The sequence below is a fragment of the Mirounga angustirostris genome, unplaced genomic scaffold (genome assembly GCF_029215605.1).
Source record: "Mirounga angustirostris isolate CCGP_5_RB_7025 unplaced genomic scaffold, mMirAng1.0.hap1 SCAF_2, whole genome shotgun sequence".
In the NCBI taxonomy this organism is placed as follows: Eukaryota; Metazoa; Chordata; class Mammalia; order Carnivora; family Phocidae; genus Mirounga; species Mirounga angustirostris.
The window spans coordinates 30,076,891-30,221,069 of record NW_026991710.1 but is presented as its reverse complement, the minus strand read 5'-3'; the positions used below and the strand labels follow the sequence as shown (position 1 = coordinate 30,221,069).

The following is a 144,179-nucleotide window of genomic DNA, read 5'->3' as shown; positions in this document are numbered from 1 at the left end:
ATAGAATTTGAAATTAGGGAGTATAATGCCCCAGCTTTATTCTTCTTTCTCAATATTGCTCTGGCTTTCAGGGTCTTTTGTGGTTTCATACAAATTTTAAGATTGTTTTGTTTTGGTGAAAAATACTATTAGAAATTTTATAGGGATTGTGTTGAATCTGTAGATTGCTTTGGGTAGTATGGATATTTTAACAATGTTAATTCTTCCAATGCATGAGCATGGAATATCTTTTTGTTTATTTGTGTCTTTAATTTTGTTCCTTAATTACTTGTGGTGTTTAGTATACAGGCATTTATTCCTTAGTTAAATTCATTCCAGGTATTATATTCTTTTTGATACAGTTGTAAGTGGGATTTTTAAAAATTACTCTTTCTAGTAGTTCGATATTGGTATGTAGAAATGCATCAGATTTCTCCGTATTGATTTGGTATCCTGCAACATTACCAAATTCATTTATTAGTTCTAGCAGTTTTTTGATGGAGTCTTTAGGGTCTTCTATATGTAATATGTCATCTGCAAATAGTGGCAGTTTCATTTCTTCCTTTCTAATTTGCCTGCCTTTTATTTATTTTTCTTGCTTAATTGCTCAGGCTAGGACTTCTAATATTATGTTGAATAAAAGCAGCAAGACTGGGCATCCTTCTTACTCTCAATCTTAGAGAAAATGCTTTCAACTTTTCACTATTGAATATGAGGTTAACTTGCCATATGTGGTTTTTATTATGTTGAGGTACCTTTTCTTTATACCACTTTGTTCAGAAAAATATGATTATTTTATCATAAATCAATGTCAAATTTTGTCAAATGCTTTTTATGCATCTATTGAGATGATCATATAATTTTTATCCTTTATTTTGTTAATGTGGTGTATCACATTGAATGAATTGTGGATGTTGAGCCATTTTTGCATCCCTGGAATAAATACCACTTGATCATTGTGTATGATTCTTTTATTATATTATTGAATTTGGTTTGCTAATATTTTGTTGACTTAATTTTATAATTCAAGGAACTTAAAAAAAAAGAACAAATGTAGCCCAAGTTTAGTAAGAGAAAAGAAATAATAAAAGATTAGCACAGACATAAACTAAATACAGACTACAAACAAAAAAAAGAGGACTCAAATAAATAAAATCAGAAATGAAAAAGAAGATATTACAACTGATACCACAGCAATACAAAGGATCATAAGAAACTACTATCGACAAATATATACCAAATTGGGCAACCTACAAGAAATAGATAAATTCCTAGAAACATGCAACCTTCCAAGACTGAATCATAAAGAAATAGAAAATCTGAACAGATTGCTTACAAGTAAGGAGCAAACAAAAGTTCAAGACCTGAGGCTTCATTGGTGAATTTTCCCAAACATTTAAAGAATACCAATTTTTCTCAAATACATCCAAAATATAGAAGAGAAGGGAACTCTTACAAATCTATTTTATGAGGCCAGCATTACTCTGGTCCCAAAATCAAACAAGCAACATCACAATAAACAAGAATTACAGGCCAGTATTCTTGATGAATATTGAAGCAAAAATCCTTATTGTATTTTTTAATGATAATGAATTGAAATTTGTTTGATTGACTTTTTTTTTGTTTTCCTTTTTAAATCTTGGTTTTTAAGATGAAACTTCTCATTTTAGGAGCATTAAATGCATAACATCAACCAAGTAAGAAAATAATAAAAAGAAAATTTAAATTTGGTAAAATCCCATCACCCAACCTATCCACAGTTAAGATTTAGTGACTGCTCTTGCAGACAAACATACACATGTAAAAATATAGAAATTTATGCATTTTGGGGGTGCCTGGGTTGTGCAGTTGGTTAAGCCTCTGACTCTTGGTTTCAGCTTAGGTTGTGATCTCATGGTCATGAGATTGAGCCCCACATCAGGCCCCATGCTCAACGTGGAGTCTGCTTAAGATTCTCTCTCCCTCTCCTTCTGCTCTTCCACCCCTGCTCATGCTCTCTATCTCTTTTTCTAAAAAGAAAAAAAAATATATATGCAATTTTTTCCAAAAAAAATGTTGTGCTATTTATGTTTTTATAATTTTTTTTCATTTTCATTCAAGATTCCTTTATTAAAATAAACATCCCTATACAGAAAAAAATTAGATTATCAAAGTCTGTTAAAAACAAACCAAAGCAGAGAAACAAAGAAACCTACTGGTGTTAGGGTAATAGTCATCTATCTACCTACCCCCTTCGAACAATAATCCTTTTATAAAAGTATGTTAATACTCTTCTACTCTTTTCCTTTCTTGCTTTATTGTTTTTTAAAATTTTTTATTGTTATGTTAATCGCCATACGTTACATCATTAGTTTTTAATGTAGTGTTCCATGATTCATTGTTTGTGCATAACACCCAGTGCTCCATGCAGAACATGCCCTCTTTAATACCCATCACCAGGCTAACCCATCCTCCCACCCTCCTCCCCTCTAGAACCCTCAGTTTGTTTTTCAGAGTCCATCATCTCTCATGGTTCATCTCCCCCTCCCATTCCCCCCCCTTCATTCTTCCCCTCCTGCTGTCTTCTTCTTCTTCTTTTTTTTTTTTCTTAACATATATTGCATTATTTGTTTCAGAGGTGCAGATCTGTGATTCAACAGTCTTGCACAGTTCACAACACTCACCATAGCAAGGAAATCCAAATCAAAACCTCAATGAGATACCACCTCACACCAGTCAGGATGGCTAAAATTAACAAGTCAGGAAATGACAGATGTTGGCGGGGATGTGGAGAAAGAGGATCCCTCCTACACTGTTGGTGGGATGCAAGCTGGTGCAGCCACTCTGGAAAACAGTATGGAGATTCCTCAAAAAGTTGAAAATAGAGCTACCCTACGACCCAGCAATTGCACTACTGGATATTTGCCCCAAAGATACAAATGTGGGGATCCAAAGGACCCCTCCAAAGCACCCCCAGTGTTTATAGCAGCAATGTCCACAATAGCCAAACTGTGGAAAGAGCCAAGATGTCCTTCAACAGATGAATGGATAAAGAAGATGTGGTGTATATATACAATGGAATATTATGCAGCCATCAAAAGGAATGAGATCTTGCCATTTGCAACGACATGGATGGAACTGGAGGGTGTTTTGCTGAGTGAAATAATCAGAGAAAGACATGTATCATATGTTTTTATAATTTTTTATTCAAAAATTTGGGCATCCTTTTGTAAACATATGTACATTATTCTTTTTGTCATATGGTATTTCATTTTATAGAGGTAGCTTTTCTTGATTTTTTTCCAAGTGCTTTAGAAAATAAGTTTTTGTGGTCACAAGTAGCACTTGCATCAATTCTAGTTAACTACATAAAGAGGAACAAAACAACTGAAAATTTGGTTTTCAAAGTGTTACAATTGGTAACATGCTGAATATTATTATTCTTTAACATTTTATTGCTTATATATATTTTAATATGAAAACAAAATTCCAGTTTATTTATAATGTATAATGTGATTTTTACATTTATTCTTTAGGGCTACTTTATTAAATGTTAAAACTTATTTTTAAGTGTAAAATTCTGGGCATTAATCTTAGGATGAAGGAAATTCCTCTTATCACATTAAATTGTAAAATGAAGACACCACTTAGACTGAAGCAAATTAAGTAATTTTCTGGTGCACTAACATTGATGCTTTATGTTTATAATGAAACAGAAAAGTTCTCATAATCAAAGATTTTGCAAGCTATTGCCCTGTCATTGGCTTAGTCAAGAAAGTACTTCATTACCTATATCACTTTTTGAGGAAAAGTAAGCTAGAATATGCTTAGATTCAGTAGAAATCCACAAATTGTAGCAACTTAGTTGAGTTTAAGCTACATGTGACTCAGGTTTTTTGTTTTTTTTTTTTGCAACCCATTTATTCTTCATTATAAAAATAACTTCTCTGAAAAAAAAGTTGGATACTTAGCATGAGGTTGCATTTATCAGAAGTTTTAAGGTATTCCTGCATGGTTATACAGATTTAAATGCCACTTGTAAGTCATTTTAGCCAATCATTTATTTCAAATCGAGGGCTGTACAAATGACACCTCACTCCCCATATAAGCCCCAATTTTCTACTACTGTTCGGCATGCCTGCATTGTCATTTGTGAGAGAAACAATTCATGAGCTCTTTAGCCAACCAGAAAGATAAAAAAATCTGTATTCATAACACTTTCACTTTATAATTCAATCCAGAGTATCCATGGACTATACTCTGAGAAACTCTCTCTAGCTTTTAGAAATAGTCTTGTAGCGGGGCGCCTGGGTGGCTCAGTTGGTTAAGCGACTGCCTTCGGCTCAGGTCATGATCCTGGAGTCCCGGGATCAAGTCCCACATCAGGCTCCCTGCTCAGCAGGGAGTCTGCTTCTCCCTCTGACCCTCCTCCCTCTCGTGCTCTCTATCTCTCATTCTCTCTCTCTCAAATAAATAAAAATAAAATCTTTATTAAAAAAAAAAAAAGAAGTAGTCTTGTAGCTAATTCCCCAATAGTGCCAGGAATGCTCTCTGGATAGCATAGAATCTCTATGTCGCCATATTTCCTAGCCTTTCTATCCGTGCCTGATAGAATTGTAGCCTTGTTCTGCTCTGCATCTGTGTTGATGAAGCCCTGACACTCAGCCTAAGAGTTAATGACTTCTTTGATCCCATTACTGCTACACTGTATTCCCTGGCTGTAAAATGGAAAAAGCACCTGGATCCACAGTGGTGACATCTGTCTGACCTAGTATATCGCCACCTGCCATCTGTGATTGCCCTCAAGCCATGCCTTTTGGATGAGTTTGATGCCCACACTCTGATGCACACTGTCACTCACCATCAATTTCACCACATCAAATGCTAACCTGAATTCTGCTTAACTTTGTTTCATCCCCTGCTCATTTATTGAAATACTCATTCAGTTGAAGCAAGATATGCAACCATCTTTCCTATAATTTTTGCTTCTGCTAAGTCTCTACTGGCAAACATTACTAAACTTATCCCTGAATCCTTTCATGTTATGAAAAATATCTATGCAGTAATAAGAATAATGGATAGATTAAGTATTTTATTAAATTTAGTAATTATCTAGCTAAGAATAGGGTCCTGAAACAAAATCATGTTTGTTTGCTTATTTGTTTTGTTTATTTTGAGGAGGAACGATTTCATGAGAATCTGCCCAGAATTGGAAAATATGGGTGACTTAGTATAATTGGGTGCCTGGGCAATATGGTGGAGGCCTGGAGTCAGGGGTGTGGGAAAGAACAAATATATATGTGATGATGGGAAAAAAGAGTTGATATAATATGCAATACTAGGTATCTCTTCTTGAGCTCTTTCCCAGTATTTCTGGGAGTCTAATCAAAGCTCTGAATAAATCTGCATAAAAATCAATTGTAACCCTCTTAGTAATCTATTCTCTGCACCTGGGTGACCATTCATCCACTTCTAGAAGACTGGAATTTTATTTCATAGAGAAGGTAAAACAAAGGTACTGTGAACTGAGGGACACAAGTCACAGGTGCAAGCAAGATTCCTGTACTGAAAGGAAAGAGATGGAAATAAACAATTGCATATTGAATACTACACTCTCAGTTGTCTTGCCCAACTAGGTTATTAGAATTCTGCCAGCACATTTCTCCCATGACCTGAAAGATCCTGCTCTGAAGATTCTAATCAACCAAAGGGAAAATGTTAGTTATTCATGTGTGAATATTAATGATGCATAGTTATCTTTGGATTGTATAGGGCTTCTGTCCTTTATACTTCTGTATTCTTCTGATTTTATATTATAAGCTTATATTTCTTCATCTATAATAAAAACATTTATTGAGTAAATACTTGTGCTGGGCACTATGCTAAGCAGCTTAAATTTTACTCTTATTATTGAAAGTTTATACCTCTTAATGCTTTCACCTGTTTTACCTATTACCTCACCCCCCCCCCCATTCTTTCTGGCAGCCACCAGTTTGTCTTTGTATTTATGAGCTTGTTTCTGTTTTTTTGTTTGTTCATTTATTTTTTTAGATTCCACATATAAGTTAAATCATATGATATTTGTATGTCTTTAACTTATTTATTTCACTTAGCATAATACCCTCTAGGTCCATCCCTGTTGTCACAAATGGCAAGATTTCATTCTTTTGTGTGGCTGAGTAATATTCCATTGTGTATATATACCACTGCTTTATCCATTCATCTATCTATGGACATTTAGCTTGTTTCCATAGTTTGACTATTGTAAATAATGCTGCAATAAAATAGGGGTGCATATATCTTTTTGAATTAGTGTTTTCATTTTCTTTGGGTAAATACCCAGTAGTGGAATTACTAGATCATATGGTATTTATATTTTTAATTACTTGGGGACCTCCATACTGTTTTCCACGGTGGTTGCACCAATTTACATTCCCACCAACAGTGCACAAGGACTCCCTTTTCTCCACATCCTTGCCAGTACTTGTTAGTTCTTGTCTTTTTGATTCTAGCCATTCGGACAGGTGTGAGGTGATATCCCATTGTGGTTTTGATTTACATTTCCCTGATGATGAGTGATGTTGAGCATCTTTTCATGTGTCTGCTGGCCATCTGTATGTGTTCTTCAGAAAAATGTCTATTCAGGTCCTCTTCCCATTTTCTTTAAAAGATTTATTTATTTATTTTAGAGAGAGAGTGTGTGCATGAGTGGGGGTAGGGGCAGATGGAGAGGGAGAGAGAAAATTCTCAAACAAACTCCCTGTTGAGTGTGGAGCCTGACACTGGGTTCAATCCCATGACCCCAAGGTCAGACCTGAGCCAAAATCAAGAGCCAACAACCCAACCGAATAAGCCACCCAGGCACCCCCTCTTCCCATTTTTAATTGGATTATTTGTGGGGTTTTGTGTTGAGTTCTAGGAGTTCTTTATATATTTTAAATATTAACCCCTTATCTGATAAATTATTTGCAAATATCTTCTCCCATTAAGTTGCCTTTTTATTTTGTTGATGGTTCCCTTACTGTGCAAAACCTTTTTATTTTGATGTAGTCCCAATAGTTTATTTTTGCTTTTGTTTCCATTGCCTGAGGAGACATTTCCATAAATATGTTGCTAAGGCCAATTTTGAAGAGACTACTGCCTATGTTAAATTCATTATCTTTAAAAATTTTTATAGTGATTTTATAAATTAATCACTACTTAATTTTCACTTAATAATTGAGGAAACAGTGTCTTAGAGGTTAAATACATTGTTTAACATCAGGTAAGTAAGTGATAGAGTTAGATTTGAACCAAACCTATGTCGTTCTAAGCTTGTGTTCTTAATGTCCCCAAAATGCCTCAAATAATTTTAAAACTTATTGGGGAAAAAAAAAACAGGGAAGGAGAGGCACCTGGGTGACTCAGTCATTTAAGCATCTACTCTGGATTTTGGTTCATGTCATGATCTCTGGGTTGTGAGATTGAGCCCCATATAAGGCTCTGTGCTCAGCAGGAAGTCTGTCTAGATTCTCTCTCCCTCTCCTTCTGAGCCTTCCCCCCCGCTCTCTCTCTAAAATAAATAAATAAAACTTAAAAAAAAAAAAAAACAGAGAGAGAGAGACAAACCAAGAAATAGACTCCTCACTAGAGAGACCAAATTGATGGTTACCAGAGTGGAGATGGGAGGGGGGGTGGGTAAAATAGGTGATGGAGATTAAGGAGTGCACTTGCTGTGATGAGCACTAGGTGTTGTATGGAAGTGTTGAATCACTATATTATACACCTGAAACTAATATTACACTCTATGTTAACTAACGAATTTAAATTAAAACTTTAAATAAATAAATAAATCCTAAAATAAGTAAATAAAAGAGGTGTTTTTAAGCCCCTCAAATTGTTCACTCTTTTTATTTTCATATCTTGCCTTAATAAACTTCAAATTATATTTCATAACCATTTTTTTATTTCTCCAATTTCCAATCTCATAATTTGTTTTTGTTGGTTATGTCCCTTTGGACCTGATGCTTGATACCTGACTCAGATTTGATTGACATAAATGGATAGAAATGTCAGGTGTTGGTGACATCACTTAGGTGATGTCTTGAGAAAATCTTGTTGGGATATGGCAAATACAGTCAGAAACATGAATGCTCAGAATGATGCTACAGGTGGTTGTGTCTCTCTCTGTACCTGATTCACCTATAAAAGCATGTATTCAGTTCATACCATAAAAACTATAGAGTCATTATCATATTTCCAAATAATATATAGATAATGCTATAAAGTTCTCATAAGATACCGTTACTATATGATCCAGAGCCATTTGATTCCAATTCTTAAATAACACCATATATGGTATATCTGTGGTGAATGAATATGTATGTGTGCGTGCTACAACTTTGTTAAAATAACATTTGTTAAGTGGAGCACAGGGTGTCAGATAGTGAATTATGGTTTAACAACAGACCTCAAGAGAAATTGAAATACAGGAGTTCATTACTCACAGGTCCTAGAGGAAGTACCTGATATGCCTGGAGGGGCCACAGGGGAAGTTAAAGGTACAGTATAGACAGAGAGAGAGGCAGGACCTGGGCCACATGCCTTTATTAGAATCTGTGAGTGGAGTGTTTTGGTATTCCCAGGCTAAGGCTGGATCTGTCAACTAAAACCAAAAGAGTGGGTGTTCGGTAAATCCCGTAGAGGCAGAAGAGACTATTGATCACAAGGGGTGTTGGGGAAGTCACATCAGGAACTTATATCCTTTGTAACTCTATAGACTGCTATCCACGATATGTGTTTGCATGACAGGGCTCAGTTTAAGATCATTGTAGGCTTGAGCGCCTGGGTGGCTCAGTTGGTTAAGCAACTGCGTTCAGCTCAGGTCATGATCCTGGAGTCCCGGGATCGAGTCCCACATCGGGCTCCCTGCTCAGCGAGGAGCCTGCTTCTCCCTCTGACCCTCCCCCCTCTCATGTACTCTCTCTCATTCTCGCTCTCTCAAATAAATAAATAAATCTTTAAAAAAAAAAAAAAGATCATTGTAGGCTTTTTGGTCAAAGAAAATGGATGCCAGGGCAGCAATACCTTGGAGTAACTTTGTTAAACTCTTGACAGTGTAGAACTGTTGACATTAATCTTGGCTACACTAAAATGGTCCAGGAAGATCACTTTCAAGTAAAGCAAAAAACAGCAAGCTCCCTACATGCTCAGAATTTCCAACAAGATTTTAATGCCCTTTCTTTAAAGGTAAACAAACCAGTAAGAGTCACTGAATATCCAAGGAAAAAAATAAATATGACAGATAGGAACAGAACAAACAACCAGAAAAAGCTATTAGAAGGAAACAGATGATACTAACCTGAGAGAAGATAGTAAAAAAAAAGTGTGTGGGGGGGAGAAACAACAAAACTACTATTAATATCCTGAGAGAAATAAGAAAAAGTATTGCATTCATTAAAAAGAACAGAATACAATAATATTCAGAGAAGAAAAGCCTTAAACATTAAAAATGTAATGGTAGATAAAGAAGACTCAATAGGAACTTGAAGGATAAAGTCAGGGAAAACTGCCAGAAAGTAGAACAAAAGATGAAAAGAGTTTTAAAAAAGAATATAGAGAAGGTAATTAGAGAACAAACCCAGAAAATCCTTCATTAGGCTATCAGAAATAAAGAACAGGGGGGAAAATGGCATGAAATCATCAAAAAAGTTTCAGGGATATTTCTAAGAAATGAAGAATATTAATCTTCAGTTTGAAAGAGCCCATAAAATGTCCATAAGCATGGAGGAAAAGTAGACCTAACTCAAGACACTAGTAACATGTAAAAAAAAAAACGAATGTCAAGAGATGTTCTATAAACTTTAATAGAGAGAAGTAAGAGTCTAGATGCAAAGCAAGACAAATGGGAGCTAAAGACAAACATTAAACATCCTTTGGACAAGGTAAAGACATTATCAAGACATGTAAGTTCTAGAAAAGTTTACCTCCCATATACCCATTTTGGTAAGTTCCTTGAGGAAAGCCCTAAGAAAACAAAGGAGGAAATTGAGTAACTGGGAGACATGAAATATAGAAAGAAAGGGATACATCAGAGAAGCAAAGGGAATTTGGAGGATGATGGTGATTGATGAGAGATCCCATGTTGCCACTTGTACTTTATGCATGGAGAGCTATCAATCCAGATCACCCTAAGTCAATAAGTAGTCTCCAAGAGTGTTTTTTTTTTTTTTTTTTAAGATTTCATTTATTTATTTGACAGAGAGAGAGACAGCGAGAGAGGGAACACAAGCAGGGGGGAGTGGGAGAGGGAGAAGCAGGTTTCCAGCCGAGCAGAGAGCCCGATGTGGGGCTCGATCCCAGGACCCTAGGATCATGACCTGAGCCGAAGGCAGACGCTAATGACTGAGCCACCCAGGCGCCCCCTCCAAGAGTGTTTTTGAAATTATATAAAATCTGAAGAGTATCTGATGCATTTGAATGTATTAAAATGTTTAGGCAAACTACAGGGAATTTGTAATAAATCAGCATAATGGTGCTTGACTTCAAAGTGTTTACTATCTTGTAGGGAAGGAGAGAAGCTGTATTAAAAATTAAAAGTTATATATAGTATCAGGTGAAAACATGACAAAAGAAATAAAAACAATAAAATAAAAATAGTATGGGGATAGAAAAAAACAGGACAATAAATATGATGTGGAAGAACTCCTATATCCTGTTTGCCATATTTGACTCTGAAAAATTATGAAGGCTTTCAAAAATTCCATTAATTCTCCAAGGTTTTGTGTGACTGAAGAGTTCCAAAAGAACTTTCTTTAGGGGCGCCTGGGTGGTTCAATCAGTTAAGCATCTGCCTTCGGCTCAGGTCATGATCCCAGCGTCTGGGATTGAGTCCCACATCGGGCTCCCTGCTTGGCAGCAGGTCTAGTTCTCCCTCTAACCCTCCCTCCTGCTTGTGCTTTCTCTTTCTCTCAGTTCTCTCTCTCAAATAAATAAATAAAATCTTTAAGAAGAAAATAATTTTCTTTAGTCTGAAGATATTTCAAAAGAATGCCAAGCATGCTTTGAGTAATATTAGCATTGTATAGGAGACTGTTCATATGAGAAAAAAGCATATAGATGAATTAGGACAGGTATGTTCATTTAAGAAATTTTCTCACTAACTTATAATAAATCATATAATAATAGAATCACAAAATTCTAGAGTCAAGATACAGTAAAATTAATTTCCTAATTGATAAGGTCAATTTCCATAACTTTCACAATTCACTCAAAACTCTGAAAAAGGTACATGTAGGAGCCTCAGCGGAAACAAAAATTCTCCAATTGTTTTCTGTTCTCCTACCTCCGAATTCAGGAGGGATAGGGGGAATGGGAGCATAACAAAAACTCAGAAAATTCAAAAAACATATACCTATTACACTTAAATGATTACAGGACACGACAGTTTACTAAGTTGTAGAAATCAAGTGTATTGTTTCTGCAAGTAAATATAATCAATCACCCAATAAAAAAGAATTTCATAGCATTGAAGTTTACCAAATCAGAGATATTACAAAATAATAAAGATGCACTCTCCCTCCAGAGTGGATAAGATGATGATGAAGATTTTTTTGTATCTATGAATAGGTGATAATTTTTTTTACTCCACATTATGGCTAGAAATGAATACATGAATGCATTTAATGAAAAGCTACTATTTTATAAGGTATTTCTTTTAAGAGCTCACAATTTTGCCAAAGTCTAAGAATAGTGTTCCTTTCATCGAAGTTAGAATTCAAGGTTAGAGAATTTTTAAGATTTATTTATTTATTTATTTATTTGAGAGAGAGAGTGAGAGAGAGAGAGCACAAGAGGGGGGAGCGGGAGAGGGAGAAGCAGACTCCCTGCCGAGCAGGGAGCCTGATGCGGGACTCGATCCAGGGACTCCAGGATCATGACCTGAGCCGAAGGCAGTCGCTTAACCAACTGAGCCACCCAGGCGCCCAAGGTTAGAGAATTTTTGCATTTGCCAAGAAAGCACTCAAATTTTGCACATTTTCCTCAAAAGTTGTCAACTAACTATAAACATTTTAGGTCATGGGGGAAATAGAAACTCTTAAATGAATGCTAGCTCTCAGTTACCCTTCTAGGTTTCTAAACAATTGAAGAGCAAATGGAAAAGGGAAAAACTAAACTCATACCAAATTTTTTCTTTGTACAATACTTCTAGAATAATAAGAAAAATAAGGGAGGGAGAGACCATGTATTTTCAAACGACAGTATATCTGCCAATGAATTTGAGGAAAAGATGCTTATTATTTGTTTTTTTCAAAAAAAAAAAAGACATTTACAAATACTGGGGATTAATGCAAACATCCACAATCATTCTGTTCTTAGTAACAACCTTGAGGTTTGGACAAATGGAGAACTAAGAGTTTCTGAGTTTAAAAGTGCCCCCATGTGGAAGTAAGAAATCATTGCTATCTCTTATAATTTTGTTTCATTTGCTTACTTGATAGCTAGTACCTTGAGATTTATGAAGGTTTCTGATGAAAGCTGAGCAATGAATCACATCAACAAAATAATTATGATTTATCAGCTACCCAGTTTTATTTGATGGCACCACTGATACATGCAAGCTGATGATACAGATAACATCATTTTGTTAATGTTTAGCATAGTGCCTGGCACAAAGTAGAAGACAGATACTTTTTTTTTTCAACCAACAAAATGGTTACACAGTCACAGAAGCTGGAAATCTAAAGACAACATTCATTCTTCTCTTCTTCATACTCAATATCCAATAACCCAGTTCCATTGATTGTACTTCTGAAACTTCCTTGAATTCAGACCTACTCCATTTTGCTGCCCAGGTTTAAGCCAATATAATCTCTTCTCTGGTCATAGGCAATAGCCTCCGATGGTCCAGCTGATCCGGCATTCACTGCTAGCAGAGGAATACTGAAACAGAAACTGATTAACTATCCTCTTGGCCTTAAAAATATATATATATGAAGAGATGGACATCCAGTAGGGCAAAGTGAGGATGTTGTCACATCCTCTCCCCAGAAAAAAACTATAAAACTAGATAAAATGTTTAAAAACAAACATTTAAGGGCTCTAGAAACCAGTGAATGGTAATGAGCTTAAATAATATCTTTTCAGTAGCTGTCAGTATTTAACGTTCTAGGAATTCATTTTGGTGAGCATTATTTAAAATAATAGTACATGGTTATCAGTATATTGTATACCTGAAACTAATAGGACACTGTATTTTAACTATACTGGAATTTAAAATAATAATAAAAGAATAGCACATGATTGAATTAAATTTGAGGGTTCCTACTCATATTTTTTAAAAACTCCCCAGTCTTAATGGATTTGACTATGTCTTCATTATATACTATTTTAATTTTTTAAAAGTTATGCTTAAAAAAAAATTTACTAAAATCAAAAAGATAAGAAATAACAAGTGTTAGCAAGAATGTAGACAAAGGAACACCCAAGTACTGTTGGTGAGAATGTAAATTGGTACAACCACTGTGCAAAAACAGTGTGGAGGTTCCTCAAAAAATTAAAAATAGAAACACCATACAATCTAGCAATTCCACTACTGGGTATTTACCCAAAGAAAACAAAAACACCACTTAAAAAGATATAGGCACCCTTATGTTTACTATAGCATTATTTCCCATAGCCAAGATATGGAAATAAGTGTGCATCAATAGATGTATGGACAAAGAAGATGTACTACATATATACAGTGGAATATTATGCAGCCACAAAAAGGATGACATCTAGCCATTTGTGACAACATGGATGGATCTAGAGGGTATTAGACTAAGTGAAATAAGCGAGACTGAGAAAGACAAATACCATATTATTTCACTTGTATGTGGAATCCAAAAACAAAACAAATGAATTAACAGAATCAGATATATAAATTCAGAGAACTGATGGTTGCCAGAGAGAACATGGTGGGGGGATGGGCAAAATGGGTGAAGGGGAGTGGGAGATATAGGGTTCCAGTAATAGAATGAAAGTCATGGGAATAAAAGGTACAGCATAGGAAATATAGTCAGTTGTATTGTGCTAACATTATATGGTGACAGATGGTAGCTACACTTGTGGTGAGCCTAGCATAACTTATAGAGATGTTGAATCACTATATTGTACACCTGAAACTAATGTAACATTGTGTGCCAACTATACTCAAAAAAAAAATCCATGAACCTAAAATTAAAGAAAGCCAGGTTATTGAGTGCATTAAAATTTTTAATTAAATTTTTTGTTGGTAAATTAATATTATTTCTAATACCAAAAACTAAGGTTTTTTTTTTAGTAAATTAGTACTTTTATATACAATTTGTAGTCCATTGTCACGGATATAAGAAGGAAAATTTTGAGCTAGAATTCTATCAATACTAAGTTAATTTATTCAGATTTTATTCATGAAGTAAAGAAGACTACATAGGTATTTAACAGGGAGAATTCAGAGTAAATATGTAATGAAATATTCTGTTTTTAAACTTCTTATTTTAACAAAATTATAAGTAATTTTAAATATATATGGTGAGAATTGAGAAGTGCATAAAGAAGAAAGGTTTTTCCGTGACAATAATATAAAAAATAAATTCTTAATATTTTACTTATCTCTTTTCTGCTCCTTGTTCCCAGTTAATGTATGGTATCATACAAAGGTTGAAACAAAATGATATCTGGCAAATTGGGGTCAGCATCTATGCTGTTATTAAATATGATGTAGCAAAAATGAGTTTTAAGAGTTTATATTTTAATTGGACAACACCACTTTGCAGGCATGCGTGTTGTACAGTGACACCAAGCTCCTAACTGATGGTTCCCCCCACCCCAATTTCAATAGATGTTAAAAAACTAGCTTCACTCTGAATGTGCTTTCTACCTTTTGAATATAGGAATGATTGCCATCCAGTAAATTGAGTTGTTTTGTGTTCTATGATTTAAAAAGTTAAGAACTTTTGGTTCTGAGCAAAAGTTTAACATATGTTTAAAATGTACATTCCATAAGACTTGAGGTATTTTTTTTTTTCATTTCTCTTTTGATATTTTCATTGACTCATTGGTTGTTCAGAAGCATGTTGTTTAATCTCCACATATCTGTGATGGCTCCTAATTAGAGCCATCAGTACAGAAATCTAACTTCTTGTCCTGTAATGTATACCTCAAAATATTGATATGAACAAGAACGGTATATGTTGAGGTCTTAAAGAATTGTTTATTGTTGCAACTGCAATCAAAGATAGGACTTCAGTGAAAAATGAGACATAATTTCATGACATACTGTGTGATGATCCCATCGTGTAGATTCTAATTCTCACCCTGATACCTAAGTCATATTTTCTAGTTCACCAACATGATCTTGGATAAGTACAGATGAGTGATGACACTGCTCTGCCTAACCCCATCTGGGGTTCCCTGTTGATTACAGAGAATAGTCTCTGTATTCCTTCGTGACCTCTCTCCTGCTTTTCTCCCTAACCAAATAATCTTGCTATACCCTTCTCTCAAGTGTTTTATCAGTGATAATTGACTCCTTCCAGTTACCCAACCAAATTACGTTGCTTCTTACCTTTTTGCCTTTACTCAAGCTCTTTTCTCTCTAATAATCCCCCCTTCCCTGACTCCCGGTTTAGACTCTCTTCACTTTCCTTCACCAGATCCGGCAGATTCATCTCCAGATTCATCCCCAGATTCCACAAGAAACTTTTTATAACTTCCCACCCTAAGAAAAAGCTTATCATACCAACCCTGTGCTACTTCTGTGCTTATGAAACTGATGCAATTTGCTCATTTTTCTATCTCATCAGATAAGTCATGAGCACCTTGAGATTAGGCACCAAACCACCAACATTTTTAAGTGTCTTTACACAGTGGATTTTAAATAAATGTTCGCTTAGCATAGGAAAAAAGAGAGACAAACTAAGAAACAGACTCTTAACGATAGAGAACAAACTGATGGTTACCAGAGGGGAGGTAGGTAGGGAAATGAGTGAAATAGGTGATGGGGATTAAAGAGTACATTTATCATGATAAGCATGGAGTAATGTATAGAATTGTTGAATCTCCATATTGTACTCCTTAAACTAATATGACAGTGTATGTTAACTGTACTGAAATTAAAATTAAAAACATAAAAAATAAGTGAATAAAAATACTTTGAAGTAAAATAATAAACAAACAAACAAACAAATAAATAAATATCTTCTGAACAAGTAAAAGCAAAACTGGAACTGCACAGGGGCTTGGGGATAGGAACTAAGCAGGAACTTGGTTTTTGAAATTTTGAAATTGAGTCTGTGATCAGGGATCCTACCAGTAAGGATAACTTCATGATAAGGGAGGTAGACATCTCTAAATACCAAAAACTTGGAAGACACTGAACTATTCATTTAATATAGATCATTTCATTTTGTTTCCAAGACTTCACTCACTGGTATTCTTTAATGCCTTTACCACGTTTGCCTAACTCCTATACATACTGTTTACTTGGTATTTTTATTCAAATTGACTTCCATTTTATTCACTAAATTTATTTTAATGGAAACTTTGCACCATTACTATAAATAGAAAATTTAGCATTGTGTCCAAATACACAAATTACACTTAAAAATAAATATAATGGGAGTTTAGCTTTAGCTAATGGCATAGTAAGTAATTAGGACAAATCTTCCCACTGAGATCATCAGGAAAAACTAAACAAGATGTTTTTAAAAGTTTGTTCCAATGCATTGGAGATCTACCAAGGCATGGAAGATTTTAAAAGGCAAGACCTGAAAGAAAATAGGAAACTAGAGAATTTATTCTCACACTTATAGGCACTTATTTTTCTACAAATACTTGTTCTAAAATGATTAGGAGTCCAGCAGAGCTTTCAAAATAGTTGCACATCAAGAGAGGAAAAAAATAAGAAATTTCAGGACTTGATAAAGAGCAAGACTAGTAAAAATGCTTGCCTTTCATTTGAGCCCCAAAGGACTACACTTACAAAATAGCAGTGTCCTAACGAGGACAAAATTCCAGTTCTCAGTCTCAAACTCTGGATCAGGCTAGTGTGTCTAACCTGGTCACCTGCCAGAAACAAACCTAAATCCCTTCTGGAATAAGATAATATCATCCAGGTCCCCAAAATTATCTCTAACTTTTTTCATACAAGAGATTGGTCATGGATAGATAATTAAAAAAAAAAAAAGTGGCAAAAGAACCATAGTTATAGGGCATAAACTGTAATTATATTTATTTTTTTAGGTTTTTAAAAATATGCTTAAATAGGAGTCATAAGTGAGATTTGGCTGACAGTTGGAAAATAGATATAATAACCATACCAAAGCAAGATGGAAAATAGATATTTTGAATATAAACCTTGTCAGATTAATAAATATCCCTTTGGTTCTCAATTTACCAAAATTTTTTTGTTATGAACAGATGCTGCCTTTAATCAAATACCTATTCTTCGTCTATTAAGGTTATTCTATGATTTTTCCCTTTAATATTATTGGGATTTTCATATTTTGTATTTCTTCTATCAGGTTGGTGTGCTTTTTTTTTAAGAAATTTTCCCATTTTTATCTAAATTTTCAAGTTTAATGGCATTTCAAGTTCTGTGGGATCTTTTGTAAACTGATTTTGGTTATTTGCACCTTCTCTCATTTTTTCTTCTCTTATATCTATTTTTTTCTTTATAATTTTCTTGGGTTAATCTGCATTATCTTTTCTAATTTCTTATACAGTTCTTTTTCTTTTATCACTTAACATTGTGCAATAGGGCTATATTTTTATGTGTAAATATATTATACCGTGTTAAAAAGCAAAAGAAAAAAGTCTTAAATGTAATAGAAAAAAGAGAACTGATAGGTTAATGAAGACTGTGACCTTAGAATACATAGTTAGCTTTTCAAATGGGGGAGAGAATTATTGTGTGGCATCTATACATTTGTCTCAGAAAATCAAAGCTTATTTTTTTCCTTATTTATGTAGACTTTCAATTCTCATGAGTCTAATTTTGTGCTTTCCCGCTGTCTCTTATCATGCTCCTAGTTTGTTTTTTTCTTTTTAATTAATTAATTAATTAATTTATTTTTCAGAGAGAGAGAGAGAGCAAGAGTGGGGGGAGGGGCAGAGGGAAAGAGAATCTCAAGTTATGAGGTCTTATAAATTGGTGTTTCTTGGGATGCCTGGGTGTCTCAGTCGTTAAGCGTCTGCTTTCAGCTCAGGTCATGATCCCAGGGTGCTGGGATGGAGCCCTGCTCAGGGGCCTGGGATCGAGCCCCCATAGGGCTCCTTGCTCAGTGGGAAGCCTGCTTCTGCCTCTCCCACTCCCCCTGCTTGTGTTCCCTCTCTCATTGTCTCTGTCAAAATAAATAAAATCTTTAAAAAATAATAAAAATAAAAAAATAAACTGGTGTTTCTCAGGTGACTAGATTAGCTCATAAAAGGAGGGAAAGAGGAGTTCTTAAGTGAGACATTCTTCAGATTTTATTGATTACTTTTTGTTAACTTAAAACAATTTGAAATCTTTTGGTTACCAAATACAGGATTTAAAAAAAAATACTTAAATCAAAAGAGAAATCAACCTTCCTGAGTTAATATATTGTTGGTTCAAAAACTGGCCCCTGGGGCACCTGGGTGGCTCAGTCATTAAGCGTCTGCCTTTGGCTCAGGTCATGATCCCAGGGTCCTGGGATCGAGCCCCGCATCGGGCTCCCTGCTCGGCCAGGAGCCTGCTTCTCCCTCTCCCACTCCCCCAGCTTGTGTTCCCTCTCTAGCTGTCTCTCTCTCTCTGTGTCAAATAAATAAATAAAATCTTTAAAAAACAAAAAACCAAAAAAACACTGGCCCCCATACACAGAGGGCAAAGAGAGACCAAAGAAAGAGGCAGACCACGCCAGATTGGTAGGTGGCAGGTTTAATAGACAAGGGAATTTACATATGAAGATTCTCTTGGGTGGCCACAAGATGAGTAGATCTCCGCCCCACCTGCCAGAATTTTAAAAGTTTATATGGAGGTCTTAACTGGGTTTAGTCACATATTCAGTCCAGGTGGTCTCAACAACACATTGCTCTCTTAAGTCTGTGTTCTTGAAATGGCTCCCACTGTGGGAATAGTGGGCAGAATGTACATTCCAAGGACAGGGTGGGGGTGAGGAGCCTCTGATTGCCTGTTTCAGCTTGCAGGTCAACTGCTGGTCACATCTTCTCCATGACCTCCTCCAACAGTTTTATGTGTTATTAATGTATATACACTTAATAATTATATAATTTTCAAACTGAAAAGGAGCATATTCATGCTCACATACAAAGACTGATATTCTGTCTATAATTTGATTATAAAAATGATTTTGTTTCTATACTTAATTGACCTATAATAACAACAAAATTTATAGTAGGAAAGAAAAGAGAGCAGTGGTACTTAGAACACTGGAAAATGGTGCCAAATTAGACGCTTACCTGATAAAACCACTCTAGCATTCCAATCTCTCTAAGCCTTTGGATACCTTCTTCTAAAGTATACCAAGACAGTTCTGGCATCTCAATTTCCTTTAGTACAGGCCATTCTTGAGTCCATGTTTCAGTCAACCAGACAAATTGTTAAAGCCTTTTCCAACCCCTGAAGCTAAAACTTGGAATCCAGAATCTCTCATAACAGGCCCCATATCAGTAAATTTAGCCTGATTCAACTTTATATTCTTCCATATGATCTCAGACCTTTATGATCCATTCTTATACACATTCTCAAGATTTCTGTCTGCATAAATTGGGGAAAAAATCCTATAATTCTTTTGGTGTATGGTGAACCTCCTCTTGGGTCCAAATCTCTATTTCAACCTTTGGGGGCTTCTGTGAATTGAATTTATTTATTTATTTTTAAGATTTTATTTATTTTTCAACAGAGAGAAAGAGACAGCGAGAGAGGGAACACAAGCAGGGGGAGTGGGAGAGGGAACTGGGAGCCCGATGTGGGACTCGATCCCAGGACCCTGGGATCATGACCTGAGCTGAAGGCAGACACTTAATGACTGAGCCACCCAGGCGCCCTGTGAATTGAATTTAATGATCGTTTATAATCAAAGCCAGGTGGTAAGTGGTACATACTGAGAAGAGTCAGCAATGCCTTGTTAGGCAACTGCCTCAGGGAGGCCATTTTGGTGTTTTTTGTTGTTGTTTTGTTTGTTTGTTTTAGGCAAAGATAAAAGGACTGCTTTTCCTGGAAGAGAAGACTTGGCAGATTTAGAGGCTTGACATCTCTGGCTCTATCAGGAACTACCTATATGACCCCATTTCAATTTTTAGGATCTCATCCTCCCTAACCAATGCCCTCATTTTAGCGGAAGATGTTTTAGATGGTTGGGAGTTCAATTTGCGTTGTAATTCAGTCAGTTATAGGATGAGACTTTGGGTTTGATTTTCAGAAATCTTAGCCCTGCAACTGCAGTAGACAAGAATTTCTTTCAGGGAAGACAGGAAAGCTTCCAAATAGTTTATGTAGAGCTTGTGCTAAGAATTTGAAGCCCTGAGCTCATCCTTTTCTTCCTCTACTTTTTCCAGCACAATTAGGGGCAACCAATCAATCCCATTTACTTAGTTTGACTACAGTGTCTTCAGATAGCAAATGCATCATCATCCAGAACCTTGTTTTCCATAGACATTTGATTAGAAGTATCCAGTGGCAATATTTTATATCTCTGTTACATATCAAGTCCTGGACTGTCAACTGCTCTCTTTGCTACTGGAAATAGAGTCATTAGTGCCTTTAGATCTGTCAACTAGAGAACCCAGAACAAATTCAGAAAAATCATCCTTCATATTCTTTTCCTCTAACCTCACCAAAATTTATATCAGTCAAGTTTCAACCAAAGAAGCAGAACCATTAAGAGGTATATGATACTAGATTTATTGTGGGGAAATGGTTGAGGCAACTATCAAGGCTGATAAGGCAAGTCAAAAATCTGTTGGTCATGATGTCAGGACAGTTAAGCTGCAAGTCTTGGGCACATGCTGAAGTTGCAGTCCACAGGTGCAATTTCTTCTTCTTCAGGGAAACCTCCACTTTCCTATTACAGTCTTTCAACAGATTGGATCAAACCTAGTCATGTTATCTAGAATAATCTCCCTTTCTTAGAGTCAACTGATATCAACTTGAATCACATCTGCAAAATACCTTCAGAGCAATAGCTGCATTAACATTTGATGGATGACTGGGGACTGTGGCCCATCAACTTGTGGCCAAGTTGACACATCAAAAGACATCATTTGCTTCTTTATTTTTTTTTAATATAGAGCAGGTACTACTTCTGTAATTAAAAATAACAAGTATATGACTGAAATCTTTTCTATTTAAATGACACTGGATATGTTTAGACTGAAGGTTGTTTTCTTCTTTGTACTTTACTTAGGCAATAGCATAATTGGATCTCTTTTCTTTCTCTCATTTACCTCCTTTCACATTTGGCCCATTCTCCCTACATTTGAACTATCAAAGACTGGTGATGAAACACACATAGCAGTTCTGAGTTAATACAGATTTCAAAGAGTTTTCTTGCCCTAAAATGATAGGTTACCCCTGAGGGAATTTTACTTTTAAGTCCTAGGAGCCCCATGATCTTCTATTATATCAAAGCTACTAGTCATTCTTAAACATATTCTGATTTCTGAACTTTAAGTCAATAAAAAGTTCATCATGTATATTGGTTAATGGAACAGATGACACATTAACTTTAAAAATAAATGCAGTGGGGCGGGGGGATGCCTGGGTGGCTCAGTCAGTTAAGCATCTGCCTTCAGCTCAGGTCATGATCCCAGGGTTCTGGTATCAAGTCCCGCATCAGACTCCTTGCTCAGCGGGGAGCCTTCTTCCTCTTCCTCTGCCTTCTCCCCCTGCTTGTGTACTTTCTCTCTCTTTCTCACCCTGACAAATAAATAAAATCTTTAAAAAATAAAAATAAAAAAATTTATATCAGTTTTGCTCTATAATCTTGTTTGGTCTCTGTCATGTTCTAAATAGTTCAGCAGAAAGACTTTAAACCACTATTCCCATTCACATTGATTCGTTTTCCAGGAAATCTCCAGACTGTCTCTTTTCATTAGAAAAGGAATGACAAGCCAGTCAACCAGCAATTTTAGTGTCCTTGGCAACAAAACAGCGTGACTTTTCAATAAAAGACCCTAGAGAAAATCATCTGTGTTCTAAAAACATTTATCTCAATTAAGTTTTTTTTTTGGAAAAAAAATGCCAGTCTCATAATTAAATCACACTGGACAGAAATCTGTTAAAAGTATAGTGAGAACCAAATCACATTTAAAAGAATACATAATTGTAAAATACAAGGAAGACATCCCATAGGAATTAACACAGGACCAACTTATGTACTGGTGATTTATTAAATAGGTAACTGATTTTTTTCCTTAAACATGCTAACTAGCTTTTTAGGTGATTCCTGTGCTTTTCCCTTTAACATCTTCATCAAAAACTGAGAATAAGTTCTGAGGATCGATAGTTAATAACATTAGTTATTATTAATGAATAAGTTATTAATTACTTAATCATCATTAACTAGTACTTAATATGGTATTATATACTTGAAAGCTGCTGACAGTAGATCTTAAGAATTCTTACCACAGGGATACCTGGGTGGCTCAGTTGGTTAAGCATCTGCCTTCAGCTCGGGTCATGGTCCCAGGGTCCTGGGATCGAGCCCCACATTGGGCTCCTTGCTCAGCGGGAAGCCTGCTTCTCCCTCTCCCACTCCCCATGCTTGTGTTCCTTCTCTCGCTGTGTCTCTCTCTGTCAAGTAAATAAATAAAATCTTTTAAAAAAAATAATTCTCACCACAAAAGAAACAAGTTAACTATGTGAAGTATTGGGTGTGTTAATTATCTTAATCCTGGGAATCATTCCATAATATATATAGAGAGAGAGAGAGAGAGAGAGAGAGAGAGTCCTCACTGTATAGACTTTAAATATGTACAATTATATTTGTCAATTACTGCTCAATAAAGTTTTAAAAAACTTTAGAGAAAGTTGTCCTGTATAGAATTACTTTCTTAGAATCATTGGTTTAAAAGGGAAGTCTTCTATACACTTGACTTCAAAGCAGTTGTGGAAGAGAATTGTTTAGATGCACTTGGAGTTATTTGTTCTCTTCGTCTGAAGGACTTGGGTGGAGCTTCCTGCCCAAGAATGGCCTGAAGAGATCTGAGCTAGTGTCTGTAAGGAGGTATTGTTTTTGTCTTTCTGAAATAGAAGATTCCCAGGCTAGGTGGAGTAAACCAGTATATTTATATAATTCTTTACAGTTTACAAAGTATTTCCTTAAATTATTTTATTCATTTAAGCCTCACGATAGGGGCACCTGGGTGGCTCAGTCGGTTAAGCATCTGCCTTCGCTCAGGTCATGACCCCAGGGACCTGGGATGGAGTCCTGCACCAGCTTTCTGCTCAGCTGAGAGTCTGCTTCTCCTTCTCTACCCTACTCATGCTCTCTCTTGCTATCTCTCTCTTGCTCTCTCTAATAAATAAATAAAACCTTTAAAAAAATAAACTTCACAATAATCCAATAAATTGGGTTTTATTACCTTTATTTTTTTAAAAAAGAATTTGAACCTTTGCAAAATTGAGTCCCTTGCTCAACTTCATGCAACATTTAGCTACATTTCTGACTCTGAATGTCATAGTTTTTTCTATTAGAATGGCATTGCCCCCCAGATGATGTGTCTTGTGCAATGCTTCTGTGTTAGTGAGCTGGGGCTGCCATAACAATATACCACACCCTGCATGGCTTAAACCACAGAAATTTACTTTTACACAGTTCTGGAGGCTAAAAGTCCAAGATCAAGGTGCCATTATGGTTAGTTTTTGGTGCTACGTCCCCTCCTGACTTGTAAAGTGCCCACTTCTCACTGTGGGTTCACATGGCCGTGTTCTCTGAGCACTTGCAGGGAGAAAGGAGCTCTTTTTGTTTCTTCTTTTCATAAAGACACCAGTCCTTTAGGATTAGGGCCATACTCACTTGACCTGTATTACCTTCTCTATAGGCCCTATCTCCAAATACAGTAACATTGGGTGTTAGGATTTCAATTTATGAGTCGTGGGAAGGAACCCGATTCAGTCCCTAACAGAATCCTTCCAGAGAGATAAGAATCTATGTGTTTCATATAGACTCAAAGATTTTCACAGTCTGAAGGAAATTCATTTTAAAGAAAAACAGAGGTCCAAAGCAATAAACTAACCTATCAATATAAACAATTAAGTAATGGTAGATTTGAGACTGAAGCTCTGTCTTCTGATTTTCATAGCAGTGCTCTTTCCATTAAATAATCCATGTCTTATAATATTGTCATTCATATACAGTTCTATGGTATACACAAGAGAGAAGGTAGATTCAAAATCATCAGTTTGGAAGGGTCTCCCAAGGAAACCAGTAAAATTGGTCTAAGTTGTAAATTGATCTAAGCCAACATGGGCCCTCATAATTGCTGGCTTCATTTTGGTATCCTAGCGTCTAAGTTTTGTAGGTTAAGAGCTAAGTACTTTCTTCCAGACATGTGCCACATATCAAAGCAATCATTAGAATAAATTTTGTACACATACAAATGTTTATTAGCAAACAGGAACTAAGACAGTTTTGCAACCTGTTCCCTTAAGCTCAATAAAATCCCATCTCTCAGTCTTTTTAAATGCTTAGCATGAATGCTCCTCTGGAAGAAAATGTAACAATATGCTAGAAACAGGAGTCTGTTTATCTACTTTTAAGTAACAACCAGATTCTTTCAAAGTAGTGACTGAATACCAGGCACTTTGGGAATAAAAATTCAAGAGTCATCAGAACCATACAGACTGCTGGCTTGCTATCCATGTGATGGCCAGTTCCTCTGTAGTGTTTCTAACTAATTCACAAGTCTTGACCCCTACTCACTTTTTTTTTTTAAGATTTTATTTATTTGAGAGAGAGAGAGAAAAGGAAAAAGAGAGAGAGAGAATGAGCAGTGGGGAGAGGCAGAGGGAGAGAGAGGAAAGCAAACTCGCCACTGAGCAGGAAGCCCTACACGGGGCTTGATCCCAGGACCCAGAGACCATGACCTGAGTCAAATGCAGATGCTTAACCGACTGAGCCACCCAGCCACCCCAACCCCTACTTACTTTATTTATGAAGTCATATTTGAAACAACTGTCATGCTAGTAAATATCCTCTGGTGTTGATTAAAGATAAATAAAGCTCGAGTACCCTGACAATATCTCCAATCTTGATAACCTCTTTCTTTATCACTCTGTTCTTAGCCCTACTAGCTTACTTACTCTTCCTTGAATATGCCAATGGCATTCAAATACATATAGTTGGTTCTGTTTCTCTGAAGAACCCTGACATCTATGTGTCCCAAGACTTAAGAAAACTGTAAAGTGATACACATATATATTATCTTACAGAGCTATGATTGCACTAGGGTTTCTTAAGGGAATCTCTTTGGGACAACCCCCAGTTATACTATGAAGTGCTAAACACAAAAGGGAAGTCCAAAGGCTAGTCACTTGGTTTAAGAAAAAGATTATAATGATGATTTTTGGTCATCAGAGGGCACCACTGGCTCAGCAACTGGTTCTTCAATGCTAAGACATTTTATTATATGATGTACATTAAAGGTTCCTTCACTTATTCAAAAAAACATTCACTGAACACATACTATGGGCCAAGCAAAGTTCTAGGTTCTGGGGGATAAAATAATTAATAAGAGAAACAAGTTTTCTACCACTGAGATTGTTTATATTTGACTCAAAAATGATGAGTTGAAACAGCCTAAATCTGGTTAGAATTAAGACTCAAACACAGTCTCTTCAACAAATGGTGTTGGGAAAATTGGATAGCCACATGCAGAAGAATGAAACTGGACCATTTCCTTACACCACACACAAAAATAGACTCCAAATGGTTGAAAGACCTCAATGTGAGACAGGAGTCCATCCAAATCCTAAAGGAGAACACAGGCAGCAACCTCTTCGACCTCAGCCGAAGCAACTTCTTCCTAGAAACATCGCCAAAGGCAAGGGAAGCAAGGGCAAAAATGAACTATTGGGACTTCATCAAGATAAAATCTTTTGCAAAGCAAAGGGAACAGTCAACAAAACCAAAAGACAACTGACAGAATGGGAGAAGATATTTGCAAATGACATATCAGATAAAGGGCTAGTATCCAAAATCTATAAAGAACTCATCAAACTCAACACCCAAAGAACAAATAATCCAATCAAGAAATGGGCAGAAGACATGAACAGACATTTTTCCAAAGAAGACATTCAAATAGCCAACAGACCCATGAAAAAGTGCTCAATATCGCTCAGCATCAGGGAAATCCAAATCAAAACCTCAATGAGATACCACCTCACACCAGTCAGAATTGCTAAAATTAACAAGTCAGGAAATGACAGATGTTGGCGGGGATGCGGAGAAAGGGGAACCCTCCTACACTGTTGGTGGGAATGCAAGCTGGTGCAACCACTCTGGAAAACTGTATGGAGGTTCCTCAAAAAGTTGAAAATAGAGCTACTCTATGATCCAGCAATTGCACTACTGGGTATTTACCCCAAAGATACAAAAGTAGGGATCCGAAGGGCTACGTGCACCCCGATGTTTATAGCAGCAATGTCCACAATAGCCAAACTGTGGAAAGAGCCAAGATGTCCATCAATAGATGAATGGATAAAGAAGATGTGGTATATATATACAATGGAATATTATGCAGCCATCAAAAGGAATGAGATCTTGCCATTTGCAACGACGTGGATGGAACTGGAGGGTATTATGTTGAGTGAAATAAGTCAAACAGAGAAAGACATGTATCATATGATCTCACTGATATGAGGAATTCTTAATCGCAGGAAATAAACTGAGTGTTGTTGGAGTGGGGGGTGGGGTGGGAGGGATGGGGTGACTGGGTGATGGACACTGGGGAGGGTGTGTGCTCTGGTAAGCGCTGTGAATTGTGCAAGACTGTTGAATCTCAGATCTGTACCTCTGAAACAAATAATGCAATATATGTTAAGAAAAAAAAAAAGAAGAAGAAGAAGAAGAAGGTAGCGGGAGGGGAAGAATGAAGCGGGGGAAATCGGAGGGGTAGATGAACCATGAGAGACGATAGACTCTGAAAAACAAACTGAGGGTTCTAGAGGGGAGGGGGGTGGGAGGATGGGTTAGCCTGGTGGTGGGTATTGAGGAGGGCACATTCTGCATGGAGCACTGGGTGTTGTGTACAAACAATGAATCATGGAACACTTCACCTAAAACTAATGATGTAATGTATGGGGATTAACATAAGAATAAAATAAAAAAAAAACTGGAAAAAAAAAAAAGAATTAAGACTCAAACAAATGGAAAGAAATCCCATGCTCACGGATTAGAAAATTTAATATTGTTAAAATACCCATACTGCCCAAAGCAATGTACTGATTTAATGCAATCCTTATCAAGATTCTGATGACATTTTTTACAGAAATATAAAAAATAATTCTAAAGTTCTTATGGAAACAGAAAGGACCAGGACGGGTAAATCAGTCTTGAGAAAGAACCAATCCACAACTGTTCCTCAACTATGATATCAAGAATACGTGATGGGAAAAGAACAGTCTCCTCAACAAATTCTGCAGGGAAAACTGAATATGCAAAAGCCAAAGAATAAAATTGGACCCCTATTGTACACCATACCCAAAAATCAACTCAAAATGGATTAAAGACTTAAACATAAGACCTGAAAATTTTAAAGGCCCCAGAAGAAAACATAGGGAAATCTTCATGGAGTTGGTCTTGGCAGTGATTTCATTGATGTTGACACTAAAATCACAGGCAGCAAAAACAAAAATAAAGAAGTTGGGCTACATCAAAGTAAAAAGCTTCTGCACAGCAGAGGAAACAATCAACAGGTGAAAAGACAGCCTGTGGCATGGGAGAAAAAATTCACACACAATACATCTGATAAGGGGTTAATCTCCAAAATTTATAAGGAACTCTTATAACTCAATAATAAAAAACCCTAATAATCCAATTTAAAAACAGCCTAAGAACTTGAATAGATATTTCTCCAAAGAAGACATGCAAATGGTCAACAGGAATATGCAAAGGTGCTCAATGTCACTCATCACTAGGGAACTGCAAATCAAAAATCACAATGAGAAACCACTAAGGTAGGCTGTTACCAAAAAAAGAAAGAGAGAAAAAAAGACAAGTGTTAGCAAAGATGTGGAGAAGTTTAAAATCCTTTCACACTGTGGGGAGGCAAAATGGTACAACCGCTATGGAAAATGGTATGGAGGTTCTTCAAAACTTAAAAACAGAACTACTATATGATTGATTCAGCAATCTCACTTCTGGGTATATATCCAACGCAACTGAAATCAGGATCTCCAACAGATATTAGCACTCCTGTGTTCATTGCAGTACTGTTCACGATAGGCAAGATGTAGAAACAACCGAAATGTCCATCAGTAGAATAATGGAGGAAGAAAATGTGGTAAATACGCACAATGGAATGCTATGTATGCAGCCCAAAAAGAAGACAAGTCTGCAGTACGTGACAGCATGGGCATACCTTGAGGACATTCTGTAACAATATGGATGAACTTGAGGACATTATGCTAAGTGAAATAAGACAGTCATAGAAACACAAATACTGCATGATTCCACATACATGAAGTATTTAAAGTAGTCAAATTCATAGAATCAAAAAGTGAAATATTTGTTGCCAGAGGTTTGAAGGAGGGAGAAATAGGGAATTACTAATCAATAGGCATAAAGTTTCAGACAAGCAAGAACGGGCTCAGAGATCTACTATATAACATTAGTAGTACCAGTAGTCAACAATCACGTATTGTCCACTTAAAATTCACTAAAAGAGTAAATCTTTTGTTGAATGTTCTTACCACAATAAAATAAAACAAAGTTAATAAAATCCTGGCGGGTAGGAAGTCTACTGTGTGCCATACATGGGTTGGGTATTCAGTAGTGAACAAGACAAGGTGGTCTTATGTTCCATTAAATTTACACTACAATAGGGAACAAAAAATTAATTTTTAAATGTCCAATTATGACTAGTGATAAAATGGTAAATAAAATACAAGGTGATGTTACAGTACACAGTAAGGTAACAATTATTATTATTATTATTATTGTTATTTTAGAGTTTAGGAAAAACTTTTGTAAAGAGGGAGAATGTAAGGATGAATAGAAGCCACTTGGGAGAAAAACCCAGGAAGACATTCTAGAGAAAAGTAACTGGAAAAAACAAACAAACAAACAAAAAACACTTAAACATGGCATGATACAGGAATAAAGAACTGTCTAATCACAAAGATGAACTGGCATAGAAAAGTGACTGCATGAGAAGTTATACTAATTTTTCTTTCTTTCTTGTGTTCTGGAAATATCTGCTAATCTAGTACTTGATCCAGAGTAACCTCGAACTTACAACAGCCCCAGGACCAAGCTAGAGTCATAAAACTTTGTGGCAAGATTTGGCATGTTGCTTGCCAAAACATAGCAAATCTCACTGGATATAATAAGAGTGAGACCAGCTTTGGACCTGTAATGAGTTAAATAACAATACATGTGAATCATAAACAGCCAATAAAATAGAAAATACGCTAAAATTCCAGGACAAAGATGCATCATAACACTACACAATCAAAATTAGTTCCATTTTAAGTAAGAATGGCAATTAGTAATCTCAGAGGCACTGGAGATTAGGGGTAAAAGCCAACAAGAAACCAAAGTATTCTCATGAATTTGAGGATATGAGAGATCAGAGATTTTAGGTATATTTGAGTTAGCTTCATGAACAAAACAATTACATTTGTTATATTTTTGCTTCTTTTTATTGGCCCAAGAGGTCACCCTCTCTCAAACATGAAAGTGTTTGTTGTAAATAAAATATATTATTAAACTTACATATTTTTCAGTTGGCTTCCTAGGAAAGTGATTTGAGAAGCAGATGAAATGAAAAATTAAAGGAGGGGTGCCTGAGTGGCTCAGTCATTAAGCGTCTGCCTTCAGCTCGGGTCGTGATCCCAGGGTCCTGGAATCGAGTCCCGCATGGGGCTCCCTGCTCATTGGGGAGTCTGCTTTTCCCTCTGCCTCTGCCCCCCACCCCCACTCCTGTGCTCTCTCTCTCTCTCTATCTCAAATAAATAAAATATTTAAAAAAAAGGAAAATTAAAGGAAATACAAGAAAAAAGGACATATAAGGGCTGAATAAGAATATAAAAGAATGCCAAAACATGTAATTATTTAGTATAATTAATCATCCTCTATTGAAGAGCTGCTAAGTACTAAATGCTGGATTAGACTCTGAAAATGAAATAATGACAATATATACTTTGTAAAGTAATAATATTGGCATCTTATCTTTAGGATGCTCTGGGTTTGATTAGGGCCAGAATATAAAAACAATTGCAATGCAACATGGTAAATTCTATAATCCAGAAGTCAATCTAAAATCAAGCGTGAGAAGAGACTGAAACAGAGAATAGTAACAGAGTTTGATAACTGACATTATTATTATTTTTTAAGTATTTCTTCTCCCTCCTTTTTCTGGTGACAACCTCTCCCCCTTTTTTTCTGTGAAAAACTATTTTGTGGGGTTCTGTGGAGCCATAGCAAATATTCTGTGACCGAGGTCTGTCTCTGTGGAGCTTTGACCACAGTAGTTAGTTCTAAAGATTATGTGATCCAAACCAAACAAATATGCCTTTTGTGGACTTTTCTTGAAGGACTCTTTGGAGAGATTATCCTCCCACTGAGGTTAGTAAGTTTGAAAGATATGAATGCAGGGCTTCTCATAGCCAGTTTGCAAACCACCAGAACAGAAGAGATAACAAAAGATACAGAATCTGAAGGAGCCTCAGGATCTAGCCATCCCTCCCACTAGCAAGTAAAGGTAATTCTGACTTATACAGAGGATATAACAAATATTACAGTCAATTGGTATATACATGAAAAAAAGAAAAAGAAAAGCCATCTTAAATTATAATCTTAAATATTTTATCAAGGACTAATAAGGTCATAATTTCTCCATTCAAAGGCAAACATGTCTAACAAATTTTGATTTTTTTTTTTTTGCCTTGTTGGTTAAGTAGATCTAAAATAGTTTAGAAACATGGATGAGAAAAAGCAAGTTGATGAGATTTTAGGACATCTGAAATGATTCAAACAACATAATGGCTTGTGTTGGATTCTGAGATCATGAATCGGGCATGAAGACAAAATACACACAGGAAATGAGGTGGATTAGTGAGTAAGGAGAGAGAATCTAATTTAAAACTCATTGTAAAAATTTACCTATTAACAATTTAAGACACTACACATTCACTTATAAGTGTATCTTAATAGACTACAAAATGAAAGAGAATTTATGAAGTGTTTAGCTCACAGCATAAAGCTACTGGAGCTGACAAGTTCATTTTTAATATTTGATTTGAAAATCTTGGGCACAGCAGTAGCAAGTTAAGATACAAATTAAATTTTTCAGGAAACAGGAGAGATGCACATTTTAATTGAATTTCCCATGAATAAAAGGTTATCAAGTCCCTACTGGAGGGAAAGCATCATTGTTTTACAGCCTGAATTTTACTTTGGATGGTTTGGGAGGAAGTCTTAATGTTCTCCTCTTTTTTTCTTATTTTGTTCTCCAGTTTGCATTAAGAACCCCCTGCTGTCTCAGGGTATTGAAGGAAGGATGAGCAGGACATAAGTTTTACTTTAAAAGCAGTCAGTTAGTGACAAAGGAGGCTAAGTAAATGAGTTCCCTGTGATAGGATCAGAAGTGAATGCCTCCAGAAAGGCAGTGGTCTCAAGGACACCTGCCCTGGTACACTAGGCTTGGGTTTGCAAGTAAAATGCAATCTGCAAGCATTTTTTTTTCTGAGAGATCTCGGGGAGCCTAAACTGAAATTTAAATCCCTTGTTTCTTGATCAGCCAAGGGTAACTACCCTTTTCCCTGACATATGTAGCTCTCCATAACTTCATATTAAACTCCTAAGACAAATAAAAAAGGTAAAAAAAAATGCTGTTACCAGCTGTATTAATGTTGTAATGAATTACCATAGTCTCTCCATGAGACACATAAAGGCTCATGTGTGATAGGCTCTCCTTTGATTTCTTTTTTTTTTTTTTTAAAGATTTTATTTATTTATTTGAGAGAGAGAGAATGAGAGACAGCATGAGAAGGAGGAGGGTCAGAGGGAGAAGCAGACTCCCTGCCAAGCAGGGAGCCCGACGCGGGGACTCGATCCTGGGACTCCAGGATCATGACCTGAGCCGAAGGCAGTCGCTTAACCAACTGAGCCACCCAGGCACCCTCTCCTTTGATTTCTGATGCTGTGTCCATAACACAGTAAACGTACAGATGCATAAATTTGTGAAGAAAAGAACAGTAGAAGGAAAAAATGGCAGCAGGGATTAAATTTTGAAAGGGAACAGATTGCCATGCTTCTTTATTGAGGACAGTGATGAGATTGCAGAGTTCATGTCCCAAAGCAATGTCAACAGAGAAGCCCACATGATGGGAGGTGAGAGTGTGTGGCTTGGGTCCAGGGCCCAGGGCTGTCATGTTGCATCTGTGTGCAGTCAGTCCAGGTCTATGCAGAGCTGGTAACTACAGTGGCGGGGGGACAAGTAACAAGTGAGGATAGAGACTCTGAAGCAGAGCAAAAAGAGATGCCTGATACATAGTGACTGATGGAAAATTTAGATACAATTTTATAGACAACTAGTGCAGAGAAATAGGCCATGCATTTTGTGTATTAACTCCAGTGTTTTTTCCTGTTTTTTGTTTATTTGCTTGTTTTGAGAGAGAGAGGGAGAGAGAGAGAGAGAGAGAGAGAGAGAGAGAGGTGGGGGCAGGGGCAGAGGGAGAAGGAGAATCTTAAGCAGACTCCACACACAGAGTAGAGCCTGATGCAGGGCTCAATCTCACGACCCTGAGATCATAACCTGAGCTGAAGTCAAGAGTGGGATGCTTCACTGACTGAGCCACCCAGATGCCCCTAACTCCATTTGTTTTTAATTTATTTTTTTGTACCTTCCCACAGACTTACTCAATGTTTTGTTTGTCCTTGAAGCAAGCAGTCATCTGCAATTAAAACTAGATTTATGGGCACCTGGGTAGCTCAGTCAGTTAAGTGTCTTCCTTCGGCTCAGGTCACTATCCCAGGATCCTGTGATTAAGTCCCGCTTTGGGCTCCTTGCTCAGCAGGGAGCCTGCTTCTCCCTCTCCTGCTGCCCCTCCCCCTCTTTCTCTCTCCTGCTCTCTCTCTCAAATAAATAAATAAAAATTCTTAAAAAAAACCTAGATTTATAACACAAAAAAGGAAAGAAACACACTATTGATAAATACTATACTACATACAGTATATAAAGGCCAGGCAAAATTCAGTGTTGTATATGATGAACAAAGAAAAAATTTACATTTTGATATATTTGAGATATTTGGAATTCTCCCAGTATAAACCTCTGGCATCAGGAGCTTTCTTCCCCTCTTATAATCAAACATTTAATATACTGAAAATACCTTTCAGCTTTTGCTTTTATATCTCTGTTTTTGAAACTCAATAATCATTTTACTACTTGTGAAATATTTATTGAAGTTTTTATTACATGTATGTAAGGATATGTAGAGTATGTGTACACAAGTATATGGAACTTATGAATACAAATAACATATATATAGGGAAGGAGATTACATAAACTTTATTACTACTCTGATGAAAACATGAAGTTGATGTTTGTATCATTTATTCTAATTGGTCTAATGCATATCTTAACATATTACATTAAACAGAAAGCTAGTTGCACTTCAATAATGGAACTGTCCTCATTAACAATGATCCAGAGAAGAAATTACATTTCATCAATTAGTTCTGCAGCTACTCCTAGGAAATGTAAGCTATTACTGTGTGGGATTTTTGCATATTTAAATATTTATGATTGGTTTATAAATATTTATACTGCAATAATTCTGTGGATTAAAAGTAAATGAAAGCCTGCTATAAATGTATGCTAAGATTGGACAATTAAGTGAATGGATGGTGGGTGGTAGGTGCCAAGTTTCTCACTGTTGTCTTAGGAGATTACAGATAAGCAAGGGGAAAGGGCAAGCATGATCCATGTAGTAATGGAGACATTAGAATGAACTCATTTAGCTGAATATAGATTCAAATGGTTACATAATGGAAATATATATAAGGGTGTGTGTGTGTGTGTTTGTGTGTGTGTGTGTGTGTGTGTGTGTGTGTAGGAAAGTATATACACATGCAGCTCTTTTCTTCCTCAACTGAAAGAACCTAGAAGCCACTCACTAGCAATGAGCTCAACTAGTGCCCTATCTTGGTTGCTAAAAGCATTCTCAATGAAAGGACCCAGAGCTCCTGGAGTTCTTGGAGAATGGATGATAATAACAAGGTGAGTCTGGAGCATTTTGTGGTGTCAGAAAGTAAGGAAATGCTAATTATTTTTTAATAAAAATAAACACTATTGATAGGGGTATATTAAAGGGACATAGGAACCAAATGAAAGGGTTCCAAATGGCCAAACTGTAATATTAAATGATAACCATAAGTACAAAGTAGTTACCAATGAGTCCATACTAATTTAAATAAATAAGACTGTAATTCCATCCTTTAAGTATGTATTGCACATAGCAACTGTTATGGGTTGAATTGTGTCTCCCAAAACTTCCTATGGTAAAGCCCTAGCTCCCAGTACCTCAGAATTTGACTTTGGGAGTAGGGTCATTGCAGATGTAATTAAGATGAAGCCCTAGTGGAGTAGGGTGGGCTTCTAATCCAGTATGACTAGTGTTCTTACAAAATTGGGAAATTTGGACTCAGATACATTGTGCACAGTGAGAACGCCAAGTGAACATGAAGGCAGAGATCAGGGCAATATGTGTATGAAGAACTCCAAAGATGCCGGCAAACCACCAGAAGCTAGAACAAAGGCATGGAACAAATTCTCCCTCATCATCCTCAAAGGGAAACACCCTGCCAACACCTTAACTCTTAGACTTTCTTGCCTCCAGAATTTGGGGACAATAAATTCTGAAGTTTACGCCAACCAGCTAGTGTCACGTGGTTACAGCAGCCCTAGCAAACTACTAATGATTTCCTTTCAAACAGTAAGAGCATGAAAAGAGAAAAAAAGAGTAACTTTACAGTGGAGAAACCTGACAAACACTGTCTCAGCCAGGTGACCAGGGTTAACATCAGCAGTGATGAGGCCCACTGATAATATTTACGCTCAATATGACATGACAAAGAGGACACTTATCCTCTGTAGTCTTCCTCACAAAAACCTGTAAGTACAATCTAGTCATAAGAAAAATACCAGAGAGGGATACCTGGGTGGCTCAGTCGGTTAAGCGTCTGCCTTCAGCTCAGGTCATGATCCCAGGGTCCTGGGATTGAGTCCCCCATCGGGATCCATGCTCGGCAAGGAGTCTGCTTGCTGCTCCCCCTGCTTGTGCTCTCTCTCTCTGACAAATAAATAAATAAAATCTTTTTTAAAGTAAAAGAAAAAAAAAGAAAAATACCAGACAAATCCCAATTAAGGGACAGTTTACAAAATACCAAACCAGTATTCCCCCAAGGAATGTCAAGGTCATCAAAATTACGGAAAGTCTGAGGGACTGCCAAAGCCAAGAGGAGCCCTTATAAGGAGACATCATGACTAAATGTAATGTGTTATTCTGGATGGGACCCAAGAACAGAAAAAGGACATCAGGTTAAAAGTAAGGAAATTTAAATAACTTACACACTTTAGATAATAATATGCCAATATTAATTATAAAAAGTGTATCATATAAGATGTTAATAATAGGGAAAAACTGGGCTGGGCTATATAAGAAATCTCTGTATTCTCAACTTATATATGAATCTAAAACTGTTCAAAAATGAAGTGTATTTAAGAAATAAATGAAAAAAATGGATCAGCCACACGTTTATTAATGTACTTAAAATGCATAAAGCAAAGTACTGTGAAATACAGGTATATTTTACATGAAATTCAGTTTGCAATAATTCCCAACATGCTCGTAAAAGCTAATATGCGCATTAAATAAAAAATAATATGATCATAAATTATTGATATAAATTATTCAGTTCAGTGAGGCAGAGTATATATTTCAAACACAGCCTCCAAGAATTTTTTAATCCTTTCAAAACTATAACTAATAAATTGTTTTCCCCATCAGTTTACTAGGAATCATAAAATTCTTTGACATATTATTCTCAGACAGTCACATAAACAACTTGCGGTTCACTTCATTTCAGATGAGCAATTTTTTTATGTTTTGCAGTAATGACTTAAAGGAGTAGAGTCAAAGATTTATCAGTAATCTTTATCTTTTGTATTATATTTAAAATCAAACCTGTCTGGGGATTTGGGGCAGACTTGTTCTGTCATTCCCTGCCTTGTCAATTTCAGGCAATTGCTTCTTAAAGTGAACAGAAGTCAAGGTAACCATTTAGAAAGACATCTGAGGCACTGAAATACTAGGTCATGTGTGGCATATTAATTTTACCAATAGACCAACACTTTTTTCATAGTTTTTTCTCTGCGTGTGTGGTGACAATATTTAAGATCTACTTTCTCAGCAGCTTTCGAGCATATAATATAGTTGCTATCCTGTCCATTAGGTCCCCCAAATGTAAGCATCTTATAAGTGAAAGTTCACATCCTTTGACCAACTTCTTTCCATTTCCCCCAACCCCCCATCCCTGGCAATTACCATTCAACTCTGGATGAGTTCAGCTTTTTTAGATTCTAAATACAAGCATCCCCCTGCTTTTTTTTTTTTATTATGTTATGTTAGTCACCACACATTACATCATTAGTTTTTGATGTGGTGTTCCATGATTCATTGTTTGCGTATAACACCCAGTGCTGCATGCAGAACGTGCCCTCTTTAATACCCATCACCAGGCTAACCCATCCCCCCACCCCCTCCCTCTAGAACCTTCAGTTTGTTTCTCAGAGTCCATAGTCTCTCATGGTTCGTCTCCCACTCTGATTTCCTCCCCTTCATTTTCCCCTTCCTACTGTCTTCTTCTTCTTTTTTTTTTTTTTTTTTTTTACATATACTGTATTATTTGTTTCAGAGGTACAGGTCTGTGATTCAACAGTCTTACACAATTCACAGCACTCACCATAGCACATACCCTCCCCAATGTCTATCACCCAGCCACCGAAATAAGTCAATCAGAGAAAGACATGTATCATATGACCTCACTGATATGAGGAATTCTTAATCTCAGGAAACAAACTGAGGGTTGCTGGAGTGGTGGGGGGTGGAGGGATGGGGTATCCCCTGCTTTCTGAAAATTCACATTATATCACTTCACTTTTACGTAAGACCCACATTAGTACGTGTTTTTGCTAACTGTGAGAAATTTGAAGATGATTTTTGCCTTTACAAAAAAAAAAAAGGTGAAAAGCAAAAATTGGGTCCAGCATTTATATTTGCAGGGAGCCCAAATAGAGCCAGTGCACAGCTAAGCAGCGAGAGGGGCCCCGCCAGGCTCCTTTCTGGCAACCACACTCAGCCTCTCAGCATCAAGCCACCGTAGCTTTGAACTGTGTCTGTGAACATCTATGCTATATCTCAGTTTATTTTGTGCATCTGTTATTAGGACTTACCCTGTGGTATCAGGAAAGCCTAAGAGAGGTAATTTTTTGGGTCTGGGGACACTCAAAAATGTTTCCATATGAATTAATGATAGTCACATCTTCACTTTATGCTGTTTCAGCTTATGAATATTTTCATAAGAATACATTCAGATGGCCAGGAAAACCTATATAAGTGAGATCATATAATATTTGTCTTTCCCTGTCTGGCCCATTTCACTTAGCATAATACCCTCAAGGTCCATCCATGTTGTCACAAGTGGCAGGATTTCCTTCTTTTTTAATGCTGAATAATATTCCATTATACACACATGTACACACATACCAACGTACACCCTCTATCTTCTTTATCCATTCATCCATTGATAGGCACGGGTTGTTTTCATGTCTTGGCTATTGGGAACAATGCTGCAATGAACATAGGGGTACAGATATCTCTTCGATAGGGACAACACTTCTTAAAAAGATATTATAAATATTTTAGCTGAGAATTCTATACCTGGGAATAAATAATTGCCATCTTGCTTCCCATTTTACTAATAATCATCATTTACTTCTTGCCAGTGAATCAACCCAAGTTCAGTCAGTAGAGAAGTGTCAGTTTGAATGTTTTGGAATAAGAGAGGGATTATAGGAAGTAGACCTTAGACAATTGTTGGAAAATACTGGTCCAGAAGAGGGGTTGGATCAGAGATTGAGTCACCAACCCATCAATCAGAGAAACTATGTACTACCAGCTATAGATTAGAACCATGAAAGGTGGGCTTGTGGAGAAGCCTATGAGAAGCCATTGTTTCTAAGTAGCTATTGAATCAATGAGTCCACAGCCAAGTGTGGGAACAGCCTGAGGTCACTGTTGGTCCTGCCAGGAGTCTGGAGGCCTAAATGGATAAAGAGCAAGCACCTAGGTGAATGTCTGTCACCATATATGATTGGGAAAAGGTCTTCAGAGAATAATGGATGCAGCTTTATTTCTGGATTTCAAGTACCCACAAGTCCTTTTGACCATGCTAATTTGGAAGAATACAGGGAAATATAACTCCTAGCCTAATCAAAGTGACCACCGTAAATGTCATATGTATACTCTGTCCTTGTAAAAATCAGATAAAGCTATTAAGTGTGTCTCTGCTTGAAATCTTAGTCTATTTATGTGCAGGATAGTAGAACACATCTTTGGCCTTTTTTTAAGTTTTTATTTTAATTCCAGTTATTTAACATACAGTGTTATATTAGTTTCAGCTGTACAATATAATAATTCAACAGTTCCATTACTACCCTGTGCTCATCATGACAAGTGCACTCCTTAATCCCATCACCTATTTAACCCATCTCCCTACCCCCTTCCCTCTGGTAACCATCAGTTTGTTCTCTATAGTTAAGAGTTTGTTTCTTGATTTGTCTCTCTTTCTCTTGGTCTCTTATTTTTTCCCTTTGCTTGTTTGTTTTGTTTCTTAAATTTCATGTATGAGTGGAATCATATGGTATTTGTCTTTCTCTGAGTTATTTTGCTTAGCATTATACTCTCTAGTTCCATCCATATCATTGCAAATGGCAAGATTTCATTCTTTTTTTATGGCTGAGTAATATTCCATGGTGTGTGTGTATATCTACATATGTATATATACACATATATTGGTATTATACACATATATACATATATATGTATATATACACACACACCACATCTCCTTTATCCATTTTTCTATGGATGGATACTTGGGATGCTTCCATATCTTGGCTATTGTAAATAATGTGCAATAAAGGGTGCATGTATCCCTTTGAATTAGTGTTCTTGTATTCTTTGGGTAAATGCCCAGTAGTGTGATTGCTGGATTGTAAGGTAATTCTATTTTTAATGTTTTGAGGAACGTACAGACTGTTTTTCAGAGTAGCTACACTAGTTTGCATTCCCACCAATGGAGCCAGAGGGTTCCCCTTTCTCCACATCCTCATCAACACCTGTTTTCTCTGTGTTGTTGATTTTAGCCATTCTGATAGGTGTGAGGTGATATCTTATTGTAGTTTTGACTTGCATTTCCCTGATTATAAGTAATGATAAACATCTTTTCATGTGTCTGTTGGCCATCTAGATGTCGTCTTTGGAGAAATATGACACAAAGAAATGGAAAGACATTCCATGTTCATGGATTAGAAGAACAAATATTGCTAAAATATCTATACTACCCAAAGCAATCTACACATTCAGGGCGATCCCTATCAAAATACCAATAACATTTTTTTCACAGAACTAGAACAAACAATCCTAAAATTTGTATGTAATGACAAAAGACTCCAAATAGCCAAAGCAATCTTGAAAAAGAAAAGCAAAGCTGGAGGCATCACATTCCAGATTTCAAGTTATATTATAAAGCTGTAGTAACCAAAACAGTATGTACTGAAACAAAAATAGACATATAGATCAGTCAATAGAACAGAAAATGCAGAAATAAACCCACAATTATATGGTCAATTAATTTTTAACAAAGCAGGAAAGAATACCCAAGGGCAAAAAGACAGTCTCTTCAAAAAAGGATTGTGGAAAAACTGTACAGCAACATGAAAAAGAATGAAACTCGACCACTTTCTTATACCATACACAAAAATAAACTCAAAATGGATAAAAGACCTAAATGTGAGACCTGCATAAAAATCCTGGAAGAGAACAAGGTAGTAACTTCCTTGACATTGGCCATAGGAACTCTTTCTAGATATGCTTCCTGAGGCAAGGGAAACAAAAGCAAAAATAAACTATTAAGACTACATCAGAATCAAAAGCTTCTGCACAATGAAGGAAACAATCAATAAAACTAAAATGCAACCCATGGAATGGGAAAAGATATCTGAAAATGACATGTCTGATAAAGGGTTAGTCTCCAAAATACATAAAGAATTTCTAAAACTCAACACCCAATAAACAAATAATCCAATTTAAAAATGGGCAGAAGACATGAACAGACATCTTTGGCCTTTTAAGTTACCAGAATGCATCCTTTTATTAGACAACTGAATGGACCTAGATAATGTTATGTTTAGTGAGGATCCTACAAGTTGAGATCTCACAATACTGCTTCATGAATGCCCTCAAGAGAAAGGTAAGTAAGAAAATAAGAAATACTAGCAGTGCTGTTATGATTATGTGTATACTGGGTAAAATCAGCAAATGTATTTTAGACAAAAACCTATTATGTAGTAGAAATATCTATGGCTAGAGCAGAGGACACCAAGGCATATTGGCAGCCTGAGGTTAGCAGTAGGGAGCCAAGGAAATCACAGAACACAAATGGTATGTAGGTGCCAGCACCTTAGTGTGGGAAAGCATCAGAGCCCTAGACTTCAGGCAGGCCAGCTACTGCAGTTTAGCTCCCTTGCTTCCTGGTTACTGGGCCCTGATCAGTCCTCCTAAGCCTCACTGTTTTCATTCCAGAACTGTAAAATACTTGCCAAAAGAGAGACTATCTCAAAAAACTATTCCTATTATGAAGAATAATCATAAATGTTTATAAAAATTCAACCACAATCATGGTCATAAGCTGCATGCAGGCAGGAATTTTTATCTGCTTTGTTCATTACTAAATCCTCAGCTCTTGGCACTTAGTAAACTTTTATATAATTAAATAATTAATGGTAGCTGCGTGAATTGCTGTTTTGTATTTGTTGTTAATGTAAGGTCATGAGGTGTACAATATTCATAAGGAGAGAAAGCACATTTTTTTTAAATCTTCAACCCATGGAGGTATATACTGTCCTCAAAATGTTTAGGAGAAATAGGTTTGCTGTTAGGTTTCAAGCATAACAGAGTCTCTACCTTCTGTGTGTAGCCATGAGAGTCAGGCTTTTTTAACATCCTTATTGCTCAAGAGCATTCCCCTCCAAAAATCACTTCACATGAATGCTCTCTTAAAGGCTTATGATGGTTACTTTAGATTTTTACTTCTGGCCTCGGACACTGTAGCATCTCTTTGCTGAACAAAATGCTGTTACTTCCCAGCTCTCAGAAGCTATTTCATAGCATTTGAAATCATGTGTCATGCTGTCTTCTTTTTTTCCCTGTTAGCTCCTAGGAGTAGCAAATGCCATCGTTGTTTCTTGTTACCCTTGCAGTGTCTTGCATATAAAGTGGGGACAAAGTGTGCCATTTTAAAGGCCACAGCCATTTCTGAAGTCTGGGGTGAATATCAACATCCTCCCTTTGCTCTTATAGGGAGTGGAGAACTGAAAGTGCACATACTTCAGATCAAGCTGTTGTTATATATTTAATCATGTAAAAGGCTCTGCTTATTTTGAGTTGAGTTAGTCTTTGCAGAGATTATTCTGTTTTTAAGGTATATTGATTTTTTCTGGCTAATGGAAGGTAATGAGAGTGAATAAAGAGCTGAGAAAAAATGAATTCATCCCAAAGAAAGTCAATCCCCATGTTATTCCAAGTAATATGGAAATAAGCCAGCAGCTGAGAAAGATGTATCTAGTAGAAGAACTTGAATCAAAGAGAACGGCCAGTATATTAAAGGAAGAACATTATCAGATAGTCGGTTTTTAACCTTTCCTTTTCTACATTACAATTTCCTTCCATTTAAGACAATGGACTTCATGGTCAAACTGCCTGAGACTAAAGCCAGAGTGAATCACTATTAGTTACGTGTTTTGGGGGAATTCATACACCCTCTCAGTGCTTCAGGGTTTTATCTTGAAAATAGGGATAATAACACCTATAATATACGATTGGTGGGATAATTAAGTGACAATAGAAATGCACACACACACACACACACACACACTAGTGTCTAGTCCTAGCAAGTGCTGAATATGCGATTGTTATTATTACCAGCATTGTGATTATCCCCAAGAGTCAAAAAATCTTAAACATGAGAGCATTGCTCTAGCTGTGTTTAGGCACCTTTGTCCATCTTTTGGAATGGAGTATGGTTGGGAATGAGAAAGTAGTGAGAGACAGCTGGAAGTAATCTGTAAGGAAGAAAAAGAAGTGAAAGCAAGGAAAGGTGGATTTCTAGGACACACAAGGAGTGATCTCAAAAAAACTTGGGAAGAGAATTAGACTTCCTGCAATTATCCAGTATAGGAGTTTACATTATTGTTGTATATGTATTAAAAGAATAAACACCCTAGAGGTCTAGAGAACTTTGGGACACTGAGGTTTTAATTATTATTTTAATAAAGATTTATTTATGTCACAAACATAATTTATTGATCACCTGTGTGACATGACCCTTTACTAATTGTTGGAAGTATAGCTAGAACTTACAGTTTCGTTGGGGAAAAAGATAATGATACAAGATAATGACAAAGATAATTAAATTATACAAGATAATTACAAATCATGGTGAGGTCAAGAAAACAGGGCATAATGATAGAGAGCAATTTCTGAGCCTATATTAATATAAGGTTATTAGGAAAGGATTCTCTGAAAAAAAGAAATGTTTAGCTGAAATCTAAAATATGTGAAAGAGGAAGTCAATAAAAAGCCAAGAAAATAGTTTACCAGGCAGAAGGAATAGCAAGTGCAAAGTTCCTGGAGCACAAAGTTCCTGAAGCACAAAAAAGCTTGATGTATGCAGGGTACAGAAAGGAAACCAGTCTGGTTGGAGTTTAGTGTGGCAGGAAGAGTGGTAGGAGATGATACAGCCAAGAAAGGTAGAATCCAGGTCAAATCCAATCCTTGAATGTAAGGGTAAGGTTGTGGATTTTGTTCTCAAACAAAGAGAAATCATTCATAGGTTTTAAGTGGGGGGAATTAAATAATAGGTTTTGTGACTTAAAAATACGGTAGATGAATTTTCCATATTTCTAAAGCACATCTCTCCACCTTTGCCCTAGATCAAGGATGTCAAGTTGTCCTCTCTAGTGGATTTTCCCCAGCAACACACAAGTATGCTGTTTTTTCCCTACCATCTTAAAAAAAAAAAAACAAAAAAAAAACAACTCTCAATCCCTCTTCCCACTTTAGTTACCATCTTATTTCCCTCATTTACTTTACATTATAAAGAAGAGAATGACTGAATAGGAGAACATATTTGCAAATAACATATCCGATAAAGGGTTAGTATCCAAAATATATAAAAAAAACTTAAATAACACAACACCAAGAAAAACAAATAATCCGATTAAAATATGGGAGAAAATATGAATAGACATTTCTCCAGAGAAGATGTAGAGATGGCCAACAGACACATGAAAAGATGCTTAACATTACCCATCATAAGGGAAATGCAAATCAAAACCACAATGAGATATCACCTCACACTTGCTAGAATGGCTAAAATCAAAAACACAAGAAACAAGTGTTGGTGAGGATGTAGAAAAAAAGGAATCCTTGTGCACTGTTGGTGGGAATGCAAACTGGTGCAGCCACATTGGAAAACAGTAGGGAGTTTTCTCATAAAGTTAAAAATATGAATACTATATGATCCAATAATTCCACTACTTCGTATTTACCCAAAGAATATGGAAACACTAATTTGAGAAGATTCATACACCCCTATGTTTATAGCAGCATTATTTACAATAACCAAATTATGGAAGCCACCCAAGAGTCCATCGATAGATGAATGATAAAGAAGTGATATATATATAATGGAGTATTAACCATAAAAAAGAATGAAATCTTGCCATTTGCAACATCATGAATGAATCTAGAGGATATAATGCTAAGTAAAATAAGACAGAAAAAGACAAATACCATATGATTCCACTCCTATGTGGAACTTAACAAACAAAGCAAATAAAGAAGAGACAAACCAAAAAACAGACTCTTAACTATAGAGAACTAACTGATGGTTACCAGAGGGGAGGTGAGGGGAGAGTGAAATGGGTGATGGGGATTAAGGGTACCCTTATCATGATGAGCTCTGAGTAATGAATAGAATTGTTGAATCAAGGTATTGTACACCTGAAACTAATATAACACTGCATGTTAACTATATTGGAATTAAGATCAGAAAAGAAATGACTTGAAAAAGTTGTACTCTCTGATTGCGGTTTATCTACTTCCATTCTCTCTCTCTTTAATTGAATCATAGTTGACACACAATGTTATATTAGTTTCAGGTGTGCAACATAGTGATCCAACAATTCTATACATTACTCAGTACTCACCATGTTTAGTCACCATACAACAGTATTACAATATTGTTGACTGTATCCTTTATGCTGTACTTTCCATTCCTGTGGAAAGTACATTTCATTTTATAACTGGAAATTTATACCTCTTAATCCCCTTCCCTCATTCTCTCTTAATCTCACTCTGAATAGACTTTCAATTGCACCATTCTACAGAAACTACTCTTTATTGTGGTCATCAGAGACATCACTGAAACTACTTTGTCTGTTCTCAATCTTCACCTCAGTTGACCTGTCAGTGCCCTTTGCCACTGTTTATGCCTTCTCCTTCTGGAAATATCTTCATGATTGGCTACCAGGATACCACATTCTCCTGGTATCCCTCCTACTTTTCAGGATCTTCAGTCACTTTTGACGGTTGTTTCTCATTCTCTAAATTTTGGCATCTCCTCTTCTCTGTGCTATCTGTACTCCCTCAATTATTTGGTCCATTCTCATGGCTTTTAAGTATCCTCTATATTCTGAAGTCTCTCACATTTATATCTCCATCTTGAACCTCTAACCCTGAACTTCAGACCCACATATACAACTGTCTACCTCACACCTCCAATGTCTAATAGACATCTCAAACTTGACCTGTTAAAAACATAACTCCCACTGTCCATCCCCCACCCCCAACATAAAGCAACAGTTTCCTTTCTATCAGTGGTAGCTTGATTATTTCAGTTGCAAGGGTCAAAAACTCGAGGTCATTTTTGATGCCTTTTCTCTTTCTTCATCCAATTTTTTTTTTTTTAAGTGAGAGAGCATGCATGCACGCTAGCAGAGGTGGGGGAGGTGGGAAGAGGGAGAGAGAGAGAGAGAGGATCTCACGACCCTGAGATCATCTCCTGAACCAAAATCAAGAGTCAGAGGCTTATCCAACTGAGCCACCCAGGTGCCCCTCTTCCTCCAATTTATTGACAAAATATACTCACAGTCTCACTAGTTATTTTACCTCCACTGCTACTATCCTAAAAAAAAAAATCACCATCCTGTCTTGCTTGCGTGCTTATAATTGGCTCCTAGTAGATCTCTCTGGTTTTGTGTCATCCTAAATATATTCCAAATATAGCAGTCATACTGTTATTTTTCAAACAAGATTCTTATATCAACCATCTCCTTGGAGAAGAGTGGCTTTAGTGGCTGAATGGCTTCCTCCAGCACTCAAAAGCCAACATTTTTTGTTTTTGTTTTTCTGTAAGTTAGAATGCCATGCATGATCTAGCCTTTTTTGAAGTCTCTAAATGCTTGTTTCTCATTCACTTTTCTCCAACCACAATGGGTTCCTTACTATTTTTCAAATATTCCAGGCATGTGTCTGCCTTAAGGGCTTTGTACTTGCTCTTTGCATTGACTGGACAGTTGTCCATATAGACATTCACATGGATAGTTCACTAATCTGCCGCAAATAGTTATCAGTCATGAAACATTAAGAATATTAAACTAAATGTCTTGATGAAAGACATTAAATCTTTCCACAGAGATTTGACATGGAATTGGTGAAGCAATCATTGAAGAACAGGAACAGCCAAAGGCAACAAACAGTAAGGTTAACACAGATATAAAGGCACCAGGTGTCTAATACCTCTACTACTAGGAATAACAAATGGAAGGGTTCAGAGTTATCAGACTAATAGCTCAGGGGAGTGGCTATGGAGTTGAGGCTCAGACTTCTGAAGACGGTGCACTGATCTTCTGGTTTTGGGACCTTAGGAGCTCAGAAAAGGAGTCCTGCAAGATTTGGTCTCCTATCTCAGAGTAAGGACTGTTGCCCATCTGCATTGATGCCTCAGTTTGATCCAGTGAGGTGCCTGGAGAACTGGGACCTGGATCACTGAGACGGGAATGTTCAGGGGTTAGAATGAGATTGATTCTGAAAGTGCCAATTAAAATTGAAGACTGGAATCAACTCTTTCTTTCAGGGTGAAAGGGTCATTTCTAGAGTGATGCCAACAGGAACAGAAAGCAAATAGGAAAAAAGAAATCCCTCCTTTCCTCCTGCCACATTCTGGTCTCCTTCTAGTGAACTTTACTGAAAGAAATGGTAAGAAGACAGCTGACAATGGAGAAATATAGTTTACAGAGTCCCAACCATCAATATGCAGAATATAGAATCAGAATCACTTCATTTCTGGACTCTATTTACAGAATGTCTGATTCAGTGGATCTCAAGTAAGCACCAAAATCTGTATTTCTAAGGTATCCAATTGATTCTGAAGTTCAGCTAGATGTGAAAACCACTGATGGAGAACAAATGCTTCATTTTGTAGTGAGGAAACTGAGCAAGAGAAGTGAAAGTTCTTATGGTTTGTGATGGTTCATTTTATGTGTCAACCTGACTGGGCAGTTGGGTTTCCAGATATTTCTGGGTGTTTCTGTGAGGATTTTAGAGGATTAGTTTAATATTGAAATTGGTAGACTGAATACAACAGATTGCCCTCAATTATATGGATGTGCCCCTAGATCAGTTGTTCCATATAGGCTCAGATACAACAGAAAAGCTGAGCTCTCCTCAAATAAGAGGAAACTCCTCCTCCCTGTCTTTGAGCTGGGACATTGGTTTTTTCCTACCTTTAAACTGGAACTGACACATCAGCTCTTCCTGAGTGTCAAGCCTGAAGGGTTTGGGACTAAATCTACACCATTGGCTCTCCTGGTGGTCAGTTCTCTATACTTGGACTGGAACTATACCATTGGTTCTCCTGAATCTCCAGCCTGCCAGATGCAGATATTGGGACATGTCAGACTCTGTGGTTCACATTAGCTTGAATGTAAACATAATCATGTATATTAGATTATAGTGATGCATTGTATTTTTCCCCAAATAATTAGGAGATGGCCAGTAAGGTACCACAAAACTGAGTACTTAACCCAGTGATGTCTATTTAATTACTAAGGTTCTGAAAGAGCAAGATAATAATAAATTGATAAACTATGGGAATTATATAAAGCTTATAAGTGATGCAGGTGATAGCAAAGGGAAATAATGGGATAAATATACCTGCAGGGGTTTTTATTTATTCGGAATTCAGAATTTATTCAGAACAAAGTAGATTCAATATGAAAAAATTCCCATATCAATGTAGTATGAAATGAAAAAAAAAATTCCAGTAAGATATAAGCAGCCTTACACTTGGATGTGACTGTCCTTTTTTTTGTGACTGTGGAAGCCTACTTTTCCTGTGTTTAACAAGCAGATCTGGTGGGGAATAATAACATTTCTTCAGCATAAAGCACTGTCCTAAATCTATAGGATTTAGTTTTTTAAAAATACCCCAGACCCTTGATCAAAAGAACAAAATCAACACCAATGAAAGGCACTCTAAATTTACCCTAGCCTCCATACATAGGACAGTTATTAAACTGAGTATTGGTTAGAATACCAATGGAGAATAATTAGAATAATTGTATTTTAACATTAAGATACAAATCTGGGAATATCTGATTACGTCTCTTCCTGATTGCTTCTCTTCTCCCAAATGTATTAAATATTTGGTTCCTTCTCTTTCCCTCAAATATATTAAAATATAAACCATTTTTATTAAACGTGCTATTTCTTCTCAAAGAAAACAAAGATAGTTCTTGGTGTTTCAAGCCCTTGGGAAATTTTCCTTGAATTTCATACGCTATTGTTATTCTACTGACAACAATAAGCAGAAAAACACATGCACAGGACTTTGCATGACATCTGCTGGTTAAGGGTGTACATGATGCAAAAGCTCACTTTTCTTTTTTTCCAAATACATCATTGGATAACTTCCCCAAGGCTACCCATGAAAGGACAATGCCCACAGGAATGGGAGGATCCCTTTAACCCAAATTGTCCCACAGATCCATTCTTTAAACCCTAAGATTTCATTTTACACAAACATTAATAAATTAGAAAAGACAGTCTGATTGGAACATCCTAATCTCACCTTTATTATCTCATTATTTCTTGAGTAACACAGAAGGTCTGTGATAAGGTTGACAACTCATAAGAGATCAGTAGTGATCTGAGAGTCAGAGATCTGACTGTGATCTGAGAGTGATCTGAATCTTCATCAACCCAAAATATTTAACATTACTTTAAATTTTACTATTAGAAGATTGTAACTTCCCTCTATTAGTATGTAAATAATTTATACATTTGCAAGATTTGCAACATAATTTGAATTACTTCTGTGCTGATAACTCTCCATTTGCCTCAGATCCAGTCTCTGAACTCTGCAACCCCAAATATTGACCACAGCATGCTGCATCACTCAGGTTCCCTTGCTGGCTGGCTTCTTAACTGGTCTGGCCAGTGGGAGGCACCAGCATGAGAACAGGTGTCAGAAGGAGGTAGATGGTCATGGTATTTTCCTTACTGCCTCCCTGTTTGTGTGCTGTGCATTTGGCAGGAGCTGTGTCTCTCCATGAGAATAGCTCCTATCCAAAGCGTATTTCTTCAGGGTTTAGGAACGTGTCATTGTTAGTTCTGAGTCCCCCCACCATCCTTTGGTATTCCCATAGCTTTAATCATGCCTCTTTAAGTAGTGGCTTTAATAAAGGCTCTTTATTTATACCCTATCTTTATTTGCCTGGACCTTTAATGATTTCTTTCTTTTTTTAGGATTTTATTTATTTATTTGAGAGAGAGAGAGGGAGAGAGCATGAGCAGGGGGAGGGGCAGAGGGAGAGGGGGAAGCAGGCTCCTTGCTGAACAGGGAGCCCAATGCGGGGCTCGATCCCAGGACCCCGAGATCACGACCTGAGTTGAAGGCAGATGCTTACCCAACTTAGCCACCCTTGTGCCCCTAATGATCTCTTTCTAAAGGAGACCCACCTTATATTAAGGGGAAGAAGCAAAAGGAGGGGAGGAGGAGCATAAGAAGGATGAAGGGCAATAAAGGGTCAAGAGGCTACAAGGGTGGACACCATACTGGTTTATTTGGGCCTGGGCATTCCCAAAATAACAACATCTGGTTATGTGAAAGTCCCTACCATTCAAATCAATATTCTGTGTCTGGGGTAATTTTTGTGTATTGCTCTGTTAGAACTTAAGCTCTCTGAGAGCATGGTAATTTTGGGGTTTTTTTCTTTGTTGTTGTTGCTTTCTGACTGTTTTGTCCACAAATAACCAAACATCTAGAGCTGAGCATATAGTAACTGGGTTATTGTTTGAAGGCATAAGTTAATAGATGGATGGATGGTTGGATGGATGGATGGATGGATGGATGGATGATCATTGACCGACTCTCTGTTTTCTTTAAATGGCCTGCATATCCTTGGTTACTATCCTGATTGTTTTTTGAGGTCAAGGTGGTATTCATTAAGGTTGTATTCAAGAAAAACAGGGGACTCTGAAGAAATGTGCTGTAGTAGGGAAGGGTTCTACTTAAATACATTTAACCTAAATACATTGTATAGCAATAAAGAAACAAATTAAGCTTCCTGGTTATTGCAAAGATTAAAAACTTGCTTATATATTCATTACAACAAACATTTTTATGAAGACAATTAAATCTCTATTCTGTCTTTTGAATGAGTACTTCTCTATGTTTCCATTCATGTATTTAATAGGATACAGCAGAATATAATGGTGACAAGCAGCGATGTGCTAATAAGTGTTTAAAACTGTCCCTCCAGGAACAAAACATAAAAGCCAATTTATACCATTTGTTGATTTCTGTGGTGTAAATACTCCCACTAAACCCATAGTTTTATATTGCTGCCTTAGCAATTTCCTTCCCACAATGCATCTCATTGACCCTGCTTCTGTTTTTACTTCTCTTTCTCTGACTACAGGTGGGAAAGATTCTTTACTTTTAAGGATTCATGTGAATGGAATGACCCACCTGGATAAACTAGGATAATCTCTCCAGCATCCTTAACTTTAATGACATTTTCCAAGTCCTTTTTGCCATGTAATGTATTTACAAGTTTCAGGGATTAGGATATGGACAACTTTGGGACACCATTATTCTGTCTACAACACCCACTACAAAGCCAGCTTCAAACTGCTGATATGACATCAATTGGCCACAAAATTCCTGAAAACTTAATAATCAGCTTATGAGCCAGAAGGAACTAGTTTTTCTATCAGAACTTTGCTATCTTAACCCTGCAGTAAACCAACTATGTAACTGAGCAAGTTACTTCTACATATCTCACTTCTTATCTGTATAATGACAATGAAAAAAGTATTATTTCACTGGGTATTTGTAAGAATTTACAGCAATAGAGATAATACATGTAATTAGAAAATGCAAGTACTTGATATATGTTAACTTTTATTTTTATATTTGTATCATTTTTTCATTTCATCACTGAGATTAGGAGAATAAATGTTCCTTATCCCAGTGAACTAAAATATTAAAGCCTCATGTATATAGTGATCAAGGCTCAAAGCACTTGTTTTCTTCCCAAGGCACAAGTAATTTATGTTCATAATAATTATTCTAAAATGTATCAAGAGGCTCATGGGCCTTCTGAAATTTTAAAGAAAGATGCAATCAACTTGGCAGTGTTGAGTTACTTCTACTTTGTACTAACCAAGTTCTTGGATACACTGTTATTAGAATTTTCTAGGAACTAGAATATCAAGATTTAAGAAGAACAAAGGACACTAAAGTACACAGTAAATTTGGAATAAAATTGTAGTGCAGTATAACCTTAGAAGAGAGAACAGACTAGCTCCTTTGGAGTCTACTCCTCTCAGTTTAGACATGGTGAAACATCAAGGAGGGGCTGAAGGAGCCAGGAAAGAAATCTCTTCTAGGTTCTACAAAATTCTGACAGAGCATTATCCTGAGCAAAGGCTAAGTTACAGCATTTTGCATATTTGACAAGAGGTCGGAGAAATCACCCTATGTTTTTCTCAAGCCTTCTGACCAAATAAAAATTCCTTGAGGATTTTTCTCAAATATCCCAAATATTCCGTATCTTTGGAGCCATCACAAGCCTGCCAGATGGGCCAAAATTCACTCATTCATTCATTTAATTGTCCAACAAATATTTATTATGAAGATGCAGAAATTATTCATAAAAGAAGCCAGAATAGGACAAAGCACGTATGAGGCCCAGATGGGATATGCAAGTTTGCGTGCTACTCCAGCTGGTTCCTAAATCCATTTGATCCAAATGTAGAGAATAGTTTCTGAGTTACCTAAGGTCATGGCGTGCTTTGGGCATTGATCCTCTGCTTGTTCCATGTGATGGATATAGAAATACATGGACGAGGCATTCCTGATCCCTGAAAGTTTATGATTGGTGTGGGAAAAATATGAGAAATGTCTTCCCGGGCAATCTAAGTCATGTTAAAGGAAAAGTCCAGTAATCATAAAATTTGAAAAGGTCAGTAAGATTCATCTAACGATTCATGAATTGAGAAGCATCCAGTCTAGAAAATAAAAAAGAGCTTCAAAGAGTGGTACAAGGTGAGAGAATGTTATAGACCAACGTGAGCAGGAACCAGGAAGTTATCCTGGGCATTTGCTGATGGGTTAAAACAAGGTTACTTCCCACATAGGGTGCAGAGGGAAGTCTGGGATGGGGTCAGGCAACTTGTGCTGAGCAGGCAAGCCTGATTGGTTGGGGTAGGCCTTCCTTTTTTGGGAGAGCAGAACATAGACTCTTAATTTCTTCTGGTCTGTGATGTGGGGCTTAACATAAGTGAGTCTATCTTGGGTCCAGTCTGGACATTGACAATAATAACAAATAAGTGATCTAAAAAAAAAAAAAAAAAATCACAAGGCAGCATATGGTTAAACAGAGAAACCGCTGATAGAGACAAGTATAATGAGTTCAGAGGAGATCACTGTGTTTGGAAAAGCCATAAAGGAGTGAAGATTTGAGAAATATTTCATTTGGCTGGAGGTCAGAAGGGAAGAGAGTTTATTGCAGGTAGAGATGATTAGCATGTGCTATATGTGACATGTTTGCAGGATGGTGAAGAGAATAATTGGATGACCTCTCCTTTCATTAAGAATTTTCCACTTCCAACCTGGGATAATAGATTTTCATTTCAATTGTCTCAACACTTTCCATCTTTTCTTTCTTTTTTTTTAAATTATTATGTTATGTTAGTCACCATACATTACATCATTAGTGTTTGATGTAGTGTTCCATGATTCATTGTTTGCATAGAACACCCAGTGCTCCATGCAGAACGTGCCCTCTTTAATACCCATCACCAGGCTAACCCATCCCCCTGCCCGCCTCCCCTCTAAAACCGTGTTTGTTTCTCAGAGTCCATAGTCTCTCATGGTTCGTCTCCCTCTCCGATTTCCCCCTTTCTTATGAAAAAAAAAAAAAATCAGAAATAAAAAGAAAAATCATAGTCATAAGAAACATAGTTTTTATTTTTCTCATGTGTGGGCTTTCTTGGTGTGGCCTCTACTTAAAATCTATTATTATTTTTTAAATTTCTATCCTCTACTAACAGTGTAAGATAAAGGAACCCTAAATTCTAACTTCCTGCCCAGATTTTAGGAATGCCAGATGTCAGAAAACAAGACAGTCTGCTGGAGGGAGGTTTCCACATCAAAAAACCTAGCTGTGTCATTATTCTATTTCCTTTTAGGCCCTTTTACTGTTTCATGTCATTTCAGTGTGAAAAACAAAGTGTCTTAACAACAATATACAGATAAAGAGGATTTAAAATATTTTTACTGTTTTTCTGAGTTTTTTCATAAGTTTTATATCTATAATTATAATTATACTTTCCAGAATTCATTCTGCATTGAACCTAATATATGTCTCAACATAACATGGTGATATGGTAAACATATATCAGATTAATCAGTTTACCAACAACCTTTATTTCCAAGGCAAAGATTAACTGTGATTCCTCTCCCATGTGGTAAAGAGGCTTCTTCCTTCTCTCCCTGATTGTTGTTGTTGTTGTTGTTGTTGTTATTTGAGTATAGTTGATACACAATGTTACAATAGTTTCAAGTGTACAATATGGTGATTGGGCAAGTTTATACATTATGCTCTGCTCCCCACAAGTGTAGCTACCATCTGTCACCATACAACCTATTACAATACCATTGACTATATTCCTTATACTGTACCTTTTATTCTTATGACATTCATTCCATAACTGGAAGCCTCTACCTCCCACTCCCTTTCACCCATTTTTTTCCCATTCTCTCACTTCCCTCTGGCAACTATCAGTTTGTTCTGTGTACTTGTAGGTCTGATTCTGCTTGTTTTTTTTTTTTTAATTTATTTGTTGGTTTTTTAAGATTCCACATATTAGTGAAATCATGTGGTATTTGTCTTTCTCAGTCTGACTTATTTCACTTAGCATAATACCCTTTAGGTCTATCCATGTTGTTGCAAAGGGCAAGATCTCATCCTTTTTTATGGCTACATAATATTCGTGTGTGTGTGTGTGTGTGTGTGTGTATAACATCTTCCTTTTCCATTTGTCCATCAATGGACACTTGGGTTGCTTCCATATCTCAGCTATTGTGAATAATGCTACAATAAACATAGAGATGCATCTATCTTTTCAAATTAGTGTTTTGTTTTATTTGGATAAATACCAAAATTAGTGAAATAACTAGATCACATGGCAAATATATTATTAATTTTTTGAGGAAACACGGTACTCTTCCACAGTGGCTCTGCCAATTTACATTCTAACAGTGTACGAGGGTTTCTTTTTCTCCACATTCTCGCTAACTCATTATTTCTTGTCTTCTTGATTTTAGCCATTCTGACAGGTGTGAGGTGATATCTCATTGTGGTTTTGATTTGCATTTCCCTGGTGATGAGTAGTATGGAACATCTTTTCCTGTGTCTGTTAGCCACCTGTATGTCTTCTTTGGAGAAATGTCTGTTCAGGTTCTCTGCCCATTTTTTAATCAGATTGCTTGGGGGTTTTTAGGTGTTGAGTCACGTAAGTTCTTAATATTTTTTGGATATTGGCCCCTTATCAGATATATCATTTGCAAATGTCTTCTACCATTCAGTCAGTTACCTTTTTTTGCTGCTGTTAATGGTTTCCTTTGCTGTGCAAAAACTTTTTATTTTGATGTAGTCCCAGGAGTTTATTTCTACTTTTGTTTCCCTTGCCTTAGGAGACACATCTAGAAAAATGTTGCTATAGCCAATATCAGAGAAATTACTGCCTGTTCTCTCTTCTGGGATTTTTATGGTTTCAGGTCTCACATTTAGGTCCTTAATTCATTTTCAGTTTATTTTTGTGTGCAGTGTAAGGAAGTGGTCCAGTTTCATTCTTTTGCAAGCAGCTGTCCAGTTTTCCCAACACAATTTACTGAAGAGACTGTCTTTCTCTCTCTGATTCTTTAGTTCTGAAAGAGTAAGTTACTTTGCTGGGAGCAACTAGCCTGCTCCCACACCCAGAAGCCACAGGCAGAGAACCTGATAGATTTTATTGGTATTCTCAGTGAAGTATTAAAAGAAAACTCTGAAATAATGAGGGCAGAGGTCTGGTCATGTCTGGTTTTGTTTATTGTTCTATCCTTAGGACCTAGCATAATATATGCCTTAAAGTAGACATTTAAATAATATATGCTGAATGAAAGAATTAATGAATGAAACTTCTTGAGAAAAGAATCTTTTCCAAATTGTTGAAGTCACAGCATCTAGCACTAAATCTGACTCTATGCTGGTTGGTATTCAATGATTAATTTAATGGAAAAACAATCATGAATGACTGACTAAATGAATGAATAAAATGATCTCCATTAAAAAAATGCACAGCTGTTCAAAAGGCATGGATACTACCTTTATTTTCTTCTGATATTTTGTCTAAGAGAAAAGATACCCCCAAATTTTAATCTATCTGTGGACTCTGTCATCTTAATATACCCAAATGGATACATTCTCATTTGGCCCGGTGATCAGAGCACTATGGAAGGCCCAGGCTACAAACTAATGAATGGGGAAGTACTACCCATTGACACTTGCGACCTGTGCAGGACAAGATTGGCTCTGTATCTGTTACTGTCGCTCATGATGCCAGTGTCATCACAGGGACACTTACTGAATTTTCAGCTGCCAAGAAAGGTATGTTGGCAGATTACAGGGAGAGATGGATGTGTTTTCAAGCATGTCTCTGGTGTTCAATTGTTAGATTAATGAATGAGCAGGTATGTCTTCTAAGAAAGAAAAAAAATGGTAGAGTGGAATGTCCTTCTCCACATCCATCAGTTTCATGTTTCTGCCAGAGCTCAGGGCAAGGCGCACTCCTGTTCCTACCTACTTAGCTTCAACATTGATCCAAGTGCTTCTTCCTGGATAGAAATCACCATTCAATTGTAGTGCCCTTCATAGTTAGTCATAAGTTCTCTGTACCATGACTCCCAATTTCTAGGAAGATCCTGTCCAGAAATGATGTCTCTTATAAAAGCATTGACATTTAGATTTTAAACTACTCAAAAACATTTTCCCTGATCCCTGAGCAGACACTAATTGCACTCCTTCTCTATCTGTGGAAAACTAAAGTAGAGGTATTTTAATTCTCCCATACTAGAATATGATCTTCTTGAGGACAAAAACTGATGTATTCATCTCTTTGTGCCTGCAAATAGTAGATGCTCAATAAATGTTTGTTGATTAGTGTGACAGATGGATGGATGGAGAGAGAGATAGACAGATGAGAGGGGCCTGCAAATAACAGAGCCAAGTAGCCCTCCATATGGAGAAGGTGAGGATAAATTTCATTTATTTGCCCTAGGTCCTAGAGATGTAGAGATAAATAAAACATCTCTCTAATTCTCCAAGAGCTTACAATATAGCTGATAACTGATGTGATGGAGATTTTGCTCACTCATTAGCCTTCCACAAATATTTCCTGTAAATGGAAATTCTAAAAATATTTTGGAGAATTTGTATCTGGTTGGTGATTACAGCAGCATCTTTCTCAGCCAGGAGTAAGTAAGGTGGCAGGTGAGGTGAGATTGGAAGGTAATTGACTGCCTTTGGCCTCAGGATGAACCATACTTAAATTGGCATATATGGTAAGTCAGAGGTGTTTCAGAGCTTTTCCAGAAATCAGGCCTGGGATCATTGCCAGGCTAACCTAAAATGTTTTTTTAAATTTGAAAGATTGACATTTGGTATCTCTTTTCCAATAAAGAGTATCCTATACTATACAACCGAAATTTTTACTATGTTTTTCTAATTTTTTTGTTTTATTCCATCAACAATGATAATAATGGTAATATGTTTTCACTCACAATTTTTTTTTATCTAGAAGTTGAGTTTTTGTGTGTTTCATAACAGATTTTGGTGAACTGTGGTCAACTAATCTTCAACAAAGCAGGAAAGAATATCCAAAGAGAAAAAGATAGTCTCTTCAAAAAATGGTGTTGGGAAAATTGGACAGCCACATGCAGAAGAATGAAACTGGACCACTTTCTTACACCATACACAAATTAGATGAAAGACCTAAATGTGAGAAAGGAATTCATCAAAATCCTAGAGGAGAACACAGACAGCAATCTCTTTGACCTCAGTTGCAGCAACATCTTGTTAGACACTTCTCCAAAGTCAGGGGAAACAAAAGCAAAAATGAACTATTGAGACTTCATCAGGATAAAAAGCTTTAGTACAGTAAAGAAAACAATCAACAAAACTAAAAGACAACCTATGGAATGGGAGAAGATATTCACAAATGACATATCAGATAAAGGGCTAGTATCCAAAATCTATAAGGAACTTACCAAACTCAAAACCCCCAAAAAACACAAAAATCCAGTTAAGAAATGGCATGAAGACATGAATAGACATTTCTCCAAAGAAGCCACACAAATGGCTAAAAGACACATGAAAAGATGATCAACATCACTCATCATCAGGGAAATACAAATCAAAACCACAATGAGATACCCTCACACTTGTCAGAATGGGTAAACTTAAGAACTCAGGAAACAACAGATGTTGGCAAGAATGTGGAGAGAGGGTAACCCTCCTACACTGTTGGTGGGAATGCAAACTGGTGTAGCCACTCTGGAAAACAGTATGGAGTTTCCTCAAAAAGTTAAAAATAGAACTACCCTATTACCCAGCAATTGTACTACTAGATATTTATCAAAGGATACAAAAATAGTGATTCAAAGGGGCACATGCACCCAAATGTTTATAGCAGCAATGTCCACAATAGCCAAAATATGGAAAGAGCCCAGATATCCATTGACAGATGAATGCATAAAGAATATGTGATACATATGTGCAATGGAATATTACTCAGCCATCAAAAAGAATGAAATCTTGCCATGGCATCAACATGGATGGAACTAGAGGGTATTATGCTAAGTGAAATAACTCAGAGAAAGACAAATACCATATGATTTCACTTATATGTGGAATTTAAGAAACAAAACTGATGAACATAGGGGAAGGAAAGGAAACATAAAATAAGATAAAAACACAGACAGAAGCAAACCATAAGAGACTTAACTATAGGAAACAAACTGAGGGTTACCGGAGGAGAGACGGGTGGGGGATGGGGTAATTGGGTGATGGGCATTAAGGAGTATACTTAATATAATGAGCACGGGGTGTTACATGCAAATGATGAATCACTAAATTCTACCCCTGAAACTAGTAATATACTATATGTTAACTAAATTGAATTTAAATAAAATAAAGATTGTTGTGAAAATATATGAAAACCACCAAAAAGGGGGGTGCCTGGGTAGCTCAGTTGGTTAACAGTCTGCCTTCAGCTCAGGTCATGATCCCAGGGTCCCGATATTGAGCCCCTATCGGGCTCCCCGCTCAGTGGGGAGCCTGCTTCTCCCTCTCCCTCTGCCACTGCCCCTGCTTGTGTTCTCTCTCACACACACATTCTCTCTCGCAAATAAATAAATAAATAAATAAATAAATAAATAAATAAATAAATAAAATCTTTAAAAAAAAAAAAAAGAAAACCACCAAAAAGGGCAGCCCTACCATCTGCCACCTTTCAAAATGTCTGAATTTGCCCATAGAAATCTATATATTTTAATATTTAAGTTTTTCAGACTTTCAGAGCCCCCTTGTGAGAGTGATAACATTTATTAGTGCCAAATAGTCTTCAAATTGAATTTTCCAGGTATATAACACCTGAGCCATCATGGCATTATCATTCTCTGTTCTTTACCCTTAAACAGCTCATATGGCCTCAGAATCCTCAGGACAGGTTCCTGGGCAGCTATCACAATGGGACCAGAATTGGCCTACGAAATGATACCTATTTGCTGTCCCAGCTCTAAGCAGATTTAGTAAGAGCTAGCAGAGATCAAGATATTCATCTGCTTTGATCTTAATATAAGATAATGCAAGTAATCACAGAAAAAAAATCCCTCTGACAGTTTTGGTATTATTAATGATCCAAATCTTAAAGTCACTCTAAAGAAAAATATAGCTGTATTATGGGCTTCTTAACACTTGAGAGAAATTAGTAGTATGAAATTAAAGAAAAGCACAAAGAAACATTCATCTTCATAGGAATTGATTTTGTGAATAAATGCTTCATATTCATTTTGAACATTGTCATACAGGAACCCAAGGGAACTGAAGAAAGACATGCTCTGTCCTAATGAAGCTTCCAGTCATAGAGAAAGTTCTGCTGTTGAACTGTGGAAGTATAAAGCACTGTTAAGGAACTCCATAAAAATATAGACCCAGGACAGAGAAATGAAGAATTTTTTTTCAATAAATTGGCAAATAGCATGGCATAGTATAGACACTTCATGGTTTTAATGAAGTGTTTCCCAAACTTCATTTATTCCCATACTGCCTTCATATTTTTATCATTTATGTATACAACCTACATAATTATTTGAGGTTTAAAATAAAACTGTTTATTTTAAAATATTTTATTTTTGAATAGTTTTAGGTTTATAAGAAAATTGTGAAGATGGTACAGAGTTCCCATATACCCAATGTCCCCTATTGTTGACATCTTTTATTAGTATGAAACACTGTCACAATTCATGCACTATTACTCATATATTACTATTAACTGAAGGCTTTAGTTTATTTGGAAATAGTTTTTACTTACTGTTCTTTTTATGTTACTGTATCCCATCCACAATCCCACAGTATGTTTAGTCATCATATCCCCCTAGGCTGCTCCTCTTGGCTACTATAGTTTCTCAGACTTTCTTTGATTTTGAGAACATTGACATTTAGGGAAAATATGAATCAGGCATTTGGTACAGTGTCTCTCAATTGGAATGTGTCTAATGTTTTTCTCATGATTAGACTGGGGTTGTAGGTTTTTGTGAGGAAAACCACAGAGGTAAAGTGCCCATTCTCATCACATTATATTATTATATACTATCAATATGACATCTCTGTTGATATTAACTTATTTATTTTTCACTGCAACCTTATCTAACTAGTAGAATTCGGATCACACATTTGGTTGGCTGTTTACGTTTTTCTAATTCATTTTTCACTATTTTGGTGTTTCAATTTGGGCAATTTCTGTTGACCTATTTTTCAGATTCACTGATTTTTTTTCCTCATCTGTGAAAGGTCTACTGATGAGCCTATGGAAGGCATGCTTGTCCCTGCTACTGTAATTTTACTTCTAGCATTTCCATTTGACTTTTTCCTCTACTTTTCATCTCTCTGCTGAAATTGTCCATTCATTCATCCTTATTGACTAACCTTTCCACTAGAGCCTTTGATATATTAATCATGGTAATTTAAAATTGCTGTTTGAATGGGGGGTGCATGGGTGGCTCAGTTAGTTAAGCATCTGACTCTTGATGTCAGCTCAGGTCATGATCTCAGGGTCCTGAGATCAAGCCCCATGCTGGGCGTGGAGCCTGTTTAAGATTCTCTCTCTCCCTCTCCTTCTGCCCCCCACCAAAATAAAAGAAAAAAGAAAAAAATTGCTGTCTGATAGTTCTAATATCTAGTTTATATGTAAATATGATTTTATTTATTGCTTTGTCCATTAACAGTATGTTGCTTGTTGCTTACTTTGTGTGTCTTGTAATTTTTGTTGAAAATGTACCATTGTTAGAGGACAGTAGAGACTGAAGTAAATAGTATTTATTTCTGGAAGTGGGCACACCTCTTCTTCTGCTAGTATTTTAGTGAGTAGAGGCAGGGAAAGGATTTTATTATTGCAGTGGTGCACTTTCAGGACATTGCTGGCTTCAGTTTCATCTCCTCTCACCTTGTGCTTATGGTGTGGGCTGGCTTGCTGGAAGGGTTTTCACAATGTTCCTGTTCTACCTGCAGCTGTAGGCCTTCCCTGTAACTCTATTTCAGAGAGGCCCTCTCTCCACGCTTTTGTCCCTTCCCCAGCAGAAGATTGCTAGTGCTGGTTACTAAGTGCTGGCTAGTCCAATGGGTGAGGGAAGTTGAGTCTGCCCTTCACTTGATTCAACCTCAGTCTTAGGCAGGCTATGTATCACTGCATCTCAGTGATCATTTCCCTCCCTCACAAGGAAGAGATTTCTTATGATCTAGGCCCAGGAAGTTTCCTGCCCCTGCCAAGATGTAGAGAGTGTTTTTCTTTTCAGTTTTCTAAGCCATGAAGAATCTTGGCCCATGTGATAGGATTTACTGCCCTTCCCTCAATAACATAGGGATATTTTTTTCCACAGGGAGTACATCTAGGTGGACTTTCTACCTTTCCTGTAGTAGTGACTCCTCCCTTTATCCAGAACTGGACCATGAGGAATGCTTGCTTTCTTTTCTCACTTGCCCCTAATCTTCTAACCTTTCTTGTAAGCACCCAGTGGAGAGCTATGGAAAAGAACTTCTGAGTGGGTGCAAATTCCCCTTGTATCTTTAGTTTCTAGGGGTTCTATACTCTCACACTTGCCTACAGTCCATCTTTAGCAACTTTTAATTAAAATTTAGTTCATTTACGGCTGAATTCTTCCTGCCAAACTTGCATGGAAGCCCCATCTTCCACCCATGATATTTCACATAGGGTCAGTGCTATGGCCTATACCTCCTTGAAGGTACCAGTTGTTCCTTTAACTTCAGACTAGTTGGTTGCAACCTCATCTCCCTGATGGATTCAAGAAAATTTATGATTTTGTAGATTATCATGCTTCTTTTGATTGTTGGGTTATAAGTAATGCCTTTCCCAGATTTTTATATCCTAAGCAGAAACCAGAAGTCCCCAATACATTTGAACATGAATGCATAATAATTTTTTTAATTTTCATCTGTATCCACCTGGACTCATCTATTTTGCCACCAGCATTGTAAGAATCAGACTTTGTGGGGCTCATGGGTGGCTTAGTCAGTTAAGCGTCTGCCTTCAGCCAGGTCATGATCCCAGGGCTTTGGGATTGAGCCTTGCATTGGGCTCCCTGCTCAGTGGGGAGTCTGCTTCTCCCTCTCCTTCTGCCCCTCTCCCCAGCTCATGCTCTGTCTCTCTCTCCCTCTCTCAAGTAAATAAATAAAATCTTAAAAAAAAAAAAAATCAGACTTTGAAAAAATGCTGCTATACAGAAAGATAAATGAACTGGATATCAAGAAACCTGTATTCTACCCCTGCTTTTTCAATTATTAGGTGACAGGCTATGGAAAGTTATTTAAATACTTGGAACTATAGTCTCCTCATATGTAAAATAAAAGTATCATATCATATTGATCTCTAAGATTCTTTCCAGCTCCAACTTTTGTTATATTTCATATTTTTGGTATGGAAACATATATTTTTACTTGCTTGAAATTGCATGTACATTATTGAATAGGGATTTAAAGTCAGAACTCAGAAAGACAAATTTTCCCTATAAGCAATCTACAGGAAGCAGTTGGTAAGCAACTTGATAAATTGCACTGTATGCTAAGTCTTACTTTAGGAAGTGAAGGTATTAGGTGTTAGGCAGACCACAAGAAGTGCCTGTGCCTTACTGGCTGAGGAGTCCATTGATTTTAACAGTTGATTAGATTATTGGCAAAATGTAGACAATAGTAACTCCACAAATTAAAAAATTATAAAAAAATTAAGTTTTCCCTGAATACTATCCATAGATTGTACCTCAGATTTCCAAGAGGAAGGTGAGTTTATAATTCACAGGAAATATTAAATTATCCAAAATCTGAATATTTTCATAAAATATATATATCTATGTGTTCCCTTTATTATTCATTTTTTAGACTAAAGGGGATATCCAAATAAATACTGCACTTATTTAAGTGTTAATATTAATCTTTCAAGATTTCAATTTAAGTCTTGATTTAAAGCATACATAAAAATTATTTGTTGAAGTCTTACTAAAATAGGAAAACACAAGATTTAATGTAGTTTATTATAGCAGAAAGTATGTGCTAGCATACTTAATCCTTGGCTCCCCATCTCACTGGTTGTCTCCAGAAGCAATATCTAATTTTAAATCTACATTGGATCTCTTCTTATTCTCTGACTTTACCTGATAAATGTTGACATAGAATTTATGTGAGTGTCAAATATTACATATTAGAAATATTTTCATTTTTTTCAAGTAAAATATGGGTTTTTAACTGACCATACCACTCACCTGTCATACTAAACATTCCTTAATTATTTGAAAGAGTAGTGCTCCTGATTGATCTATGGAGTGGTTTCTAGGTGAAAAGTGAGGCAATGTCCCTCAGTTTCCAAAAGCCAGACTTGAACCTTCTGGATGTGCTGGTCTTAAACCCCTACCCTCTCCTTTGTGGTGGGTGTCAAACCCAATCAAATTTGTCCAGTGCACACTATTCACAAAATATTAGGTATGAGGATACAGTGAGGCATATACAAATATGTGAAACAATTTTTGCTTTTAATATGCTAGCAATTTCAGGGAAAGAGAAGATAAGCAGGAACCCAGTATTACAAGGATGACTGGCAACACGATACAAGCAAGCTCTGTGGTTGCAAATGTTTTACCATATCTTTTTGCAGGGCTTTTTAGCAATGATTCTAAAACCTAACTAATTGTCAGAATTACCGGAGGAACCAACTAAATCACAATCACCAGCTCTGGGCCCAGGAATCTGAATTTTTAGAAAACTCAATGAGGATTCCGATGATCGGCTGGGTTTCACAGCCAACGTTTAACAAAGTGGGAAACATTTTGTTTAACTTACTCTTTTCTTCTGATAAAATAACCATAACAGTGTGGAGGGAAACTCTTAATGCTAAAGTGTAGAAGAAAGGTGAGTCTCCCACCCAACGCTGGGGCTTGATGTTACCAGAACTCTAAAGGAGAAGAGATGATGCTTAACATTAGCATTAGCATGGTTGGATGTGTTGATTGCTTTGTTCCTTGTTCCCATGAGTGTCCCAGCACTTGGCACTCTCCTGGTCATGAGGATATGTTCAGGATGGTCCAAGTACTGTGAGATGAAGACTCTTGATCATTGCTTTTGAGTAAGATTCCTTCCCTTCAGATACATGTGAAAGAAGCTAGCATGCTACAGCCATGGGTAAAGGCAGCCTATGAACAAAGACAACTCAGTAATAAAAGTAGGTTTGAGAGAATCACTGAGAATTAGCATAAGAACTCTAAAGCCCCTCTTTATAGAAGAGGATACTCTAAATCTCTCTCAATCTGTGCACTTATCAGTGTGAGAACTAGTAAGTTCACTCTATTATCTAGTTTGAATTAAATTTTGTCTTACTTGCAATCTAAACTGACTTAACCGATTTATTCATTAAATATTTATTGAGCACCAATTATCAGTCAGGTACTGCTTTCAGCACTTGGGAAATATAAATGAACAAAAGAGAGAATCTCTGTGTGTTATGGTAACCAATTGCCCACAGCTGTACCACAAGTACTAATAACCGGAAATAATTATCTAGTTGCTTCTTTGAGGATGGAGCTGCTATAGTGTCCACACCTTGCCAATAAGTCTAGTCATTGGATTAATGTGATCCTTCAACCAATAATGATTTATGGGAGCCTAATGAACCAATCACATTGATTAATCCATATTAATGTACTTTTTAAGTAATGTGCTCCTTTTTCTAGATACTAGATCATTGTCACACAGTTCAAATACCTCTGCTTCCAGGAGGAACTTTGAATGAGGATAAAGAGAATGAGGATAAAAAGTATTTCAACTTCCTACAGAAGATGTCCTGCTATATGTAGAAAAGGCGCTTAACTGACATTATTTTCACTCAGTCATGATTTTAGATTTGCCAGTGTTTACAGAATACGTTATTTTGAAGTAGATGTTCTTCCCCATTGGCTGGCATGTCCTTCAGGCTCCCATTTAGGTCATCTTCCACTCAATTCTGTCAAAACTTCCTCTCCAGGAAGGATTATAAAGATACGTTGCCCTGTGGGAAGACTGTACCAAGGGCCCTTCTGGCTTGAGCAGCATCTGAATAAAGTCCAATCTAGCTCAAACTCCTGTATTGTCCAACACCACGGGGGTTTGCGCTTCTGTACTCCCTGCCTGGCTCCCCCGGTGTGTGGCTTTCCGCTGTCCCAAGACAATGACTCACACGTCAGTGAGAATTTTGTTCAATGTATTACCCGTTCAGAATATTTGTCCTTTGTCTTATTTCATCTTGCAGTAATAGCAACAGGCAGTGAAGGAGACTCACAGGACAGGAAAGCATCCTGGCATCGTGGCACATGCCACAGGTGTGCTCACCAGCTCCACCCGAATGTTCCACCCTGTTTCCATGTACCCTGCTTTCCGCTAAAGATACCGGACCTTTTTAAAAACTCTTTAAATCATTCATGTTTACTGTTTGATATTTTTTCTTTGTTTTTCGTATTAGTTCGTGTCAATGTAGATGCTCTTAGGAAATTCCAAAGGCACCGACAACATTGTCGTTAATAGGCTCTTCGGTATTTTCATAATTATATTCTTTTGGGGTTTTTTTGTTTTGTTTTAAAGTATTTTTTTAAAAGATTTTATTTATTTATTTGAGAGAAAGAGAGAGCAGAAGCAGGGGGAGCAGCAGGTAGAGGTAGGGGGAGAAAGAGGCTCCCCACCAAGCAGAGAGCCCAACGCAGGACTCTACCCCAGGACCCCGGGATCATGACCTGAGCCGAAGGCAGACGCTTAACCAACTGAGCTGCCCGGGATCCCCATAATTATATTCTCTGGGCTATAAATTCCCGAAGGAAAATTGTTTTCTTTCAAGAACCCTTTCCACTCTTAAAAATGAAAGATCTCAAAGTGCTTTTTTCAATTTTGGTTTTATCTAGCTATATTTATCATATTATAAATTTAAACAAATTTTTGATGTATGTATTGATTAATGTATTTAAAACAGCAATTATTAGTCCATTATATATTAACATATATAACATTTTCATTAAAAATAACTCTTTTCCCAACAAAATAGAGAAGCCTGGCACTGTTTCAATTATAACAAATCTTTTTAATATAAGGTTTGATTTAAAAAAAATACAGCTGGATTCTCATATCTGCTTTTATATTCAATCATCACACATCATGTACCCTCTGGAAGATTCCACTACATACTAATAAGAGAAAGAGAATGAAAAGGGAAAACAAAATATTAGTTATATTACAATGAGTTTTTACTTCATCTTCTCAGATCCCCTGGGAGAGTTTCAGGGACCCCACCACCATTACCATATTTTGAGAATCATTGCTTTCAGTCACAGTTAAACAAAAAGAAATATCTGTGGCATTTCACTGTACAGCCATCTACAACAGCAAAAAATGACAAGGGAAAGGTAAAATTTAATGCTTAGTGTCATTTGTCCAGGGATGTAGCTTAATATTTTCCTGCTCGGGGCAAAGATGATTAGAGATAGACTTCCCCCAGGACCTTCAGTCCTGTTGCTACCAGATCATTAGATGATGCTTGCACAACCAGAATGGTGCTGATGGGTGGAATATAACTTCGTCTTCTTAAAGTCTTTATTATCCCATCCTTTAGGAAGGGAGTTCATGTCTCCTGCCAAGAACCCTTCAGGCAGGTAGAGGAAGTCTATAAATTCCATTCAAAGTGAAGTTTTCCATGTTTAAAATAAAATACATAAAATTACAAAGGAGAAAACATATTGAAATAAAGGTATCAATATATTTTATATTGAGATATAATATAATATAATAATTTTTAATAAGTCATAAAGTAACAAAATCTAATGAGAGGAAAATAACCAATATCATGTCAAAGTAGTGATGTGCATAAAGCGTATTTCAAGAGATCTGAAACAGTTGTAAGGTGATATGAAAATATCTCTAATTTCTATTAGGACAAAGTCAGGTACTACTACTATATTGGTGGTTTGCTACCTTCATTCAGAGTAGGTTAGTAAAAATGCGAATGCAGTCTTTCATTTTATCTTTTATAAACTCTCTGAATTCTATCCATAGATGCCATTGAGATCTGTGAACTCTAGGTTAGGGAATGTTCTTCTAGAGAGCAGTGGTTCTCAAAACGAGATCCTAAGACCAGGAACATCACAATCACCTGGAAACTTGTTAGAAATGCAAATACTTGGGTCCTACCTCAGACATGCTGAATCAGTACTAGGGGTGGGGTCCAGTAATCTGTGTTTTGACAGATGCTGGTACACACCAGTGTCTTAGAAGGCCATCTACTCAGGAGCAAAGTATAACCTGCATTAAGGAAAGCAGAGGCAAGCCAGGTACATAGTCAAGACCTAGAGCAAAATGGAACCTTTTTTAAGGTCATGCAAAATTCCTTGCACAGAAAGATGCATGCAGGACTCATGGAACACTAATAAAATAGAAGAGGACTTGGAGACCATCTCCATCTGTTCCATCTCTCGTTTCATGTGAAATGATAAGTTAGCTGTGTTAATAAGTATGTTGAAAACTGCTGAGTTTAAGCATGAGGATTTTGGTTGAATCTGAATGAACGAATGGATGGACGGTGTTACAATCAACTATCTGTTATGGGTATATGTAGGGATGGGAGGAAAACAGCAACCCTCAAGCAGTGTATATCCCAAATACATCCAATCTTTTCATCTGTAAAGTGAAAAACATTATGACAGAGATATTAAGGGACTTGCTAAAAGTCAGCTGTGAATTAGTTTCGGAGCCTGAACAAGGAACTCAGGATATCTCAGCTCTCGTCTAATACTGATGTTCTTATATGTCTTACGGCAGTGGCTTCACAGCCTGTACTATGCCATTTTTATATACTCTAATCCAGACTCTTCTCCGAAAGGCAGAGTTGTTTCTCAGCAAATGTTAGTTTGCTATCTCTGGAACTTCCCAGGTGAAATCTGAATCCCCCTCCATACAGAGGGTAAGGAGAGACTGCAGAAACAGGCAGGCCATGCCAGATTGGTAGGTGGCAGGTTGAAAAAGCAAGGGAACTTACTTAGGCTTGTCTTGTGAGGTGCAAGGTGAGTAGATCTCTGCACATGCCCACCAAGTCTGAAGGTTTTACGTAGAGGCCTTAACTGGGCTCAGTCATGTAGCCTATCCAGATGGTCTCAACCACATATTTCTATCTCAAGTGTCCTTGAGGAGTTTCTAGTGTAGGGAAGGTAAGCAGAGCATAAGTTCTTGAAACGGGAGAAGGGGTGTGGGACCTCCAGTTGCTGGGTCCAGATCACAGGTCTCCTGGTGGTCACATCCACTCAATGACCTCCTCCAGCAGCAAGATTTTGTAAACTAGGTAAACAACCTCTTTAGAGCTGCTTGCAGTATTCTACCCACTGACTTAGGACTGGCAATTTAAATTCTTTATATGCTAGTCTAAAGAGCGCAAACCCTAAACAGACAAGACATGAGCAGTTCTCTTCTAGAAAGACAACTTGAGAAATTGAATTGAAACAATGTTACTGAATCCAAAGATAATTGCATTCCCAAATATATAAGAAGAAGAAAGAAGGAGATTGTTTTCCTGAACAGAGACATTTAATTCAATGGGACAAGTTACAGTGAAAGAGAAGGAAAGTGAACCTGGGTGGAGGGCAGCCTGGCAGTGAATGCTAATGAATAATGGAGCACTCTTCAAGAAAGACACTGGAAGATCCATACTTAGGAAGCCTAGAATAATTTCTCATGGCAAGATTTCATTTCACAAAACTGTAGGTTGGATCACCCGTTTGCAGCTTTCGTGCCTTATTTATAAACTTAGCTAACTTTTAAGATCATGTGGTTTAAACTCTTTTATATGGCATATTGTTCCAACCCCTCTAATAATACCAAGGAACATTTAACATAGATCTTGAAATAGGGAAAGAATTCTCTTAAAGGTCATTTATTTTCCATGTATTTTATTTAAATGATATTTTCTTACAAATGCATGAGTAGGGAAATATTATTCATGAAGCTTTTGTTACAGAAGAATACTAAGATTATATTAAAAAGGATCTTGGACAAAAATTATGGGGACTTGTCAAAAATACCTCAAATGGTCAAAGAATATTTCATGTATGCTGCAAAAATAAGAACAGAGGAAAAGCATAGTGAGGAGAGGTCAAGGTTAGTATAGGAAATATGTGCATTGAAATAAAAGACTATAACAATGAAAGTGCCCTTATATTTGTTCATATTATTCTCATGAGAAAAGCTTTTCAATAGATTTTTGAGTCTCTCATAAAGGAAAGAATGAAAAGATCTCATCCAACCACTGCAGACACTTGTGCAGTCATAACAAATTTTTTAAAAATGGAAAAGTCTAAATTAAATGACTCAAGACCCTGAAAAATATCTCATGTTCAAAGTCATATTTTGGGTGGACCACAACTGCTGCAAACATTCACCCAGAGTCAGCAAATAACTCAATTAGCGTACCTGGCAAAGTTAATAAAACCCATAAAATAACTTTGAGAAGAAAAGACTTGAGAGGTCATGAAATCACAGGAAATACAATCATAAGCTCTGGATTTGGAAGGGAGTTTAGTGATCCTGTATTATAATCATGTCTTATCATTTTTCCATTTCTTTTTTTTTCTCTTTTTGCCTTACTCCCTGTTGACTGAGCTTATTTCTAAACTCTACCATCATACACAAGCAGATAATTCTGAACATAAATTCTACTTTTAGGGGCACCTGGGTGGTTCAGTCGGTTAAGCACCTGCCTTGAGCTCAGGTCATGATCCCAGGGTCCTGGGATTGAGCCCCCGCATCCATCTGGCTCCCTGCTCAGTGGGGAGTCTGTTTCTCCCTCTCCTTCTCCCCCTCCCCTCCTGCTCAGGCTCTGTCTGTCTCTCTCTCTGCCACATAAATAAATAATAAATAAATAAATAAATAAAATCTTTTTAAAAATTCTACTTTTATTGATGATTCAAAGTTATCAACCTAAAGAAGAGTGTATTGATTTTCTATTGCTGTGTAGCAAATTATCACAAACTTGGTGACTTGAAAAATACCTATTTATATGTTCAGTTTCCTGGGCCAGGGTCTGTCACATTTTAGCTAGTCTTTTGTGCAAACTTGGTTTCAGAAGGCTGAATTCAAAGTGTTGGCTGGTTGATTTCTCATCTGGAAATATGATTAGGGATATTCTTCCAAATTCCAACAGGCCGTTGGCAGAATTCACTTCCTTGTGGTTATAGGACTGATGTCCCTAATGTCTTGCTGGTTGTCATCACAGACGTCTTTCTTCTCTAGAGACTACACTTAGATCCTTGCCATGTGGTCCCCTCTATTTCAGGAATTGAGAACGTTTGTCATCTTAAATCTCTTTCCTGCTTCAGTTCTAACTTCTCCCTCCAAGACCAGTTCATGAGATTAGTTCAGGCCCACCTGAATAATCTTATTTTAAAGTCAGCTGGGTCATATAGCATAACCTCTTCCTGGGAGTTAAATCTATTATATTCATTACATTCATTGTCAGAGTTTTTATGACAGTAGAGTGGGAAACCTTGGGGCTCATCTTAGAATTCTGCCTAGCACAGTTTTATGGAATGGTGAGAACACAGACTTTGAATCAGATAGGAAGGGATTTAAAAACCTAACTTCACAACCTGTTATGTAATAGGTGCTTAATAAATACTTGTTGATTGAATTATGATTGAGTGAATGAATGAATAAACAAGGAAATGTGTAAATAAATGAACCTAACCTTCAAAACCGATTTCATCATCTAGGAAAAAAAAATAATGGCATCTAATTGAAGAATACTTATAAAAATGAAATGAAATTATACATAAAAATTTCTTGGTGGGCACCTGGATGGCTCAGTCGCTTAAGCATCTGACTCTTGATTTTGGCTCCAACCATGATCGGGCTCCACACTCAGTGGGGAGTCTGCTTGGGATTCTCTCTCTCTCTCCATCTCCTTCTGCCCCTCCTGCTTGCATCTTTTCTCTCTCTCTCTCTCATAAATAAATAAAATCTTTTTTAAAAAAAGTTCTTGGCACCTAATTGGCACTCAATAAATCTGTATCTATTATTACTCTTTCTACAGTGGCATTATATCTGGGCTTATCATTTCTGTAATGACTTCTAATTTCCCCATTTGCTGTGGCAATCTGCTCTTAATACCAACAGGGATTCCAATCTTTGAATTTTTGCTGACCTTCTAATCACTTTCTCTTCTTTTTGCTTTGTTTATAGAGCCTATGTCTCAACTCCTTTTCTTAAAGTCTCACTGATAGCCAATAATATTGTTTTCTTCCTTATGCTTGGTAAACTATTTACATCAATCAGATAATAGGGAGTCACACCAACAAAAATATATGTTGCGTATATATTTTTCATGCTATGTGTCATAAGGAGGCTCTGGACCTCTTTCATGTATCAGGATCCAGGCTGATGGAAGAGTTTTCACTGGGACATTGCTGATCTCAAGGCAGAGAGAGAAGAAACATGAGGGAACCATTCAATGGCTCTTAAAGTCTCTGTTTAAATATGGCACTCCTTGCCTTGGGCACACTAAAGCATATCATCAAGGGTTACTTCAATGGGATGGGAACGTAGCATTCTCCCACAAAAAGAAGCAGCAAAAATTTTAGTATACTCAATCACATTTCAGTGGTCATTTTTGCGTATTTGACTATTTCCAGTTGTGCTGCTCATTTTTGCTTTATATTTAGGGGCTGTTCTATTGTCATCACAACATTGTTAGTTTGTGTGTTTGTGATGCTTTGTGGAAGAAGTAATAATCAGCTTATTTTAGAATTTATCTCAGGAGATATATTATTTTAATATAATCACAACTAAAATTAATATTCTGAAAATTATCACCTGATTATTTTTAAATAATCTCAATTTAGAGATTTATTTTTAATGTATGTTAGCCACTTTTATTTACTGACAAGCCATAGGAACACTCCATTCAAAACCTTTCAAAAATTAAAAGGCAATTCTTTGGAAATCACATCCATCAACAGCATTTATCAGAAAGTTAAGTGAATCAAAAGTATATTTGTTCCGTGGTACTGTCAATCATTTATACTTCCAGTTTCTATTCTTAGACAATTTCAACAGAATGACACACATCAATTCCAATGATCAATAATAGATTGCATTGTTATTTCTATTGCATTAGTTGAAGAAACAGAAGGTATAACATAACATAAAGACCTGGATAGATGCAGAAATTTCTATGTACTTCATTTTTTCATATCAAAAGGGAATTGGGTATTTCTATTAGACCAGAAGCTAGCCACAAAATGATGTACTATTACATTAACGATGTGTTGACCTTAGATCAAATTATGCCTTCTACCCTAAAACAACTTTATTTTTTTAAACCTCGCAAAACACTTCTTTGACAACATAAAGGAATTCTCTCTGTAGTCTTAAATGATTCCTTAATTTTATCTGGGACACAGAGGCCCTCTTGTGGCAACCTCTAGGTATTTGCACTATTTCTGAAGACCAGTTTCAACTTGTAAGACACAGACACAGGGCCTATTGTGGACCAAGGCCTGGGTTGCTTTGAATTTTTGAGGCCCTCAGTGTCTGTAAAAATCACCAAAAAGAAGTCTAAAAATAATATACTTTAATACAGAGCATTTTAAATTCTTTAGCACACACACACAAAATACAGTAGAATAGAGTTTTGCTCTTTAAAATGAGAGATCAAAAATATTAATTCTCTGTAAGCTTGGTGTGCAGTCCATTAATGGGACCAGAATTAAAGGGGTACAAGAATCCACTTCCAGGGAAGTCTGTCCATCTTTGTGATTGTGGCATGGCTATTTTCATTAAGAGAGAATTTTAAAACTCTATGTTTAAGTTCCTCTGTTACTATGAGGCCTGGGTCAAGTGCTCCTCCTTCCCAACTATCCCAATTCCCTGCCTCAGCTCCCGACCCCACCCTGCTTCGTCTTGTGAACAGATAAATTGTCTCAAAATACGCCCATAAACTGAAAGAAAAAGTCTTGTATATTCAGCACAGAACAGAGCCTTCCCTGTTCCCTTCTCTTTCCCTCCTATGCTACTCTATGTTCTGTGCTAACCATGAGAAATAAAAATAAAATTGAGAGTGCTTGGGACAGGAAGTAAATAGCAGGCAATGTCCTTAAACTTCCATGTGCATAAACATCCCTGAGGGAGTCCCTGAGAATACAGATTCCTCAGTTCTGTAGCCAACGACACCGATTTAGGGGCCTGACTCGTGGTTCTGGGAAACTGGGTTTTAACACCCCTTCCAAGTTTTTCTGGGGCCATCTGGCTAGAAAAATGGTTCTTTGACCTGGCTGCAGAATCAGCTGGAGAGTTTTAAAATTCTGATTCCCAGGACCCACCCCAGATGACTTTAATCAGAATTTCTCAGGATGGGGCCAGGCACCCCCTACTGATTCTAATGTGCAGTCAATTTGAAAACTACGGGGCCAGCACACCGAAGCATCGATGTCAGAGCCTGATCAACCAAAGACTACCAGAACACACCTAAAGGTCAACAAAGTCAGGTGTAACTGACTCACTGCAGTGAGGGAGATCGCATGCCAAAGCAACAGTGGTGTCTGGGTAAACAAAAGCAAAGATAGAGTTATTTTAAGACCTAGACATAGGGCAGAGCTGAGTATTTTCATGGGCTCACAGCAAAGCAGAGCTTGTGTAAAGGGACTGACATCGGGTCCGCACTGCAAATGGACCCAGGGTCCTGCTCCCTTGAAAACAATAACATTGAGGTAGATGTACAGTGTTGTATCCAGAAACCCTCTCTCTCAGACTCTGCACCTGGACTGTCGGTGAAGACTGCATTTCTGGGTCAAAGTGTCTTAGATCCTCCAGGCAAGAGAGGAATATTTCTTTCTTACTGATGTGATTTCAAACAGTGAAGTTTGTAATAGTCTGTGATTTTGAAAAACAATGTTTTTCAGTGTATAGAAAAGCAACAGTCACTCAAAGAAAGGCACATTTTGCAGCTTCAGTATGTTCTTGGGAGAAATAGTGGATCCTGTTAATTTTGTAGCTGGCTTCATGTCTGTCTGCTGGTCCAGCCTGATAAACGACAGGGCAGATATTTACAGTCCAAACTAACTTTTATCTTTTTAGACAAGACATCTGCCCTACAGGGTTGCTTTCAGAAGGGAAACGGAATAGGAAAAGAGTGTCATAGCATGTCAGCATGTAGATGTCACTCATGCATTAATTCAACAGGACTAAATGAGTGCCCACTATGTGCTGGGACCCCTGCAGGGTATCAGAAATTCAACAATGAACAAAACTCGGCCCCTGCCCTCGAGATACTTACAAACTGGTTGAAGAAAAACACAGATAAATAGGCAATTACAACAGAGTATGGAAGAACTGTAACTAGACTTCAGAGTAGCCATGAACAATTAACCCAGTCTTGGGTATTTAGGGAACTGGTAAAATGTTACCCGAGGTTATGGAATATAGAGGACTATGGGGGTGGGGTCAGAGGTGGAACCAGGGACGGAAAGTGGTAGTAGAGGGAAAAAAAAGACTTTGAAAACAGATTTGTTTGGCCTCTAATACAGACTACACTGACTGGGTATCACTGTAACTCTGAGTTGCATTTTCTCATCTGTAAGGTAAGGATAACAAAACAGAGAAACATGCATGGCATGCCAGAGTTCTAAGTAATAGGATTACATCAACGAATAAGAGACAAGCTCTCTGGCCCTTAGAGAACATGCACAAAGGTGGGAGTTTACCAAAAGTAAATAACCATAACTGAAATGTAAATTATTTAGCATGTTAGGCCATAAATGCAGAGTGAAGGAAATTGGACACACCAATAGAGAAAGCCCGGGAGAAGGGGCAAGTTGAGAATTAAATGATGTGACATCTGTCAAAATGTCTAGACATCACACAGAGGAATTCTCATGACGTTGAGTCCCAGAAGCCATGCTTGGCTCAGCTAAAGGGGAAACCAGCACCTGCATGTCAATCACTACTTTGACCTCACTCAGCATTTCCCTTTTCTTCTGAACTACCACTATTCTACCTTTCGGGGGCCTGAATTTGTACCTTCGACAAACTTCTTCTATAGCACAACTCTGGATTATAACTCAGGGGAGATTCTTCAGTGAGAATATTTCTGGGCAAGTCATCAGACAGCCATTGACATTTCTCATAAACACTGACCAGTTGGGGAATTTGAAGTTGGGCCCTCTTTTCCTTATAACGCTCTAAATTTCCCTTGGCTTATTCTGCCCCCTTTCTTTTATGCCCTGCTCCAAGCCAAAAGTTGATTGAAACAGTAGTTCTCAAAACCCTCCCTCAAGGTCTATGGCATCCTATTCTTTTTTTTTTTTTTCCAAAGATTTTTATTTATTTGACAGAGAGAGATACAGCGAGAGAGGGAACACAAGCAGGGGGAGTGGAGAGGGAGAAGCAGGCTTCCCGCCGGGCAGGGAGCCCGATGCGGGGCTCGATCCCAGGACCCTGAGATCATGACCTGAGCCGAAGGCAGACGCTTAACGACTGAGCCACCCAGGTGCCCCTATGGCACCCTATTCTTAAGTCCAGTGATAGTATTTCTGTATTCTCCCAACACCCACCCTCCCCCTGACTGGAACTGTGTGGAAGGAATTTTGTTTCTCATATTTACTGGGGTGAGGGGGTGCTCTGTGCCTTTGGTGGGCAGAGGTCAGGGATGCTAAATGGCCTTCAGTGCATGATCCAGTTCAGGTTACTTAAAAAAATATATTTCATTCAAAATGTCAATAATATTCCCCCCCCTTGACAAACACTGGGTAGGAAAATAGAACTTTCCCCACAAATTTTCGATATTTGGCAAATTGGATTATGATGCCTTCAAAGTCTATCTAACTTACCTGTTATGATGTTTCTATCTTACTCTAAAATACTTCAGAATATACAATGTGATATTGTGTATGTGTTCATTTACGCTACATTTTTTAGGAATAATCAATTGCTGTAATCATGAATTTATGCTACAGATATAGTATGTGTTTGATTAAGATAACTATGGTTTGGGGCGCCTGGGTGGCTCAGTCGTTAAGCATCTGCCTTCGGCTCAGGTCATGATCCCAGGGTCCTGGGATTGAGCCCCGCATCAGGCTCCCTGCTCTGTGGGAAGCCTGCTTCTCCCTCTCCCACTCCCCCTGCTTGTGTTCCCTCTCTCGCTGTGTCTCTGTCAAATAAATAAAATCTTTAAAAAAAAAAAAAGATAACTATGGTTTAACATCATAAGTTTTGTTAATTAAAATAATAAATGTTAGAAGCTTTTATTTGAAATATTTAGTGCTTAATAATTAGCAAAATGATGGTTGTAATGGGTTTTCCTTAGTGAAATTGATGTTATTCAAGATATGTAGATTGGTCTGAATGGTAGAAACATTCATACCCCTCTGTGGTATGAAATTATTTTTATTAAATTATTATTAATTGCTAAATAAATGTCCTGTTCTGCAGCCACTACTTTGAAGGGTTCTTGATGTGCCTGAGTAGCCAAATTCTGGCAAAGTAGCTCTGATCATTGGGGACTACTCATATCTGCCACAAATAACCCAGTATTTATGCGTCGCCTATTTTGTGTTTGGTCAATTTGTAATATTTTCCTAAACTGCCAGTCTCTTAAACAAGTCTAAGAGAACATTTAACTAACTGAACTGGGACAAATATCAGTGTTGTCAACATCACCCTTCCCTCTCACCTCCTGCTCTTTTCCCCATCCCCATCCTCAAAATTCGAATCCATTTGTACCACTGATGTGAGTTAGAAATGTTGTTTGGCAAAACGAGAAGTAGGATAATGGAGAAAGATATTTCCACTCCCTCTCTTTCTTCCCCTTGGCCTGGTGGCAACATGCTGTGGTGGGAGCCAAGCCGACATTCGACATCTGAATCCCGGCTATGTCACTCACTTATGACCTTAGGCAAGGCACTCAATCTTTTGAAACTCCAGTTTCCTCCCGTAAACTGGGGGCTATGTGCCTACCCCACAGGGTAGTGGGAGTATTAAATAAACCAGTGCTTGTAAAGGGCTAAGTATGAAGAGTCTGGTTCATTACAGGAGATAAACTAAGTGTTGACCTCATTCGTTTACTCTTTCTTTGCATGGAAAACATACCCCCAGGGAACGGTCTCTTAGTCATTTCTGTGCTTGTAGTGTTGAAAAGATTGCCAGACCCAGAGCTTGTGATCAATATATATCTATTGAACAAATGAATTTATTTAACATTTCTTGCATTGGAATTTGGCCACATTTTGACCCCATGAGCTCTCTGACATTCTCGAATCTGTCCACATGTCTGATGTATTATTTCTCCCTCTGATGCTTTCTAAAATAGCAAAGTCAATGGAATATACTCTATCAGTTGGTAGGGAAATTACTGTAAAAAATTTAGGCCAAAATTTTTTTTCTCAGTAGAGCAACTAAAGACAATCCAGGCTTACGTAGTCTGTAGAATTTCATGTTATGTGCCTCAAGTTAATTCCTTTTTATGAATTCTTAAAAATAGTGTTTTCCTAAGAATCTTCATAACCTGATGGTTAGGATATAAAACGGCAATTTGGTGATGTATATCAAGAGCCTTTAAAATGCTTTTAGCAAGTAATCCCAGTTCAAAAAATTTATCCTGATGAAATAATAATCCACATACATGTGTAGAAAAATGGCCATTGCAGTATGTGTAGAATAATGGCCATTATTTGTATGAAAAGAAGGGTCACCTGAGTTACAACAAAAGGAGAAAGTTTAAATTAATTATGGTTAAACAATCATTGCACTCTTGGGTTTATATCTGGAAGAAATAAATATATATGTCCACTAAAAGGCATGCACGGAATGTTCACAAAACACTGTTCATGATAGCTCCAAATAGGAATCTACTGAAATGTTCATCTGTAAGTGGAATAGATCTGTAATTTGCAGTATATCCATATAATGGACTAGTATGCATTAAGGAAGTACTAAGGAGAAGAAACAAAGTATTGCCACATGAACAACATGGATGGATTTTAACAACATAAAGCTGAATATAAGAAAGCCAGACATAGGGGCGCCTGGATGGCTCAGTCGTTAAGTGTCTGCCTTCGGCTCAGGTCATGGTCCCAGGGTCCTGGGATTGAGCCCCGCGTCGGGCTCCCTGCTCGGCGGGAGGCCTGCTTCTCCCTCTCCCACTCCCGCTGCTTGTGTTCCCTCTCTTGCTGTATCTCTCTCTGTCAAATAAATAAAAAATCTTTAAAAAAAAAAAGAAAGCCAGACATAAGAGAATATATACTGCATGATTCTATTTTTTTAATTTTCAAAAACTGCTAATATTAAAATGGCATGACTATGAAATGGGATATTTTGCAGCTATTAAAACACTTAAATATATTAGAAAATGTTCATAATTTAATAAAAGACAGTAATATTTAAAGTTGTATGCATAATATATGACCCCCATTCTGAAAAAAATCATATATATATATAATATATGACCCTCATTCTGAAAAAAATCATTTATATATATAGAGAGAGAGGGGAAGAGAGAGAGAGAAGTATCAGAGTCTTGATACAAAATATATGATAATACTCAGAATAATTAAAGGAGGCTTTATCTTAAAGGATGGTCAGGGGGTAGGGGAGCCACAAGGGATAGGGCAGCAATAAAGCTGTTGCTTCCCTGAGACCTGAAGAGACAAGAGGAGGACCAGATCCCAAAACCCAGGAGATAGTCGCCCAGAGAGGAGAGGAGTGGTGGCCTTTGGGTGAAGGTTACAGCCTTCAGTGAATTTGAAGGGAGAAAGACAGGAATAACCCAACTCATTCTTCTCTCTTCTCCCAGTCTCCTGCTGGGGTTTCCATTACCCAAACCCAACAAGAAGCCAGAGGCACCGCTGATGAGATCCATACAGGTCAGCTGACAGAGAGCAGGGTGCCTGGGGGGGGTGTGTGGCCCACTGACCGCACGAGGCACTGGCTACCGATCAGACTGATTCCTTTGATAACCTAGGTGAGAGCCAGTGCCCAAGAGATGCCCCATTTGTTTCTATATATACATACCCTTATATTGTTTTACCATTGCAATAATATATGCCTGTTTTTTAATCCTGGAAAGATGTATCAGAATGTGTGTGTGTGTGTGTGTGTGTGTGTGTGTGTGTGTGTGTGTGAAGGGATGGGTGCCTGTGAGGGTATATATGTGAAGTATGGGACTGGATTTGTGTGTGAGAAGAACGGGTGTTTGTGAAGGTGCACAGGCAATATGTGTTATTTATGTGTGTGCATGTCTGTGGAGTATGTATGTTAGTGAGAATTTGTAGGAGGGGCTGATTGGGAATAAGTGTGTGTGAGAGGTGGGAGTGGGCTGTGTGCTAAGATGTGTGTTTGTGACAATGCACGCGTACGTGTGAGGATGCACAGAAGGATGTAAGACTGGGTACCCTGACGGGATAGTTAGATGTGTTCCAGGGTGTTTGTGAGAGGTGTGTGGGCGGGTGTGTGTACGTATGGGTGATGGTGCCTGGGTGTGAGAGAGATGAGGACGTGGAAGGGGGTGTGAGAAGAAATGCATGAGTAAGGAGGGGGATGAGTGTGGCAGTATGTGTAAGGGGATTTATAGATAGTATGTGTGTGCATGTGAGCACACAGGTGAGTGTATTTATATACATCCATACACATAGCAGTAGAAACATTTCCTTCTAGGAAAAAAAGAAAAACTGAAAGAAAATACTCTAAAATGTTCATAATAGTCTCTAGTGTTGGAACAGGGATCCTGGCTACTTCACTCACTCATGACCTTAGGCAAGGCACTCAATCTTTTGAATCTCCTTTCCTCTCCTGTAAGTTGGGACAGTGTACCTACCTCACAGAGCAGTCGGAAGGATTAAATAAGTCAATGCTTGTAAAGGGATAAACATAAAGAGCCTGGCTCATTACAGGCAATAAACAACTCTACTTTTCTGCTACTTTGTAGTCAGAAAAACAATGAACATTTCAGCCTGTTTCCTTCATTCCAAGAGCACATGAAAAATATTGTACCTTTCTGGAAACATGTAAAAATAATACATATCTTGACCAACAAAATGTGTCTTAATAGGAATGTATTTGAAAATTGGAATCCTCTTTTTCTTTTTTCTTTTTTTTTAAAGACTTTATTTATTTAAGAGAGAGAATGAGAGACAGCACAAGAGGGAAGAGGGTCAGAGGGAGAAGCAGACGCAGACCCCCCGCTGAGCCGGGAGCCCGATGCGGGACTCGATCCCAGGACTCCAGGATCATGACCTGAGCCGAAGGCAGTCGCTTAACCAACTGAGCCACCCAGCCGCCCAGGAATCCTCTTTTTCAATATGTAGCCAAATAGATATCTAGGTCCTTGGTTAATTTGTAAAAGGAAATCTTGCCTTTAAAATTCAGATCCATATAAGTGTTTAATTTTTCATGTGATTTCATTAATTTTCTGGTATTCAATAATCAAAACTAATCACAACTGATGCTGACAAGCCAAGGCTCTGATGGTTTTGCATTAATGGAATGGTAGTATGAATGTAATATCCCATTCATATCACATTGTTTTAGCTAAAACTAAAGTCTCAAAGCTTATGCACCAGGCATTATCAGGGATTATCAGTGATGGAGGAGCTTTACTGATCGTTATTTTTTTTTCTTTTAGCTTTGTGTTTTTTATAGTTTTTTTAACGACGAACATATATAGGGCTTATATAATAAGATTTCTATGAAAACTGATTTAAGAGTAAGTTGTTTTCCTAAGTTAAAAAGGCCCTAAATTCTTTCACTGATACTTCACTTTCTCTGCACTGCCTCATTTCTCTAATAATAAAATAATAAGATTTTCCCTATTCCAAGGTCCTTTTTCTTAATAAAAGAAAAGTTTGTGGCAGCAAATGGCTGATGTTATTCTACTTTTAATTTATTTCAAATTTGTCTATTTTCTTACTGATTTACTATCATCAGCATCAGGTCTCCGCAACCCAATTTATTTTGTATTGTTAACTGCAGGCTCCACAGTATATGCATAATGTGAATTAGTTGCTTGGGGTCCTGCATAACTAGTTTACTTTTATGTAGATAACAATAAAAAAGGGGGATTCTGTATATCATATCTTTCCCTCCCACTCAGAAAACAACCTCTGCTATTAAAATGTAAACACAGCAAACTCTATTACAAATGCTATTAAACTTGGCTGAACTCAAGACAATAATTCTTGTAGAACGTACATCTCTGAACCACAAAGGAGCCCTCAAACCCAAGAATGCTTTTTATGATCTGATTAGTGTTTTCCATCTGTCTCAAATAGCACATCTATCAAAGACTCAGTTCAAACAACTTGACTTGGAAACTTGCTAGTAAAATGTTGACAGATATCTCCTTAAAACCAGCTACCACCCTTCTCTAGGGCAAAAGAAAGAGCAACCTGGTGTTACTCTGCTGAATCAAACCACTGCTGTGGCTCCATGAACACCTTCTTTCCCCACTTGAATTTGAGCTCTTCGGAAAGATCGCTCCTGCCAATCTTGTGGAGGTGACGAGCCAGAAGGCGAGCTTTGTCGGTGGAATTTGGAAGTGATTTTTTCCAGAAGCAAAGAAGTTCGTGGATCTGTTCTGTGAGATCACCAGGGTTCTTCAGTCTGATGAGCTCAATGGTGCTGCAGCTAAGAGGGAGGGACAAGGAGAGACTCGCGGCGTTTTCTTTGGAGAGCTCCTCGGCCAGCCAGTGCAGCAGGTTGTCCCACAGGGCTTCTGCCAGGCACACGTGGAACATGTCACGTTAGGACTCTTTCCCGGGGGCAGTGCTGATCCCCCCCTCCGCACCTCTGTCCCGGGAAGTCTAAGGGCTCTCTGGTTTGGCCTCTAACGGTGGAAAGATGTGGAACCAGCCCAGTGGACTGTTGAAAGCCTTTGGATCCCTGCCATTTCTGGGGTCTTCTCCCCGGAGGGAATGACTGATTGCCTAAGACTAGAAATGCTTCTCAGATTTTAACTCCCCTGAGATCCAGGAAGGCTTGTTAAAATGGATTTTAGGCTGTGCCCCAGCTAGTCTAATTAAGTAAAACTAGATAGGGGCAAAATTGAGCATTTGTAACAAACTCTGAGGTGATGTTGACATTGGGGTTCTTAACCATGCTTTGAGTAGCACTATGTTAAAGGATACTTCTAGGTTCAAAAAATTTTTTCTTTATTAGTACTAATCTGATGCATAAATTGTACCAGCAGCTACACAATCCTCTCACCACCAGCCCCAACTATACGCACACACAAACTCACCAAGATCCAACCCAAAGAGCAGTTCTGTGGAAGGTCCTTTACGCCAAAACATTTCCCCTGGCCGCTGGACTATTTGCAACCACAAATCTCTCCTTTGAATATATCCTGTATTTCAGCATACCCCTTCCCTTATCCTGTGACTCACGTCTACCACCTAAACTCATGATTCCATTTTTCTCTTGTTTGGTTGGTTGTTTATTTGTTTTTCTTTGTGTAACTCCGAGCCATCACTCCCAGTAAAGCCCCTGAGCCCCCCCATCTCCCAGCTTCTGTGACCCAGCCTGCACCATTCTCCGAATAACTCTTGCCTGGTCTGATGGGAGGTAAGAATTCTGCATCTGCCACCTCTGACTCCATGATTCCTTCCATCTACCTACTCACAGAAATTGTGCATAAATTTACATTATGAATCATGCCACTTTTCTGGGAAAGCTACCCAGGAAATGGAGTCTCCATTACTTTCAAATCAACATTCTGCTTCCATCGTGCAATATAGGCTCATGATGGACGGGCAGGCCTCCTCTCCCCATCCACATCTTCTATCTCCTGCCATTGGCTGGCAGCAGCATCAGTAACCCTGTTGATAATCAGTCACAGCTCCGACCACATTGTTCCTTAATCTTGTTGACATCAATCACCTGTGATTCCACATAAGAAACTGACTTTCGTGGCCAATCCTCAGGTTTCATCTCCCTCCAAGGCATCAGCTTCTCAATATTACTGCTGACCACTACTTCCTAAACTTCCACAGCTCTGTTCTGTTCCTCCTACTTAATATGCTTCTTGCCCCTGTCACTGACACAGCGAGTCCTTTGATGACCGTCACTCATCTCTACTGGGTCTCACATACCTTCATACTATTAGAAGCACATGCTGCTCCTCATGATCAGCTATGTACGTCAACAACCGCCTTGCATCCACCTTGGAATCTGTTGTCCTTTTTAGCTTTCATCGTTATCAATTTATCAATTGCCAATCCTGCTTTACTCACCCTACACTCAACTACCGAGATGTCCAGGGTTATGAAACTATGCCAGATGTCATCAACTAACTCTGTGCTCTGCACACCATTCAAGCCTTTATAGCAGCTAACAAACCCATTAAAAAAAAAAAATCTTTTTCCTAAATACAATATTCCCGGCAAGCACAAGAGGGGTGGGGGTAAGGGTAGAGGGAAAGGGAGAAGCGGACTCCCCACTGAGCAGGGAGCCCAACACGGGGCTCCATCCCAGGACCCGGAGATCATGACCTGAGCTGAAGGCAGCCACTTAACCGACTGAGCCACCCAGGCATCCTACAGAGCTGGGATATTTCACATCAGAGGAGATGGTTAGGGCAGTAAAAGTTGAATTCATTGAGGGGAGAGGACAGAGAAAGAAGAGGCCTGGGAGAGGAAGTAGTAATTCAGCAGAATCAGGAGGAAGAGAGTCAACAAAGGGGAAAGAGAGGGAGGAGGAGAACCAGGGCAGGCTGTGGCACCCAAGAGAAGGAGTGAAATGCTTTCTAGAAATCAGAGAAGATGCAGGCTGAGAGTTGTTTGCTCTGAGTTGTATTTAGGAGGGTGCTAGGAAGATCAGAAAGAGGATATCTTTTCAAGACCAAGATCACATAATAAATGATCTGAAGATCAATAAATTATTTAGTGACCATTAACACTATAAAATGAATTGTTTTAAAGGCTGAAATAGAATAAAAATGTCAAATTCTACCCTGAAGTCTACATCACTGTTATATAATTGCATTATGCATAACCACAATCAACTATCAAATGTTTCCTTTGTTGTGGTTTCATACCCACATACCTCTATGTAAAATCTACTGGCCTCAAATGTGGAGTTGAAGAGACCACACTTTGATTCACAAATTAATTGTCAACATTTCAGAACTAACTGTAGTTGTTTACCAAAGTAAGCAATTACTTAGTTATCTTAGTAAAATAATCCTTAGCAGGATTCATATTTCTTGTAGATTTCAAAAATTTTAATTACACCCATATTTGAGAATGTTTTGGTTTATATGTGCATGACTTCCAAAGGAAATTCATCTATTAGGCTAATAAACATAATGATTATTTAATTGCAAAGTCACTTTCTCCTTTTTTTATACAATGATTCACATATATATGAGGAAAAATAGTGCCACTGTAAGGAGGACTGAGCAAATATTTCATACCTACAGGATCGGTAGAAATTCTTTGGTACTCTGTGGATGGTTGATCAATTTTTTATGCTATTGGAGGAAAAGGACACAGAATAAGCAGAAGAACTCATTAATTTGTGAACAAGCTACAAATAAAAATCCATCTGAACCTTACCCATATTTGAAAGAAGTACTGAATTGCACACCTTGCAAAAGTAGAATGTGTATGTGTGCATGCATGCTCAGCAATTGCTTTCCTAAGATAAGGCAAAATACATTAACCCAAATCTTTCAATGAATTTAAATGTAAGACTACACGTTTAAATATTAGTATAGCAGTCACGTTAACTCTGAATAAATATTTTCCAACTAAAATTTGAAACTGTTAAGACCAACAAACATAGAGCAAGCTACCTGTATGCAACAAATGCAATATTTTATTAAAGCCCTGATGGGGAAGGCACCTTGCCCCAGCACTCAGCACGAGGCCTGGGTTCTCTAACAATAATTTTTGGGAATGAATGAGTGAACTAAAGTGCATACATGATGCCAAAAATAATCACGTTTTTAAGCAGATATTTTTCTGAAACCAATATTTTATCAAGAATATTCAAATACATAATTATTACTTTTCTCCACTGTCTGCAGAATAGTTTGTTCTCAGTGAATATGGGATCATGGAAACAACACAGGAGATAAAGGAACAACATCTGGGTTTGGAAAACTGTTCAGTTTTTTTTTTTTTTTACCTCTCTGGTCTCAGCTCTGAAATGTGATTTATTAAAAAAAAAAATTTACTTACCTTTTTTACCTCTCTGGTCTCAGCTCTGAAATGTGATTTATTAAAAAAAAAAATCTCAAAAACCTGTATACAAATGTTTGTAGCAGCTTTGTAACAGCCCCAAACTGGAAATAATTAAAATTTCCTGCAGTAGTGAATGGTTAAACAAACTATGGGACATCCACACTATGGGGTGCTATTCAGTAATAAAAGGAACAGATCATTGATACAAGCAATAATTTGCATGGGCCTCTGCCCAATGGTTGAGTGAAAAACTCCAGTCTTAAAAGGTCGCATATTCTATGATTCCATCTATATCACATTCTTAAAATTACAGAATTATAGAGATGGAGAATAGATTCGAAATTGCCAGGAGTTATGGATGGTGGGAGATGACCATAAAGGAGTAGTGCAAGGGAAATCTTTGTGGTGATAAAATAGTTCTGTATCTTGAATGCAGTGGTTACACAATCTATGCATTATATCAATGTCAACTTCTTGGTTTTGATATTGTGGTATAGTTATGTAAAATGTAACCACTAAGGAGAATGGGGTAAAGGATACCCCAGACCTCTCTATTTTCCAACTTCCTATGAATCCATAATTATTTCAATAAAAACCTTTTTTTTTTTAATAGAGTGAGTTTAAATACCTTTTAATTATTTGGAACATTTTGGAAAATACAGACAATCCTGAAGGAAAGAAATACCTTCTACAAATCATTTTCCAAGCTTCATGTAGGTTTTTAAAAAGCTGTCTATAAAACCTGACATAGATTTACTTATATGCAGATGCACTTGTGACAGAAAATGCTACGGTAGTAATTTACAGTGGAACCAAGCTTTGCATGCATGCACAGTAAAGAATATTTCAGTGATCCTACTTAAGGTACTGGTATGAACAATAAAGTTGTTGAAAAGCTAGTATTTCTCATTAATACTGTCCAAATGGTCAAAATAATATACACATAAAAGCATATAAGCTAATATATTAGGAGCCATACAGGATTTCAGAAAATTAAGACTGGTAATCAAAGTTAATTTTTTAAAGATTTTATTTATTTATTTATTTGAGAGAGAGAGAGAGAGAGAGAAAGCACACGAGGTGGGGAGGGCAACAGGAGAGGGAGAAGCAGACTCCCCGCTGAGCAGGGAGCCTGACATGAGGCTCGATCCAGAACCCCGAGATCATGACCTGAGCTAAGGGCAGACACTTAACCCACCGAACCACCGAGGTGCCCCTCAAAGTTAATTTTTTTTAAAGATTTTATTTATTTATTTGAGAGAGAGAGAGCATGAAAGGGGGGAGGGTCGGAGGGAGAAGCAGACTCCCTGCTGAGCAGGGAGCCCGATGTGGGACTCGATCCCGGGACTCCAGGATCATGACCTGAGCCGAAGGCAGTCGCTTAACCAACTGAACCACCCAGGCGCCCAAAGTTAATTTTTAATGACAACATACCCATACAATATTCAATGGCACCAATTTTTATGTGGAAAATGTCATTAGCTATAAATGCCTCCTTCCTGTAAGAATGTTCTCAAAGGCAAATGCCTCTGCCATTTAAGATAAGAGGTGAAATTTTTCTTATATTTGAATATTTTCCTCTCTAAACTATTGAATTGCCAAGTGCCTGATCAAAGGTAATCCTCACATATGCTTCAATACTTCTCAAAATAAAAACTTTTTTAAAAACACTTACTTCACAGCAATGATACAAGGATAATCCAAGTCTGTTACGCTAACTAACATAGCACACTGCTGGTTCATAGGGAGATTTCAATACAAGTGGTTAAATCTGAATATCGTATTCTTGTCATAGTCATCACATAAACATGTATATAAAATTTCCATTGAGAAGCTTTAATGGGGGAAATTAGGAAATAGCATAAGAACAACAAAAGTTCAAGTGTATTAATATTGTGGAATTGAAAAGTAAGTGCACATAATTTTTGAAACATCAACTATGTGCTTAAACCTCACGAAACAAAAAATGAGAAATAGCAATTTAAACAGTGAAGCAGATTCTATCTTTCCCATCAAAGGGCACATGGCCTGGATTGAGCCTGAGACAAGAGACACTGTTATTTCTTTGTATAAATAAATTTCCTCCCTCAGTCCTTCTTTCTTCAGAAATGTGTCACATAGAATTTTGATGCACTGAGAGTGAGTCTACTGTTTAAGGATATGTATTTTTTCACATACTTGAAAATTCAAGCCCTGTCCTTCTGGCGCCCAACGATAAAAGTAGTGGGTTGGAGGAGCATGGAAATCTCTGGCTCTTTTAGACTTGAAGTCACTATGCTGATCTCCCAATTGGCCTCTTCATCAGGGACGTTCAGTGCTCCCTTCACTTCCTTTTTCTTCCCTTTCCCTTTTTTATTTTGTTTTTGTTTTTGTTTTTGCATGATTTTTTCTGTGCACTATTTTTGCCTTGCATACCACCTTTCAAATCTCACTAGTGCTCAGGGTCAGCTCCAGGCAGAACAGAGAAGCCTCTGCTTGTCCTATGGCGTATCCCCTCCCATGGATTCCCAGTATCAAAGGTGGCTCCCTGGATGCCTTCCTTGGTGGCCCTGACTCTAATTTTTTCCTACTTTCCTCTCTTCCCTGTTCTAATCCAAAGGTGTCATTCTGTTGCATCTTCTCAGCTTCTACTATTGGGTGAAGGAAGGTTTGCCATTCTTCTAAGGTTACCTGCTTTTATATTAATATTGTGTATTTTATTTTGCTGAATACCATTTCTTAAATGCCATGTGGAACATGTCACTGCTCAGGAAGATTGTTGGCAAAATCTAAACCTGGCTCCCAAGCTCTCCGTAATACACACCTACCTTGTAAAAGAGTGTAGTGGGGTGTAAGTAGCAGTTTTCCCTTCACCATTAGCCTCGCGAAGGCATTGGTATAAAATTATAAGTAATTCAGATATATACAGATGTGTCTTATTTATACTAAGTGCAGTGAAGGCCTCATTAACTAAAAAGTGGTCCAAAAAAATTGGAAGGAAAGAAAGCCATTCACACCTGAAATGGTGTTGTGTCTCGAATTTTATAGGCCATTGTTGTTAAGACTCCTTCAGTTATTATTCTTTCCGCATTGCCTAAATACAACCCTGTTACCGAATTCTTAAAACCAAGCGAACCATTTTTTAGTTGAGCTCATATATGTGCCATCTTGATCTTTTTGGGTGCAGCCCAAAAAATTGGACTTGAGCACATTTATTATTTTACCCAACATTATTTCCCATGGCACCTTCAAAAGCTTCCCTTCGTTATGTTTTCAGCACTCCAAGAACCTGCTATGATCAGTCTTGGCTCTACTTATTAGATTGGAATGTCTTTGAGAACCAAAAGGCATCTTGTTCCTATATTAATTCTTCACAGCACTGAAATGGTATTGTATACATAGGGTAGTATAAACTGTTTATATGATGACATCTTCTCTTGACCTGAATGATCTCCTCCTACAAATCCTACCATATTTTTAAGGCACCAGTCAAATTTCACCTCTTTTATCAACTACTCTCATCCCTGCTTTCATATTTGGGAAGTTAGTTACTATCATTCAATTTATCTTTTAACATAATATTGTCTTGTGTTGTTGTTAATGCCATTCATATATGCCTGTTTTCTCTCCCCAACTTGGCTTTCAGTACTTTATTGTATCCTTTTTCTTTTTCAAGAAAATAAGTAGCTTTATTAACATGGCAACTTTTTTCCCTTCATAGTAGGGTTTTGACCCCAAATACTTATCAGTTCTGCTATGTAAATGAACTTATGGCTGGACTACTTACGGAACCTTGAAGATACCTATTCCCTGTCCAGTGTAGGGTCCAATGTAGACAGTCCTCACTTTTCTTCCCCAGCCCCTCAACAGCCTCTGTAAATATCTCTTTCATTTCATGTCCAGAATCCCCTGAAATGCATCAGGGGATTCCATCAACTTGTATAGAATACCAAGATCTTGTCTTCTGTTCTAGGTTACGTGTCAAATAAAGCTGAGTCAGGCTTGTCCAAACAAACTGACCAAATGGGTTATGTCAATTAGTGTGTCACATGAAATTTAAATTTTGAACAAAACACCCTCTCCTCCTTTGGTCTCACCCAGAAATTAAAGTCTCAAAATATAGACAATACCATCATCTGCTCCTTCTTCTGATTCATCCATACTAGCCATGTACGCCCCATTCACATCCCCAGCTGAGGTCTGGTCCCTTGTTCAGCTTCTTTAGTACTTGTTGCATGGAGTTGTCTTCTAGAAGTAATGTAGCTCCTTCAGTGCCTCCAGAGCTGGAGAAATCCAATTCTGAGTCTCATGAGTCACACCCAGACCTAAAGTTCTGGGGAGCTATCCAGTCACACAAGAAAGAGCAAAGCACCTCGACATTTAGAAATAACCAGACTTCAGGAACAAATCCAGTTCCTGCAAGAGTTTACAATCTAGGCCCTAAATCTCTTGTGTGAGAGCGTTTTCAAAAAAAAAAAAAAAAAAAGAACTTTCCCAAACAAAACATTTAGCAATCCAAATTCATATTGAAGTCATCAACCACAGACCAACCATAACAGAAACATAGTATAAGTGAGGACAGCATGTAGACAGAGAAGACAAAAAGGACGAGAAAACACAGAAGGCTCTCTAGTTTCAGCTTCTCTATGGTGTCAATCTCCATCAGTTGACCCGAAACCACCGGCTGTAAACTGCCGATCCTCCAAGATGATTTGTTTGCTTTTCTCGGTCTCCTAGACTAGGTCAATCAATACCTCACTGCCATCTTTAGAATCTCTTTGGCCTCCTCTTTGGCCTTCTTTGCATTGTTTGTTCATTCCTCAACTCCATCTTTTGGGTTCTAAAGATGATCCAGTGTGCTTTCCTCCGAGGCCTTCGCATGGGTTTTTATTTGGATGAGCAGACCTTCCATTTTCCACAGCGTGCTCCTATTCTACATATAAGCTCTCCCCTGCACTCAAGTGCAAGATGTTATGTCCTCCTGCATCTTGCTGATGATTAGAAGCAGGAATTGCTTGAAATCTTCCTTAGACTCCAGTGCTTCCACTTTCCCTGGTTCTGATAGTTTGATGATGACCAACGGCTGTATTTTTCCTGCTACTCCAGAATTACAGCATCAATGTGAGCAGAGAAGCAGCAACAAAATGGAGACCCAGCTGTCAACGAGAGCTCTGCGTGTTGAGGCCCCTTTCAAGACATGACTGTGCTTCTGTTTGAATAAATCTTTAGGCCCATGATGGAGATGCTTCTGCCCAGGGTGCAAAGTCAGAAAACCAAAACTTAGATAATTTTTGTGTCCCTGTAAACGCACTGCTTGACCAGAAATGTAGTATATCCAACTAGCCAATCCCCAAACTCCAAGCCAACTCTGGGCCTCTCACCTCAAACAAGATTGACTATGGGGCCCCAGGCAATCAGATGTTTTCCATTTGCCTCTTCCTTATTCTTTAGTCATCCTATAAAAGCTTTTTTGCCTTCTGCCCCATTTTGTAGTTCTCTGAGACTGTCCACTTCATGAAGTATTAAATAAAGTTTGTATCACCTCAATTGTCTTTTTTTTTTAAGATTTTATTTATTTATTTGAGAGAGAGAATGAGAAACAGAGAGCATGAGAGGGAGGAGGGTGAGAGGGAGAAGCAGACTCCCTCCTGAGCAGGGAGCCTGATGTGGGACTCGATTCCAGGACTCCAGGATCATGACCTGAGCTGAAGGCAGTCGCTTAACCAACTGAGCCACCCAGACGCCCCTTCAGTTGTCTTCTCTAATCATTTTTAATACCTCTTTATGGACTTGCTGCTCATAGAACCTATTATATCTTTTTCTGTATCTTCTTTTATATCAGTACTTATATTTACCAAACGGTTGCCAGACCATACCTCAATAAATATGTCATAGCCATGAGGACCCTCTGTGGACAATCTTGAGGATTGTTATCATCATAAATTTAAGGTCTTCAGTTTCAGCAGGGACCAGGGCTGCTCAAGAATGTTTTTACGTATCCCTGAAGATTCTTCCACCATTCCCTACTTTGGATACTTCAAACGTTTACCACTCTTTGCAAGACCTCTACCTCGCCTCTAACTGCCACTCTCTCAGCAAGGGGTTTTATCTTCTACTCACTGAGAAAATAAAGGAGAAGTTCTCAAACCTTAGTGTTCATGAAAATTAATCTGAAATAAAAGGCAAAAAAAAAAAAAATAAGCTCACAGCTTGATTCAGTTGGCCTCAGATAAGGCCATATTCATACCAAGCCAACTGGGTGACTCTGATACTGAAATATGGTGGTTGCCCTTAGAAAAACACTGTCAAGTAGGACCTACACCAGTTATCAACTTGTACCCCAAATGGATCCTACCGAGTGCACAGAAGAATGAAAGAAATAGCTTTATTCAAAAAATGACAAAGATTTCTAATACCAGGACCAAAGGGAAATTCGGCTTGCTTCTCACATACCTTACACTGTAGGAATATAGTAGTCATAATCATGGCTAATTCATACATTACCTTACAGGGGTGACATAGATGACTTAGCTCTGGTGTCCACCTCCTCATCCAGAAACTCTAGCTTCTGGCACAGTCCTCTCCAAGTGTTCCGAGCAGACTCACAGGCTTTACTCTTTTGGCAGCCACACTGTTCCACTAGCTACCCCTCGATGTTCAGCCAGGCAATGCAGCCACCCGGGCTCCTTTTGTGGACACAACTGTCTCCCTTCCCGGGGCTTCCATGTGCACTATAATGAGTGTGCCATGATGATTTCTACCCATCCTGCACTCTTGCTCCAGGGGTATCATATAAGCAGAGCTGTTGCACACCAGTGGTTAGCCGTAGGTTTGTTCCACTGCGGCTCTGCCATTATTCCGACGCATCCCGACTGGCTCCGTACGGAGCTCATGGTTGTTCCTCATTTTTTCCAATGCAAAGCAATTCTCCACTAGTGGCCACCCTAAACCCTCCTAGTATGTATGCTCTGTGGTACAATGTGATGGAATGAAGAAAGCAGCTCCCTACCCATCGTGTTACATGACAGTAAAGTAATATTGACTGTGCCCTGATGTGTCACAGAGTTTAGTGAAAGAGGTCTTCCATTTTTTAATTAAAACTTTGGAAAACAGTGCGGATGTTCCTCAAAAATTTAAAAATAGAGCTACCCTATGACCCAGCATTTGCACTACTGGGCATTTACCCCAAAGACAGATGTAGTGAAAAGAAGGACCATATGCACCCCAATGTTCATAGCAGCAATGTCTGCAATAGCCAAACTGTGGAAAGAGCCAAGATGCCCTTCAATAGATGAATGGATAAAGAAGATGTGGTCCATATATACAATGGAATATTACTCAGCCATCAGAAAGAATGAATACTCAGCTTTTACATCAACATGGATGGGACTGGAGGAGATTATGCTAAGTGAAATAAGTCAAGCAGAGAAAGTCAATTATCATATGGTTTCACTTATTTGTGGAACATAAGGAATAGCTTGGAGGACATTAGGAGAAGGAAGGGAAAAATGAAGGGGGGGGGAATTGGAGGGAGAGATGAACCATGAGAGACTATGGACTCTGAGAAACAAACAGGGTTTTTTTGGGGGGGGTGAAGGGATTGGTTAGCCTGGTGATGAGTATTAAGGAGGGCACGTACTGCATGGAGGACTGGGTGTTATATGAAAACAATGGATCATGGGTCACCACATCAAAAAACTAATGATGTATTGTATGGTGACTCACATAACATAATAAAATTTTTTTAAAAAAGCCCCTCAAAAAAAAATAAATAAAAATAAAAGCTTTCTCTTTAGGACACAATCATGGATCCAAGGGGCTGAACTGAGAAACACATTTCACTAATAACTATGGCACTCGATTCTGATAGTTTCTGATGCTTCAAATATATATTAATATGCTGTGTCTTTAACACAGAATAGTTAATACATATTTATATGTGTTTAATAAAATATATTTATATACTTAATATACAGTTGACCCTTGAACGATACAGGTTTGAACTGCACAGATCCACTTACACATGAATTTCTTCAATAAATACGATATAGCACAGTAAATGAATTTTCTTTTCCTAATGATTTTCTTAATAATATTTGCCTTTCTATAGCTCCCTTCATTGTAAAAATACAGTATTAATCCATATAACATACGAAATATGTGTTAATCAACTATTATCAGTAAGGCATCCAGTCAATAGTAGGTTATTAGCAGTTAAGTTTTGAGGGATTCTCAGCTGTACAGGGACCAACACCCCTAGTCCCCACATTGTGCAAGGGGGCAACTGTATATAAGCATGTATGTGTGTTTTTAGGCAAATCCACCCTGACCCCCACAAATGGAAGTCTGTCTGATCATATCACATTTACTCAGTTATTTCAGACCCAGTAAACACAGGTTAGTTTCTTACCCAGAAAGTACCTCAACTTTCATATAAAAATCTTCTAAGCTGGTAAACCCTCAGCACCCATTTATTAGGCAAGTCTGAAACTCTCAAAATTGAGCCTGCTTCACTGTTATTTACAAATTCTTTTTCTTCTTGGTTATCTCATCTATCTTTGCCCAAAATACTGTGAGGAAAATGAAGGAGCTCTTACTGTTTTCCTCTCTGATCAGTGACAATAGCAAGGCTCAAGAGTGGTTGAGGTCTCATGGCTGGGACCTCAGAGAGTTGAGTGGAGGGTTGAACCCTGCTGTGATTAACTCTAAAGCTGGTGCTTTCTTTCCCTAATACAAGACTGCTTGAGCATGCAGGCTCTGGGATACTTCTGAGCTTAAACCCCACTCTGTCAATTGTTGGTTCCTGAGAGTCAATTCATGCCTCAGTTTCCTAACCCTTAAATTTTCTATCCTCATCTTATCTACTTCTTAGGTTTGTAGTGAGCTTTGAATGAAATAAAATAATGCACTTTCATTGGAATAAAATGGAATAGCTTAGTTGAGTTCCTTGCACACCGTGGGTGCTTGACAAAAGTCACTCTTTTTGGTCACCCCTGTCTTACAGAACTAGAGTCTCATGTTGCATGCAGAAAGGCTTTATACACCTCCCAAATTCAAATACATAGATGCTTGTCCAAAGATCCATTTGTAACTAAAGCTAATCCTGTTAAGTATAGCTTTATGTATAGCAAGACTTGATCTGAGTGTTGCCATGACATAAAAATCCTGGAGACCCTGTCTTTTCCGGTAGTCTCACCGGGGTCAGGCACTGCGGACCACCTAGTCTCTGACAGGGCTTAGAAACACAAAGTTTCCATCTTGGCCAGGATTCACCCTCACTCTATTGTGCTTTCAGGATGCTTAGGATGGTGCCGGTGTTAACTAAGTTAACCTCACTCTAGAAACATGTGCTTGAAAACAAGAATGAGAAACAAGGCAGTGCAAACAATTGCCCTGACAGTTGCCTCTAGGGCTGATTTGTTTGATAACATAAGTCATCATCGTGCATCCGCCCCCCCTTCCAGCCTAGGACAAACTTGCATCAAATGAGGGAGTTCAGCAAGGATGATGGGGTGAAATTCCTGCAGAAATCACTACAATAATCCACAAAACTTAATATAAAAGTAAGAAAAGGGGGGGTGGTCAGAACAATTATAAATCCTTCCCATTATTTCACACATATTTTGAAGTGCTAAGTGGAAACAATGCCATAATATGATGCTATCTTTGAATTCCAGAGGAATATCCTATTTGGGGGCACCTGGGTGGCTCAGTTGGTTGAGTGTCAGCTCAAGTTATGATCTCAGGGTCATGAGATCAAGCCCCACGTCAGGCTCCACCCTCAGCAGAGAGTTTGCTTGTCCCTCTCCCTCTGCTCCTCCCCCTGCTCTCTCTTTCTCTCTCTCAAATAAATGAATAAAATATTTTTTAAAAAGGAATATCCTATTTTAAATTACTATTAGGTGCTAATTCTAAGAGCACCCACAATAATACTATTGCTATGGGCAGATATAGAAATAATAAGTGGAGGTTTTCTCTTTAGTTTCTACCTGTCTACTACTTTTCAGGGTCTCTACTAGAGAGCCAGTTTTTATGTAAAGTAATGTGAAAACTTTCTGACACTTAAAGCACCATCTAGCATGGATGTCACCTAGCACCGCAGAACGACATCAGTGAAATATAACAAACAAACAAAAATGCCATGCTGATGTTATTATTTTATATTTACCCTATGGGCACTTTTGCATGAAGAGACTTTCACTGGTTAATTATTATGATATCTTGTGGCAACAATTCTTCCATCCAGTCTTAACTCCCACACCCTTTCTACCTCCACATACCTACTGCAGATTTTTCTGGTAAATGGGTCATTTATTTTGTAGTTAGAAGATATCCAAGTAAAAGTGTATGAATAATAATAGATCAGGAAAGTATATATAATTAGAATGTTTCTGTGTATCTTTAGCACAGATTTTACCAGAAGCTTTTAAGATACCATAACTAAATACTGGCTTTCACTGCTTACTTTTACTGATTTATCTTGCATAGAGGTCTCTGCAACTAAGTAATTGCTGCCATTTGCTTAACTTGAGTTCATTTATTGCATCATAATAGCAAATTGTATATTCTCAATCTTTCTAATGTACAGTTTCTACAGAATTCTTAATGGCTTTGCACTGTAAATAAGTTAGATAGAATATTGATCAAAGAAGTAATCTGGTACAAATGATTAATGTCAGCATAAAACTTTGTGCTGCAGTTATGCATGCAAGGTAACACCAAATCAAAGCTGAGCCAGTATCAATGTGGAGCGAGGACGTACCGGTGTGAAGAAGTGGCTAGACTTCTAGTTTCCAGTCAGGCATGTAAGAGGCTGGAAGTTGCCACTTTGTCCTAATAAGTAAAAATGCTGACAAACTGAAAAAATCGACAACTCTTTTTAGATCCATCAGACAAGTGAGGTCACAGGGCAAACCTCTGTCCCCAAAATTGAAGAGACTGACAGATGAATACAGAGAATCACAGCTTACCAGAGCAGAAACTGCCTCCAGATGCAGTGCCAGGTAAGGAAACCTGAACTATAATTGACAAATTGCTGGAGGCTTAATGTGAACAGATCTAAGAGTTAAAAACTTCAGAGAGGGCGCCTGGGTGGCTCAGTTGGTTAAGTGACTGCCTTCGGCTCAGGTCATGATCCCGGAGTCCCGGGATCAAGTCCCACGTCAGGCTCCCTGCTCAGCAGGGAGTCTGCTTCTCCCTCTGACCCTCCTCCCTCTCATGCTCTCTGTCTCTCATTCTCTCTCTCGCAAATAAATAAAAAATCTTAAAAAAAAAAAAAAAAAACTTCAGAGAGACTCAGTCAAGGGGAACTCACACACTTTTGTGAATTTTACCTCCATGAACTTCTACCAGGTTCTCGTAGTGAAAGCTCAGAAAAATTCCCCCTGCTTCCAGCAGGGAGAAGGGGGAAAGAACCACTTTTAAATATACCACAAAGTTCTGTAGAACTTAGTAGAAAGTTCTTAGTAGAAACTATATAGCCAGAGCCTAATCTGCTGGGGTTTTATTAGAGTCTAACTGACGGGGGAGAGGAGGGAAATGCCCAACTCCACCCTCCTCTAGACATCCTGCTCCCCAGAATGGGGAAGTTAGGAGGGAGACTGAGGGACTCATGTGAAGTTCATAGTCCAGAGGTACAAGATCACTGAATACTGAGATCTCATCATAGGGCTATAGAACACCTCCCCTCACCCAAACCTTACCACCACATTACTCAAGGCCTATTTGCAGTAGTACCTTTTACCCAGTACAGTGTGTTCAGTTATCAAGAAAAAAATGACAAAACATACTAAAAGGCAAAAAGACACAATTTGAGGAAACAGAGCAAGCATCAGAACCAGACTCAGATATGGCAAGGATGTTAGAACCAGCAGACCAAAAATTTTACAAAACTAGGATTAATATGCTAAGGGCTGTAACTGAAAAAGTGGATAGTACATAAGAGCAAATGGGCACTGTAAGCAGAGGGGTGGAAATTCTGAGGAAGAACCAAAAAAGAATGCTAGAGATCAAAAACACTGTAACAGAGATGAATATAACTGTAACATTCATCAACAAAAACACTGTAACAGCCATATCAGTATGGCTGAGGAGGGAATTCCTGAGCTTGAGGATCTCTCAACAGAAATCACAAAGTTAAAAATGAAAGAGAAGAAAAAAAAAGATAAACAGAATATCCAAGAACTAAGGAACTACAAAAACCATACATGTAATAGAAATTCCAGAAGGAGAAGAAATATATAAAGGAACCGAAGAATTATATGAAATAATAGTGAGAATTTCTGCAAATGATTGTCAGAGATGAAACCACAGATCCAAGAAGCTCAGAAAATACCAAGCAGGACAAATGACAGACAAATACAGAACTATTATTATTTCATTCCAAACCCATGACAATAATTTGAATAACCGTCATCCCCGTTTCCCAGATGTAACTTCTCCAAGGTAACATGGTCTTGAAACCTAGGTCTGTCTAAAGCCCTAACTTAAACAGTGAATCATAGTGCCTCCAGATAATGATATCAGCTACTATTTTTTGTTATTTACCATGTACGGATAATTACTCTAACCATTTAAAGTATATCATATAACCTCAGTATAGTCTACTCTATCTACAACCTTGTGAGATAGTTGTTATTATGTCTACTTTACAAATGAGAAAACTGAGGTCTAGAGAGGTAAAATAATTTGACCAAAAATATTTAAATTAACACTTGTAAGAATACAGATCCTTTATTTTTTAACCTGTAAGTTAAAACTTGTATGTAAAGTGAAGGTTGAAAGTGGGGCGCCTGGGTGGCTCAGTTGGTTAAGCGACTGCCTTCGGCTCAGGTCATGATCCTGGAGTCCCTGGATCGAGTCCCGCATCGGGCTCCCTGCTCGGCAGGGAGTCTGCTTCTCCCTCTGACCCTCCCAACCCTCCCCCCTCTCATGTGCTCTCTCTCTCAGTCTCTCTCTCTCAAATAAATAAATAAAATCTTTAAAAAAAAAAAAAGTGTAAGGCAAGATGTTCACTCAACCATTCTAGTACTTGTTGTGCTATGCTCACCATTTACATAAATCGACTTTACCGGTCTGGACTGGGAGCCAGTATTAGGTGAATGGAAAGAGCTCAGCTCAGCCTAATCGTACTACTTATTAAACTTGAGATCTTAAAGTATTCCCTTTGTGCCTCAAATTCCTCATGTATAAAATGGGCATGTTACCTGCCTCATAGAGCCATTGAAGGGAACACTGAGTTCTTTTTTTAAAATTTCTACTTATTTATTTTAAGTAATCTCTATACCCAAAGTTAGGCTTGAAATCACAATCCCGAGATCAAGAGGCATATGCTCTACCCCTGAGCCAGCCAGGTGCCCCAGAAACACTGAGTTCTAGCATGTAACTTAAAGCAGGACATTGTATGTAGGAAGTACTCAAAATAATAGCTGTCATTACTTAATATTTTTCTCTTTAAAATTACTCTTTTTAACCTACACAAATGCATTTTTAAAAGAAACTGGTATTTTAGTCATAAGTGGAAAAATAATTTCGCTTATATAACCACATGGAAACCTTAAAAATAAATACAATTAAAGCAATACTATTGAATTCTGTTGCCAACCAAGATTTCTGAGCCTAAGAATTGTCCTCTGCTTATTAACAGGGAAGCTTTTGTGTTAGAGAGATGTGAAAATATGCTAACATTAACCTGAGATCTACTCAGAGGGTCAGGGAAAGGATTAGAGAGCAAATAACTTCCTCACCATGTGAATCCATTTTATTTAAAGCTGGTGTGTTACCATCCTTAAAAAAAAAAAGGAAAAAAAAAAGCTCTTGCAGTTTGGGAAAAAGCATTATAACTGAACATTCCCTTTTATCTGCTGGGAATCATATCTTTTACTGTAAACATATATGGGAAGTATTTTTGTTCTTTTAAAACCATAGCGAATATTTTGAGGGAATCTGAATTATAAATCATCACAAAAAGCAAGGAATGTGAACTTATAACCTAAGCCAGAGAAAGCTGGAGCCTTCATCATATGAAAGGGATAGCAATTATCTCTGCTCTGAAATGAGGTGTTATGAACTATTGTCACCACATGAGTTAGACAGAGGACCTTACTGAGCTGTTCAGAAGTGACTATGCATTTAACACCAAGATGATAGAGAAAGTCTGCTTCTGCCTCAGAAGCAGAAAAATCCCAAATAACAAGGGAAACCACCATCCGAGGCTATGGCAGCTCTATTTCAAGATTTTAGCTCTATTTTAGCTTCAACAAAAGGTCCAACCAGTCTGGCTCTCTGAAAGGTCTAGAATTGCCAAACACGCTGAAGGGGCAAGGGATATGAGAGGCAATATGACATGGTAATAAAAGTGGCAGATGTAAAGTAAGCAAGGATCTGGCTTGCTCAAGGAACAAGGGGACATGGAACAGTATGAAACAGGAATGACTTTGAAGTCTGGGTCCTAGCACAGCCTCTGGCCCTGGGAGGTGGTGCAAGTCCAGGCAAGTCATCTACACTCTCTTACTAAACTCTCTGAGGCAGAGACCATGGATCCTGCCTCTAAAGTATGCTGAGGGTAGATCGAAATAAAGTCCATAAAGGACATGACCTACACTAAAAATTCAATTGTGACAGAGACACACACAAATACAATCTGTGGGCACTTTTTGAACCTTGTTTTTGAACAAATTCACTATAGAAAGAGAAAATTGAGTTAGTAGGTAAATATAAAACATAGGCTGGGTGGTAGATGCTGTTAAATTAATAATTGCTAATATCATTGGGTGTAGCAATGGTACTGTGTTTTTTTAAAATCCTTACCCTCTTAGAAAACATACAGAATTTTTTTACAGGTAAAGTGATACATTAGCTTTAAGTGATTTCTTTTAAGAGATTCAAACAAAAAAACCCAGTGGTATTAGGTGAAACAAGAATGGCAGGGGCGCTTGGGTGGCTCAGTCTGTTAAGCATCTGCCTTTGGCTCAGGTCAAGATCCCAGGGTCCTGGGATGAAGCCCTGCTCAGTGGGGAGCCTGCTTCTCCCTCTCCCTCTGCCCCTCCCCCCTGCTCATGCTTGCTCTCTCTTTCTCCCTCTCTCTCAAATAAATCAATAAAATCTTTTTTAAAAATGGCACAAGATGATGGGTCCATGTAAATTCATTATGTATTTTCTCTATTTTTGTGGGCCTTTGAAAATCCCTACCCCCCCCATAAACTTTTAAAATAAATAAAAGACACCAACAACAGTCAATACATATCCTCTTGTTTTCAACGTTATTATTGTCATTGTACAGTCAGTGTAGAACTTCCTGAAGGCTTTGGCAGAAATGCTTGGTCCACACAATAAAAGGAAGTGCTTCTACACAGAGAAATCTGAAGACCAGCATAAACCCACAGAGACGTAAGATTAAGAGAGAGAGGGAGAAAAAAAAAAAAAAAACAGGTTTAGAGCAAGATGAGTTGACCTAGAGTGGTCTAGCTTGGAGAAAAATCTAGAAATTAACTTTTTTTGGAAATGAAATCAGACTGCTACCAATCCCAGAAGAAATCCCAATCCATATCTTTGTTTAAGCTCAGGTCTTTCTTAGTCTTAAGCCTGTGTTCATTTTACTGCAGCCAAGCTTATGTTTTTGTTTTTCCATTAGTTCTTTCAATTGCTTCTTAGAAAATGGCTCTTTTTATTTAGGGCTTTAATTTGATCATGGCTTTGTCAAGAGGATGGGAATAAATCTTTCTCAGCCTTTGAAGAAGTCAGTCATGAAGGGAGACACCTTCAGGACGCTGGTAACCAGATAGACCAATTCAAGAAACCCCACCTGATGTAAGGAGCTGGGACAGATGGAAGGAAGGGGCTTTCAGGGATGGCTGCAGATGTAACATGAGCAAGGTTCTGGATAACTCCGGAACTATAGATAGGACATACATGGAGTCAATAAAAAAAAGTTGTCAAAATCAGTCTGGAATAGATAAATATAATTTTGAAATTAGTGTCTCCATGTTCATTTTTTTTAATCTACCAAAGGGCAAAATGGTACATATACAGCAGTTCAAATGATGTAAAATATACAGAGCACTTCCAACATGTCCGGCACACAGCAAACACTGGGTAAATGTTAACTATTGCTAATATACTTGCAACTTTGCTCACTATTCCAAGCAATTCTGGCAAAAGCAGATGCCTTTGATCCATAAATGTAGCTATGTGGGAGACACTACTGATTTTTTTTTATTTGAATTATTTTCTTTTTTATTATGTTATGTTAATCACCACACATTACATCATTAGTTTTTGATGTGGTGTTCCATGACTCATTGTTTGCGTATAACACCCAGTGCTCCATGCAGAACGTGCCCTCTTTAATACCCATCACCGGGCTAACCCATCCCCCCAGCCCCCTCCCCTCTAGAACCTTCAGTTCGTTTCTTAGAGTCCATAGTCTCTCATGGTTCGTCTCCCCCTCCAATTTCCCCCCCTTCATTTTTCCCTTCCTACTGTCTTCTTCTTTTTTTTTTTTTTTAACATACAATGTATTATTTGTTTCAGAGGTACAGTTCTGTGATTCAACAGTCTTACACAATTCACAGCGCTCACCATAGCACATACCCTCCCCAATGTCTATCACGACACTATTGATTTTACAAGCAGCTCAGCAAATCAAAGGTACGCAACACCATTCAAATTTATATAAACTACATCCTCTTTATTGTTCCACTTTTAAATTATAATCCCAATGCGTTTTTGTCAGTCCTGAAGACTGTCAAGGTGCCTGTTCAGCTTGGAGCATTGTTTTTTTCTGGCGTATTCTAATTTCTAGATTCTAGAATTAGATGCTAATATCTAATTCCAATATTCTTTTGTAGAATTTTTTTCGAGTTTCCTGATTTTTTTTGCCTTGTTTTGTTTTTTTGGCTTATAGATAGGAGTAGCCTTTCCAACAGAAAGAGTGATATGAATATTACAAGGAAAGGCCTGGATAGCCACAAACATCTTCCTTCCAGGTTTGGCCACAACTGTAAAATCCCCACATTAGTCATTCCTTTGAAGGCATGGTAGGCTTCTGCTAAATGTAACTAACCATTAGGGGGAAAAGCAAACACGTAAAGCTTTTGTGGGCTATAAAGTCTCCTCCTTCAATTCTTTTATCAATTTCCCCAGCATGCATTCATTTATTCGTTAAACAGTTCAACAGAACATTATTGAATCCATACCTGGGAGATGGGGGATTGCAAAATGGAATGATCTCTGCTTCCAGCCCTGAGGAACTCAGTTACCGAAGGAGACTCTAGGTATCACAGTGAGGAGTGCCACCATTGGAATCAGACAAACTGGATTCCAACAGTAGCTTTGCCATTCTCCAGCTATTTTCCCTTGAACAAACTGCTCCATGCTTCCCCATTCTCTGAAGTGTCCTAGAACTTACCATCTTGGCCATTCACTTGCAGTTAATCATCAGTTCCTGTCCTGTGATGTTACTAGATTGTTGTAGTCAATTATTATTTATCTATTGCATTGTTTTATAACTTTTGAAGTGTTTATGCTTTACTTCCTGAACTGGATTGTAATTTCCAAAAGCTAGGGCTTTGACCACTATTACTATTATCTTTTAGGTCTTAGGTAATATCCCATATATAGCTGGCATTTAATTAGTAATCATTAATTGACATATTGGCTGATATTTCTACAGAAAAACATTACAGTTGGAGTTCATGAACTGGAAATTGTTTGAATTAATGAACATCATTTTTTACTTACTAAATGTTACGATTTTAGAATACATGTAAACATATCAATTAATTTTGTTAAAATTTTCTCAGAGAGGGAAGAATTTATGTGTTTCCTATGTAAAAGAATTCTTGAAATCCACAAGACAATATGGAGCACAATTCCTGGTTTACTTATACTGTCTGCTGAGCAGAGAAAACCTTTCCTTGTATGAACAGACAGTGAAGGAGGGGGAATGAGGAGGAGGAGGGAGAAGGAACAGAGAAGGAGAAGGGGGAAGAGATGGGGAAGAGTGGAGGAGAAGGGAGAAAGAGGGGGGAGGAAAGAGAAAAAGGAGGGGTAGATAAAGAGGAAGGAGAGCAGCAAGAGAAGGGAAAGGTTCTCTTATGATTATACTGGTGGGCAAAGCCCCTTCCAAAAAAGGATCCTGTTTCTGCTAAACCAGTTTTGATCATTTTCTTCCTTAAATATCTCATATACAATATAAGGTAGATTTTTCAGTGGTATGGTCAAGGCTGTCTTTGAAGGTCATTCTGATGGCTTAGAGGAAGGTAAGATTGCAGTCATGGAAGGCAGGTCAAGGAAGAGCCAAGGAGAGCTATAACTGCAACAATGGAAAGAGGGAGAAGGCTTTGTAAAATTTTCACAGGTTAAAAAAAATGGACATATCTCTACTTACCAAGATTTTAGTGTCTTTCTTCTATAATTGATAGGGGTGGAGCATAAAGCAATATACATGTTATTACAATTAACTCTAGTGAGGAAAGCATGAAACTAAGTTACAGAAAATTCCAAAATCACCATGAGGTTCATGATGCCTCCCCTCCACCCACCACCTGTCAAACACACACACGCACACAAAAGCCAACAAAACTCTGATTTCTCTTATCCAGTTTCATTTGAAAAGCATACACCTGGTAAATTCTGCTTTCTTCACAGCCAGCAATGGGATATGAAATTCCATGTTATTCTTGAACCTTAAAATAACTGTAAATGATTACAACTAAAAAAACCTAAGTAGAATTGAAGAGCCTGTGAATGTAAAAATTTTCCATAGTTCCGGATCTTCTCATTTATATAGTTGAGATTATTCTTTATAGTATTCATATGCTTAGGTAAAAAAAAAAAAAAAAAAAGTCATATTAAAAAAAAAGTCATTCCTGACAAGGCAGGGAGATGGCCCTGTAAGTCCAAAGTGATGAGAAGATGGTGAATGTGGCGTAAATGGTGTACCAGCCTCTGCCTGCTTCCTCCCTTTGACAAAGCAAGTTATTTAATGTGGTGAGAAAGTAAGTGTTGAAGCAGTATCATTATTTACTAGAAATCACATGTCATGAGTTCAGTTAAAAAAAAAAAAAGAGGAAGTTCAGGCTAAGCAAAACTTGGGTCAGCAGATGGCTTACGTAAATATGTAGGTGAGGTATGACTGAGAAAGTAGGGCCCCTGCAGAATCCCACAGAAACAGCCTCCAGACCCAGAACCCTTCTCTCCTTCAGAGCAAAACTTCCAAGCAGAGAGGAAGACTAAAAGGCAGTCACAATAGCACAAATAACCAAATGACAGTCACCTATGTGACGTGATTTCAGAAGCACACACATATGCACACACCACTTCCTTCCACCTAAAAAAACCTCTGAGAGTTTTTTGAAACTTGCCTTGTTTCTGCCAAAGTACAAATAGAAATGGTGTGAACTGAATTCACTTGAATTTTTTGGAAAAGAAGGAAGTTTGAAGCATGGCTTAGGACAGACTTAGAGACAAATCATTGTTCTTTTCCACCATAAGTTTACACATATATTGATTATGTGACCATCTTCAGAAGATCATATTGAAATGTGAATTAGCATGAGGACCCTCTTTATCGTTCAAACCAATTCACCTCTCTCTTCCCCTCCAATGAGCACTCGCCAGGGAGTCCTTGATTAAAATTCATGCCCATGACAGTGTGGGTACTTGCTGTTTCCCTCACCACAGTGCTCTCCTGGCGACACAGACAGATGGGTTTCCTATCAGTTACTCCTCAACCCAGAAGGCACTCCACAGCGAAGCTTCTGTAAGCACACACTTCAAATTCTGTCAACCCTCCAAGGCTAATTTATTTTCCTTCTTGACACTTCTCACTTTCCTCTTCACACTTTGTGTATTTAAAATACAAGCTCTACTTATGAATTCATTCATTCAACAAACGTTATTTGAGCTCCTAACCCATGGCAGGCACTCTTCCAGGGCCTTGTAACTCAGCAAAGAACAACAGATAAAGGTTCTTGCCCTCAAGGGGCTCATGTTCTCATTGTGAAGTAGTAGTGCTCCTATGATAAACATAATAAACAAAGAAATAAATGTTAATATCAATGCTTTAGAGGAAAGAAAAAAAAGCAGAGCACGTTAAGGAGGATCAGGAGTGTCAGGTTGTGTGGGGAGGAGTAGAGTGCAATAAGAAATAGAATCAGAGTAGGCCTCAGAGAGAAGGGGAAATTTCATCAAAGAATTAGAGGAGGTGAGGGTATTGGTCTTGCTGGTATCTGATGGATGGAAGAACACTCCAGGCAAGGGGAACCACTAACATAAGGACCTGAAGCAGAAGCATGTGTGGCAAGTTCCAAGAACACTAAAAGGGTCATTGTGGCTAGAGTTGAACAAGGGAAGAGTATAGGAGAGACTGTCCTAGAGTCAATGGGGGCCAAGTTCATACTGAGGAAGTAGTCTTTTACCGTGAGTGAAACTAGGAGCCATTGCAGGGTTTGGAGCAGAGACAGGAAATGATCTGACTGATGGTTTAGAGGCTCATTCTCCTATGAGTTGACAATAGTCTGCAGAGAGGTAAGAAGAAAATGAGACCATACATGGTTTAGAGGCTCATTCTCCTATGAGATGACAATAGTCTGCAGAGAGGTAAAAAGAAAATGAGACCATACATAAAGAAACACTACTGTATGTCTGGTCCATGGGATACAAAAAGTTTTGGTTGAATGGATTAATATATGAAAGAATGGAATATGGAGGCTGAGGAATGAGACACAGAGTTCCTCACAAGCATGAGGTAATGGGTGATATGTTTTCACATCTTTGGAAATCAGACAGTACATTAAGGTCAAACATTAGAATTATGTGTTATGTGAATGTGTATGTTTCTATCTATATACATATGTATAAATATTTACTGCTTGTCTTCTGTGTGAAAGCACTTTTACTTTTGACAAATGCCTTCACCTAATTTACGCTGCATGTACAAATGTGTGCATACCATAGTGTTCGTTAATGCTAACCTCCATATAATAGGGCTGCTTTCATTTCCTGAAAAATAGCATATTCTAATACTGTCAAGCTGAGGTCAATTTTTTTTTTTTAAATTCTGAACTTTGTAGAAGGAATCTGTTCTTACAAACTGAAGGTCATGGTTTCAATTCCCACTTAGGTATATTAGTTTGAGAAGAGGGAAAATTTTCTACAGTCACAGATTTTTTTTTCTCAACCCAAAAAACTTCTAGTAAGCAGGCATGAAAAAGGGCCGAAAGAATGTACCTGGAAAGCCCTCTACAAACCTATCTGGAAGAAAAAGAAAGGACTAATGGCTATGAACAGCAGCTTGATATATGAAGGTCAACAGACAAGTAAAATGTACTATCTTTAAACATGCCAATAGAGTTTCAAGATTATCACTGTCAAGACTGAACAATCTTGGGGCGCCTGGTGGCTCAGTCTTTAAGCGTCTGCCTTCAGCTCAGATCATGATCCCAGGGTCCTGGGATCGAGCCCCGCATCGGGCTCCCTGCTCAGCGGGAAGCCTGCTTCTCCCTCTCCCACTCCCCCTGCTTGTGTTCCCTCTCTTGCTGTGTCTCTCTCTGTCAAATAAATAAAATCTTTTTTTTAAAAAAAGACTAAACAATCTTTTTTTTAATCTTTTTAATTTTTTTATTTTTTTAAAGATTTATTTATTTATTTGAGAGAGAGAGAATGAGAGAGAGCACATGAGAGGGGGGAGGGTCAGAGGGAGAAGCAGACTCCCTGCCGAGCAGGGAGCCCGATGCAGGACTCGATCCAGGGACTCCAGGATCATGACCTGAGCCGAAGGCAGTCGCTTAACCAACTGAGCCACCCAGGCGCCCAAGACTAAACAATCTTAAGGTTTGAAGAAATTGCCTCATTCATCTGACTATTCATAAATAATTATCGAGCATGTACTGTATGCCTGGCACTGGAAATGCAAATTGAACAGGACAATATCTGTGCCTGGAATAATAATTGCATTTCCAACTAGAATAACATCACCCTCCAGGAGGGAAAATTCGCTCTTGGGCAAGCTGAAAAGACTTTGCACTTTTAATTTATAAAATACAAATATGCATACTGTGTTCTGTGATATTAAAATTAATGGGGAGGGTTGATTAGAGGGAAAAATATCTAAAAAAACTCCTTAGGAGGGCAAAAACAAACACAAAAGATTGAGAAATATTTGTCTACTGGGAATCGAGTGATTATGATAAAATACAGTAACTGGGGGCGCCTGGGTGGCTCAGTCGGTTAAGTGTCTGCCTTCGGCTCAGGTCATGATCCCTGGGTCCTGGGATGGAGCCCCGCATTGGGCTCCATGCTCAAGTGGGGAGCCTGCTTCTCCCTCTCCCTCTGCCATTCTCTCTACTTGTGCTCTCTGGCTCTATCTCCCTGTCAAATAAATAAATAAAAATTTTTTTTTAAAGATTACATTAAAAAAATAAAATAAAATAAAATACAGTAACTGCAGCGATAGGGAAAGTGTAGGGTGTTGTGGAAACACAGACCAAACACACCAAAGTTTATACCGAAGGGGAAGTCAAGGAAGCCTTCCTGGGAGAAGTCACACCTCAGCAGAGCTGTAAGAGATGACCAGTAGGATTTGTTCAGGCAAGCAGGTGAGGAATGGTTTGCTAGAATCAAGGAAGAGGAAGAGCTTATGCAAAAGACCTGGACAATCACTCACATGGACTTTTATGGAGTGGAGCAAAATCTCTATAAAACCCTAAGCCATCTAGCTTGGCTAATTTGGCTCATTGATTCATGAAGTTAGATAGGCCGCAGAGAAAACACTGAAAACTGAAAGCTGAATTTGTGTCATGTTTTGGACCTCACATTTGTCCTCTCTTCCATAAGGGGCTTTCTCTCCATTGTTTGCCATTATCACAGTGAGGCCCTCACTACCTCCTGCCGGAGAATTCCAACAGCCCCCTTACTGTCTCCCACTATAGTGTCCCTATAGCAGCAGAACAACAGAGTGAACTGAGGAAGTCATGTACTAAACTGAGCCACCTGGAGAATGTGCCCAATGTCCCCTTCCTCTGCGCTGGAATCTTCATGTAGATCCAAATCAACTCTGCCAGCTAAATGTCTGCAAATGAGGCTATAAACCACTGGTTCAAGCAAATTTGAGTGCTCCATTAAGTCCGTACTTCTTAAATTTTTAGAATCTAACGAACACTACAGACCTCCTCCTCATTCATCCGGTCGCAAATATTTAAAGGACCTACAATGCGCCAGGCACTGTTCTAATCACTGATGGTGCAGCCAGAGTAAGGAGACAAGGTCCTTCGCTCATGGAGTTTGCTTTCTCAAGGGTCAAGGGCAAATGGAAAATATATGAACAAATACATAAATCTAATAATTTCAATTAATGGTCAGAGTTACAAAGTAAGTTTTAAAAGGCTCATGGGTTAAAGAGTGACTTTAGAAAAGGATTTGGGGGAAAAATCATAGGAAGTGATACGTAAGCTGAAACCGGAATGATAAAGAACCAGCTATATGACCATCTGAGGGAAGCGAGTCCCAAGTGAGGTGAGCAGCAAGTGCAAAGGCCCTAAGATGGAGATGAAAATGCACAGAGGGAAAACTGATAGTGGGTGTATATTTATACAGCTATACTGTTCTTAAATATCTTTTTTTTTAAAGATTTTATTTATTTATTTGAGAGAGAGGATGAGAGGAGAGAGAGAGCACATGAGAGGGGGGAGGGTCAGAGGGAGAAGCAGACTCCCTGCCGAGCAGGGAGCCCGATGCGGGACTCGATCCCGGGACTCCAGGATCATGACCTGAGCCGAAGGCAGTCGCTTAACCAACTGAGCCACCCAGGCGCCCTGTTCTTAAATATTTTTTAAGTATAAGTGGTTTAATAGGCTGCTACCCTACATATGCCTTCCAAGAACCCCAGAATCTCCTCCAAACCAGCAAGTAAAGAATTAATGTCTCTACAACCCAGCACCTCGGCTGTCATGGCTACTTTCAGTTTGACTGACGAGAATCCAGGTCATATCATTTGTTATATAATTTTCCTATCACCTTTACACTAAAGCATAATACTCATGAAATTATTATACAACTGCAGGGGTGAACACAGAAGTCCTAAAATCCATCTTATGTCCTTGAGTTTATCTAAATCCTGGTTTTATCTGCTAAAGAGACAAGAGCAGACTGCGGTTGCACATGTGGGAAGCTGATTTTCTGGGTTTGCATCCTAGTCAGACACTTACTTAGCTATGGGACCCTGAGCAAGTTGATGAAAATTTCTTTGCCTCAGTTTCCTGTAAAATGAGAACAGTGATAATGTCTCATGTGCAGATTTAATAATATAGGGCATGTAAAGCACTTGAGAGACATTAGAAATTATTATAATGGTTACTATATGAATTATGAATCCCTGTTAAGCTATGCCTACCACCTCCAGTGCAATTCATTCCTTTTTGTCATATTTTTTCTTCATTTCCACTGGCCAAATTTCTACCAACTTACAAAGCTCAGATAAAATGCTATACCCAGGGGCTCCTGGGTGGCTCAGTCAGTTAAGTGTCTGCCTTCGGCTCAGGTCATGATCCCAGGGTCCTGGGATCGAGTCCCGCATCGGGCTCCCTGCTCAGTGGGAGCCTGCTTTTCCCTCTCCTCCCCGCTTGTGCTCTCTCTCACTATCTCTGTCACTATCTGTCTCTCTCTCTCTCAAATAAATAAATAAAATATTTTTTAAAAATGTTATACCCACCATGAAATTTCTACCAGCATCAGCTTCCAGAAAAGCTATTTCCTCCTCTGAACAACTATGAGTACAATTTATCCCAATAGTCTAAATCATTTATTGTCTTACAAGGTGATTTTATACACAGTTAACCCTTGAAGAACACAGGTTTGAAATGCATGGCTCAACCTATACACTGATTTTTTTTATAAATACAGCACATTACTATAAATGTATTTTCCTTATGATTTTCTTAATACTATTCTCATTTATTGTAAGAATACAATATATTAAGCATGTAGCATACAATATGGGTCAATCAACTGTTTATGTCATGAGTAAGACTTGTGGTCAAGAGTTAGCTATTAATGGTTAAGTTTTGGGGGAGTCCAATTTTATACTCAGATTTTTGACTATGCAGGTGTTGGTGCCCCTAACTCCTGAGTTGTTCAAGGGTCCACTGTACGTGTTTTCCATACTTTGTTACATTGTAAATCATTTAGAGCAACACTGCCCCATAGAAATATATTTTGAGACAAACAAGTAATTTGAAATGTTCTAGTTAGCCACATAAAAAGTCTTTTTTAAACAGGTGAAATTAATTTTACAGGGTTAAGTAATAATGTATTTTATTATATTACTTATATTATGATTATATATTTTATTTAGCCCCATAACCAAAATATTATAATTTATTATAAAATCAATATAAACAAATGATTAATGACTTATTTTACATTTTTTTGTACTGCATCTTTGAAATCTAGTGTGTACCTTACACTTAGAGCACATCTCAATTTGGACTAGCCATATTTCAAGCGCCCCACAGACACATACGGATAGTGGCTATCATTTGGGACAACACAGGTTTAGGGCATGTGTTACCCTCTATATCTCTGTATTTTTCATAATGCCTGGCATAGCACATAACCTATTTCAGAAGTTCAATTAATATTTGTCAAATTTATTAACTACTTTGTTAATTAAGTTAAAATCAGTACAAAATCTAACAGTACGGAAAACATATTTCTGGTATTTGTAACACAAAGAGCAAAAACATGAAAAAATAATTTTAGCATGTTTAAAGAATAAGTTTACTCTTTAGAGTGATAAAGTGAATTTTTCAGTTGTACTTCTCATTAAGAATATACTTTAGAAGTACTAAGTCCTGGATCATTGAAGAAAATAGTATGCACAGCAATAAAATTATTTGTTTGACCTATTTGGAGAAACAATTCAATCTTACTTTCCTGTTAAGAATAAGGATTCGGAGGGGGAGATGAACCATGAGAGACAATGGACTCTGAGAAACAAACTGAAGGTTCTAGAGGGAGGGGGTGGGGGGGGATGGGTTAGCCTGGTGATGGGTATTAAAGAGGGCACATACTGAATGGAGCACTGGGTGTTATATGTAAACAATGAATCATGGAACACTACATCAAAAACTAATGATGTAATGTATGGTGATTAACATAACATAATTAAATTAAAAAAAAGAATAAGGATTTTAGGTAAGAGTAATTCACTCTTTAGTGTGCAGGATTTGATAAGTCTGGATGAAAATATTTTGAAGTTGTTTTCCTGCTCACCATATGACTTCTTAAATGTGTTGTGCTCTGAAATATATTCAGTGTTTCATAAATGATTTTTCAGTTATTCTGATGCAGTTACAGAAAATAATGACATTATTTCCATAACCATTAAGAACATACTATCAGGACCAGACCAACTTGAATTATTCCTGTTAGAAAGTCACGATGAAAGAAAGTGAAAATCCTGATATGTATTCCACCACTCTAAAACTGTAGCTACCCACTCCTTCCTTATCAACTCTAGACCTGCCTTTCTTTTTAACCTTAAGTATCCATATGCATGAAGTATAGATTATGGTAGAGAATTATGAAGAATCAACAAAATATGGTAGTTAAGGAAGTAAAATAACTTACCTTTGGCAATTTCAATGGTAATTTGCAAATTGGCAACTGATAGTGGTTTTCATCAAGTATAAGAGATTGATCCAAGTTGTGGACTACCTTTTATTTAGGTATTTTATGAACTACAATGGTGCCCTTATAATGAGGGCAGCTATAGTTTCCAAATTCATCCACCTCTTTGATTTGGAGTTCCAGCCTGGGTTTTCTTTGTAAATGAAAAATAAGCTTGTAATCTTTTCCATAATCCTTCCCATTGCCTAAGAAGTAAAATACATTTGTTACTATTAAAATTTACCACTTTGTCTTATTTACTTCTTTAAAATCCAAATAACTATTTCACTTTTTCAAACTTTTTAAGCTTTTTTGGTGTCATCGCCTTTTGCCAAAATTTAAGCAGCAATAGGCTGCGACTGCAGATTACTAAAAAGATTTCTTATCTGTAATTGGACCAGGTGCTCTCTGGCTTCTTCTCAATCTAATAATCTTTGATTTTCTTTTTCCATTCCATTTTGCTTTAACAAAAAACTATTGGAAATACTCAGTTCTTTCTGTATTTAGAAAATTATTTTTACCTTTCAATAATTGTCTTTTTTATCTCTCCTAACTATTAATAGCATATGGGACCCTATCATGACCTCACAATAGGCATTCTAGATGTACGGTAGCCACTAGCAGTGTGGGGCTTGTAAAATTTAAGGTGAAATTAATTAAAATTAAATAAAATGAAAAATCAATTCCTCGGTCACTCCAGCCACAGTTCAAATATTCAATAGCAACCTATGTCTAGTAGCTACCTTATTTGGTAGTGCAGATGCAAAACATTTCCACCATCACAGAAATAGAGATGTTTTAGCAAAACTTCAAAATGGAAGACTTACTAGATTCATGTTACTAACATTTTTATTGAAACCTGATTAATTCTGCCAAATAAGGGTATATCTTCTCAACTGCTCATTGAAAATACCAGAGCTTTAGTGGAGATTACTTTTCACTCATGGGGGTTTTACCAGGACAATTTTATGTTGGCATTGCAAAAGCAAAACAGACACTGCCATTTTTCCTAAGGCATGTCTGCATTACCCTTTGCAAAATTTAAATGTAAGCTATATTGTAACAGTTAAGATAGTATGTTTCAAACTTAAAGAGCTAGATCCAGGGCCGGCCCAACTATTTATCTACATTGTAATATTTATCCAGTCCTTTCACATCTCTGAACTTCTTGGAAGCTTAACTTCCTTATCTTTAAAACAAGATCAATAAAACTTACCTCCTAGGATTGTTCTGGGAATGAAAAGAAATAATATGGATAAAATGATCGGCACAAGGGCCTAGCTCATAATAAGTGCTCAGTAGGTGATAGTAATAATAGCAAATGATAAGAAAGAAGCAGGATCCTTCAACTGGTTTAAATTTGTATGATAAAAAACAACCCACTTAATATTTTTTTAACATCAACATGAAGCCTTTATATAGAAGTTGCAACTTCCTATTTCTAGAAGCCTGAACATTGACTACTCAGAGCTCTCTCTCTTGGAAAACCTGCCCAATGAAATAAGAGTTCTGTGAGAGATGTAGATGACACCAATATTTTTCTCCCTGTTGAACTGCTAGATGTCATTTTGGTGAATCTCTAAAGCACAGTTAAATCTAGATTTGAATAACTCCAGGTTATGAAATGTGTTGGAGTATGTCTCTTCACATAAGTTTATATTTTAGAGGCAACTTGGCTACTTGAACAGAGCAATTCCTAGGACATCCTAGGAAAGGAATGAAAAGCCAGGGCTTGCCTTCTTAAAAGAGTTTCACTCTGGTAAAAAAAAGAAAAATAAATTTGGAGTCACTAAAATGTCACCTAGTAAATTAGCTAACTTAGAGTTTTTAGATCACTGGAGTAACACCTGGCAAAGTTCTACTCCATACTATTAGAGTTGTTACTTTGGTCCCAATAGAATACAACTTAATAAATCTCTCCTTCTATCCTTTGAAAGATACTCCCTGACAGGTATTTAATTACTCATAAGGGATAATTTAGATGCAGGATATAAAGATTGAGGGTGAGGCAAAGCTACATTGGTTCAATTTAGATCTTCAGTTTATCTGCCTCCCATTGCCAGCTAATTTTTTTAAATAAAGATCTATAATGTAAATCTCATGTTTATATATGAAATAAAGATGAAATTGTTGAGGATTTCCTAGTAATAAATAGCAGAATCTTAGTATTATAAATAGAAAGTCTAGATTTTTTTTAAGTTGGAATTTCATTGCTGCCAAGATATAGCACTATATTTTGAATACCCCTTGAAAAAAAATTTTAAAAAATTTATAAAAAGGACAAGCAGCACAAAGGAATTTCACTATTCTACTTTTTTTTTCTCCCACATTGGCATAGTTAGAGAAGTAAAAGCAAAATTCATTTATTGCATTCCAAAATTATGAAATCAACCTTTAGTTGACATTTTGAAAACCTTTTTCTCTTTAACATATTACATATTTCCTAGAAGCCCTTGGAATAGTAGCTGTTCAATAAATATTTGCCATATGAAGAAATATAGAATTTACTTATATTTTATATTACTAAATACACCTTGTAGCAATATATATTTTTTCTCAATGAAGGGAACTGGAATATTTTTCAAAGATGACATAGAAAGTACAAATGTAGAAATATATGCTTTTGCTTAGAATATTCAGATGAGTAAGTGAAAGTCTAGCAAAATAGAGAACCAGAGAATTTTGTAAGAACCACTGGCTAGGGTTTTTCTGTATCCTAACACATCTCCACCACCTCTACCCATAAGCCACCACCATCCCATGCTTGGTTTATTATAATGGCTCATTAACTCATCTTCCCAATTCTTCTTTTGCCTCTGAGATTATAACTGTGTTGAGAATCTATTCTATAACTCAGATCATGTGACTCCTCTGTTAACAAAGTGGCTCCCCATTTCACTTGGAATAAAAGGCCAACTCCTTGCTATGACCTTCAAGGAATAGTCAGTACTCACCTCCTCTCCTACAACAGTCCTCTCCTTCTCATCCACCCATTTCAGCCTCCTTGCTGTTCCTCAGACAGATCAGGCACACATATGCCTCTGTTTAGTAGCACTTGTAATCCCTCAGCCTGGGACAGACTCCCCTGAGATAGGATGATGGCTCCTTTCTCACCTTCTTCAAATCTCTGCTTAAATGTCACTTTCTCAAAAAGGTCCTCCTTCATGAGTCTATTTAAAATGGCAACTCTGCCACTCCCTCTGAGACTCTTGATGTCTTTTCCTTGCTGTATTCATCTATAAGGCACTTCCCTCCCATCACACTGTACATTTTATTTACTTATTTGCTTCTCTGTCTCTCTCCAGTAGAAAAAATATACACAAGGGCAGGAAATTTTATTGAATGAATAAAAGGGGGCTCATTCTAACATCCTACACATGTTTCTGGGTAAGGCACTTCTCTGGGCCAAAGGGCATTCAGGGCAACTTTGACACACACAGACGGCTTTAGGAATTACTAGATTTGATGGGTCATGCTAAAGTGTCATTTTTTAAGTATCGAATCTAAAGTATCAAATTTTATCTGCCCATTTCCTGGCACTTTCTGGATTTTGTGAGCACTGGGGGTTTAGATGACATGTGATAGGAAGTCTAAGTGATGAATTAACAGTTCTAACCTGGAGAATGAAAGTATATATTCAGAAGGATGCCAAAGGCTAATATAAAAAACCCAGGGGAGCACCTATCTTATTTTCTCTTAGAAGGAGAAATAAAGTACATAGCCCATGATCTCACTCAAAAGAATCATCTCTATTCTATATAAATACATATAAAAATTTTGACATTTCTCAAAAAACAGTCATCTAAATCCATTAAAGTTTTAAATACTTTTAATTGCATAATTCTATAATGTTAAGTTCTTTCCCAAGTTTTTGTCTTCCATTCTTCCAACAAATACTACTTCTAACTGTCAGGCACTGTACTAGGTGCTGGGGATTGAATGGTGCCCACCAACAGGACAGGACCTGCTCTCAAGGGACTGTAGTCAGATATTGATCTGGATATTGATCAAACAAATGAATAAAAAAAGATTGTCTCTACAGCCATGTACACAAAAGAGAAGTACATAAAGATCTGAAAAAGTAAGATAAGAACTGACATAATCAGGAAAGATGGGAACACTCTTCTAAACATGATCATCGAGGTGAGCTACAAAAGTACAGTAGGAGGTAACTGGAAGTGGGTGGGGTGGATGGGTGGGGAGGAGAATCCTCTAAGCAGACATTATCTGAATTGTATGTCTTTGAGATTCAGAGAAACTATCACAGGCTCTAATGAAAGGATGAGGTATCAGTGCTTTCCTGGGAATCTTGTTCCTCTTAGACGGCGAAAAATCCATTGAGGCCCCAGATCTGAGCACAGGTCTCTAGGAAAGGCAAAGCAGACGCAATCTGGCATCCTGTCTGATTCATTTCCCTCGCGTAAAGATGAGTTCTTCTCCATTCCCTACATGGAGAAATTTCTCATGTGCTGGCCTCCTCGAGCACTCTTATTTTAGCTTATGTTCCCCCTCCCAATTACGGGCAACAATACACTCAGTACCATCGCTTATAAGAAGCACAGTAACTCACTCCTGTTTAGGGCACTAGGTAAACACAGCTGTTGTCCCCAGTGTTACAGGAAAATCACTGGCATCATTAGTTTGGGTGGGACACTTCCAGGATTTGACTATCTCTTCTTAGAGAGATTGTCCAAGGGTGGAACTGTGGTTTCTGCTTTGGAAGCCAAGTAGAAAGGGATCTCTTCTACCTTCCTTCCTCCCCCTCCTCACCCTTCCCTTTTCCTTTTTCTGATACCCTTGTCACTCACTCACTAAGTCCTGCCGGCTGACTCAGTTGGCTGGGACACTGAACGTGGAAGTGGAAAAGGCAGTTCACATTGGGAAGCTTTGGGCCTCATCTCTGAGATGCCAGAAAAAGGGCAGCTTCGGCTTCAAGCTGCATCATTTTTGTGACAAGAAAGAGCCAATGGTGCTTGGCTTAATTTCCAGAATCAAAGAGAAAATAGGCATCATTAAAAATCAATGAGATTGGGGTGCCTGGGTGGCTCAGTTGTTAAGCATCTGCCTTCTGCTCAGGTCATGATCCCAGGGTCCTGGGATAGAGCCCCGCATCGGGCTCTCTGCTGGGCAGGAAGCCTGCTTCTCACTCTCCCACTCCCCCTGCTTGTATTCCTGCTCTCGCTTCATCTCTCTCTGTCAAATAAATAAATCTTTTAAAAAAATCAATGAGATCTGTATCAGTTTATAAGTGAACTGAAAATATTACTTCAGGTCAAGTCTATCACAAGATTCCTGGGCCAGAAATCCCCATAAAACCCATGCCTGACTTCTCCCCTACCCCTGGCTTTTGCATGCATACCTGTTAGATTCTATTCCACATCAAGGAAAGAAGTTACAGAGGGGAAGTGGTTGAATTAGTAAAAAAGAAATCGCTGGAATGGCAACTTCTCCAAAAATCTTTTTAATCTCTTCTCTCATACAGCTGTATTCTCTCTGTGTTCTCCTTTTTTTTCCTTTTCTTTTTCCCTTCATCTTCTTTTACCCCCTTTTCTTATCTATTCCCTCACTTCTCCCCCCTTATCCTGCAACCTCTCCTATTCATTCGTGCTGTTTTTCTTAGTATTGTCATATATTCACCCATTTACTGCATACCTATTGAAAGCTCTTGATGTACCAGGTTCTCGATGTACCAGGCTCAGGGGTACACAGCAAGAAAGACATAGTTGTCAACCTTATGAAATTTACATTCCAGTGAAGAACATAAGTATATGAATGAAAAGTAAATAAACAAATAAAATAATTTCAAATTGTGGTAAGATTTATAATGGAAGCAAAAAAGCACCAGATAAATATGAGGATGAGAGGTAAACAGGGTATGTCATCTAGATCAGAGAGAGGTTCTTAACCACTTTTGTGCCATGGACCCTTTTGGAGTTTGGTAAAACCTACTGACTGCTTCTCAGAGTAGTCTTTTAAAATATAGGGGCACCTGGGCGGCTCAGTCTTTGAGCATTCGCCTTCGGCTCAGGTCATGATCCCAGCGTCCTGGGTTCGAGCCCCACATTGGGCTCTCTGCTCAATGGGAAGCCTGCTTTTCCCTCTCCAGCTCCCCTTGCTTGTGTTCCCTCTCTTGCCATCTCTCTCTGTCAAAAAAATAATAAAATCTTTTTTAAAAATAGATATATAGGGGCGACTGGGTGGCTCAGTCATTAAGCGTCTGCCTTCGGCTCAGGTCATGATCCCAGGGTCCTGGGATCGAGCCCTGCATCAGGCTCCCTGCTCTACAGAAAACCTGCTTCTCCCTCTTCTACTCCCCCTGCTTGTGTTCTCTCTCTCACTGTGTCTCTCTCTGTCAAATAAATAAATAAAATCTTTAAAAAAAATAAATAAAATAAATAAATAAAAAATAGATAAATATATAAAATAAAATACGTGAAAGTATAAGTAAGATAATTATATTGGAATATAGTTCTATCCACACATCTCTTGGGAGTCCACTGATCCCAGGTTAGATTCTTCATAAGACATCAGAACGAGTTTAGTTATTATTTTAAGTAAAATAAGAGATAATTGTAAGGTTTTAATGATGGGGTAATAAAGTATGATTTATATATATATATATATATTTTTTTTTTTTAAGATTTTATTTATTTGAGACAGAGAGAATGAGAGACAGAGAGCACAAGAGGGAGGAGGGTCAGAGGGAGAAGCAGACTCCCCGCTGAGCAGGGAGCCCGATGCGGGACTCGATCCCGGGACTCCAGGATCATGACCTGAGCCGAAGGCAGCCGCCCAACCAACTGAGCCGCCCAGGCGCCCATGATTTATATTTTTAAAAGATCACTATTGTTCCTGTGTGGAATTAGATTTCACGTGGCTAATAGTAGAAGCGGAGGAGTATTTAGGAGGCAACTGCACTGGTATGTGAGAGCGATGATTCTAGCTTGGACTCAGAGTAATCACGGAGAAGATATTTATAGAAGAATGTCACTTAGAGTCCGCCTGTAAGGGATCATGCACCCCTCATAAGAAAAGAAAGAGACTGGAAAGGAAGAAACAAGTAAGTGTTTTCCTCTTCCCACTTTTTAAAAGCCTCCTCTCAGTTTTCTGGAAGCGTCCTTAGTCATACAAGTTTCACGAACTCTTTCTGAAGTTTGCGGCCCTAAGCCCATAGAGCATACAACAAGTGTCTTTATACTTACTTGAAGCAAAGTTATTTCCAGTAAATCTTAAAAGAAGTTGGTCTCTTCTTTTACTTGGAAGGAGCGCGATGGCTCCTGGGGACCACCGAACGTTTCTGAGCGCAGGTTCCGAAGCACCTGGTTTAAATCTTTGGACGGCCCATGAGAATAATGACTCTCCGGGGATTGTCTTTCTGGTGGCAAAGAACAGCACAGGCAATGCCGCTGAGCATGGCTTCCTCCAGAGCTTTCATGAAAGAAACCAAATGGCTGTTTTCCACATTGGAAGAAAGATGAAGCACAATAAACCTGCATGGGAGCAGAGAGGCATGACATTAAGGGCCACCTGTCATCTCAAAGATAGCACTGATAACAAGCAACACCCAAGGAGAGAGCCATTCTCATCCAAGCATTCTTCAAAATCAAGCATGCTGATAACCAAATAGTTAGATTCATGAGTGACATTAATGAAACTCTTGGCAGTCAGGAAACCGTTCAAACCAAACCAAGTTCTAAACAGATGTTCATGGACGAAGCAATCATCCAGGCTCAGATCAGCTCTAAATATAGCAGCATATTTTTATATATATTTTTATTATTATGTTTTTTTTACATTTGAAATTTTATTCTAATTTTTTTAAATTTTTTATTGTTATGTTAATCCCCATACATTACATCATTAGTTTTTGATGTAGTGTTCCATGATTCATTGTTTGTGCATAACACCCAGTGCTCCATGCAGAACGTGCCCTCTTTAATACCCATCACCAGGCTAACCCATCCCCCCCCACCCCCTCCCCTCTAGAACCCTCAGTTTGTTTCTCAGAGTCCATAGTCTCTCATGGTTCATCTCCCCCTCCGATTTCCCCCCCTTCATTCTTCCCCTCCTGCTATCTTCTTCTTCTTTTTTTTTTTAACACATAATTTATTATTTGTTTCAGAGGTACAGGTCTGTGATTCAACAGTCTTGCACAATTACAGCGCTCACCATAGCACCTACCCTCCCCAATGTCTATCACCCAGCCACCCCATCCTTCCCACCCCCCACCATTCCAGCAACCCTCAGTTTGTTTCCTGAGATTAAGAATTCCTCATATCAGTGAGGTCATATGATACATGTCTTTCTCTGATTGACTTGTTTCGCTCAGCATAACACTCTCCAGTTCCATCCACGTCATTGCAAATGGCAAGATTTCATTCCTTTTGATGGCTGCATAGTATTCCATTGTATATATACACCACATCTTCTTTATCCATTCATCTGTCGATGGACATCTTGGCTCTTTCCACAGTTTGGCTATTGTGGACATTGCTGCTATAAACATTGGGTTGCACGTACCCCTTCGGATCCCTACATTTGTATCTTTAGGGTAAATACCCAGTAGTGCAATTGCTGGGTCGTAGGGTAGCTCTATTTTCAACTTTTTGAGGAATCTCCATACTGTTTTCCAGAGTGGCTGCACCAGCTTGCATTCCCACCAACAGTGTAGGAGGGTTCCCCTTTATCCACATCTCCGCCAACATCTTTTAAATTATATTTTAACTAGCATTACCAAAGAGTATTACTTCAAACTATGCAAAGAGAAAGATAATCAAGATCATCCATTTACTACCAGTGGGACAAAAAATACATGTCATAATTAAGTGGGAGTTAAAATTTTTATCTCTCACTGTGTGGTAAAGATTGTTGTGAATGGACCTTGTTATGAGTTGAATTTTGTCCCCTCTACTCAAATTCCTGTGTTGCAGGCCTAACCCCCAGTACCTTAGAATGTGACCTTATTTGGAGATAGGGTCTTGACAGAGGTAATCACGTTAACGTGGTCATTAGGTCCAATATAACTGGTGTCATAAAAAGGGGAAATCTGGACATAGAAATATGCACACACACGGAATGCCATGTGAACATGAAAATGGCCATCTATAAGCCAAAGAAGGAGGCCTGGAACGGATCCTTCCTTCACAGTCTTCAGAAGGAATGAAACTTGCAAACACCTTGATCTTGGACTTCTAGCCTCCAGAATTATGAGACAATACATTTCTGTTGTTAAAGCCACCTAGTTTGTGGGACTTTATTACGGCAGCCTGGCAGACTAATACACACATCTTTCTCTGGGCTGGATCGCTACCCGTCCCCACATTTCCCCCAACTCTTCTCCAAAGAATTGCCCTACAGGAGCCCCCTCAACCAGAGCATCCCTGCACCCATGGACAGGGACTGACTGATGCAGGGGTGTAAAGCCAGCCTTCTTGGTCTTCATGCTCCAGAGCTTCCCTCAGGTATCAGGCTGAGATAAAACTTCTACTGAAACCATAGGTTTTCCGATCTTACTCCCTTGCCCTACTTGTTTCTTTCATTCCCTTATAGGATTCACCTAAGTGTTCTCCCTCAATAAATCAATAGATTCTCATCTTAGACTCTGCTTCTGACCCAAGACAATTGTAGATGTAAGATCTTCCATTTTAAAATGAAAGCTATTTTTAGCCATAGGATTGTCTTCTCTTTATGAATATCTGCTCCTGATGAGCCTTAAAACTGTCTAAAACTCTTTTCATTACGAACTGTCTAGAAAACATGGAAATGAGAAAGTAAAATGAGGACACAGAAATAATGAATTCAGTTACATATACATAGTTATGAGATGAGCATAGTATGAACAGTAAATTACTGTCTTTATGGAATTTCATAAATAAAGGTGCTATTTTACAACTATTTGGGAGTTAAAAGAAAACTTAATACATCTAAGTTATGAGTGGTTTCCGAATGCACTTATTAAACTCTCATGAATGAAATTATAGATAGCATATTCATATCAATTCCGGTTTACATTTTAAGCACACCCTGAAGAACTATTGATACTCTTATTTGAGGAAGAAAAATTTAACCCTATAATTCCATTTCTATAAACATCAATTATAAATCATCAAGACATAATATTGTCAACTTTTATTGTTTACTATTGTATTACCTCTCTAAATGTTCACACAACTCAAACGATATCAAGCCACTCTGCATGTTTCTCACGACCACATCATCCAGCCCAAACCAACCACTGTCTTGGCCTCTGAATCCCAGTAATTTCAAAGATTCACAGGCATTCGTCCCAGGTTTTCTTATGGAAGCGCTTTTTGTCCTATATAATGGTCGCAGAAGAGAGACTGGTAAAATTTGTGTGGCACAAATCTTACTTAATGCATTCATTCTTTCATTAAGTGAATTATCCAATAACAATACATTAAGTATATTCCATGTGCCAGGAATTATGCCATGCACCAGGAATACAAAGATAAGAAATATATAGCCCTTGCTCTGCAGAAGCTCATGGTATTACAGTGTTACCCAAATACAGCACAAGGTGATCAGTGTGGTAATTAAGGGAATGTGCAGGATGGTTTGTGCAGCAGAAGGAAGGTGCTCAGGGAAGCTTCCAGAGTGAAAATGTTAGTATTTGTGATGAACTTCGGAGAATGAGAAGCATTTCATTACTGGCAAAAGAGTTAAGGGAAAACCCCAAAACATTAATAAACTCGCTGGTGTGAATCCAGATGCTTCAGAAGAGCCAAGAGTAGTGGAGGAGGCTGATAGGTAAGACCACAGACTCAGGAGCAAGACTACTTTGAAATACTGGGTGAATCTGCATCTTATTAACTGCATAACCACGGGAAGGTATTTGTTATCTCTGTATCATCATTTTCTTATTTATAGTATGAGAGTAATAACAGTATCTACATCACAGAGCAGAATTCATATTTGTAAAGCACTTATAATTATAGTAAGCATTAATGGAATTAATATTCTCATCCTACTTCCTACAGATATAGCCAGTTAGCTTTCTTGCACAGTTCTCCTTCCTTTTAAACCTGCTCCACACAAATGCTCTAAAAGGGGCAGTTGTATGTACCATGTGCTATCTTCCACCAGCCAGAGCTGAACTGACTCACAGTAGACCAGTTTTCAGCACCCTACAAATTTTATCCTTTTTCTTTAGAATTTGTCTAAGAGGTTCAGAGATTATAATTTGTCACTGTTGTCCTTCAGCCGCAGTGCCCTGGGTTATGAAAATAATAAGCACAGATATTAGTAAGAAAGGAAAAATAGAGGAGATGCTAAAAGAGAAAAGGAGAAAAATCACAATGAAAGAATTCATGTAGTCCTAGAGATGGAATGAATAGTCTTACAATAAACTTCTCTTTTCCTGAATTCCCTTAAATGGAGATCTGTTCCTCACAAAGGAAGAAAAGTCCTTGATACTGAACATCTTGGGGGGAAAAATGGTCTAATAATGGTACTACTCACAAGGGTTTCAGAAACATTTTAGCTAGCTACTAAGAACGAAGACCAAGTGTGAATCCCACATCTTTATTTGTGAATAGAATTAGTTATGGCGGGGCACCTGTGTGGGCTCAGTTGGTTAAGTGTTTGTCTTCGGCTCAGGTCATGATCCTGGAGCTCTGGGATTGAGCCCCGCATTGGGCTCCCTGCTCAGAGGGGAGTCTGCTTCTCACCTCTGCCCCTCACCCTGCTCTTGTGCTCTCTCTAACTCTCTCTCTCACAAATAAATAAATAAAATCTTAAAAAAAAAAAAGAATTAGTTATGGCTTTAAAACCACCTTAATGTTTACAGGTTGAGCTGTCCTACAACCCATAAATTAGGAACTAAGCCAGATTTAAATGTCCACTCTGAAAACTTTAGACTCTACTGATTCCTTCAGGGAATCAACCAATTTAAAATAAGGAGGATGGGGAAGAAATAGCATTTAGTTTTGGGGTTTTGTTTTAAAACCGCAAATAGAGTAAATTTTGTAATCCTTCAAAGTTAATAATTTTTTAACACAGGAAGATATACTAAAACTGAATCCAAAACTTTGATCATTTACTAGAAACTTACTTAATTAAATGTATTATTGATTTCTTTTTCTGATGACAATTCTTTTTTTTCTACCAATAGCTTAAATTTTTGTGGGGACCTGCAGGTTCTCAGCTGTAGTGGAAATGACCCTCCTCCCAGGTCCAGGTGGGTGTATAACCTGAGCCAAATAGTGCATTTGGCATTCATTAATACAGTTTGCCAAAAAATTCAATTTTTCCCCATCCTGAGCACACGATAGGATTGCACCCCTTTTTAAATTTTTTTAAATTTAAATTCAATTAATTAACATATAATGTATTATTTGTTTCAGAGATACAGGTCTGTGATTCATTAGTCTTATATAGTACCCAGTTCTCATTACAACATATACCCTCCCCAATGTCCATCACCCCATTACCCCACCACCCCCAACGCTCCAGCAACCCTCAGTTTGGGTAAGATTAAGTAAGATCAGGAGTGTCTTACGATTTATCTCCCTCTCTGATTTCGTCTTGTTTCATTTTTTCCTTTCTTCCCCTATGATCCTTTGCCTTGTTTCTTAAATTCCACATATCAGTGAGGTCATATAATAATTGTCTTTCTCTGATTGACTTATTTTGCTTAGCATAATACCCTCTAGTTCCATCCACGTCGTTGCAAATGGCAAAATTTCATTTTTTGATGGCTGCATAATATTCCATTGTGTGTGTGTGTGTCTGTGTGTGTGTGTACACATCACATCTTCATCTGGGCTCTTTCCATAGTTTGGCTATTGTGGACATTGCTGCTATAAACATTGGGGTGCAGGTGCCCCTTTGGATCACTACATTTGTATGCTTGGGGTAAATACCTAGTAGTGCAATTGCTGGGTCTTAGGGTAGCTCTATTTTCAACTTTTTGAGGAACCTCCATACCATTTTCCAGAGTGGATTGAACTTCCTGTCCCCCCTATGGTTGAGGGGGGCCATATGACTAGCTCTGGTTAATGAATGGTGAATGTCACTTGGAGACCAAGCATTTAATTGCTCATGCAGATCTACCAAAACTTTTTCTTCTGCTACCATGACAGCAGCCAGAAAGTGGTTGCCTTTCAGCCTGAGTTCTGGAGTAAGGATAACCAAGAAGCAGCCTGCCTTTGATGGCAACACAGCATGTGTGAGATATAAAGATTGTCATCAGTCCTCGGGAATTCAGGTTTTTGTTAACATGCCATAACCTAGCCTAGCCCACCCTGTATAGTGCATCATCCTTCCGATCCCAGTGATCTGTTCAGTGATGGGTTTGTAACTGATTTAGAGTGAGAATAACTCTCAGGGCCTTTATGCATATCCATGGGACAGCTTCCCCTTTTCCACTGAACTTGGAGTTATCAAGATGTAGCTATCTTGCCAGCATGAGGAACAAGCCTGTCAGAGAATGGAATTGGCACAGAGGAAGGCAGAAAGAGAAGAGACTAAGTTCTTTCTGGTTTAAGAGGAATGTGAAGATAAATATATCCCCAGACTTTATTTACATGAACCAAATAATTCCTTTCTCCTTAAAATTTCGAGTTTGCTTTTCTGACATTTAAAATCAAAAAAATCCTTAATGATATAAAGATCAAAATTAGATTCCATTTTTTCCAGCTTTATTGAGATGTAATTGACATATTGTATAAGTTTAAGGTGTACAATGTGATGATTTAATACGTTTATATGTTGTAAAATGATTATTATAGTAAAGTTAGTTAACATATCCATCACCTCAAATTTAGACTTTAATATGATAATAGATATACCTCATCTTGAAACTAAATGATTTGGCAGCATTCTTATTTATCCCAGCTGTTCTTAACAACTCTGCAAATAAAGTCTTCCTTCTATATATGCTATTAGCAAACTTTCACATCTAGTATTGCCTAGCAATACTATTGAATAGCACTTGATCACACTCCACAGGACATTCTAATGTATTAGGAGTTCCATAAAACATAATCAACCTTTATTAAATCAATTTTTTTATTCAAGAATAATTGACCTTGCTATTTCTTGAGTTGAAGACTTTTTCCATATCAAAATTCCAGGCATTAAGGGGATTAATTGGCCCATTTAGGTTCAAGTGTTCAATTATAATTAACAGGGACATTGAAAAACATGAAAAATCCCTTTACGTCCACATGGATATACAGAACAATTTCCAGAATTTGTGACACAATTCCCATAAAATAAAGTGGCTGGGTAGACACAGCAACAGATGTCCACTCCAGACTGCCTTCCTGAGGTCTAACAGTGCCCCGACATATTTTTCCTGGATAAATGCCTTAATGCCACACAATTAAGAGAAACTCAGAAGATTTTTCCCAAGATAAAAAAAGATCTGTTCGAAGGTTCCACAAGTAGAAATAGACATTGCTGGGAACTTTTCAAGGATAGTTTCTTTTTTTTAATCCTTTTTTTTCTATAGCAGTTTTGGGCTTACAGCAAAATTGAGAGGAAGGTACAGAGATTCCCTATTTAGCTCCTACCCCCACATATGCATAGTTTCTTACATTACCAATATTCCCCATCAAAGTGGTACCTTTGTCACAATTGGTGGACCTACATTGATACATCATAATCACCCAAAATCCATAGTCTACATTAGGGTTCACTCTTTGTGTTGTGCATTCTATAGGTTCGAACAAACATAAAATGACATGTATCCATCATCGTAGTATTGTGCCGAGCATCTTCACCACCCTAAGAATCCTCTGTATTCCGCCTATTTGTCCCTCCTTCACTCCAACCTCTGGCAACCACTGATCTTTTTTCTGTCTCCATAGTTTTGCCTTTTCCAAAATGTCCTACAGTATGTATCATATGGTATGTAGCCTCTTCACATTGGCTTCTTTCACTTAGTAATATGCATTTAAGGTGACTCCATGTCTTCTTTGGCTTGATAGCTCATTTCTTTTTGGCACTGAGTAATTTTCTATTGTATGGATGTTATCTATCCATTCACCCACTGAAGGACATCTTGGTTACTGCCAAGTTCTGACAATTATGAATAAATTTTCTGTAATATCTATATGCAGGTGTTTGTGTTGACATGTTTTCAACTCCTTCGGATACATACCAAGAAATGCTTAAGATAAGAGTATGGTTAGTTTTGTAGGAAACCACAGTTTTCCAATGTAGCTGTACCATTTTGTATTCCCGCCAGCAATGCATAAGAATTCCTGCTGCTTCACATCCTCACCAATATTTAAGGTTGTCAGTGTTCTGGATTTTGGCCATCCTAATAGATATGTATTGATGTGTCATTTTTGTTTTAATTAGCATCTCAGTGATGACATAATGTGGAGCATCTTTTCAGATTCTAATTTGCCAACTATATATCTTCTTTGGTGAGGTATCTGTTAAGGTCTTGGGACCATTTTTTAATTAGGGTTTTTGTTTCTTATTGTTAAGTTTTAAGAGTTCCTTGTATATTTTGGAAAATAGTCCTTTATTAGATGTATCTTTTGAAAATATTTTCTCCCAGTCTGTGGCTCATCTTATTTTCTCGATATTGTCTTTCCCAGAGACAATTTTTAATTTTATGAAGTCCAGCATATCAGTTATTTCTATCATGGATTGTGCCTTTGATGTTGTATCTAAAAGTCATCACCATGCCCAAGGTCATCTAGGTTTTCACTTATGTTATCTTCTAGGAGTTTTATAGTTTTGCATTTTACATTTATGTCTATAATCCATTTGGGGTTAATTTTTGTGAAGAGTATAAAGTCTGTGTCTAGATTCATTTTTTGGAATGTGGACATCTACTTGTTCCAGCACTTGTTTTCTTCAGAAGACTGTCTTTACTCCTTTGTCATTGCCTTTTCTCCTTTGTCAAAGATAAGTTGACTATATATATATATTTCTGGGCTCTCTTTTCTGTTCTACTGATCTATTTGCCTATTCTTTCACCAGTACCATACTGTGTTGAGTCCTATAACTTTATAGTAAGTCTCAAAGTCAGGTAGTGCCCCTCTTCCATCTCTATTCTTCTCCTGTGTTGGCTATTCTGAGGGATCAGCTCTTTTTGGTTTCTTAAGTTAATGGTAGGTTTACCAACTTGTCTATTTTATTCTTACATAATATGACACATCTATTTCACAAATATTCTTGTATATGACTCACATGTTACATTTTAACAAGATCATCTTAAAACCAACACCATTATGCAGAAATGGCATTCTCCATGAGCAAAATTGTTTTCCCATCTAACTCTCTAAAATATTTCTTATATAATATGGAATAAGTTTTTATTTAATAAATTAATTTCACCTTTCATTACTGTCAAGAAATCTTTTCTGGTTCATAATTAAATGACACTCATCTTTTCCCAGAAATCATTCAGACATAAAGGAATGTGATGTAATAAAGACCTTTAATTCTTATTATTTAGACTATGTTTTGGCCTCAACTAGTTTTTATCTTTTTTATTTTATGAGGCATGGAGTGCTTCATTGTGTTCCTATTTCCATAGAAAATGTTCACCTATTTTCACCCTTTGATGAAAGAAGGTTAAATAAACAGCTGGTATAGGATCCCATTTTATTGTTTTATGCTCCACTGGATAGAGGAAATGCATCTACCATATCTAGCATTAATAACAACAGAGCATATTATGAAATACTAATTTAGCATTGTTAAAAAGTATTGAAGGATTACTAATACTATTTACATTTCCACAAATGCATTCATTAATTTATTTAATTCATGGAACGTTTTTTGAGCACCTACTATGTTGTACTTGTGCTTAGTGATGCTAAATGGAAAAGAGAATTTAATAATACTATAGTATGATATAGGATGTGTACAAAGAATGGGACTGACACAGAAAAAAATCAATCCCTCCTGGATATCTTAGAATGTCTTGACAGATAAGGAAAGAGTTGAGCTACCACTTATAGAATAAACCAGTGTCCTTCACCTAAACATGATAAAAAAAGGATTTTCTAGCAGACAGAGCATATACTAGGGCAAAGAAACGGAGAAGAAAAAAGATATTGGTACTTGGTTAACTGAATTGATGACAAATCGCCATCTTCCCACTATATAGAAATGCTGGACAAAATCTCTCTCTCACTCTTGCCATTTGCAACGACGTGGATGGAACTGGAGGGTATTATGTTGAGTGAAATAAGTCAAACAGAGAAAGACATGTATCATATGATCTCACTGATATGAGGAATTCTTAATCGCAGGAAACAAACTGAGGGTTGTTGGAGTGGGGGGTGGGGTGGGAGGGATGGGGTGACTGGGTGATGGACACTGGGGAGGGTGTGTGCTCTGGTAAGCGCTGTGAATTGTGCAAGACTGTTGAATCTCAGATCTGTACCTCTGAAACAAATAATGCAATATATGTTAAGAAAAAAAAAAAGAAGAAGAAGAAGAAGAAGAAGGTAGCGGGAGGGGAAGAATGAAGCAGGGGAAATCGGAGGGGTAGACGAACCATGAGAGACGATAGACTCTGAAAAACAAACTGAGGGTTCTAGAGAGGAGGGGGGTGGGAGGATGGGTTAGCCTGGTGGTGGGTATTGAGGAGGGCACATTCTGCATGGAGCACTGGGTGTTGTGCACAAACAATGAATCATGGAACACTTCATCTAAAACTAATGATGTAATGTATGGGGATTAACATAAGAATAAAAAAAAATAAAAGACGAAAAAAAAAAGAAAAAGAAAATAAAAGGAAATGGAAAACAAACAAACAAACAAAAAAATCTCTCTCTCACACAGACACACAGAGAGTAAGGTGGAGGAACTCAAAAACCAGAAAGAAAATCCCTTAGGTCTGGAAATTAACAAAATCTCAAAAAGCTAGGGGCACCTCCGTGGCTCAGTAGGTTAAGTGGCTGCCTTTGGCTCAGGTCAGGATCTCCAGGTCCTGGGTTGGAGCCCCGAGGACTCCCTGCTCAGCAGGGAGTCTGCTTCTCCCTTTTCCTTCCTCACCAGCTCGTGCTTATTCACACGTTCTCTCTCTCTCTCTCAAATAAATAAAATCTTTTTTAAAAATCTCAAAAATCTAGAATTCTCTTCTCTCCCTAGGGAACATGAGCAACTGATTCTATGGATACTCCCACCCTCATCAGTCTCCTCCAAACACACACCCTGCCCCACCAACCATGCATACACACCAGGTGTGTGGGGGCTGGAGCTTACGATATTATCAGACACATTAGATACAGCCTCTAGCTATTAGCTGGAACTAACTCAGTCATAAAACTGGGATCCCGAAAGGGCAGCATTGGCCATGAAATGAGAAACAACAAAACAACCAAACTCTCTTGGAACATTGGCTCAAGAAATCAACAAACACGCAAAGCAGCTCTGGGCAGGAGGGAAAGGGAGAAGAAAAGTTGATCTGACTAAAAATCATACTCAGTACTTGGAAATGAATTTCTAAGGATGGAACCAGCATTATAGACAATGTACTAGATTACACCATGCTAATAGATAATAGTAAACATCATGTTAATAGGTAGGTGATAGAATAATCTGAATGAAACCATAAAATGAGTATGTTTATAATGATTAAAGGGATAATGAATTAGAAAGCTTAATGAAATACAGAGCATCTTGGAAAAAAAAGATTTTTAAAATATAGCAATAGCCTTTTAGAAATGAGAATTACAATGAGAGAAATAAATATTTGAAACAACTGATTTAAAAATGGTAAAATATATGACAAATCTAAGGAAATCACCTCAAATATAGCATAGAAGGTATTAAATATTAAAGATTTATGTAAGATGAACAATAGTATAGATTATGTTTAACCCATTTATATCTATTTAATGTAACTGCTTATTTTATTTATGTCATCTTTTCTCTTTAACATCACCATGCTGTTTTCTTGTGGGTTTTTTTGTTGTTGTTGTTGTTGTTATCCTTTGCCATATAAACTTTTCCTTTCTGCTTTTTGCTTTTATGAATGAGACTGAGGGGAGACTGATGTTATTCCTTTTTACTTAATCTGTTTCTGCTGAATGGATTGTTATAGAATTATGTTTTATTTAAATGTACATTTCCATTTTCCATGTCATGCCTACGTAGGCATTAGTTTTGTTGTTGTTGTTGTTGTTGTTGTTGTTGTTGTTGTTTTTCCGTAATTGTGTCTAGTAATCAATCAGCGCTTTCTAAGTCAAGGCTTTAATCAACATCAGGAAATTAAATTCAACTATGACTTTGATTATTGCTTCTTTTATGGTTGTTTTGGTTGCTCCTTTGATGGTACCATAATTATTAGGTGACATCATTTCAAATGATTCCTTATCATACCTATGTCCCTTTTCATCTCTGCTTGTTATCTTTGTATCTCATCCCGTTGTCCTCATCTCTTTCTGGTCTATCTATCCTGATGGCTTTCTGCCTCTCAGAAGTTTTGCTTACTGGATGCTACTAAACTTCCAAAATAGATTTCCGTAATACTCTCCAGGGAACCGTGATTCTCATTATTCAAGTTACTGTGAAACGTCAGGACGATGTTCTCCTTCTTTATTTCTATAGTTTGTTTTTTGGTGGTTTTGTTCTGTTTTTGAAATCTTTTTGATTGGTATTAAGTTTTTTTTTTTTCCTTAAGAAACCATGTAGGACTTTTTTCCTTAATCTTGAATGAATATTCATCCACCTACATCCGGTTTGGTAGCCACTTGAATCTCTTTCTTATATCTGGAGAACAGATCCATGTGCATAATTTAGAAATCAATTTTCAGTGTTTAATCATTTTTACTGAGTATCATTTATCTGGATTACCATGTGTAATCTTCTCCTACCTGGGATAACTGGATTTTAAATGTTTTGAATCAATTAAGTGTATGAAAATGTGCCACCCTCAGCATGATTTCTACCAGGGCTCTTATTGTCTCTCTTCTTATCCCTATACTTAAGGGAATTTCATTTTTGACAATGAAAAATGCTGTCTTTTCTCTCTGCATTCCACTCTGTCATTTCTGAGGGATATGGAATTAGAGCAAAACAGGGGCAAAGGAACACTGATGTAATCGGTTCCAAAAATGAAATCTGTGTATTACAGAGATAAATTTATATTTCTCAGACTATGGGACTTGACAGTCAGGAACAGACAAGTTCTTTTTCTATCATCTTTCTTGCAAACGGAGCTGCTTTGTTTTATGATGGAAAGTACATATCAGTCACAAATTATTTTTATTAATCTTTTTCCGTCTGTCCTCTAAATACAGTAGAAATACTTACCAGATTCTAGCAACAGGACTGGTAAAAATCCATTTTAAGGATTAAGTTCTTGTCTTTAAAAAAATATATATGTACTTCAGGGAATATCTAAAAGAGAATGTCTTAATCTATTATACTGGTACTTTTTAATAGTTTAAAACCAGATATTTCTGGTTTTAAATCTTACTTTACCATGATACACAGGAATGTGGATTAACTAAACTACCACTAATATATATATATATATATCTCCCAAGTAGCAAAATAAGTGGATCACATATGTATTTTTATGTTCTCTCTCACTTATCTAACACGAGGGAAAGTTTAATTTCTTCTCCCAGCCATAACCTAATATTCTACTACTGCCAGCTTCCTAAATTACAAACATGGTGGGAAAAGACAAATAATCCACTTCTTAATTTCCAGCCTTGCAGCCCTCAAACTAAATAAATGATGGCTACACAGAGTCATGAGTAGATCTAGAGATATGTGGGTGCATCCAAAATTGCACCACTTGGTAGATGTAGATACTTGGACAAGTTTTTAATCTCATTGAGTTTCATTCTTCCCTCTAATAAAATGAAAATAAGACAGTGGGGAGATTGGATAACAGGATATACACATCATCAAGTCAGAGATATTAGGGTTTAACTCACCGGTTGAGGTAGAAAGGTATGATCCTGTTTGTTGTGGCACCATCTGTTCTTTTATGATCTATCTCAGATCCAAGAGTCTTTTCATCAGGGTGTGGAGAATAAGGTAGGAATACAGTGACTGGCTTTTGGAAAGGACGTGTTGATGGGTGCTTAACATGGATCAGAGGGCTTGTGGATACTACCAGGTAGGAAGTATCTTGCCGTGTTTTCAAATATGTCACCAAAGATGGGTCAACTGGTTGGACCTAAACAAGGAAAAAATACATATATTCATATATTTTAATAACGTGCAAAGTATCAGTACATTTCTAAGCCAATTTTCTGAAAATTTGATAGAGCCTAATTTTATACATTTCTTTATGCATTGTTGACGAGAATCAACACTGCATTCATTTATAAAAAACACATCATTTGGTCCCCTTTTTACAAAGTCTGTCTGAAATCTAGGTTCCTGTCCTATGTTATAAATAACTGAGAAACACTCTTAATTGTAGGCAACAAAATGACCTAGAAAACAAAATAGACATTTTACATAATTTCTAATTAGAACTGTTGTTAGATCAAGTGATCTTCAGAAGCTAGAAAAACAAGACTATATTTATTTGTTTCCTCTCACATAAGAGTGGCTAATAAAAATAGCTAGCATGATTCTAAACTTCCAAGTTTATGGAAAATATCTATGAATTAATTGCTCATAGTATGTTTTTTTCCCTACTTTTTCTTTTTTGCTAGCCACTTACAATAACTGGGAGAAACAGGAGAGCATGGGGGACAGTCAAGGCTGCAAGGACAGGAAATACTGAGAAAGTGTATCTTCTAAAAGGTGCAGTGATGCTCCAATATATCATGTGTATATCTTGCAAATAGTGTTTTTATATATTAAATCCTCATTCCAAAAAAGGGCTGTTTTATGATTAAGTATAATGAAATTGTCACAATTATAAATATTTTAATTGATTAGCCTCCTGTTTGCCATCCTTCAGATGCAAATCTTGACTCATATGAATGTCCCAATGTCTGGCTTCAGTTTTATCATAGATACTTAACATGTTTTTGTCAGTAAATATCATTAAGAAACACACACACACACACAAAAGTAGCTAAGAAAGCTTTCAAATAAAGCAGGGATTTATTTTGGAATGAGATTCACTATGCTCTAAATCATCACTTTATCACTGATACCACTGTATGTTAGGTCATTAAAAGTATAAGAAAAGAATTTGTTTACTGGTATATTAAATAGTTGTACCTTCTTTATCCTTTCCGGACCGTGTTTGCTGACCCACAAAAGCTATGAGAAGAAACTCAGCAGTTTTTAATATTTACCTTTAATTGTACCAGCACTGGGGAGCCGAAAACCCCTGGAGGGTAATTTAAGGACACTCAGGAACCCATGCCTGGCTTAAGAGTAAGGCCTTTCTTTGTTACTATGAAGGACTCTTTCTTTAAACAAGACACAACAGAGAAGACACCCAGCTTGTACACTTTGACTTCAGCCCAGGTCCCCTGTATGGATTGAGGACATGAAAGGACATTAACACAGCAGGGTTCTGGGTGCATCTGCTGTATATACTCTATCTGCTCTCCCTGTACTCTCCCACATTTGGGAAAGATTTCATTAACTCCAAAGGGATGCTCAGGTAGATATTAGTTTCTCAAACTTGAACTACATGATAGAAAAGAGAGAAATAAATATATTTTTAAATTTAAATTAAGTTCCTCCACAATCACATTTAGTGTTTTCACAAATATTAACTATTTTTGGAATCCTATCTTCCTTTACCAGAATAAACTTTAGTATCGGCCTTTATCCAGAAAATTCAACACTGTTTTAGGGAATTCCAAATGTCATCATTTGGGTAGTTTATGCAAAAGCTAGAGCACCTGTTCTGTCAGCAGATTCTTCCTTCTGACAACTCACAATCTCTTAGTAAAGTCATTTTCTCTATTTCTCTCCTTCATGCAGTGGGAGCAAATGACTGAAAAGAAACATTTGTGTTTCATTTTTATATAGTGACATTTAAATTTGTAATGCCTATATGCAGGCATGTATTCAAGCTTTTTAATCACACAAAAAAGGAGCTGAGTACATAAATGAAAACAAAATTATCTACTCGTATACTCACCAAAGCTTAAAATGAAGAGGAAGACTTAAAAGTCATTTGATCTATTCATGTCTCCCCAAACACCAGCCTGGCTCCGCCCCAGCGTGAGTGGATAATCAAACAGACACACACACAAACATTTCGGGGACAATCACAATAGAGAATAATCTGTCATTTGAAAACTGACTAAGGAAGACATTTCACAATATCACTTCATGAATCCGTCATTGGGAAAATTCAGGGCGTGACAAATGTAGTTAATTGGCTGAAGGGAAAATGGTGAGAGGTAAGAAAAAAAGTTTCCCTGGAACTGATTAGGGATAACTACTATTAGAAAACTATAAAAAGTATATGCTTTTATATTTTCCAGTAGACAATGGTCCTCTTACTTTGTTGTCCTTTTTGCTCTGATGATCCATTTATGAAACATCTTGCTGCCCATTTTCTGAAAGTCACTTGCACTATCAGCAGTTTTCACGTTTATAATGACAGTCACACAGACTGATCAAGATTAAAAAGCCACAGTCAAGGCAATGTGGATGGGACTATTATACATACAGGCTTCCTAGACCAAATATAAAATATGCTAGTGACATGAACTGGAATAAATAATTATTACAGGCTTAGCTTTCATATTCTACTGTATAACCTTGTTTGTAACTCAGAAAAGACACAAATTAGAAAAAGAAGAGATGTATTATAAAGAATTTCTTATTTAGTGGAATTTTAAAATATTTATTCCTTGCCCTTCTCTTCAAATAATGACAACTTACATAAAGCTAAAAGACAAATATTCTGTTTAAAAATAAATTCAATGGCCCACAGAAGAATCTTTAACCTTAGCTCCCATCAACTCTATGCTAAGTTTAATAACTGCTATAACCTGTCTTCAAAACATATGAATTTGTGACCATAGCGAAACTCAGAGTTACTACAATAAAGTCCACTACTAACACGTGTTTATAGGCTTCCTTTTATCTTTGTAAGTGCAATTTATTCATTTAATCCTTATGACCCTATCAGGTGGACACTATTATTGTATTCATTTTTCAGATAAAGAAATTGAGTCATGGCCAGGTTACATAGTTTACCCACACTAACATAGCACGGAAGTATAGGAACCAGATTTCAAACCCAGCTAATCTTCCCCCACAACCCACATCCTAACTACCACATATACTGTCTTCTGTGTATGAGCAGAACATAATTTATAGACTAAAAAACTATCTCAAGGCGTGCACACACACACAGTTGTTCAACTTTTTTTACATATTTTCCCAACTCACGAATGATAAAAAATAAATCTAGTATTATCTGGGGATCTCAACATTCTTAAATTTAGACAGAGGTCCATCACATTTAAATGCTAGTCTATTGCTAGTCTAAGGCATGAAGCTAATTAAGCCATGATTTTGATTTTTTTTTTTCCCCAGGTGAAAATACAACATTTGCTGGGTCCTAGACCCAAGTTCTTCTTTCCTAAGTTTGGCCAATAATTTCTGCTCTTTGACCATGAAGATCAAAAGATAGCAAAATATTCGTGAATTTACTGGCATTAATCTAATTAACCCTTCCATTTGTTACCAATGGAGCAATTATATCTCTACACAGTCTGGTAGTCTGAGTAATATTTAGTAGAGGAGTCAAACAGCAAATGTAGATGTAGCCAAGGCTTTACCAACCTTATAACTTCCTCTCATTCCTTCCAGTGAATTTGGGGTTAGGTAACTTGATTGAAGGTTTATGTCAGACACTTTCACCATGATGTTTCTGTAATTTCACCTGTAATGTGCAGTAAATGGAATTGCAATGCATATTAGAAATGGAATTTTTTTTTCCATGTCTGAGACTCAACAGTGATGACATTACTGACCAACTCTTCACTATCACTCACTATTAAAGAACTCATGCTATTAATTACCTGGCATTGTAGATGTTGTAGAAAATATGATGGTGCTGTAATATAACAAGACACCTGGGGGCTGGTATCACTCAGCATATCAAAATACCTGAAGGAAAAAAAATACATCATTTTTCCAATTATTTGATTTATGTACTATATGGCTAAATGCAAAAAAGAGGGAAGCAAACCATAAGAGAGTCTTAACTATGGAGAACAAACTGAGGGTTAACGGAGGGAGGTGAGCGGGGGATTGGCTAAATGGGTGATGGGTGTTAAGGAGTGCACTTGTTGTGATGAGTACTGAGTGTTGTAGGTAAGTGATGAGTCACTAAATTCTAGTCCTGAAACCAACATCACACTATATGTTAACTAGAATTTAAATAAAAAATTTGAAAAAAATAAATAAACTATAAAACAAATATAAATAAATAAATAAATAAATAAGCACGAGCTCTAGAGCCACATTGTCTTACTGTGAATCCCAACTCTTTCACTTACTAACTCTGTAACCTTTTAGCAAGATATTCAACCTCTCTGTGCCTCAGTTTATTCAACTGCAAAATTATAATAAAATAATACCTATCTCATAAGAAGGCTGTGAGAATTAAATAAACTAGTATATGTTAAGTTATTAAAAATCTATGCTTGGCACATAGTAGGTATTATATGTATGAGTTATTATTACTATTTTTACTATTGACATTACTATTATTATTTAGGTGGTGATTTCTCAGTTTTGTTCACGTTACAAAATGAATCTGAAGATTGCTAATGCTTCTTGATAAACCAAGTACTAATAGCTGAATCATTTACTAAATTTTGAGGAAAGGAGATAAATACATATCTGGTATTGGAATTATCCAAACACATTATATCGAATGATGTTTATTATGTTTTTTAGAAAACCTGAGAAAGGTACAAAAGTACTGTGAATTTAGGATTAGTCATGATAATTAGAAGCAAAATATTTACAGTCCTCAAAGAATCAATACAAAAGCTTATTTTGACCACTTGTTGTACTCTTGCTTTTTATAACCATCACCTTTGCCGAAGCTTTTAGTGTCTTAAACATTTGCATTCAAATTTGAGATCAGTCATTATTTGTTTGACTTTAAACATCAATAATTATTATTAAAATAACCAATATTTTAGCTCTCTCTATGGACTAGATTTTAGGTTACACATTGTTTCATTTTTTTTTAAATTGTTATCTTTCAGTAATCTCTATATACAACATGGGGCTCGACCTCGCAACCCTTAGATCAAGGGTCGCATGTTCTACTGACTGAGCCAGCCAAGTGCCCCCACACTGTTTCATTTAATCCTCACTAGGGAGTCAGGCAGGTACTACTGTCATCACCTTTTACAGATAAAGAAACTGAGGCTTGGGCGCCTGGGTGGCTCAGTTGGTTAAGCGACTGCCTTCGGCTCAGGTCATGATCCTGGAGTCCCTGGATCGAGTCCCGCATCGGGCTCCCTGCTCAGCAGGGAGTCTGCTTCTCCCTCTGACCCTCCTCCCTCTCATGCTCTCTGTCTCTCATTCTCTCTCTCTCAAATAAATAAATAAAATCTTTGAAAAAAAAAAAAGAAAGAAACTGAGGCTTAGAAAATGTCACTTGTTGAAAATCACACCGATGGTAAGTATACAGAATCAATAATTGAATCCGTCTATATTTAGCACAAAAGCCCAAACTCTGACATAATATCCTCAAATCATTCCAAAGCACTGGATTCTTTATCCATTACAAACTGAAAATAATACCTAATCCACAATAGTATGAAGATGGAATGAGATAAAATATTTAAACTTCTTATAATAGAGGGTTAGCATAAATTGCATGCCCAATAAATTAGATCTCTACCTTAAGATTACCAGCTTGAGTTCCTCCTCTTCTTTCTACTTCTTATTTCTTATCAGTGAAATGGCTGAAATATTGGCAATGTCAAAGATAAATGAGAGGATCAATATAAAATAGAGCATTAATACCCAGTTCTAGGATAATCAGGTTTTAACTATTTTTCAATTCTTAGTAAACTGAATTTTATAATGCCCTTTAACATAGATATCTAAAAAATAATGTTGAAATTGCAGAGAAATTTAGATTTATAATTTATTTAGATTTATAATTTATTTAGATTTATAATTTATTTAGATTTATAATTCTGAACCTGTAAAGTTGGAAGGAAAATTACCCAGTACATTGGTTTGTTTGCATATTCTCTGATGACGGTACTTCAGAAAATGAAAAACAATTTCTGAATGGTTTAATAGAGAATACAGTGACCCAGCCTTGTATAACTTCAAAAATGATTTTCTTCTGTGGCTTGAAAACTATCTGCATACGCTCTTCTTTTTTTTTTTTTTTTTTTTTAAGATTTTATTTATCTGACAGAGAGAGAGACAGCGAGAGCAGGAACACAAGCAGGGAGAGTGGGAGAGGGAGAAGCAGGCTTCCCGCCGAGCAGGGCGCCCGATGTGGGACTCCATCCCAGGAGCCTGGGATCATGACCTGAGCCGAAGGCAAACGCTTAGCGACCGAGCCACCCAGGCGCCTGCATACGCTCTCCTAAAAGACTGATGGGTGAAGTGAGGAAAGAGACCTGTAAATGCTTCTGTTTCCTCTAGCCTTAGTCAAATAGATCTAGTCCAGCAGGTGAAGTAATCAGATTGGTTTATGTTTCTCGTTTCCCTTTGAGTCTATACACACTAGGACAACAACACTGGAAGAGATAGGTTTCTTACAGAAAGCTATCCAGGAAGGAATCACAACAGATTCCCAGTGAGGTTTTGTTTATGACACACATATTTTAAGGGACCTGATGGTTTCTAGCCTGAAGGATTGAAAGGAGTAGTCATCTTTATAAATATGCAAACCAAGCACAATTGGTTTGTACGCTACAAAGAGGAAATCACCAACCAGGGAACACCTAAGGGTGGTGTTAGAGGGAGTGGTTCAGCAGTGACTCACTAGTTGATGCTTTGAGTCATTTCTGAATGTGAGAATATGAAGTGTTAATGTTTTTCTCAAGTGAAATGGGCAACTACATATTAACTAACTTAATAGTTGTTTTGCAGGGGAAGTAATTCTTTAAAACTATGGGGTTTGTCAAGCATTGAATGTACTTCCATGACATCTATAAAACTCATTAGATTCTCAGCCCTATAGGGACCTCACAGCTAACCTAACTCAACCTCTTCATTTTATTGATGAGAGAACTAAGGTCAAAATAGCAAAATGAGTTGCTTGAGATTGAAGACGCCGTTGTGGTGTTGTCCTGGAAATGGTATTATACACCTGAAAAGAGCATTATATGTCATGGCAGAGAGGGGTTAAGTGAAGTTTGGAAGCACGTGGGAAGTAGAGAAAGTGAGGGTTGTTGAGAGTGAAATCAATTACAAACTCACATTTAGCTCAGTGTGAACATCTGCCAAGTACTGTGGTGCTAGGCCCTTTACGTGACTTTCTCATTTGACCTTACCAAATAATCCCAGGAAGTATATATTATTTCTACAAAGAAGAAAATAGGACTAAGAAATGAAGCAAGTTGCCCAGGATCACAAAACTAGTATGTAAAAAAACAGGGGATAAAATTTAAGTCTGTCTGATTCCCAAAGCAATGATTTTTTTCATTATGCCCGATTGTCTTCTAAGGGTGTGATCTTTGCAGGAAAACTATGGCTGTGAATATTTTATTTTATTTGGACAAATAGGGATTATTATCCCCTGTATAAGGGAGATAATTTATGAAGTGTATCTGTCAATTTCAACATTTTTTTTTTTAAAGTCAGGGGCTCCTTGAGAATCTGGGAAAAGCTTTGGACAATCTCCAAGGAGATAAAATATACACACAATTTTAATAACTGCCTAAAGCTTACCCATGCCACCTAGAGTCTACAGACACAGGTTAAGAATTTATGATAATTTATAAATAAAATAAATGTGAGAATTTATTTGAGGATATCGCTAAAATAAATGAGGCTAGAAAATGCTTTTCCAGAATTTGAACTCTCCGCAGCTTCCTAGTTTTTCTTATTATAATTGAAAGAGTAGTGATTAAGAAGAGTGTTCATGTTCTGGACAATTGTTCATTTAAACTACTTTCTTCTATAGTGGATTCCTCTTCCTTTAAAGAAACATTTAATGTTTGTTTCCTAAAATTATTAAAAAAAATATTAGTAATAGCAGTCATATAATTTTACTGGGAATAATTTAAACTGAATTATTGATTTACAATATCTTCTAGAGATCTGAAATGGAAATATAAAATCCTCATCATATATGTATACTATGTATAAGAATGACGGAAACACACGTATCAACAGCAGGAATATACAAGCACCTCTCACATCACATTTACTTACTCCTACTCCATTATGTTATTCTTTTGCTTTAGACTCTCTGAATCATTGGAAAGAAGATTATTCAGATTCTTGCTGGAGATATCACATGTTATTGAGGATGTGGTAATCTCTTTGGCTTTCTGAGGTCTCTTGAATTTCTCTTTCTGTTGTCTGGATTATGTCATGCATCTCTTTCTTGTTGCCATTTGTGTTCTCAACAGTCATGTGTTCTGTTTGTTTATCATCTTCATTTTCAGCATTATCTGGGAACGTTTTGTTCTGCGACTCCCCTTGCTCTCTTACATCTCCATTCAATAAGGTATTGTTTTTTCCCCCACTAATTCTGAACTCATATGTGCTTTATTTTTTTTTAACTGGACCTGGTTTGTATAAGGACTTTCCTCTCCATTTGTGGGAGAAACAGTAGCTGTTTCTATGACATTTTGTTCCCCTCTTGCAGCAATGCCTGCGGCTTTGATATCGTGAATGGTGGACATTGTCCGCCGTGGGGTACATTCATCATGCGTGCTGCATAAATTACACATCTCCTTTTCTTCTTTCTTTAGAAGTGTAGCAGTGCTCCCCAAATATTCATTTATTTTCATGAGGCAGTCTATGAAAGTAGAAATTTCTGTACACACACAGATACATAAAAAGAACAAAATACAAAACTGAATCAAATTATATTTCTCCACTTACATCTCATTAGGTATGGCAAGATAAACTTAGAAACCTACCAAGACCCTTACAGGCATTTAAGCCTTTCTCCCTGCTGAAGGAGAAGTCATTTGCACAACTGTCACTCTTTTAATACATTTAGGAATTGGGGACAAATTGCTTCTTACTGTAGTGGCAAAGAATAAATCTAATCCCTCCTGCTCATTAAAAATGCTTTGAATATTTGAAGGCAGACATCATGATCCCCCGATGCCCAGAAAACTCTTCAATTGAAGTCAACATCTCCCTCAATAATTCCATGATGATTTAGTATGATTTTGAGAATTGTTCCTTCTCCTTTGAATGTACTATATCATTTGTCAATGATCCACCTATAATTATTTGCCTAAAATTTAGCAAAACACTTCAGATGAGACTTGGGTAGCCGGCATACCATAGCTACATTATTCCTACTGGTGCAGGTGCTGTATTTTTTAGGTGCTTTGTTGGCTGCTATGAGAATTAAGTTAGGTTTACACTTCTGCTGAGCTTGTGATCATTTACAATTTTCAAGTTAGCCTTCCAAAAAATAGTTCTAATTGTACAGGTTCTGATTCTCTGATTAGAATGTGCCCTGGCTACTCAAAGGCTGTTAAACCAAGTCAAGCCTCTTCACTCTGGTGGTCTATAGCCCCCCCCCCATGATCTGATCTGTTATAATCTCTCCTCACCCCATCCCCATGTCCTACTATTCTCCTCTTTGTCCATCCTTCCTCTGAGCTTACAGCTCACAGCTGAGGTTATCTGATCACTTCTTGCAGGCTTAGCAACTCTCCAATCTTTAGAATTCAATTCTGAACTAAGGAATATGTAATTTGTAGCCCCATAGGTCAGCATTTTAAGAATCATCATTAAATTATCCTTTTACGAGGCTGGGTTTATCTTTGGGCTCCAATTCTGACAGCTTGTGTTTTTGTCTTGTACCTAAGACTGCCTTTATTTTGATCTCCTCTTCTGGAAACAGTGTCCTTACCATTTTCCGTGAATAGGTATTTGTCTCAATATGTTGCCTAGGACCATATTCAATTCTCTCCAGAGACTAGAGTCCTGGCTATAATCTCCAGCTGCTATTGTCTGGGTCATGCTGCCTTTGCGCAGATTTCCCTGATGCCTACCAACTGCCCGCTAATAATTTCTTAACATTATCCCCTGGATTCGTGATTGATGAGAACTGCCCACTTGCCTTGACACTATATAATTTAGAGTTGGATTTCATGATACCACTCATCTTATCTAGAGTAACTGCTATTGTCTGAGATCATATTCATCAGATACAATGTTCTTCCTGCCATACTTCTCAGCATCCATAATTGGGGCTATTCCCAAGAATCTGCTCCCCTCTTAGTGTGTGTGGGAGGGGGGTCCAATTCTATAGCCCAGCCCAGCCCAGTCTTTCTAGAGTTTTTGCAATAATGGGTTCAAGCTCAAATAATTCTATACATAGAATATCATATTCCAATATAGAAAAACTGCTTGTTCTACCTCAGACCAGGGATATTTTCCTACCTTTAATCTTGGATCCTACTAATAATACCCTTGCCTGGAATGCACTTTCAAGATTCCTAATTTCCAGCTGCATAAATCCAATTCATTCCTTAAGCTTTGGTTTAAATACAGCATTTGATCTAGCAAAATTCCCTATTTCCCACTCTAAAAGTGGAATCTTGCCTGCTTGTGAAGTCTTAATGCCCTTCCTTTCTATGTCTTTAATGGAACTCGCCTTAATGTCCCTTGCATTACTGTGCATTTGTCTTACCTTATTTCTCGTAATATATTGTTAGTCCCTTGTGGACAAGGCTCTGTCTTAGCCTTCTTTGCCTGCCCCTTCGTACATCTCAAGGTGACAGTCCAACCAACATTTCCCAGAGAAAGAATAAATAGAAGAAATCTCTACCTGCCAGCACAGTGCCTGCAGTAGGCTCCAACAGCTGGTGAAGGGCCCCACTGAGGTCTTGACCCAGAAAGACCACTGTGACCATGCAAGTCGCACCACCAGACCCTTCACAAGGGTCATCACCCAGGAGGGCCGGCCTTAGCACCAGGTTTGTCTCCATATCTGCTTCGGTATTTGGCCGAGTTTACCTGAGCCCATGTCCTCTGAATCCATTTATGCTCCAGGAGTGGAATGCTTCTTTTCGGCCAGCAAAGCCGAAAGGTTTAGCAAATTCAAACTTGGCGATGGCACTTTGCTTAAAATCGAGGAGATGATCCAAGTGAGGCGGCCAAGCACTTTCTCACAATATAATAGTTCATTCAGCTTCTTGTTGACCAGTGAAAAGTTACTAGGTGACCAAGGAGGGGCGTTCCCACACCCTGGGTGCCATTGTGTACAGAATAGATTAATCACAGGGATAGAACTAGCTCACACCATCCCACTCACCATGTGTAAGTTTTACACATTTAATACGTGTATGGGAAGCCCCGTAAGCCTCTCAAGTTTTGAGAAAACAA

At 37.6% G+C, this 144,179-nt stretch overlaps 1 protein-coding gene across 1 annotated transcript; it reads right to left on the bottom strand.

Moving 5' to 3' along the window:
• Positions 1 to 81,341: 81,341 nt before the first annotated feature.
• Positions 81,342 to 143,835, bottom strand: DTHD1 (death domain containing 1). The gene is given in 17 exon segments (XM_064582011.1): positions 81,342 to 81,661; positions 84,359 to 84,382; positions 84,385 to 84,415; positions 111,738 to 111,982; positions 118,979 to 119,023; positions 119,026 to 119,118; positions 119,121 to 119,266; positions 121,927 to 122,091; positions 132,662 to 132,906; positions 133,988 to 134,167; positions 136,449 to 136,615; positions 136,618 to 136,775; positions 141,033 to 141,146; positions 141,148 to 141,346; positions 141,349 to 141,642; positions 143,623 to 143,769; positions 143,772 to 143,835. Coding segments are annotated over 17 exon segments (2,637 nt in total).
• Between the last annotated feature and the right edge of the window lie 344 nt (positions 143,836 to 144,179).